Source organism: Pelobates fuscus, chromosome 3, assembly GCF_036172605.1.
Source record: "Pelobates fuscus isolate aPelFus1 chromosome 3, aPelFus1.pri, whole genome shotgun sequence".
Taxonomy (NCBI): domain Eukaryota; kingdom Metazoa; phylum Chordata; class Amphibia; order Anura; family Pelobatidae; genus Pelobates; species Pelobates fuscus.
The window spans coordinates 21010234-21154412 of NC_086319.1; positions in this window are offsets into that span (position 1 = coordinate 21010234).

Sequence of the window (144179 nt, forward strand, 5' to 3'; positions counted from 1 at the left end):
ACACAGGTGGCTGTTTATGGTGCAATGGATGAATGAATAAGCAATGAATGTTTTAGTTTTCTATGATACTGCTTACAAGGTTTAATATACCTCCCTCTGTATCTTCTTTATTAAGTTCAACTGTTACATTTTACATTTAGCCGCCGATTAAATTGGTATTATGTCTGCATTTGCATACATTCCTTAAAGTATCTGATATTTTCTGAAAAGTTTTGCAAATATGTAAAAGATGAAAATACCCCCAATTTAATTTTCACTTTTGGTTTTGCTGGATCCCATTAATTGCCTTACTTTTATAGAATATAGAATATATATATATATATATAATTGTATAACGACTAGTCAATCTGTCGATGTTTCAGTTCCAGTTTGGAACTTTCCTCAGGACAATTAAAACCTTACAATACAAGAACTTACTCATACTGCATATACCTAAAATATTAAAGGACAATAAACTTACCAAAATCATGACTTTCCATCATAAAATAATCAAATCATGAGTGAGATCTTGTATGTTGTATGTATTGGCTCCAGCAGAACCCTTAGAATTTATGCATGTGTAGGTGAGTGTGGCTCTCTTGGATATTGTCCTTCCCAATGATGCATTCACGTTTCGCATTTTTCTTTTCCTTCCTTTGATTTCTCTTTGGATGTGTTTTATTCACAGATCCCTTTTTGGCTTCGGTGAGTACACTAGTGGTGTGGGATGGTTACATTTGTATGGTTTTGTTGTATGGTTTGTTTGTCCTACATGATGATTTAAATGTGCTTGGTATGCTGTTATTGTCTTTATGATGGCATATACTTGGTCATGTTACACCTTGCTGTTAGCTCTCTTTTTTCATTTTCTTTGTACATAATATAATCATTGGGCTCCTGTGTGTTTTCTTGTCTTTGCAGTATGTTTTGGTGGAAACAAAGTTTCTGTTTCCTGGTTTCCTTTGGAATCAGGCGGTTGTTTGCAGTTGATGGAGACCGTTATTATTGGACCTCCATGTTCTTGTTTGACAGGATCGTTTCCGACAGTTTGGCTGTCAGCAATTTCTAGATGTCAACTTTTATTGCCTTTGTTAATATTTTTGCTGTCATAGAAAGAGGAAGTACTGGGCGTGGTACTTGGTTTTATGCATGGTTCTGTGTCAGGATTGGTTGACAGTATGATTTTTTACAATGCTGCTATTGTGATTCAGTAAAGAAAGCAATACTCACATCTGTGTCTTTTACAAAATCATGACTTTCCATCATGAAATACTAAAATCGTGTAATTATACTGTATCCTGTGTCTTACAATTCTTAACCCCTTCGCTGCCATGAGCATGTAAATATGAGAGGCACAACTAACATATAGATATGATAAAAATGAATAAGGGTACAACAGAAAGTTTGGAAATATATAGCTGTTTAGGAACACCCCATCACGGTCTTGTGATAGCCCAACACACAGTATGTAAACCCACATAAAAACCCAAACACGTATTACCGAACCTTAGAATGGTCGGGTTTAACATAGGTAGAAAAGAGTAGTCAAAGAATAGCCAGAAGTAAGGATACGAGAGATCAGGAGAACGATACAATAATAGCCGGGTCAGGTTACCAGAAATCAGGAGGTCAAACTACAAGTCAAGTCGGGAACCAGAAAACAGGGAAGTCTAAAGTCAAGTCGAGTCAGTACACAAAAATAACAATATATATGCAAGGAGAACCAAATATCACTAAGGGGAACACAAGGAACCACAAGCAAAAGATGCCCCCTTTCCCCCCAAAACATTCTGGGCTGGCATTGATGTGTCATGACATCAGCGTGTATGCGCTGTGTCATGAAAAGGGGCGTGATTCCAGCATCTGGCGTGGGACAGAGGAGCCAGCGTCGGATCCTACACCACGTGGGTGTGAAGGAGTAAGGTAAGAGATTGTGATACACTCATACATGCAAATTATCAAAATATGCACAGAATTATTTTCTCATTTACCTATTCATCGTTTTCAGAATAGAATATATTTTAGAGAGTATAAAATATCTTCCTTTTGCAATATTTTAGACAGGGTATGCTCTATTTACATAGAAGTGGCACTGTTACCTTTGTCACATACAGTAGGTATGTGGCTACAGTAGCCTGTAGCCTTGCAGTGAGCTCACAACTTTTTCACCAACCTATACTTTTTGAACAACAAAAGGTGTTTCAGAATATGTCGGAAGAAAGTGTGGCATCATTTACATACTGTGTCCTGGCAAAGAAATATCTCTTGGACCCTGTTTTTTTTGCTCTCCCTAGCAAATGAATATGTATCATATTGCTGGTAGATAAAGGGTTAATAAATATGCTCTCCTTTCTATTGCATTACTGTAGAAAGAGTACTGTTTCCCCATTAAAGCATACATACATGTTATTTGTTATTATCATTTACACAAATGCATGTTAATTATAAGACTGTATATTGCTTTGGATAAAAAAAAAATGTAACTAAAAAATATTGAGACCCTTTTAAGATGTGGGAATATTTAAATCAACCTTTTTCTCTGTTGTCATATTGCTGCAGGTTGAACGGAGGACAGTGGCACCGAGTAATTAATTTATATCACCTGTTATTTCTGCTTCTAGGTGCAGATTGATATGCCTCTCCTGTTACAGGAGTCATGCTGTGCTCTTGAAATAGATTTTATGAAATCACATTATCACATATTCAACAAATGGACAGAAATAGATATATTTGGAAACAAAATCTATTTCAAGTTGAAAGACTAGAACCCAAATCTTGATGAACATTTTGTTCTCCTTTTGTTCTTTTGTTCCAATTTTCCCCAAACAACATAACACACATATCATGGTCATACAACCACACACCCCTTTTGGGTCCAATATACTCTTCTACAAACCATTAACTAATATCATGGCAAAAGCTAACAAAACAAAGAACCATCTAGCAGGCATGTCTAAGATAGCCCAAATTCACACAATATTGGATTGCAGATCTGAATATCTCCAACTGAGAACTGAGAGGTATCACCAAAACAATAGGATACTTGTACAACAAGGAAGGCACGCACTCTTTCCAAGACCTTGTCAATTTCTATAATTGCAACACAGGGATTTCTTTTAATTCCTGCATATAGGACACTTAAGTCTACATTGTAAACGCTTAGCTAATATTAACTTAACCTCCATAGAAAGGATAGTTCCACAACTACCAGAAGCAAAGGGCTGATATCTCTTGTGTACCAGGTCATTCAAGACAAGCAACTAAAAAATATAGGACGAAATTGCAAGTCCAACGGGAGACTGATTTGGGCATTAATGTACCGAACTCTGACTGGGAGAAGATATTCACACATTTCAAAGCCGACACCAGCTGCACCAGTCATACAGATCTTCTACATAAAGTTGTGTACAAATGGCATTTAAATCCCACCCATATACTGTGTATATATATGTGGATCATATATATATTTTAATACACACTCGGAAACTATGGTATGAATATATTAGACGTAAATTAAACATATTATGACCATTCAAACCTCAATGTGCTCTTCTAGGATTCTACCCACAGGATATCATGCCATGGAAATTGCGGCAAATCTTTCTAGCTCTAAAACTATTGATTGGGAAAAAAATGGAAGGCAGCTGAGATTCCTGGGCTTGAACTTCAAAACTTAAAGCTATCACATGAACATTAGAAATAAGAAAGCAATTGGTACCAGCTGGAAAAATAGAAATATAATTCTGAAATCTACCATATTATTAAATCGGGAAGGTGCTTATATTTTACTAGTTTTAAATATTTCCAGGGCTATTCGTGTGTTACTGCCCAGTGGTATTGTACTTGTTTTATCAATCAAATACATTTTAAAACAAAGTTATCTCCTTCTAATTGATTGATCTCACAAATTTAGTTCCAGTGGAAGATTCAGAAGGGTCCTAACAGGGAAGTAGGAGGTATTTTACATTTAATAACGTGGCTTTGGTTGTTTGCTCATTGTGTTAGGACTGGATAACTCCACCCAATGCTTATATGAAACAAGGTGGACACATCTATGAAGTAGGTCCTGGAATAAGGTTAGCATATTAAACTGAAACATCTCAAAAACTATGTTTTATTCTAAACTTGAATCTAATCTTACATCTGTCAATTGTTTTAGTCCTAAGCAGCAGCTGTACATTTTCACAAGCAACATGGGTGTTCAGCAAAGCTTTGCCAATCAATATTTAGCTTTCTCTTGATCCACTTACCAAGAACATAGAATCGGGAGATGGATGGATGGATGGATAGGTAGAGAACACACATTTTCTGAAAACTGATGGTGCTGGCACTTGGGTTCCTCACTTATTAATATTAGCACTTTTATATAACACCAATATATTTTTTATGTGTTTAATAATTATGGAAAGTAGATATTTAGAGGTGAAGAAGGATCTTCTCAAACAAGCTTATAATCTATGAGGATTTGAGGTAGGGGGATATATATCATTAGGTGTCTTGCCCAAAGACCGTTACTGGTAAAGTGGACTGACCTGGATTAAATCCTGGGTTCTAACTTTGCTTGAACAGTAAACTTGAGTAGTAAGTAAAAATAGCCACACTCATATAATATCCGGTAAAATTTCACCCTGCAGTTCCATGAAAATTGCTGTTTAATGATCAGATTTTAAAGAATATCAGTGAAACAGACCACATAAATGCAGACAAATCTATTAAAAGACAGTAAAAACAGGTCTGCAAACTGAAAGAAATATACTGGGGAACAGAAAAAAGAAACAGAATTATAGAAAAGCTAGAAATGTTGAGCATCTATCGCCGATGATTCCTCTGCAGTTTGGGATGGGTATAGAGGCAAACAGATAGATGATAGATGGAACAATGTATAGATAGATAGGCAAACAGACAGACGGATAGACAGACAGACAGATAGGCAATTGACTAAAGGTATTATGGACTAGGTTAATGCTCCTGAAGATCCAGTGTGAAGGCATATTTAAAGCGGTGTCTGTTGACTTGATGAGGAGAACCTCTCAAGGATATCTAGTGCTCCTGTTGAAATATTCCCAGGTTTATAGACGATAATATTCAAGTTGGTTGTTCCCATTGTTTGCTTTTTGATAGATAATCTAGACTGATGTTCTGTAAAATAATTACCTTCTGAGCCCGAGCTTTGGATCCATGAAAGTGAAGGAGTTTCTTGTGTTAACAAAACTGCATTTGGTTATTTTTTGCTAGAACAAGTATAAATGTTTCTTCATAAATATCGTCCACATTTATTAAAGCACATACAGTAATTTTATTTAAATCTTCTCTATATTGATGACTGTAGTTACAATAGCAAACTGAATGTTTATAACTGCTGTATAACATTAAAGTAATTTCATCTGGGAACGTTTCCAGATTAATTATAATCCGTTATGCAATAGAGAACAAAAAGAAGGATACAGTTATATATCCTGGGAAAAGACAACTTGCTAAAGTTCACATTTTGTAATTACTCCGTTTATCACATAAAAGTTATTTGAAAACATAATGGGGTTCTATCCCTATAATTCTGAATTCCGTTGACTTTGCAATAAACTTGTGATGGCTGAAATAGACATGTCGGAAAAAAATATCTTTAAATTGCCATAAACAAATTTTAAAAAAAATAATCATCTATTGCCTTAAATTTTTTCTGTTACAGTCGAATATGGCCAGAAAGCTTACTAGCTCTTTGCTGTGAACAGCTTGCACTCTGCATCCAGAACATATATGTCACTAGCTCGATGAGGGCAGTTTGGGTATTCATGATATATCAACATTGCGCAAATGCTGTAACCTGCACGAGTCTAATTCTCTGTTAATCCAATAATTGCTGGGTAAACAGGAGGGAATTACAAACATTAGAACAAAATAATCAAGCTGGAAATAATCTTGAAATGAAGATTTGTAAAATTATGTTGACCAAAAAAAATCTAAAATTCTCCAGTAAGTTCCATTTGGTGGTTAATCATACATGTCATATTTAGCATGCGAGGTGCTCTATAACTCCGATTGCATCTGTATGTATGAGTGCAACCAGTACAGTAGGTGTCAGAAACCCTATAGTCACATTTTAGAGAGCTGCAATCCATGTTGATGTTTAATAAGGTGATCGAAATGTGAATCTATCTAATAGAAGTATTCTTTATAAGAAAATTACCAGTGACGGAATTATTTAAATGAAGAGGAAACTGAGTGGTTATTGAAGTAGATCAAATAAATATGCAGCTGACCTGAAAACTGCACTTGGAGATGTTACTACTTTGTTCATAACAGTTCAGCAACAGTGAGATTAAATATCCACATGCATTATGCACATGAAATTGCTAAAATGAAGGCGTTTTAGAAGTGCAATGGATGTTGAAATGTTTGATGGATTTCTGCTCTCTGTGTCTATTACCAGCACCGCGGATTGTCAGTTTCTGTTAGTGCTGATTGTGTCAGGTCGAAAATAAGGAGTAGAATCCCTTCAGACACACACCCATCCCAAACTACAACTTTTCCTTAAATTAAAACCTTAAAATCTGGTTTTAGTTTGTTTAGGCCTAATTGACTACAGCAAGTATGGATTTTTTTCTATATGTTTGCTCAATCATAATTTGCCTCACAGTGAACCATAGATATACATTGTACAAATGTCTTGTGTTATTATTATTGCAATTTTTATAGCACCAACAGATTCGGTAGCGCTTTACAATATTATGAGAGGGGGGATTTAACTATAAATAGGACAATTATATAAATAGGACAATTACAAGAAAACTTACAGGAACAATGGGTTGAAGAGGACCCTGCTAAAACGACCTTACAGTCTATAGGAGGTGGGGTATAAAACACAATAGGACAGGAATTAGCAATCAAATAAGGTGGGAGTGAAGCAGAGCTGGAGGAGAGAGTAAAGTGCTGCCCTTTGGGAGAGAACACGAGACAGGTATGTAAGGTAGAGGTGACATATAAAGGGCCACAAATGGACACCCCTAACTAATTTAGGAATAGTCCAGTAGACTGTCTTTCCATCAGTGTTTGTGTTTCCTTAAACAGAATGACTTATGAGAGAATTAGATTTTCTATTTAACCACTGACAGAAGAGATTCTTATCATGTGTTTTGATAGAAAAATAAAATATAAAAAAATATATATATAAATAAGTCAAATGTGGTAATATTTGTATTGAATTAATATTTACTTCCTTCATAGCAAAATATTCTAGTAATTAAAACATGTACACACATTTATTATTTGATTTTATTACAGAGATGTACATTTAAAGAACATTTCAAATATATATAATACATGAGAGAACTAGCTTTTTAATAACAATATATATTTTGAAATGCATTTCATATTCTATATTACTTCTCAGACTATACTAAGCTTTAAGTTGATTAAATATATTATGCCAAAAAAATTAAAGTTGAACAATTCAACATGATGAACGATTTATCTTGGATACAAGTATAGCATTAAAGAAATTTTCATTTATAAAAATATAATATCTGTGAACATATATGGCATTAACATGATTACATGTAAATTTTCACTCTTTGAGAAGCTCCAGTTATTTCAAGGCACGTCCATTTTTTTTTTATTATTATTTCTTTTTACATTAACATTAAAAATCATCAAAAGCAAGCTTAGCGGTTGTTCCAAGCTTCAGCTCCTGCCCAAATCAGCACAAATCGGGGGTAAAACCCCCCAAAAAACTGCTTAAAGCACACCAAAGTGGAGCTGGAGAGACGGGGATACCCGGGGGATTCCTCCGACACCATAACCAAGCACATACCCCACCGGGACCCTGCTCTCCAAACCTGAGGCCCACCGGAGATCGAGCTGTGGAGAGACGGCCGCTCTCCACGCTGACTGACCTGGATATGGACCCCTCGGGGCTCACAACTCTTACCCCCCCCCTCTGGACCGATGGGGGTCATCTCAGTCCTCAGCAAGCAGCGGGAGAGGCAGTCACAGACCGAACCTGCAGCCTGAGAAACATCGACAACGTGGAAGCCAAGCACATGGCGCACACAAAATGGCAGCGGCAAACTCACTCCGAGAGCAACATCACAGAGCCGAGCTGGAGGAATGCAGCGACGTACAGCAACGTATAACAGCAACCTTCGCCCGATTCTGGTCACAGCTCAAGCAAAGAATGCAAACACCTCCGACAACACCGCGAACCCTTCTGTCCACGGGCAAGCGTGGCACTTGCCAATCATCACCATTCACCCCGAACATGCCTCTACCGGCTGCACCTGCTGATGAACTCAAAAGCGTTAGTTAAGCATCCTACACCTATTTCATAGCACAGTCAGGGACTAAGCTTCGCGCTCGCCCTAGCACGCACACTAACTCTCAATACACTATTGCTCTTCAACTCTTAACATAATCATAAAAATGTGCTCAGTTATTCATGCCATGCATATGTCAATCTATGTCTCTCAATCCTCTGGCAACAGCTGTCGTGGCATTGCTAGCATACTGTTATATGTATTATCTATGCACGATAAAATAAAGAATATAAAAAAAAAAAAAATCATCAAAAGCCTTGGTAAGACATCCAATATTAAAAGGGTAATACTTTGGTTTTCCCCACACTTCTTTGTGCTTTTGCAAATATTTAATGTATAAAGAATTTGGAACTTTGTGCTAAAATTCCACTAGCACTGATTTAATTTTTTATTATTATTTATATAGCGCCAACAAATTCCGTAGCGCTTTACAATGGGTGGACTAACAAACATGTAATTGTAACCAGAAAAGTTTGACGCACAGGAACAGAGGGTTTGAGGGCCCTGCTCACTGAGCTTACATGCCAGAGGGAGTGGGGTAAAGTGACACAAAAGGTAAGGATAGTATTAGGGACGTAGATTGGTAGAATGGTACAATGGTATTCACTGAAGACTTAGTGTGTGTTTTTTTGCTTTTTTTTTAAATGCCAGTTGCAGGAGAAGACTTAGTTGGGAGCTAATAACAGTTTCATTGATACGCTTTTGTGAAAAAGTGAGTTTTTAATGATTTGTTGAAGGAGTGGAGACTGGGTGAGCGTGTAACGAACAATATTACCCAGTACATATTACATTATTCTACTGAATTTTTAACACCGCTAAACACTGCATTTGAGGATCACTAGGACAAATAAACTAGTAAATAAAAAGTAACAAAAACGTTCATATATTTAGAACATATTTATTTTTCAAATGCATTCATTTAAATAATACATTTTTTATAGAAAACGATATGTTATGTCTAGTTTTCCTTCCCTTAGAGGCTCACTATAGAGAGATATTATTGCTTTTTAAGTTTTTACAAACTCCACAGCGGTTTCCTAACTAAAGTTATCTAATTATAGCAGGTCATGTGACCCGGTTGAAATCATGTTATAGTTATTTTACACACTACATATAGGTTTTATATTACTCTATATATTGTATTATATATGTTTATATAAATTTTTTGTTATTTACAATAGTGAAAATATATATATTGACTTTTACTCTTACGATATGAGCTCAGTTGAGGTCATTGCTCACCTATGATATCATTTTGGTGCCAATTTACACAATTTAAATTAGATTTTACCCTATATATACCCCTAAGTGCCAGGCTCCCAGCATTTCCACTTGAATATTTAAAGTAGATTTGGAATTCTATTTAAACTGTGTTTGTCCATTTATTACACTTTTTATGCTTTTAGGTATTTTTGGCTCTTTACAAATTTTTTTTTGACATATCAATATTGTTAATACCTACCTGATTCGAATATCCTGGAGAAAACTACTCCATGGATGATCTACCCAACACTACATCCCTTGTGGGGATTATACCACAAAAGAGCTAACATCTGAGGAGGATCTACTTCTCTACTAAATGTGAGCAGACAACTTGTATATCTGCAATTACTATTGCATCTATTACAGTGAGCACTATTGTTTGCTTTTTATATCTTTTATATATCGATCTATACGTTGAGAAACCAACCAGTAGAGCTGCATATCTTTCAGTGGGGATTTTTCCACTGCATGCTGTTGTACTCAGAGCTGGGTTTACACCTCTCTCAAATGTGAATGATATACCATATACATTTCTGTTGTATGTCCTGCACCCAGTTCCAGATACTCTGCACCATTACTGGTTATTTTCTGTTTAATTCCATATACCCCCACTATTTGAAGTCTGGACAGGCACCATAAAGAACATATCAAGCATTTGTGAACTTACTGGACTTTACTTTGGCGCAATCTATCTTGATCAGTGATAGCGAGAACATAATTATTGTTACAAAATATAAATGGAAAAGTTATATATTTTTACTTTAGAATAAGAACGTTGGAGATTAAACCTTCAAGTGAATCCGGTAAACTTGTTTCAAATTTCTTCTGTTTCTTCCAGGTATAAAAGATAAAGTAATCTAAGTGATTCACCTAAATTAATTCTTTCAGCTTTTATGGTGTCAATAGTCTCATCCATCTTCGTCTTTCTTGGTCAGTTACTTCATTTTCCTTTTTTTTGTCAAAACCAAATCATTTATCTTAGACCTCCTAGTTCAGCCATTTTTCAAATCAAACTTTTGCAGTTAGACTTGGATCCGGTAGCTTTTTAAAGGCATTTCCAACAACACCTGTTTCATTAGTGCTGACTGTCTCTGCTCACTGTATCCTGTGAGTTGTCACATTTATCATTCCTAAAACCTCCATTTTTGCAGCTTCAATATTTCTTTTAAAATGTCTTTATTCTAATGGGAGTCTGCAATGTCTACCAAATCCCTTGAAACTGTGTTTTAATTAAATATTGCTAAATGTAAGCTACCATGGACAAACTAAATGAGACAGATTTTTAACTACTTTTAATACAAGTGCGTTATATATGCTACAAGTAATATTAATTAAATGTTAAGGTGTACTGAAACATAGCAGTTAAGTATTTATAAGACAAAGAAATACAAGTGGCTCCAAATCAATTTTGTTTATTTTTATTTTTTATTTTATTTTTCTATATCTTTAATAAGATAGTGTAAAAATAAGCAAATGTTTTTTAATACTGTTCCATAGCAAATTATAAAATGAAAAAGATATACAAATGTTTTTATAAGTCCTTTAAAATCTCCATCATAATATGCAAAAAAAAAAAATAATCTTCAGGCAAAGTTGAATAAAGGCACAATACTCACACATTCACACATTGTGTTTGAAATTAATTGCAAGTGAAGTGTGCTTATTTTTCAAAATAAAATTTTTATAATTTTTAATAAAGGGAAATAACGTGCATAAATACACAGTCAAGATAAGACTTTGACAAAATCTTCAAATTATTTATTTATTATATTATTTATTTATTTTTAAAATATTTTACATTGCATTGATACAATAGGGTACAATAAAATAAAAAAGCAATATGAATACACAATATATACAAACTTAACATAAAACAGGTAAGAAACATATAATCAACTATGACAGGTGCATTCTGTTTTGAGATATGTAGAGATGGATCTCTATGAAGGTGAGCGGGAGGTCATTCCATAATTCATGTGCTCTGTAGGAAAAGGAGGATCGAGCCGCTTTCTTTTTGTATTGAGGTAGCCTAAATAAAGTGCAGGTACTGGATCGGAGGTTATAGGGGGTGGGAACAGCCAGGGAGAGCATTCTGCTCAGGTAGGGTGGGAGCTTCCCAGAAAAGCTCTTAAACACAAGGCTGGAGTGATGAAGGGTGCATCTGGATTCCAGTTTAGTACTTTTAGCATATCACAATGGTGGGTCATGTAATTACATTGTAGCACAAAGCGGCAGCATGAGTTATACAATGTATTAGGCTTACTTAGGTCAGTTTGAGGTGCATATACTACATCCCCATAATCAATGATTGGCATCAGCATTTGCTGTACAATCTTTTCCTTTACTGTAGGGCTTAGGCAGGATTTGTTTCTGTACAGGGCACCTAGTTTTGGATAAAGTTTTGATGCAAGTTTTTCTATGTGGAGGCCACAAGACAGAGTGAGGTCTAACAACAAACCCAAGTATTTGAAAGAGTGAAGTGCGGTCAGTGTGCTATTTGAATTAGTTTTGATGCATATATGGGAATTTTGTAATTTGTATAATTTAGGTACTGTTCCAAAGAGCATTGTGACAGTTTTGTCAGTGTTTAGGAAGAGTTTGTTTTTTTGCGATCCACTTTTCTACCTCCGTGAACTCGTCTTGGAATACAGCCTCAAGCTGTGGTAGATCGGATTTGCTTGCATAGATTAATGTGTCATCTGAGTACATGTGTACATTTGAGGATTTGCAGACATTAGGCAGATCATTTATTAATAATGTGAATAGTAGGGGGCCGAGAATGGAACCTTGGAGAACACCACACGTGACTAGGAGAGGGAGGGAGTCGCTGTCAGAAATGGAAACCAGGTTAGCGGATGATCACCAATACCTGAGTTTTTGAGTTTGTGCAGTAGAATGTCGTGGTCAACTGTGTCAAAGGCCTTAGCAAAATCAAGGAAAATAGCTCCAGCTCTTTTTGTTCCATGCCAGTTTGGATTTCATTGCAATCTTTTAAGAGGGCAGCTGTAGTTGAGTTATTCGGGTGAAAGCCTGATTGATCAGGGGTCAGATAGTTTGATTGTTGGTAATACTCACATAGTTGCGTATGGATGCATTTTTTCTGAGCAGATTGACAGTCTGAGTGAGCAGTACATGTTGTAACATAGATTAGAGAACAACCTCTGTAATCAGTTGGGTATTGCCATACATATGAGAAAATGATTGTCTGAGTTGGAAAATAGGAAAAATAAGAAGGAATTAAAAATAAAAAGAGGTAGGGGACAGGCAATAGAGTCATGCACACTAGACCCGAAATGTCCAGAGCAGTGGCCAAAAAATGCTGGTTTATCAGTTCATCCCATGGACCCAAAATCCATTACACTTTGGCTTGAGAGTCCACCAGCCTATGGGCCATTCCCTCATGATCTCTTGTGGCTTGAAGAAATGTTCTGGCTGGCTTGGTAGGGGGGTGTCTGCCATTTTCCAATCCCTTGTGATTTTTATATTCTCTTGAGACCCAGCCCATTTACTTGTGTCCTCTGTACAGGACATTTTGTTCACATGCATCTCCTTTTATTCTTTTGAGCTACTCTATCAATCCGTGCGCTATTGTAAAGATGACATTCTGGGCTTTCTAGTGATATGCCTTTTCATGAAAAATGGATGGCATATTGGAAGACATTTTTTCCTTGGTTCCCAGGAGGATATGAGCTGCCAGAATAATATGACATATCGGGGTCTCCTTTTCCCATCGGAGGGATTTTTCTGTAGTCGGTAAATGCATTGTAGCAACTTGAAATCAGTTTACCCTGACATAACATAGTTTAAAAAAGAAAGAGTAAAGCATAGGTTGAGGAATAGCTACATTGTAGAATAAGAGCACATTCTCAAAGGGACAATATAGTCACCAGAAACACTACAGCTTAATGTAGTGGTTCTGGTCTCTATAGTATGTCCCTGCAGGCTCAACAATCTAAACGCTGGCTTTTCAGAGAAAACGCAGAGTCCATTGGTGCCTAGGAACTCCTCTAGTGGCTGTCACTCAGACACCGAATGCTCCCCATGGAGATGCATTGAATCAATACATCTCTATAATCAGTTGCTGATTGGCGCAGTGTGGGGTTTTGCCACGCAATAGCCTCCCAATGTTTTCCTATCATCAAGAAAATTATCATAGCCATGGAGGCAGGGCCAGCCACGGCGAGACTGGTGAGGCGAGGTAGACATGGTAACTCACCCTTTAATTCCACATAGGGCAGGTCAGTCACCTAAACAGCTAATTTAACACTATATTGCTAGGAATACATGTTTGAATTCCTGACACTATAATGTTCCTTTCATTCTAAGGTAAATGAACAGGTTTTTATTTGGCAATGCGTAACTCTGGCAGAGCTGAGTGAAAGGAAGAATTTCTGTATATGAAAATATCTGTTTAACCATAGAAATCCCCAAAGCCGTCCATTTCTGGATTGGTAAATAGGGGATACCAATGAAAGTTGGGTTAAACTCGCATTTTGTTACAGTAGGATATTAATGTAATCTTGCAGTATGAGATGTGACGTGTGATTATTTAATGCACTTACCGCAGGTTTGTCCAACATATAGAAATATAATAAATACAACAGTTTTAAATGTACTTATATTTTCAATATACATATAGCACATTCAAATAATTTTAAAATATTATACCTTAAAATACTCATATTTCTTGGCTCGTGTCAATGATGCTGCTCACTTAACAGCAACAAAGAAATTGGCGAACATTTTAAGTCTGTGCTTCCACATACTGATCTATGGGAAAAGTACGGATCATGTAACATTTTCAGTATTTTCCTGTGGAATTTGCTCGCTCTCCAGGCAGTTGCATGTGTGCATTGAATTTTTCAGGTCACTCAAATACAACCAGTCCCTCTGGTACATTGGATGCAGATACCAGGATATTTCCTGCTGAAAACAGAACCTGAAAGAGCTATGTGCTAAAGGATTTCCCTGCAAAATGTGCAGCAAAATTACATACGTTTTTAAAAGAAAAATTGTCGAGCCATGACTTCAAATGTGTCACCTTAAAATTCCACTATACTTGAAATAAGATATTTTAATAGCTTTAATGATTACTATGCCATTTATACATGTTGCCATGGTTTTATTTTTATTTTATATCTTACTGTAAGACTCTTTTTCACTGCTAGTATTTCTGTATTTCCCTCCTCACTCATTTTCGAGATGGACTTTAAATTAAGCAGCCGGGAGGACAGAAGCTGCAGAGCTGATCACTTGCTTCGTATTTTTATTTGGCTGGCTGCAAGATTGTCCAATCTATATATGATAATCAGTCCATGCTGAAGACATTATTATAGTCTCTTGCTTCTATTCATTATTACAGTCTCTTCTTTTTATTATTTTGGGAGAGTGTATGTACATATATATATATATATATGTCGTCGAGAGTTACTGCAAATTCTTGAGTTTACCCAAAATGTATATGCCTGATTCCTTTAATGATGCACGTTTAATAACAAAACAAATACATAGATTGTTGTTTAATGCACAAGTTGGACAATACAACTGAATAGATGGATGGGTGGGAGAGTTGTCAATTTGATGGTTGGGTGGGTAGCAGATGGATGGATAGATAAATACATATACACTTTTGAGAGTTATTTTATTCTTTTAGGACACATTTGGTAAAACTCACTTTGTGAAAAAAATTGACCTAAAGAATATTTTGTTCTGCTACACAGACGGCCCATCTACATGTATTAAAAACACTTATATTGCATTTTTGACTCCACAGACTGGCCCAATCAGGATAAATCCATTCCCTCTTACTGCCCCATTTATAATACTATGTTATCTAAGCAACAGTATTATTAGGAGGGACTAGATGGTGAACTGAAGTCACATTTCTTTTTAATTTGAAGGTCTGTTACTCACATTACATTTAAAGTTTAACAGAATAAAGTTTAACTATTCACAGATATCATTACTCCCCTCCCCCAACCTGTACCTGTGGCTTATCTCTGCTTTTAATGACATCATTACATTCCATGATGTCAATAAGGGCTTTAAATCAGGATGTCATGGAACATCAGAGGACAAGAAGGGGCTATTGTTACTAAACTAAAAGTATCAAGTAGAGAAAATGATCACAACAGATCACAGGAAATACATTTTATAATTTTACCACCAATACACCGGAAATCTAGTGTATACAATGGGATACATTACTAATGGTAATGGGTCTCAAATATGAAGAAATAAAGTGCTATGAATTCAATGCAATGGAAACATTAGTTATAGGATCATGCAAGATAGCAGAGATTTTCTTGTCAGATTGATTCTGTAGTAAAAGTCCATTTCAATATTAAAACTCCAGTTGAATGCTGTCTTCGTGAGATTTACATACTCCTGAAATATATAACTTTACAATTTTGTACTGAGAATTGCATATGCTGGTAAATCAAACGGAAATAATTTCTGAACATAAATATTTCAAGTAAGGTTGGAGGCAGGAAATGCATAAATTTTGTCTCGTGGTAAAAATTTCCATAAATGAATGACTGGTACAGAACAATTTTACACGTTGTCTAGAAGAGTGACTTATTAGACTGAAGAATCCTCGATTTTTTTGTAAAACACCTGCTATGATATTCTGTTTCAATTACATATGAAAAATATGACTCTGAGTTTTGTTTTTGATCATAAACATCTAAAACATACAAAGCAATAACCTACAATTCTACATTTCCATTGAAAAAAGCACGCGTTGTGTAAAAAATATGACTTCTTGAAACACATTTTAATGAACAGACTACACCTTAACAGAGTAGGAATCAACAGCATTCCTAAATTATCAGGGTGCATGTGTCCATTAATGACTTGATGTTTATTGAATAATTGTCCTGGTCAACAATCACTTCTGGGAACAGAAATAATTGCTGATTTGTAAGTGCTACTACTATGGTAGCTTAGTCTTGTGATCCATTACTTACTCAGTATGAATAGAGCCAGGGTTCCCAACCCAGTCCTCCAGTACGCCCTACCAGTCCAGGATTCAGGGATTGCCCTGTTGTGTCTAAAGTTGTTTTGGTCACTATAGCTTTAGGGAAACAGGTTTGCATTCCTAACTCTATAGTGTAATTGAAGTGCTGTGGGAATCCTCTTAAAAATCTATCCTTTAAATCCAGAATGCATAACCATCTCATAAACTGTATAACTATCTTAAAAAACTAACCATTGAAGAAGACTGACATCAAGCTTTATTTCTACTATATGGTTGTCTGCTAGGCTATTTCAGGCAAAACAATTGCAATTCAGTACAGTTTACATCATTTTCAATAAAGCATGTATTTCATTTGCATTATTTTGTCATTTCAGTGTCCAAAATTCATACCTGTAAATTAGTTTGTTTTTGTCTTGATACACACTCTAGCATGTTTGCATAATTTCCCTGAATCAATTCAAAAATAAATCCTACAAGGACAAATATGCGTAACATGGTTATTTAGTTTGTCTATTTCAGAACACTTCTGAGATGCACACCACAACATTTCCAATGTACTATTTTAAATTATAAAAATCATGCTGTGAAAGCTCACCACTGGGTTTTTCTTTTGATACACCATGGTTTTTGTGTAATTTCTATGTTATTAGCACGTTACCAAAAATTTTCCGTCCTCTGTAAGAGAGTTAAGAAGAAGCAAATGTATTGTACAACAATGGAGTTGTCTACAACGTACACGTTTTTCATCTTACTGCTTAGAGAACATATCTAAATAGCCTTGAAAATATCTTGTGACCATAACCATAAATGGCATCATAACAGCATCAATTGAATAAAGTTATTATGGTGGACCCCTGCTTATTATGGAGGTCCCTGGTGCCAGCTTACCTTTAGTTAACCCCAAAATCCTGTACCCAGTGCCCAATTCCTCTGCCCCTGTCCTTCTGCTGCTCAGAATCTTGAAAAAGGAAATCTTGGCCAGAGGCACAGCTGATTTTCTAAGCCAATCGGTAACTCCCCATTCACAAAATGGCTTAAGAAAAATGTGTACATTTCTTAGCAAGGAAAGGTTGATAGACGGAAGGTAGAGAAATGCAACATGTATATAACGGTATAGGCAAGACTATTGCCAATTGTCACTCCAGGACAAGAAATCTTTGGAATCCAAGTGAATGTCATGGGTTTAAAGGCAGACCTAGGCCAGAATCATTATCAAAGTCATGAGTCCATGAGTAGGTCCATATTTAATGAACATATTAGAATGCCTTAATGTATTTTTGTATTGTGGAACAGTGGAACATGATCCACGGGTATCTACTTGCGCAAACCAGAGAGAGTAAGCAAAAACAGAAAATGTCTGTTTCTGTTTTGTACTTTATTTTATTTTTTGCTTTTTTATTGTTTATTATTTAAAAAAAAAAGTATAATCCCTGTTTGGATAGCAGCACAGACTTTTCTTGCATTTACTATGTCTTACATGCCATCCCAACCTGGGGGAAGGGTCATTGAAAATGGAAGGAAACTGTTAAAATAACTAAATTAGAGGGTCTGCACCCAGAGTGTTTGCTCCGTGAATGTGCAGTAAGCTGTAATGATAATGGATAAATTGATATAAATAACAGAAACACAATAACATAATGGGAATCAAACACTCACTAAAGCTTTAGCATGAAAAAAAATATTCAGAGTCAGTACAAAAGCCTTCTTTTCTACAAGCTATTCTTTGGGATTGCTACATTTTCAGAAATGACCCATTCACAATTATAACCGCATGTTGTCCAGATTCATTGCACTCCCTAAAAAACTTTACTACAGGCTTTCAGCCCTGGTGATTTAACAAAGCACTGATAAACAGATCCAATATCTAATTTCTATTATCCAGTGAAAGCCTTAAACATTGAATTCTCAGTAAGTTCTACAAAGGTAATCAGTGACACAATTGTTTCAAGGTCATTTGCTTCATAAAAGGTTTGCTTAAAATAAAACGCAGATTGCAACAGAAAAAAAGCATTTGTACCATGCAAATAAAATGACTTGTGAGCACAGTGAGCACTTCTTCATCCATTACAAAATGGTTTATGTAATTGTTTAATCATAAAAATCTCAATTATTCCATTTATTTTACATCACTAATTTCTAGGTAGAAGTGATAAAGCACATTACATAAATTAACTGAAGCTATCGGGGAAAATTAATTCTACACCTAAAGGTGTAGGTGTATAAGCATCAGAAGCACTTAAATGTAGGGATCTTGGTACATAAATGTTGTATCCTGCAAAATAGAACATTGCAGTTTCTGGGAAATGGTCATGTTTACATTTTGGAATCAAACCACTAGAGGTTGACAACTACTAGAGGTGCTACCTCACTAAAGTCCTTTGATTTACAAAGGTCTTCATTATAATGGAATATTTTGAACCTTAAAATGCCTCTTTAACTCATAACATCAGATTTGCTGGTTTTCTTACATGAAAGAGGCCTAAATATTTTTACATAGTTACATAGCTACATAGCTGAAAAGAGACTTGCGTCCATCAAGATCAGCCTTCCTCACATTTGTTTTTTGCTGTTGATCCAAAAGAAGGCAAAAAACAAACCAGTTTGAAGCACAATTTTGCAACAAGCTAGGAAAAAAAATCCTTCTTGACCCCAGAATGGCAGTCAGATTTATCCTTGAATCAAGCAGTTGTTACCCTACATTGAAAGATTATATCCTTGAATATTCTGTTTTTGCAAGTATGCATCTAGTAGCTGTTTGAACATCTGTATGGACTCTGATAAAACCACTTCTTCAGGCAGATAATTCCACATCCTGATTGTTCTTACAGTAAAAAAAACCTTTCCTTTGCCTTAGATGAAATCTTCTTTCTTCCAGTCTAAACGCATGGCCTCGTGTCCTATGTAAAGTCCGGTTTGTGAATAGATTTCCACACAATGGTTTGTATTGGCCCCGAATTTATTTGTATAATGTTATCATATCCCCTCTCAAGCGACTATATGAAAATGTAAGAGGCATATGTGAAAATTAACAAAAGTAAATGAATAATGGGGCATATGACCTAAACGTTGCTTTGGAAGCAATATTGCCCCAATGAAACAAGATAGTATAAAGGAGTAAATCCTATTTTGCATAAATACAACATAGATGTCATATATAAAGGCATAAAAATTATCTGTACAATAAAACAAAACAATGAAACAAAAGCAGGAAAATTGAGTAAGCATAGCTGCAAAATATTGACTAGGCATAGCTAATATATATATTAACCAAAGGTTAAATAATTTATAGTAATGCATAGCAACTTAATAAGGAAGCAGGAGATTAAAATATTAAAAGTGTGGTATAAAAAAAAGATAAAAGCATAGTATATAAAAATAGGTGGAAAAAACTATTGAAAATGGTAATATTACTCCCCAAAAACCAGAGGACATAAGAAAATTAATTTGCCTGGAAAATCAGACATAAATATGTATATAAACTGAACAAAATTATAAACGCAACACTTTTGTTTTTGCCCCATTTTTTATGAGCTGTACTCAAAAATCTAAGACTTTTTCTATGTACACAAAGGGCCTATTTCTCTCAAATATTGGCCATTCTAAAATATACTCTGAAAAAATTTGTTCAGTGTATATAAGTATATGAGCTCCCTCGTAGGACTTGTAATTCAAATTGATAATTGATGCTCATCTTTTATATCTGTGTCTGGAGTTTTGGACTGAGGTACTGACAAGACCAGGGAGCTGGAGTGCGAGTATGAGTTCTTTTATATAAATATATATGTAAGAAAAATATGAAGGGGAGGGGAGACAAAAAAAACTTATAAAAATCTTGTACAAAAATAATCCTTATTTAATCCTATTATGGCAGAAGGTTAGTAATTTAAAAAGCCACCTCATTTCCTGTCAGACTAATATTTTGATTAAATTTTTCCTCTCCAATTTTTTAAAATTCTTTCACAACCTAAAAACTTTAACCCTTTGGGATCTTTATTATGCATCTCCAAAAAATGTGTGGGGAGTGGATGTCTTTCAAACTCTCCCTAAGTAACATAAAGATCCTATAAATCCTCTAAGCAGACCCGTTATTGTGGATATTATTCTATTTCAGCCCCATTATTGGGGTATATGGAGTATTTCATAAAACCTTTGGAGAAACAAAATCCTTCTTATTTAGAGGTTCAACACCCTTACTAAAAGTTATTAATTTATGCAAAGTGGAACAAAGATGATATTCTAGTCAACAGTGCCGCCTCTTCCCTTTACTCTATCATTGATCATAAAAGAGGATTAAAAACAATTACTTTTTTCTTGAAATCTGCTAAATTTCCTCAGCGTCAAATTGATTTTATTAGGAGTGTATATCTCTTATTTTATATAATATTTTTTTTAATTGTGATCGTTCTTTCTTTTTACAGATCCTCAGTACAGCAATGGGAACCATGTTTGCGCTAACTATACCAAGTCCTTTTTATATACAGCATTCATGGCTGGGCATATTGCCTGGTTACCTGTTGCTGTTACACTGATCATTTGTTTTGGACCTGAAGAGGCTCAAAAGAAGAATTTGGAGGCATTTTAGTTTTTTTTAAAATAATTCTTAACAATAATGAATGACAAATGTAAAATTATCTACTGTTTTTAGTGAGGAACAAGTCACTTTTTTGATTTTTAACATTTATGTTAAAGATGATCACGAAGAGACCAGTACACACTTTAAAAAGGTTAGTGTCAATTGGTATTTTTTGTACAATAGCTGTCATCATAACATGGTTAAAAAATATCCCAAAAGGACAAGTTATGAGACTTTGAAGAAATTGTTAAAAAAAACAAGTATATCAAGCACAAAACCATTTAAATTACTTTTTAGAGAAAAAATATGGTTTACATATGATTGCCAATAAAGCATTCAGAGAAGTTGAAGAAATTAGTTGAGAAGAGGTCTTAATTAAACAAAATAAACAAAAAAAGAATATTAATAAAAAGCAAGAGGAATGGAGGCGTGGCCTGAAGCCACATGAGGTGAGACGTTCTCCGGAGGCTGCATGCTGGCATAGTGGATTAAAGCATGATTTCCAACATTTTATCCCTAAATTTCACACAAACCCGAGTGATATCCACTTGGCAACAGAATGGCACCTAAGCCAACTAAAACACAAACTCGCAGTGACGCATGAACAATTCCAGGCCTTATCCCTCACAATGGCAATTGAGCAGCCTATCCAGGCCTCAAGCTTGGAGGGAATTGATGTGGCCTCTGTATTAGCACTGCCCTCAGCTCAGACTCCGGAGCAATAAATACAAAATATACTCAATGAGCTGAAGACTTCTTTGAGAGAAGACTTCACAAAGCTGGCTAACAACATTAAACGGGATCTCCAGGTGGTGGTGGGAAGATCCTTGCATTTGAATGGAAAAAGGGAGGAGCTCATTGCAGTGCACAACTCTATGGTGGATGCCTATGAGGAGATGTATCCTAAGCTCAGGAGGTTGGAAGATAAATTGCCAGACCATGAAGATAAAGACTGCTGCAATAATATAGGAATCCAAGGGATTCCAGAGGAAGTAGGTCCCTCACTGAGTTTGTAATTCATTCCAATCATTGGTGCCAGAGCTTACCCAGTTGAAGTTTATGCTTGACCATACACACAGACTTTCCAGGGCACCACACATAGGTACCACAATACCAAGAGACATCATCACAAAAGTTTTTTTTCCACATGCCAAAGGAGAAAATTATGCAAACTGCAAGAAAATCAGTGAAGCTGCAGGGGCAGTTTGCAAATATACAACTACTGTTTTCCAATACTATGAGCTTTTGCCCGAATTACAAAGGCACTACTTGAAGCCAACATTACTTACAAGTGGGGATATCCAGTCAAGCTCATGGTATGCCAAATTGGAGTGGACAAAATCACTACTAATCCGAAAGATGTTGGAATATATGGAATATATCAGTGACTGCAAATGATCACAAACATGGACACAAGAGAAGAACCACTGCAAAAATAACACAAGATTGGTGTCACCATCAAAGTGAACCTATTAGTGCCTAATTTGTTATTTCTCTGATGAAAAGGACGTTTCTCTCACTACAGGGGAAGAGTTAATGATCTATCTTTGACACTAATTGTTTCTTCGATATTATTTGGGGGACTTGGTTGGACTTCTCCTGAGGATAGAAAACTCTTACGAATAGTTTACGTAGAGCCTAAACATAGTTTGAGACAAAATCAGCAGTGGTAATTCAGAATAGAAAAGAGGTGATGGAGCCGCTGCCAGGAGGGGGGCCAGATGAAGAATGGGTCACGAAGCCTTAGTTTTATCCTTTTCCTTGCCACGTTTATCTCCACCTGCAGATGGTACTTATGACCACATCATTACTGTTCTCACGGACACATACCAATGGTTGTCTGTAAATAATTCTTTCAGCTTTTCTGTTTGACATTCTTATGAATATTTTTTGTTATGCTACTACTGGGTATGTGTCAAAATGTTTTGTATATGCTAATCACAGACAGTCCTGCGCATGATGTCCACAATGTCATCGCTCTCACAACACAATCAGTGGATGCGATCTTATACTACTTGTTGTTTCAATTGTGGCCCTCTCTATATTTTTTATGAATGTTAAAGGGCTAAAGCCGCCCACAAAAAGGAGATTATCTTTGGAGCAAGCAAGGAAAAAATGAGCGAGTCGCATTCTATCAAGAAACCGATTTGAAATGGGGCAACAGACAAAAATGTAACTCCAAACACTTCTGAATATATTTTTATTCTTATTACAAATCCAAGAAAAGAGGAAACTCCATCCTGATCAGCAAACAGATACCCTTCTCACTGGCACACAAGGTGGGTTCTTATTACGACACTGCTATCTCAACAACAGACCATATACTCTGCTTAATAGCGATGGCCCATATGAACACCAAGCACAGTTTGTAGTTTGGGTATTGGCCATTGTTTTCTGTTGTTCATTGGCCATTGGGTCTAGCTACAAATTTGGAGAATTAATAGTGGGAGGTGATACAAATGTTTTACTGGATCCAACAACAGACTCCTCCTCCTCCACAAGCAGTGCCTTAGCCTCACTGGCAACAAGGATTCAATTAAAAGTATATTATAGGCACTCAGACCACTTCAGCTCATTGAAGTGGTCTTGGTACAGTGTCCCTATTGCCTTTAGTGCTGCAATGTAAACAGCTGGACATCCTCATGCTCTGCATGATGACATCAAGTGTCAGATTTTTTTCCCATAGGAAAGCAATAATTCAATGCGCGTGCAGTATTTGGCGCGCATGCGCATTAGCGCCCACTCATCGCGGAATGGAGGAGGATGTGGAGCCGTGACCCAGTGCCATGGGACATTAGCACTGGGGTAAGGTAAGAAGATAAAGTGTTTTTAACACTATTTTCACTGACTAGGAGGGGCATGAGGGATGAGGGAGGTAGAGGAAGCTATACTGCTAGGAATGCAGCTTTGTATTCCTGGCACTTATAGTACCCCTTTAAAATAAATTCAACACATTAGGTTACACAATGATATAGTTGATCCATGACGAATGCTTCATCTGACTGAGAAAGATTTCACATACCACACATACAACTCAACAGTATACAACACATATTCTAGAATAGATAGATTTCTAGTACACAGTGCCACACTCCAGATGGTCAAGCTTTACTCAAGATTTAATGATATTCAGTCATAAAAGAAAACTAATTCATTTCAATGTAGAGAACTATATATATATAGATACATTTAAGTAAAAAAAAAAAGAGGAGACAGATAACAATTGATATATTTTCTCATAAATCTCAATGTATCTGAAATATTTAATGTTTTATTGTATACACGTCTGATACATAATCACCATAGAGATACACCTGCAATAATTCAGGAGTAATTCGTTTGCCATCTCTCCCCTTTGAGTTCTGTTGTGTAGTGCTTAATGGTTCTGGAGATTGGTACACCCAATTGGGTCAATAAGGCGTGACTAGGCTGTGAATAGTTTTTTAGAAGTTGACATATGCCTGCTGTCAGCTTATGTAGCACTTTCAATTATTCTGTGATAAATGGTTTAGCAACTGGGCCTCTAGTAGATACATATTCTGATCTACATGGTGTTTCTGTATCCCATAAACGTTGTTTATGATGAAAAAACATCCTGAAGACCAGAATGAGATCATCCTGATTGGTGACATCTCTTCCTGGTCTAGAAGGTGAGTGGGAGGCTCTTGCAGATAGAAACCTAAAATGTATTGGCATGAGTGGTAGAAATGTTGGAAGAGATTATCTCTTGTATTACAATGTACTTTAATGAATATGTCTGCATATACCTATCACTGCATTATCTATACACTGTGTTACAGAAAGGAAGGTATGCATTTTAGTGTATATAGTATGGGACTGTGTGGTTAATAAATCAACCCCAGTCTATAGGTGGAGCGCTCAAAAGTGAGGTAACTCACCCCCCTCCTTTGGGCCGTGTAGATAACCTGATACAGAGCCTGAACTCTGGCTCTGAGTATATGGACGTGTGTGTCTATGTGGGGACACAAACCCTATAGGTTGACGTAGAAATGGTCACGTTGTTCCTTTAAAAAATGAAAAACCACATTTGGTGCAGCATGTACAGATAATGCAGTGTAGGTGACAGGGTACAGTGAACTGCTCACCTGATTCAGAGCCTGGACCCTGGCTCTGAGTATATAAGCATATGTGTCTATAAGGGGACACAGAACCCTGTGGATGAATAGCTGGAGCACAAGTAGTTTCTTCACCAGGAGGAGGTTAGTAAAAAAGGTAATTTATTAAATAAAAAACTAGTATTAGTAAAATAATAAAAAACAATGAATATACTGAGTCCTCAGTCCTGTGGGTTGTCCGAGACGCGTTTCGCCGGTCGGCTTTTTCAATCGGTGTAATCCTGTGTGCTCGTGTGCTTCTTTTATATCGTTGCTAGAGATCTGTTTCCAGGTGTCCTCCATTTCGAAATCGGCCGCGGCTCTGTTCCGCCTATGTCACTTCCGCTTTCATCATCACTTGTTGCGGTCGCATTTCGTCCGCCCATATATGGGTGAATCTGCGGCCGCCATATTGTTTATGGGCAAAAACGTATCTTTGTACATAAAGAAAGTCTCTCATACAGTGTGGCAAAAATGGGAAAGTAAAAAACGGATAATGAAGAGGGGTATGATTAATATTCAATCGAATTATATTTTAACATAAGTTAGCCAAATATAGCATAAGTTAGCACACAGGATTACACCGATTGAAAAAGCCGACCGGCGAAACGCGTCTCGGACAACCCACAGGACTGAGGACTCAGTATATTCATTGTTTTTTATTATTTTACTAATACTAGTTTTTTATTTAATAAATTACCTTTTTTACTAACCTCCTCCTGGTGAAGAAACTACTTGTGCTCCAGCTATTCATCCACAGGGTTCTGTGTCCCCTTATAGACACATATGCTTATATACTCAGAGCCAGGGTCCAGGCTCTGAATCAGGTGAGCAGTTCACTGTACCCTGTCACCTACACTGCATTATCTGTACATGCTGCACCAAATGTGGTTTTTCATTTTTTAAAGGAACAACGTGACCATTTCTACGTCAACCTATAGGGTTTGTGTCCCCACATAGACACACACGTCCATATACTCAGAGCCAGAGTTCAGGCTCTGTATCAGGTTATCTACACGGCCCAAAGGAGGGGGGTGAGTTACCTCACTTTTGAGCGCTCCACCTATAGACTGGGGTTGATTTATTAACCACACAGTCCCATACTATATATGTTATACTTGTGTCAAGTCGTGGGAGGATTGCACATTGGTGGTAGCAGCACTATTTTTTCCATTTAATCCAATTCAAGCGCCCGAACACACAATAACTCTGTTTTTCCAAAATGCATTTTAGTGTGTTGTATCCCTTTAAGTATTTACTTCTATATGTATGAAGATGAAAAACTTGCATTAAGAGAGTAACATTTTTACTTTATATATGTCGTATTATATGTATATTGTTATGTATACACCTGGATTGCTGAAGGTTGCCTACCCCTGCATTAAGTCAAAATAAAATATAAAATTAGTACAAATCTGTTAGCTAACGAAAATTTATAACTTAATTGATTTGTCATAATTGGAGCTTACGACGAAAAACTCAAGTATTAAAATGCTTCCTGTGCATTTCTGATTATGCTAAAATATTTCTTATGAATAATGGCATCTACTACTTAAAAATGTATAATTTATTATTGTGTCACTATTAATACTTAGTTCTAAACTATGGAAGATATAGTATGTAGCAGGTAGGAAGACACTGGCCATTAAGTGTTTCTGCTCACTAATGTACATTTTGTCCATAAACCATCTAACAATGGAACTGTTCTTAGCTCAGTCATCAGAGGTCATATTAATAAGGATGCACATAAGCACAGAGAATGACATAATTTGACATTTAAAAATGTAGCTGACACCTAATAATTGGCTCTAACCACAATTGTCTCACTTAGGACTAAATGAATACCGATTTATTGGAAGTAGGGTGTAATAATAGACTATGAGGTAAGCTTGGATGGTTCTTCAGGAGAGACGTTTCAGGTCTCAACTTTAACTCACATTAAAAAAGCTGTTTGTAAAAATAAATAAAAAATGAGAATCATTCTCACCACTTTTTACTTTAATATTTTGGCAAAAGATAAAGGTTCCACACGCTATGTGTATCTGGGTCAGAAAATTCAGGTGACTTGTAAGAACCTTTTTAAAAATACATGAAGAGTGTCCAGTATTGGATATTATTAGTAACATACATTGTATTTCCATCTGTTTGCCATAATAATCTATATATTTAACAAATGCTTTTTATGGGGGGAAAACTAAATAATTTTTTATAATTCTAGATGCAATTTTAACCCCTTAACGACTGCGGATGTACTGGGTACGTCCGTGAAAAATGGGTGTTAAGGACCGCAGATGTACCTGGTCTCACCTGGACCGGCGATACGCGGCAACCCCAGCAGTCCCTCTGCAGCAACTCCAGCCACCCTGGCCCTCCAAGGCTATGTGATCACATGGCCGCAATAGAAGTCTATAGAGCTGCTTGCAGGGGGACTGTCTGAGCTTTCAGGAATTCCCCCTGACACAAATAATCAAAACAATATATTGTACATATATTATATTGTATAATATATTATAAAATAATTAAAGCATTTTATAATATATTATACATATATAATGCATAAATTTGATTTAATTCTAAGTGTACTTTGAGATATATACACATATATCTCAAAATACACTTATAATGAAATTATATATAAGTATTATGTATGTATAATATATTATAAAATGCTTTAATTATTTTATAATATATTATACATATATAGGAAATAAAAGTGTGTGGATACACAAACACACACACACACACACACACACATACATATACACACGTATTATATGTATATATGTGTGTGTGTGTATATATACATATATATATACACACATATCATATGTGTCTATATATATATATATATATATATATATAAAATGTACATTTAAAAAAAATAAAACTTATCACGATAATGATATCACCAGTAAAGTTATTTATTATTTTGTTTTAATGCACAAAAACAAATAAAAACGCTTACTTTGGCCAGCATTCATGACTAAGTGGCTACTACAAAAGACTGGACATACCCCATTTTGAATACCCTGGGTTGTCCACATTTGAAAATAGTACGCCATGCTGGGGTTAATTCACATTCCTGGCCTGCCATATGGTCTCATAAGCCAACATAGACCCAGCAAATCAATCTGGCAAACTGAAATGGGCAAGCCCTATATTGACCCTGTAACCCAAAACACCATAAAACCTGTACATGTGGGGTATTGTTATACTGGGGAGACTTTGCTGAACACAAATATGAGTTTTTCAAAACAGTAAATCATATCACAGCGATGATATTGTAAGTGAACATTTTTTGCATTTTTCACACACAAATGGCACTTCCACTGATGATATCATTGTTGTGATACATTTTACTGTTTTGAAACACTAATATTTGTGTTCAGCAAAGTCTTCGAGTATAACAGTACCCCCCATGTACAGGTTTTATAGTGTTTTTGAAAGTTACAGGTTAAAAAATATGGCTTGATATTCCATTTTTTCACATTGAATTTTGCCAGATTGGTTATGTTGCCTTTGAGAGCATATGGTAGCCCAGGAATGAGAATTACCCCCATGATGGCATACCATTTGCAAAAGAAGACAACCCAAGGTATTGCAAATGGGGTATGTCTAGTCTTTTTTAGTAGCCACTTAATCAAAAACATGTTAACATTGGGTATCTCGAAACGCAGGACAACATTTTGAAACTATTTAGCACAGGGTTTTTTTGGCGGTTGTAGATGCGCAACAGATTTTGGGGGTCAAAGTTTTTTTTAAATAGTTTTTTAAATATTTTTTTCATCATATTTTATAATTTTTTTATAGTGAATTATATGATATGATGAAAATAATGGTATCTTTAGAAAGACCATTTAATGGCAAGAAAAACTCAATATATTTAGTATATAAGTGTATTATACATGCATGGGTTCCTAGCACAATGGTGTGAAGAAGGCAAGCTGAAGCAAAGGCTGCCATGTGTGAGCCTATTTGGAAAAAGTTGAGTTAGCTACTTAGATTTAATAATCGATCAGGATCTACAGAAGATGAGGATCTAGCTTCCCGACGGAGTCTGCCTCCACTATTGGAGACAACTTTATGGCTAATGTTCTTTGTTCATCAACCTACGTTTTGGCATCTTTTCTTTTAGTTTAAAGACATCACTTCAGGATCACCACCTCCACTAACCTTCCCATTTATATATTACTATGTTTAGGAACGTGATAGAACTTCCACATCACATTTGTAAGATTTTTAATTAAGTACAAAAAAAGAAAAAAAAAATGTCAAATAGTTTAATATATTTTGGGGCATTACAGAATACTAGCGGGGGGGGGATCATCGTCTCCTTGAAGCACGTATTCTATCATTACATTTCCTGAAACATTCCACTGTTGGTTACAGCAAGAAATCAAAGTTTTATACCAAAACTTCCAAAAGATATATGTAAAAATTCTTGTAAAAAAACTAAACTTTTTTTATTCAATATGGAAGGTGTCATTATCATGTAAATTATTTAATGTCAAATACTATTGAAACATTGTAAATAATAATTTAGAATAGAATGATTTGCAATGAAATTCCATATTACCATTCTTTTCAAGTTAAATCTTTCACTAGCTATTATTAATCCTTTAGTTGTACAATAGTGCCATCTGCAGATGCAACGTGAAAGTAGGCTAATTTATTGAACAAAAATAGTCTTTATTCCTATAATATCCGTATACTCGCAGAAAAAGTAATACTGGGTCAAAACAAAAGCACAATTGGTTAAGCATCCAAATGAATTACGTTTCAGATGTGTAATGAAGTATTTCTTGTGTCATAAGTAAGGCTCCAGAGGGACCCCAGAAAGCCCAGGTGCTATATATAAATTACAATAATTGTGTCATATAAGAATCACTGCAAAAAGGAAAAACTTGACAAGAAGGTACATTTAAGTACCTCATGTATCTTAGCTATCCAAAACGTTCATAGTGTCAGTCAGTGATTAACTGTATGCACAAGCGAACACGTAGCCTATTTTTATTGCTGGCTCCTTATAATATTGGGTATAGTTAAAGGCAAGTGAGTGAAAAATATGGCCCTCTTTCTTTTGTTTTAAATCAGTAGGCCAACTTTGTACTATGAGCGAAGACATCAAACAAGAAAACACTTTGCATGAAGGACGATAAAGGAGATAGACATATAATTTTATGAGATGACTTTGCACATGTTGTTTTCAAATAACTAATGACTACACAATAAATCCGTGAAGTACAGAAGCTCATTAGTTTTATAGTCAAACTCTATACAGATATGTTAAAATTCTTAAGCGTCCAACTGCTACCTACTGGCCAAGAAGAATAACGATGAATCAAAAATTCAAGTCTGTGGCATATCATAAAATTCGCAAAGATTTTACAGAGGATAAATGTAAACAATATCGTGAAAAGGGAAAAATTTGAGAGCAATTAATTAATAACCAATTAGCAAAATAAAATAAATTAAGTTTCAATGCAGTTTGTGTTTGTAAGGATTAATGGATTTACAGACAGATAGACAGGGGAATGGATTGACAGACTGACGGATTGATGGATGGATGGATGGGTGGATAGATGGATGGATGGATTAATGGAGAGTTTGTCAGCTTACATTAGGTTGAATCTGAATTGTGAAGATAAGACTAAAATGTGTTTATTTCACTTAAATTCCAAAGTAGTGAAAAGATACCATACTTTATCTTATGTATTTTCCATATGTCTGACACAATTTGACAAAAGAAGCGTAGAAAGAGTGTGCACACAAGGAATGGGGCTCGGGCTCGGCTACGGCCAAAACACTTCCGCAGGAAGAAACACAAATTCACACAATATAACTAAAGAGTAAGGGAAACATCTGAGAGGTGCACCGGCTGCAGTAAAATGTAAAAGCCATGTTTTTATTTGGTCTAAGATAAGGAGGTATAACCAAGAGATATTACACCAACATTTTAACAATAACCTTCGATGATAATAACAATCAATAATTGTTTTTCTTTATAAGAAGAAAGAAGAAAAATCATGAAATATAATGTAGAGCTTACTTTAGTACATTAGTTCTTGTTATTTATGATCAAAAAAACATATGGTCAAAAAAATTTCCAGTAATTGAAAGCCGATATATAATTAATGATCATTGTAAATTAAGTGTTCCCTTGAACTGTACAGGAACCTCTTGCACAACTACAAAAGAAGCCAGTATGGCACTGCAGCCAGAAAAACAGCCTCTGAAAGACAACCTAGAAAGAAAATAAGTACAGAATAATTTCAAAGAAATTTACGCAAATTAAATTCACAATTTAGGCCTTTTGACCACATAATATTATTATTATTATTATTTTATTATTTATTTAGCACCAGCAAATTCCGTAACACTGTACAATGGGTGGACTAACAGACATGTAATTGTAACCAGACAAATGGACGCACAGGAAGAGAGGGGTTGATGGCCCTGCTCAATGAGCTTACATGTTAGAGGGAGTGGGGTATAGTGATACAAAGGGTATAAGTAGGGGTTATGAAATAGGTTGCTAGAAAAGTAATCACTGAGAACTTAGTAGGTTATTTTTTGACAGTTGCAGGAGAGGAGTCATGGGGGGGGATAAAAACCCGCTAACAGTTTAAATGATATCCTTCCTGAAGAAGTGTATTTTCAAAGATTTTTTGAAGGAGTGGAGACTGGGTGAAAGTCTAACGGAGAAGGGAAGGGAGTTTCACAGAAAAGTTGCAGCCCTGGAGAAGTCTTGGAGGCAAGCATCAGATGCGGGAGTACGGACAGATGATAGGCGTAGGTCTTCAGCAGAGCGCAGGGGCCTCGACGGGACATACGTGTGTATTAGGGAGGATAGGAAGGTTGGAGTCGCATTATGTAGGGACTTGTAAGCAAGCACCAAAATCTTAAATTGTGCCTTATATCTTACAGAAAGCCAATGCAGGGACTGACAGAGGGGGAGGCGTGGGAGCAGTGGGCAGACAGGAAAACAGGTGGTGGTGCGGGAGGACAGGAGCAGAGCAGAAATCTCTTCCATTGTAGTAGGTGCGAATGCGCATAGAATGATCAATAAACAGACAATGTACATTCACCTGTGTGTAGATAGCAGACACACTTAGTGGGTATTAGGTGAAACAAAAACACACAAATTACCCTTAGTTAACTGTATCGTAGATAAAGGATTCCTCTTATATCCTCAAGACAATAACAACAAAACACCAAAAAGATGGCAATCTACAATACAGAAATAATAGAGACGGACATAGCGCAATACTGTTGCAAAATAATTATAATCGTAGTTATAAATAATTGCACTCACAAAACCAATTTGATTGAAGGCATATCAAAATATGATGATGTGGATAATGCTTGCATATGGATGATTGTATGCTCAATGCCCCTGAGGAAGTTCATTTCTGAACGAAACGCGTAGGGCTTTGTTTTTAGTGCTAGAGTATTAGCATTTTTATTTTCATTATCGGTTTTATTTATTTATTTAATTTTTATGCATCTGGTTCCTCTGCTCCACTGGATTTTTCCATTGGGACGTGTGACTCCACCTGAACCTTGATGTGCCTATTTGACACTGCAATTTTGTAAGTGTACCTGTGAATAAAGTGTGTCATTTTTTACTTGGATACTCTGCACTATTATTTGTCTTTTTCCTCCTATACATGATTCTGATGCTCCACAAGTCCTGAATTATCCACATCATCATATTTTGATATGCCTTCAATCAAATTGGTTTTGTGAGTGCAATTATTTATAACTACGATTATAATTATTTTGCAACAGTATTGCGCTATGTCCGTCTCTATTATTTCTGTATTGTAGATTGCCATCTTTTTGGTGTTTTGTTGCGAATGTGCATAGAACAGCGGAGGGAGTGGAGTTGGATGATGTACTGAAAAGGGAGGGAGGTTAGAGATATCTTCTCCGATTGTAGAAATCTTCTCAGTGAAGTGAGTTGCAAAGTTTAAGGTGGATAGGGTGGTAGGAGGAGGAGGAGCAACAGGTCAGAGGAGAGCATTAAAAGTGTGAAATAGGCATTTGGGTTGGAGGGACAGTGTGCTTATAAGGGTGTTGAAGTAATTTACTTTGCAGAGGAAAGAGCCAGAGTGTAGGAGTGCAGCATAAATTTATAGTGGATGAAGTCAGGTGCAGAGTAAGCAGTTTCTTGAACATTTTTGGAGATATATTGCGACAGCTTGGTGTGCCAGGGTTGTAACTGGGAGTGCTTGTTGCATTTAAATGTGCGAGGTGCCATGATGTCTAGTTGAGAGGATAGAGTGGAGTTGTAGAGTGAGGTTGCAAAGTTAGGGCAAGTGAGATTTGAGAATTGTAAAAAGAAGAGTTTGGAGTTTGGTGGAGAAATGCTGGAGATCAAGGCAGTGGAGGTTTTTGCGAGATTGGAGAGTTGAGGATGGTGAAATTTCAGTACGGGGTATGCCAAAGGTCAGCAGATGGTGGTCAGATAAAGGAAATGGAACAATGGAGAGATTAGAGGTGGTACAGAGATTGGTGAAAATGAGGTCAAGAGTATTTCCTGCTGCATGAGTTGCTAAAGTAGACCACTGTGTGAGGCCAAAGGCGGAGGTTACAAAGAGTAGACGGAAGGCATCAGAACAGTTGAGGTTGTTGATTTGGATGTTAAAGTCCCAAAGTATAAGGGAGGGAGTGCTAGAGGAGAGAAAGTAGGGTAGCCAGGAAGAAGAGTGTTTTATGAATAGCCTAGGATGACCAGGGGGTGTGAGGGCGATAGATAATGGCAATTCTTAAAGGAGTGGGCTTAAATATGCGGACAGTGTGAACTTCAAAGGAAGTAAAGGATAGTGCAGGGACAGGGAGGATAGTATCCAATTTAAAAATCCAGAACTTTTCACTTATTCATAGGAGGTTCCTTTGAGTCTCCTCCTTTCCTTAGGGGGCTACCCAATCAATGATTTGAAAACGTACGTGTGAAATGGAATGACGACAATAAATAAAATGGTCAGGGAAAGGGAGGTCGGTTTTATCTGTATGGATTGTAGACTTGTGCTTTCTAAACCATGTTTGCATACAATATGTGCCACAAAACGACTTGTGGACCAAATGTGGAAATAAATGGTACTATATCCCTTTTGTTTCATTCCTGTTTCTTATGGGATAGTAAACCCTTTCTGTCTAAACCCAATATTCTAGTTGTTTCTCCCTCCAGTATTTCAGTGTGATAACCTCTCTCCTTAAATTTAGTAACCATTTCATTTAACTGTGTATCTAAAATAGTTGCATCTGAGCCATTATGTTTTACACAGATTAATCGACTATTGGACGTGCAATTTCTTTCAACTAGTAAGATCTGTTCATGACCACAATGTTTCTCTCTTTATCAGAGGGTTTATTGACAATTTAAAAAAAATAAAACTATAGTGTGAGCGCACCTAAAAATAAGGAGATGTCTATCAAGTAATAAAATAGTGATGACTAATTAATTGATAAAATCCATAAGGTGACAAAAGATAATAATAAACCGATATGTAATCAGCAATCTCCTAACAACGCAGTTCCAGGTAAATAACAATATATATATATATAGAGATGTTACAAGTAGCAGTGTTCAGGATACTGCTGCCATAGAAGCAGCAGGACTCTGAACGCAACAAACTAATATGTAACAAACTGTAACACTCAAATATAAATGTGGTGCCACAGAAAATAATAAAATACAGAGGAATTCACTCAAAGATGTATTAGCATACTCCAAATTCTAATGCCGTAGAAAAAAACAACTAAACCCGGAGTGAAATAATATATATATATATATATATATAAATATATATATATATATATATATAATATAAATTAAGCATAGAAAGTGGGTAAAAAAAAACAAAAAACACCCCAAGAGGAGGACAGTAGTAAAATGAAGAGTAAAAGAATAGTGGAAGCATGAAATGTAATAAAAATCAAGCTACTTGCAAAACAGCATTCAATTATTAAAAGTTAATTAAAAGTTTCCAAAGTCTAATTTTTAATCTTTATAAAGGTTGGAGCTTTGGTAGCCAATAGGAGAATTAAACAATTTAGACATTCCTTATTTGATCAATTTATCAAAGTGACTCCTTTATTTGTCCTCCTCCATGTTTTACACATGTGTTAGCCAATTGCTATATGGTGTCTCATTATCACTCTGGATTTCACAAGACAATATGTACTCGCTTTCCTTCGAACAATGGGATGCATTCATTACAGTAGGAATTTTGAGATTTTGAATTCCCAGCATTTGACACTTTAGCTGAACTGAGGTTACCCACGGCCTGCTGCAGGGTGCCAGATTGGGGTCCTTGGGGTCCTTCCTAGAGCACTGGGTAGTTTATTTGAACTTTGTGCTATATTTTAGAAGAATATTTCTCTGGTTTTGGTTTATCTTAGAATGTACTTTTTAAATAAAACTAGGAAAACATAAAATGTGTTTTCATAATATATATAGATTCAGCCATAAAATATTCTCTGCAAGAAATATAAAGCCAACCCATTATTTTATTGTCATTTTTTTTCTTTCATTTATATGACTGAATTGGGAACGTGAAAAAGTTGAAGAGCAAGTTGAAGAAAAATATAAAATAAACACTAGCAGAAATGAATAAATACGGAAACAGCTGCTCATGTCATAAAACTACAATTTCAAATGCATGGTTTCAGAAATTATGATATGAATAAGGCTGTAAAGTGTAAAAAAAATAATTGTTACTGGAAATAACAAATTAATATCACAGTATCAGAAAAATAAACAAAAAAATTATAAATAATGTTTGGGATGTATTATCATACATAGAGATAGCTTAATGTAAAAAAAGAAGATCATAGTTTGAAGAGATAAAGAATTCGTCTTTTCCAAATTACTAGATATTCCCTAAAGAGTTTTTAGTGGAAGAGACACACAGTCACATGCTAGCACAAATTAGATTAAACTAATACGGTAGTTATGCAATTTAGTCTTTTTTTTTTTCTTCTTAAATGTTTTCATTTATTTAATTCATTTTTCCACGCTGCATGATTTTAAATGTTAATACAAATATCAGTCTCTCGGCGTACAAGAAATGAATAATGTTGAAATGTTAAACAGACTGTTAGAAGTCAAAATATATCAGAGAACGCAACTAAATACCTTGCATTACAGTCGTCGTTAGAGCTACATGTACGTGCACTCACAATATGTATATTATTCCAAAACCTATTATATAAAGAATAATTTTCAAACTCATGTGGATTGCATAGATGCCAATATATAAAAACATGTAGCTATTGCTTTAAGTAATGGCAGCCAGTATCTACCTGCTTCTACTGGTGAAATTTTGAATATAGATTCTGGTAAATAGCCGCTATTCACTAACAATAGTGAGTAGACACAGGGGGGTTAAAGAAGGTGAACAAGAGACACACAGAGGGGCTGTGAGGAAAGAGACACACAGAGGAGCTACAGGGAAAGAGACACACAGAAGGGATGGGGAAGAAGAAAAAGACACACAGAAGGGCTGGGGAAGTGGAATAAGAGACAAAGAGGCTGTGGCTGGGGCTAAGAGACAAAGGGGCTTTGGGAAGAAAGACACACAATGTACTGGGGGTAGAGACATACAAAGGTGCGGAAGAAGGGGAAAAGAAGACACAGAGGGGCTGGGATAAAGTAAAAGATAAACAAAAGGGGGTTGTAAGAGACACACAAGAGGGGTGTAAGACACACAAAGGGGAAATGGGAGATAAGATACACTACAGTGGGCAAAACAATCAAAAGAGGGGATAAGAAAGGAGGCAAAAAATGCAAATTGGAAATTAACCCCTTAAGGACAGAGCTTCAGAAGCTTGTCTTTCACTTAATGACAACGGCATTTTTTGCATTTTTTGCTATTTGCGTTCAACTGCAATTTGCATTTTACTAATTTATTGCACCGACACATATTATATACCGTTTTTTAAAGGACAGAAAGGGCTTTAATTTGATGTAACACATATATATATAAATGCTTATTTATTATAAAAAAAAATACAGAAATATGCAAAAAAATTAATTTTTGTGTTTTTTTTTTACAGTTTTTGCAATAATAATGTGTACATAATTAGTGCAGGTTAAGGAAAGTAATTAAAAATAAATTCATTTAGTTGTTCTGAATTACAGAATATATAATGTGTCTGGGATTTTAAGTTTTTTTTGGTAGTTACAGGTCACAAAGCACAAGGAGTAAAATAAACTTTTTATGTGGAGCGATTTTAGAATTTGGTATGTTTGTCTTGTAAGCCTAATAGCCATAAAAGAAAACAAAATTGCCACACAAAAGTATATATTTATATAAAGTAGACACCACAGGCTATTTACCTAAGGTTGTTTTGACACTTTCTACGTAGCCATTTCACCGCCAACCTCTGCTAAATATTGGAGTAAAATTGTGTTTTTTGGGGGTTTTCGCACACAAACTTATAACAAAGAACTTCTCATGTGTATTTTGTAAAGTTGGTGTGTGCTATTCCTGTACAAAATTTTATTATGTGTTCAGTTACTTCTGCTGAGTACAACGGTACCCCCATTGTATGTCTTTGGCACTATTTCGTGAAGCTACAGTGCCATATAGGAGACCTGTCCTTTTCAGTATTCACAGTAGAATTTTGAGAGACGGATTTAATGAGCCTATGCTTCCATTTGGGGTATTATAGTAGTTTGACTGTTCAAAAAAAACCCACAAAGGCCTACCATTTGTAAAAGTAGACACTCCAGGGTATCTCATAAGGTGCATATTGTGCCTTAACATGCCCCCATTTTTTTACCATTACATGCCAAAGTATGTGGTAAAAAATAATTTTGTGCATTTTTTACATACGGATTGCATTTTTGCTGGGCATTTTGTATATTTCATGTGTGCCACTAAGTTCAAACCCCCCAAATTATGCTCAGCTAAGTCTTCTGAGTAAAAGGACACCCCCATTGTATGTCTATGGCACTATTTTGTGAAGCTACAGTGCCATATAGGAGACCAAGCCATATCAGTTTTGACCGAACTTTGAATTTTGACGCCGGGCCTATGTGCAATTTCCAAGCATCTTTGCAGGTTTTAAATTCAAACTACCCCACAAAGGCCTACCATTTATTAAAGTAGACACCCCCAGGGTATTTCAAAAGGCATAGTTTGAACCTTAGCGTGGGATCATTTTTCCGCTAGCGTGTACCAGGTGTAGTGGTTATAAGCGTTTTTTTTCTGCCTTTTTGACACACAAAGTGAGTTTGCACAGTATATTTTGCAAACCATATGTGTACTACCACTGTATAATACTTCATATTTTGCTCAGCTATGTCTGCTGAGTACAAAAATACCCCCGTATGTACCTTTGCCAGGTATATGTGGACATCGGAGGGGCACATTTGGGACACAGCCATTCCATTTTTTTTCAAATTTTGAATTTTTACGCTGTGCCCATGTCCCATTTTAGAGTATTTTACCAGGCTATATAATCCAAATACCCCATAAAGCCATACCATTTCTTAAAGAAGACATCCCAGGGTATTTCAAAAGGCATATTTTGAACCTTAGCGTGGGATCATTTTTCCGCTAGCTTGTACCAGGTGTAGTGGTAATAAGCGTTTTTTCTGCCTTTTTGACACACAAAGTGAGTTTGCACAGTATATTTTGCAAACCTTATGTGTACTACCACTGTATAATACTTCATATGTTGCTCAGCTATGTCTGCTGAGTACAAAAATACCCCCGTATGTACCTTTGCTAGGTATATGTGGACATCGGAGGGGCACATTTGGGACACAGCCATGCCATTTTTTTTCAAACTTTAAATTTTTACGCTGTGCCCATGTCCCATTTTAGAGTATTTTACCAGGCTATATAAACCAAATACCCCATAAAGCCATACCATTTCTTAAAGAAGACATCCCAGGGTATTTCAAAAGGCATATTTTGAACCTTAGCGTGGGATCATTTTTCCGCTAGCTTGTACCAGGTGTAGTGGTAATGAGCGTTATTAAATGTATTTTTTTACTTTTTAAAACTTTTTTTACTTTTTAAAACTATTTTTTAAACTTTTGTTTTGATTATTCATTTTTTTAAAGTTTCCTAAACTTTCGTAAAACTTTTTTTTACAGATTTAACATTTTTCTAAGCTTTTTTTTTTACGTTAACCCCTAACTAGCAGTAAGCAGCACTAACAGTAAATTCCCCATTTTCCCATAACTCCCACCCACCCCAGCTAGCAAAATATTTAATTATACAATATTTAAATTAGTTAATTAAATAAATTTAACCCCTGAGGGTTAAAAAATAAATAAAAGTTAATCGTCAGGGGTTAAAAAAAAAATTAGAACAGTATAATACTGTGATCTGTATTTTGATCACTGTAGGCAGTGATCGACTGGCAGGGAAGGGGTTAATTTTTATTTGGACTGGGTAAAGGGTTTATTTTTTTAATTTTTTACTTAAATGTTATTAAAACTTTTTTTTAACTTACTTTTTTAACTTTTTAAAGCTTATTTTTAAACTTTTTTTAACGTTAACCCCCTAGTTAGCGTAATACTAAATCCCCCAATTCCCCACTAACTTCCACCCTCCCCAGCTAGCTAAATTTATAATTGTAAAATATTTAAATTAATTAATAAAATAAATTGAACCCCTGAGGGTTAAAAAAAAAAGAATTAACCCTCAGGGGTTAAAAAAACTCAGATCTTAGTAAAATGTAATCCCTGCCAATTGATCACTGTAGTCAGTGATCAATTGGCAGGGAAGGGGTTAATTTTTTATTAAAATGGGTAAAGGGGGGTTAAAGGGGGGTGGGATTTTAATTTTACTATTTTTTTTTTCCACCAGGGGGCAGGATCACTGAAGATCCGTCTCCCTGCACTTCACACAGAACCAGGAAGTGCAGGGAGGCGGAGGTGAGTATAGAGAGCACATGTGCCCGCTCAGACATGCTGTCAGAGCGGGCACATGTACTCTGACAGCCCGATCTGGTGCTCCCGGTCTGCCTCTAATGCAGAGGCAGACCGGAGCACCATTAACCCCACGATCGCCGCGATTGCGGCGATCTGGGGTTAATTTTAACGGGTGACGGACGAGGTCCGTCACTCGTCATTAACGCATTCCCCTGAGTGACGGACCTCGTCCGTCACTCGTCGTTAAGGGGTTAAGAGAAACAGGTGAAGATGTGTTTTTTTGTTTTTGTTTTTTGAATGGGTGGGGGAATATGCATCTGTGACTGTGTCTCCCGCTCTCCCTGTACCTCAGTTCTTCAGCACAGGAGTCTATATTGAAGAGTTGACTGACAGGTGAGAAAAAATATGTTTTATTAAAGGGACACTATGGCCACCAGAACCACTTTAGTTTAATGTAGGAGTTCTGGTGTCTATAGCCTCCCTGCAGGCTGGGCACTGTAAATGCTGATTTTTCATAGAAAATGCATTGTTTACATTGCTGGCTAGTTACACCTCTAGTAGCAGTCACTCAGACGGCCATTAGAGGTGCTTCCTACTCCATTGCTGTGTGCTCCAACTACATTGAGTGTCTACATGCTCTGTATGGAGTCGCTGAACACTACACACTGAGAGGCACTGATTCAGTTCATTTCTATGAGGAGATGCTGACTGGTACAACGTTTTGCCACACATGCGTAATAGCCTCCCAATGTTTGATGATTTCAGCCAAAGTGAAGAGCAAACTCATACTACTTCAAAATAAACAAAGTGATGTTATTATTTAACCCCTTACTTTGGCCAGTGTTTGTGACCAAGTGGCTACTAAAAAAGACCGGACATACCCCATTTGCAATACCTTGGATTGTCTACTATTGCAAATGGTATGCCATCATGGCAATTCTCATTCCTGGGTTACCATACGGTCTCAAAGGCAACGTAACCAATCTGGCGAATTTCAATGTGAAAAAAAAGAAAAATTTAACATGCTATATTTGACCCTGTAACTTCCCAAAACACCATAAAACCTGTAGATAGAGGGTACTGTTTTACACGTGAGACATCGCTGAATACAAATATGTGTATTTTATTGCAGTAAAAGCAAACAGTATTTTTGCTTTTCAATGATAAGTTTATAGACTAAATTAAACATTCTACCTGATTTTAAAGTGCACATATCAATACTGATTAAAACAGAAGACTTTTCAATAAAACTCATTCAATAAATACTATATGACAAAAGTGGATGCATTATTTTATTAGCCCCTTCACCTGGCATGTGCCTCAATATAGACCGCCCTATACTACTATAGTATAACGAGTGCTGTATTACCAATGTCACAGGGTAATTGTGTCATAATGAAAAGATTGTTGTAATTACAGCTAACTAAACGAAGTGACAGAATTAAGTTTGTAATAGATATACAAATTGCCAGTGATGTTTTCTATAATACGAATACCTCGTATTGTCACTAAAGGTTAATTAGCATTTATCCATTCTGCCTTGACAATTACATACTAATAGAATGGTGAAATGTGGAACTTGACAGTGTATTGTCTATATGGCAGGGGACAAAAAAAATACTCAAATTTATAACATTTTCATATTTTTCACATTTAGAATGAGTTAAACCTTCCAGTTGAGATTCTTGGGGACTTCATTCGTGGTGAAATAACTTTATTTTAATACCAACTAAATATACAATGTGAATTTCCAAAAGGTTATTTTTCCTACACAATGTATAAATATAATACATTGGAATACATGATGTTCTATATAATACTTGTTAATAGATTTGGAAATTATTTTCGCTACGGACTGCAATAAGGTGGCCGTACGAATTCCCAAATTATAAACCATCACATTGACTTATCATGAAACAAATAAGTCGTAAAATGGAAGATTTGTGATTGGCACCAAAAAATTAGATGATGAAAAAAGACGATTGGTGGTCAGGGAACTGCCACTAAATGTTGATTTTATTCTCAACTAAAGTGAGAAATAACCAATAGAAAAGAACCCAATAGGGAAACAAGGCATGAGCAGTAAAAATAGAATAAAGAAATATATAAAAATAGATTTTTATTTACCGCTTCTCCTCTTTTTCCCTATATTGTTTACTTTTACTCACTTTATCTATGAACCGAATAGCTGGCAAATTCTCTTTTTTCAGACGAAGTGGTTTGGCCGAAATACATTTTTATTTCACCGTGCACAAGTGTGCTTTTTATAGGCGTGTTGTACAATACACGGAACTGTTAAGCATTCTGTAATGGTATTTGTTCTATAAATGTTACTTAGCTCTATAGGGCAACCAGAGTGCAGTGCTAGATACATTCTAAAGAGGAGAGGATTGTAACAGATTGTGAGGATAAAATTATATATCATGAGCCCTGTAGGGTTAACATAAATGTGTCTCCCATAAGCGTTTGTATATATATGCAAAGATGCATATCAGGCAGTGAGGAAAACCTATTAGTAAATGAAAATAACAGCCCATTTGCTTAAACTGCACTTAAGGTGGAAAAAAAGATAAATCCAAAAATTTAAGTAAACCAGATTTTTACAGTATAAAAGAGTTACCACACAATACTCAAATAAATATATAAATGACATTATCTTCTCCCCTGCCCGAATGATTTATCACAAAAGCAGCGTAAGTGGCATGTTAAATGTTGTATTAAGTGGTGTGTAAGGTTATATTCATATTAGCCCACCGAATCGTGCAAGTGCATTTCTTGCGGGAACTCCAGTAACTATGTGTTTTGCGTGATAAGGTTGGTTAGCTTTAGAAGTAATGACACCTGATATTGGTATCTTGAGTCATGGGGAAAGGGAGAGTAAAGTTAGATTTAACAGTAGCCTTCCTAGTATTCTAGACTTTTGGGTATTGTGGAGAGTGAATAAGTGATAGTTCTTGCAATAGGAGCTTAAGATGTGGAGCCTAGTCCTCAGAGGAAAAGAGCATGTACTCCAACCATGGGGCCCAGCTATTTTGGTATCGGGAATAGGTTTGGAATAGGGATGAGGTCAGTTTATCCATCAGTCTAATGGATTCAACTTTTTGAATCCAATCCCTGATTGTTGGTGTACAATCTTTTTTCCAGAAGATTGGGACTAAAATATTTTCTTTTGTGATACGGTGCTACAATAGAGATTGCAGTGGCTTGGGGATATCACGAGGTATGAGCAGGAACAAAAGTATTTTGGGGGAGGTGGAAAGTCCAATACCCGTTATGGAGTGTGTTAGTGTGGAATTCTCTGCCAGTATTGTTGGATCTTTTCACAGGACCAACAAATGTGGCCTTGAGTGCCCTTGTATATTCCACATCTCCAGCACGTGTCGAGGAAGTAGGAAATAGTCTGTGGAGTCGTGCAGGCGTATAGTGCCATCTGGAGATCGATTTGTAATTGCTTTTGTGGGTAGAGTTGCTAATGGATGTATGGAATATATTGGAAAGCAGCTTGTTTCGATCTGTATCAGTGAAGGATATATGTATTTCTTGACACCGTGCATCTACAAATTTATGTTGGGGGGTAATGTGTCTCGTATTATGAGTAAACCAACCATATGTTAAAGGGATTAAAAGATAGGATTAAGAAGCTGTTTTTTGATGACTGCTGAAAACTGGAGCTGACACATTATCTAGCAATGCATTATTAAAGTTTTTAATTTTTAACACAGCAAAAATTGCCGATACATTTATACAACTAAGCTCTCTGAGAGTTCTCCAGCTTTTTCAAAAAAATCATACCTGGCAGATGTAACTTTAGATGTCAAGTAAAAGTATCCTTGTAGATGTTTGTTAGTAGAATCTATAGCATAACAAATAGAATGTAGCAACTGCGATAGCACAGATTAATCTAATTCTTAGGCTGGAAACCTATCGCTAGCTCTTTAACTATCATTATCAGGGTTATTTACTAAAGTGTGAATTCAATGTGAATTTTGAAATTAAAAATTTGAAATTAAAATTTTGAAATTTAAAGTCAAAATAGCCAAACTGGAAAAATTCTCAGAACTCTGGCTATGTTTACAGTTCAGTACTCTGGCCTTAAATTTGAAATTCACTTTGAATTCACGTAGAGTTTTTAATTTAGTAGTATATTTTCATAACACATTCTGCTCTATAATACATGTACTCTGAAGGTTGCTATGCCTCAAGTTTTATCCTGAAAATTAAAAGAAATCTAGAAAAGCAGTTTAGTAGATAATGATGTTAAAGCTTCATTATCCCAAAACTACAGATTCAATTTGTTTTAAAGGGACACGCAAGACCCCTAAAGCACTTTAGCTTGCTCAAAAGCTGTATGTGTGAGTCTGTATGTATGAGTCTGTCCTTTTTTTTTTCATTTTGAATATAGTGCAAATTACAAAAGAAATTGACCCTTTTATAAATTAACCTGGTTACACCCCCTGGCTTTTCAAGTAGAAAACCGGTGCTGTTACTTCCTGGTTTGGTTAGCTTAGAGGCAGCACTCAAGAGGCAGCAATTACCCAGAGCACCTATCTTGCAAAGAGGTTTTGAGCTGCATTGGGAAATCTGGATTGGACAGCCACAGAAAGTCTGGGCAGGGCTAGGAGAGGAGGGCTTGCAAAGGCTGTTTTAAGATATAACTGCTGTTTTAAGATATAACTGCAATGGAAAAATGCATAATTAAATGCACGAAAGTTTTCATTTAGGTTATATCTACTGAACTGTGATTTTTAGTTATTTTGTATTTGGGGACAGTGGAGTGTCCCTTTAAGGTCACCCCAAGCTTACATCCTGCCACGTTTAGTAAAATCAGTATCATTAAGTTGGGCAATTATATCTAAAACCCTTGATGTGCGTTAAAACTCGCAAAAGGTAAATATATTTGAACACATTAATTACTTAGCTAATATTATTTAGGGGTCTTATAATGATTATTTATTAAAACTAACAAACAAGAAAAAAAGAACGAAGAAAACATTGTCTATTGGAGACTGGAACTATGACTAGGTGATAAAGCAAAGTAAAAAAATCTGTGAATGGTTCCTGATGACTGAAAGGGTTAATTAAATTTAATTAGAAAGTCCCTTAAAATGGTAACTATCCTCACGGACAGGTACAACTTTTAATGTCTATAAATTTATTTTCACCATAAACTGGGATGAAGAGTGGAGGTATGTATAAGACACTCTTTTACCTGTACACATACTGGAACATGCACTATATTTTTTCCAAAGTGCAGTAGGCAGTTGCACTCATTATTTGCATGCTTTGTGAGAGCTACGTGTTTAACCCCTTAAGGACCAAACTTCTGGAATAAAATTGAATCATGACATGTCACACATGTCGTGTGTCCTTAAGGGGTTAAAGAGATGGAAGACGATCTCCATAAGGGAGACAAGGATCCCGCCAGGGATTCATATTGGTTATAGGATAAACTCAGGGGCATAACCCCATATGCAAATTGGAGAAGAAGAAGAAGTAGTTTGGAATCTGCCTCAAAATAGAAAGCTAGATTACTCAAGAAGTATTTAGATGTTCAACAAAACTTATACAATTATTAAAGAAGCAATTATATAATTTTATTAAGTATATAGCCAAGAAAACACTCGTTGTGAAAAAAATATATATAACAAAAAATGTGTGTGTAAAACCGTGAACGTGCAAAAAAGGATAAAATTGGGTAGCTGTTAGAGATATTAATCTAAGAGTTACCAAAGTAGGCTTGTATAGGTATCTATCTATATAGTAAACAATGTTACACACCTTATAATTCAAATTGCCTTTTAGAAGTAGCAAACTAAATGTCAAAGAATACTGTTGCAATTTGCATAGTAGCAATCCGGGACAGTTAGATAGAGATATATATAAACACACAGCTTAGCTAAGAAACGTAGCCCAAATTAGTGGAAATAGATAAAGGAGATGAACGGCAATATTGAGAGTCACTTAACCCCTTAAGGACCAAACTTCTGGAATAAAAGGGAATCATGACATGTCACACATGTCATGTGTCCTTAAGGGGTTAAATATATAGCCTTATCATAAGGAAGCAAACACCTAGTTTACAAACAGGCACTTAAATTACTATTGGCTAACGGGCGTTGTTTGATTCCTATATATAGGCAAAATGTGCTGCAGCATATCTCAAGTCTATTTAAAATAATAAAGTAATAAGGCGGCCAATCAGAAGGAAAACAGCGAAATTTAAAGACAGCCTTTCCAGGAAGCAACATCACCCACTTGAAAAAGCTGACCGGCGAAACGCGTCTAGGATGTCAAAGGAAGACCACCCCATCGATTTTAATATTTGGTATTTCTACTCATTGTAGTTTTTTATTATTTTGTAATGCCCAATAAATTGTTACATTTATCCTGTGGATCTTCAAGTTGCTTCCTGCATTTACATATAAAGAAGGGTTTTGCCTCCCTTAAAGGCATAGGTGCCTATATACATAGAGCCTTGTATAACTGGCTCTATTCCAGGTGAGCAATCCTGTGTATTATTACCTTGATTGCTGTTTTCATCTAACAGATCTGCACTAGGATTTCTTTATTTTTTGTTTCCATATATCTTAACTTTTGTGAGCTGTGGATCTGGAGGAAGGTTCGGTATAACCTTATATACCTGGGTGATTGAGATTTGAGATCTATAGGCTCTCTACCATGTGAAATAATATAGTTAACACCGTGGGATCAGTGTGATGAATCCAGGAGCTGGTTCATTAAAAAGGTTTAGGTTAAATTTTGGGCATATATTTCAAGAAATCTAGGATAAATGACAATACTTGTATATGTGGTGTGTATACCTTTAAATATGCTATAGACAGAATCAATCTGATACACGCCAAATGTTATACTTTATAAAGAAAAGATATTAACCATTTCATGTGTAGGAGAACAGTATGAGGAACTGTTTCCTATATAATACTGAGATTAATGTAAAAATTAGTGTATAATAACACAATAGTGTGTGGTATATACGCCTTTAAATCTGTAGAGACAGAGTAAGTGGAATATATACCAAATAATTTACTTTGTAATCCAAAGATATAGATCTTATAGAGTAGAGATACAGTACAAATAACTGTATTCCATAATGTAGTGCTATCAGTAGAATCCAATAGAATCCAATAAATTAAAAATGATGAATGAGAATTATAAATGATACAAAGTTTATTAGGCAAAAGTGACTGTGCCAAAGCATTCAAAGTACTAAAATATATAAAGAGTAAAAATATATAAAAATAACAGTCAGGGATGGTTTGCAAGATTGTTACCAGCACATCTGTATTGGTGATTCCGATTTAACCACAGGGACCGATCTGGATGGATATGGATAGTATGTTACAGAGAAAATCACTATCTGCCGGCTGTTCGTGAGGTTGGCGTACGTCCCAGACCTCACTCTGGGTGATGCACGTTACTTGCCGGTCGGTCCCCAGATCTCGGAGTACTCTGTGCTCGGTGGAAAAAAACCAGCTGCTGGTTCTACAATCTGCGTCCGTTCCCCCGCTGATTATGATGCGGTCTTCATTACAAGTCCAGTTTTGAGCATCTTTATTACAAGTCAAATCTCTGCCTATATCCAGTTTTGAGCATCTTCATTACAAGTCAGACTCCCTCATCCCTGTGTGTTGCATTAGGCATACCAGACCAACCTATCTCTACAATGTGAGTTGGATATACATACCACCTCTGTATTATACCCAGATCCCACTGGCATACTGCACCATTATGTGTTTTATTCTTTCATTTTAGACAATATTTTCTTTTATATTTCTACAACTGGGATAAGTGTCATCTGACCTCCCCAATATCAAATAGGGGTAAGGCATTTCCCTTTAAAGCTCCACTGTGTGATTCCTGTGGTGGTGGTGTAAACCACCTGGTTCACCTTTTCTTGTATATATCTATTTAAAATAAGGCTGAGAGATTAGCAGCATTCTGTTTTTTTGACCCAGTTATGGTGTATCCATATAATGGATTTAGGTAGCTATAGCCAGGAGGTGAATAATGGAATAGCGATTGATTGCACTCACAAAGAGAGAAAGGTGCTGTGTGAGCACCGAAAAGCGCGTCGAGCACATGCTCTAGCCTTTTATTTTACTTTGTGTAGCATTAGAATGTGGGGTACTTACCTATAATCTTTTTCTATTTATCCAGTAGACGTTAGATAGGAAAACATTTTACATGCTGACATTAAGATAGGAACATTTTTTACATGCTTATCCAATACTGCTTTTGAGGAGGAAATCAGAATAGGAGCTTCCTGGAAGCAGCATTGAGGGCAAGTATAGATTAACTCCTAAGTGGTCTGAGAGGTGGATTTACTGGTAATTGAGTATATAGGTCAAATGCCTCCTGTTTTTTACTACTAACTTTATATATCTCTATACCGTATCACTATCATTCATATACCGTAATTGGGGCATATACCTGTCAGTACTATACGTTTCTCAGTCCTACGTCAATAGGCTTGAGATACACTACAGCACACCATCTCCAGGTATATGACCCTGGAAAAACGTGTTTTTTACAGGGATTTATATGATTATGGATACTTTAACCCCTTCCCAACCAATGACGTACCAGGTACGTACACCAAAAAAGGGTCGGTAATGACGGCGGACGTACCTGGTACGTCATTTAGTAAATCGCCACTTACCTGATCGCTGGCGATCACAATCCTGAGGTCTGCTTGGGAGCTCAGGCAGACCCCCACTGCCTGATCCGGCCCTCCCGGGCCATGTGATCACAGGATCAGGCTGTCCCCCTAAAGCCTGCAAAATAGTTTTAAAAGTTATTAAAAGTTATTAAAAAGTTTATAAAGTACATAAAAAGTACTTAGATCATATATCTATATATATGTGTGTGATATAAGTACTTTTACATGCACACATGAAAAGTGTATTTTAATATTAATTATATATATATATATATATATATATATATATATATATATATATATATAAACTCCTCGTGTCCCGCACTCACTGCTCCCGGTCTTGTAATGCCTTGGTTCTAATCCTGGCCATAATATAGAATACATTGTAGGAAAGCACTCACAGGACTTGATATGGTTCAAAAATAGTGCATCTTTATTGCAGCAAAAATTTCAAGTAGAAAGTGTCAACGTTTCAGTCCCATCTGGACTTTTATCAAGACTTGATAAAAGTCCAGATGGGACTGAAACGTTGACACTTTCTACTTGAAATTTTTGCTGCAATAAAGAAATTTTTGCTGCAATAAAGAAGCACTATTTTTGAACCATATCAAGTCCTGTGAGTGCTTTCCTACAAGGTATATATATATATATATATATATATATATATATATATATATATTATTAAAATACACTTAGAATGAAATTATATATATATATATAGTCTAAGGCACTGCCAGCAGGGGGACTGTCTGAGCTGTCAGGCAGTCCCCCGGGCTGCTAAAAAGTGCTACTTGTACTTATTGCCCTATAACTTTCCAAAAAAAGCAAAGAACATGTTAACATTGGATATTTCTAAACTCGGGACAACATTTAGAAACTATTTAGCATGGGTGTTTTGGGGCGGTTGTAGATCCGTAACAGATTCTATGGGTCAAAGTTAGAAAAAGTGTTTTTTTTTGTTTTTTTTTCATCATATTTTATAAAAAAAATGATAGTAAATTATATGATATGATGACAATAATTGTATATTTAGAAAGACTATTTAATGGTGATAAAAACAGTATATAATATGTGTGGGTACAGTAAATGAGTAAGAGGAAAATTACATCTAAACACAAACACGGCAGAAAGGTAAAAACAGCCCTGGTCCTTAACTGTAAGAAAATTAAAAAAACAGTCTGGTGACTAAGGGTGTGGTGGAATCTCGGTAAAAATAAATTTAGTAGGCCGAGATTACCACGTGGCATGTGTACGTGCATATGCTGATGTATCGATCAGTTGGTTGCACGAGGCAAGATACGATCAGTAGTGTACGGAGCATGTGCAAGAATACAGGATATAGTATTCCCCTCCTCCATTGTGCTGGACAGGCCATGCGGTCAAACAGGAAGTTAATTCTTATTTGTATTGATTGGTCAAGAGAATGTGCGGGTGGAGCTTAATATGGGAGGAGTTATGTGCCTATATAAGGAGCCTGCACTATTGTCCGGGGCTCAGAACTTGCTGTATTTTGGTGACATTAGTCCCTCTGAGTCCCGATCGGTGATCCAATAAAGAATCTCTTCCTTCCTGAAGAAACCTGTGTCCATCTCTCTGTGCTTGGCTTCCGTCAGTTTCTCCGGTATCATTTGGTGCATTGGCCAGGAAGCTCATCGTTCAACGGTAGCTGAGAGGCAGAGGTGTGAGACAGTCTATCTTTGCCCACGTTCTCTACGGCTGCACCCCTGAACTTCTGCGTGGACCTCCCTTCGTCTCGGCGCCACTGGTCTGTTGTCCAGGAGATCATCGGCCTCTACGTAAGAAGTGCTGGGGTGTCCCCGTCGATGAGTGTGAACTCAGGTTCAGGAACGAGGAGGTAAGACAACTGCTGTTTTAGACGGCAGACCCACTAGGGGTATACCGATTGTGCGGTAGGCCCATAATGGGTTTGAATTGTGTATGGAATCTGCCCCCTCTGTCAGAGGGAAGGAGCGAAGGCGCACCGCTCAATCGAACGCTCTTTAGTAAGACCGTTTTATTTGGTTTGGAGTCAGGCGGGGTTCTGTGTAAATAGCCCTAGCCGGACACCGGTGTCTTGTCTAGACTAGCGTTCTAGGGTGTATATTTCGTTCGCTAGGTCGGAGGGACCGGGAGACTAAGCGGCGTCTGTGTAAATTCGGTCCGCTAGCTCTCAACCTATCTTGGCTAAGTGGGAAGGCGTGTAAATTTGGAACCCACTAGATTTTTGATAGAGTAATAGACTAAGAGGCATCTGTGTAAATTCGGTCCTCTAGTTCGCTATATGTGGTGCTTGGGCAGTGTGGCTAACCAAAACGGATGTAGATAGTTTTAGGTAGTCTATTCAAGGTACTGGCCAATAGTTTAGTTGGGATTGTAAATGTGTTAAAGATTGTTAGTAAAGTGTATATCTTGTTAGATAGCGCGAGCTCAGCCGTCTAGCGAGAGTGTTAATAGTGTGTTGCTGTATCATAGTGCACGGTACCATAACCCTGTATATTTACTGACACTGTATATAAGTACTAATCTTTGTCGTCCATTGCATGTTTAACACCATAACCACTAATAATTGTATTGTGACCTTAAATTGTGCTTTGACCTATGCTAACCGTACTGTAACCGCTATTTGTAAAAGACGATGTTACTGGGGTGTGTTATAGACGGGTAATTCGTATATAGAGCATTATAGCGTGGGTGACTGTATAGTTTCGCCAAAGGGCATAATATTGATTATTTAGTGACTGGTGTAACAGCTGTGTGTGTACGGGAATTCCCTGAGTGTTTATTGTGTTATTGTGTACGTTTCACTTGGTAACCGTACCACGTGGTGCTGTTGCCGAAGGAAACGGGTGTGACTGTTGAATAGAACGCGTGCATAGTATTCGTTGTCAACGACGTTCCATTGATAAGTATGGGCGCGTCGGAGTCAACGATTTTGGATCCCTTAGGTTGTATGGTAAAGCATTTTAAAAAGGGATTCAAAACATGTGATTTTGGGGTTAAAATGTCTCCTGTACGTTTGGTCACTTTGTGCACTAGGGAGTGGCCTACTTTGGTTGCGGCATGGCCGCCACATGGTAGTTTGGATCCAACCCTGATACAGCGTGTACACGTGGCTGTGTCAGGTAGGCCTGAACTTTACGGACAGTTTCCATATATTGATTGTTGGAGACAGGCCGTAAACGACTCGCCAAAATGGATTCAGATATGCCACGAGGAGCAATGTCGCCTCATGGTGGCCAGGACTTGTTTGTCCACTAGGACTGTGGTTAGGCCCATTTTGGACACGCCCCCTGAGTCCGAGATCCCTTTGCCGCCCCCTTACTTCCCTACAGGAAGAGGTGACGCGAGTGCAGGAAGTTCTATACCCCTCCCCTCATTGCCCTCATCTACTTCCGCTTCCTCCTCCAGTACAGAATCCACCCCCCCTCGTATTAAACCTCCCCTTCCGGAACCAGAACCAACCCCCGTTAGATCTGAATATCCTGATTTGGCGCCACTTCAAACTTCCGGTCAAGCTTCTTCTAGCTCGGCTGGGAGTATTCTATTTACCAACTTTTCCCAAAATCAAGCTCCCACATCCTCATGCCCTATTTCCCCCCGACTGGAACCCATAACTGACGCCCCTCCACGTAGCCCTATACTAACCCAACAACTGACCGGTACCCAACAACTTAGACATTATCAGATGCCTCTTCGTCTGAATCCCGGGTCAGCCTATCTCGATGCCGCAGGTCAAATGGCACATGCTGACCCAGTCTTCGTATATGTCCCGTTCACGACTACCGATCTCTTGAATTGGAAGACCCACAATTCCTCGTACACTGAGAAACCACAAGCTATGACCGATCTGTTCACCTCGATAGTTCAGACACATAATCCGACATGGGCTGATTGCCAGCAGTTATTAATGACATTGTTTAATAATGAGGAAAGGACAAGGATTAACCAAGCGGCCATTAAAGCGCTAGAGGAAAGAGCCGTGCTTTGAATCAAGCCAATCCGGCAGCATGGGCCGCAACACATTATCCTAACACCGATCCCGACTGGAATGTTAATGGCGCAGATATGGTCCAACTCAAAGCCTATAGAGACGCTATAATTGCTGGCATGAAAGCCGGAGGGAAGAAAGCCATTAATATGTCGAAGACAGTTGAGGTGATTCAGAAAAGTGATGAAGCGCCCAGTGTCTTTTATGACCGATTATTGGAGGCATACCGCTTGTATACACCCTTTAATCCGGAAGACGCAGATAATTCCCGAATGGTAAACTCCGCCTTTGTCAGCCAAGCTTACGGAGATATTAAGCGCAAGCTACAAAAGTTAGAAGGGTTTGCAGGAATGTCTATCACCCAACTAATGGAGGTAGCAAATAAAGTATATATGAACAGGGAAACAGAGACTAAGAAAGAGGAAGAGCGCAAGATGCGTAGAAAGGCTGATATGCTAGCGGTAGCGATCGCAGGCGTAGATAGACGGGGCCCAGATAGAGGCGATAGTAAGTGGAATGAGGAACCTCTGAGTAGAAATCAGTGCGCATACTGTAGGGAAGAAGGGCATTGGAGAAGTGAGTGTCCGCGAAGAGAACAGTATGAGAGAGACAGACCCAGGACAGGTTACGGAAACTTTAGAGGCAGAGCGAGAGGTAGAGGAGGCCCCGGAGGGAGCAATGGTAATAGAGGGAGTAATGGGAACAGAGGAAGTGTAAGGGAAGATAGGTACTATCCAGCAGCGCAAAGGTCCCGCGATAGAGAAGGTAGGGATTTTGTAGGATTGGCTGACACGGTCATGGAGGACTATTGATACCGACCGGGCTCCATCCCCCTTGGTCGAGCGGAGCCTATGGTCGATGTATCAATAGGGGGAAAAAGGAGTGCGTTCATGATCGACACTGGTGCTGAACATTCGGTGGTGACTGACCTAGTTGCTCCTCCATCTGGAAGAACTATTACTGTAATAGGAGCAACTGGAAGAAGTGCTGCAAAACCGGTTCTTAAAAGTCGACTCTGTACATTGGGAGGCCACGTAGTAAAACATCAATTCCTTTATATGCCTGAATGTCCAGTCCAATTGCTGGGACGTGATATGCTATCTAAGTTACAAGCGCAGATTACGTTCCTACCAAATGGAACAACATCCTTAAAGTTTAATGGACCTTCAGGTATTATGACATTATCCGTACCAAAGGAAGAAGAGTGGCGACTTTATACAGCGTTGACTAGCCAAAACCCTAGGAGTGATGAATCCTTATTCAACATACCAGGAGTTTGGGCAGAGAACAACCCACCAGGACTGGCCCGCAATATTCCACCTATTAAAATCGAACTAAAACTTGGGGTTTATCCAGTAAGCCTAAGACAATATCACATCCCGCAGAAGGCTAAGAAGAACATCCAATCTTATCTGGATAAGTTCATACGGTATGGTATCCTAAAATTCTGTACTTCCCCCTGGAACACCCCATTGCTGCCTGTTCAAAAGCCCGGTACAGATGAGTATCGACCTGTGCAGGACTTGAGAGCAGTCAATGATGCGGTTGTTAGTATACATCCAGTTGTGCCCAATCCATATAACCTGCTTGCTTTAATTCCGGGCGGGGCTACTTACTTTACAGTCCTAGACCTCAAAGATGCCTTCTTTTGCCTCCGAATTGCCGCAGAAAGTCAATGTATCTTCGCTTTCCAATGGGAAAACGCTGTAACGGGCTCAAAACGCCAAATGACCTGGACAAGACTGCCCCAAGGGTTTAAAAATTCACCTACCCTATTTGGTTCAGCTCTAAGTCAAGATTTATTGGATTTCGAGTCCATCCCAGGAGAGTGTGTATTGTTACAATATGTAGATGACTTGTTGATAGCAGCAGTTACAAAGGAAATATGTCAGCAAGCAATGCACGATCTACTACACATTCTCTTGAAGGCAGGATACAAGGTGTCTAGAAAGAAGGCTCAGTTGTGTTTGCCAACTGTCAAATATCTGGGATTCCATATCTCTGAAGGTCAAAGAATTATGGGGCCAGAGAGAAAAGAAGCCGTGTGCCAAATACCGATACCCAAGAATAGAAGACAAGTGCGAGAATTCTTGGGGGCAGCAGGCTTCTGTAGGATATGGATTCCCAGCTACACGATACTGGCAAAACCTCTGTATGCAGCTATCAAAGGTACAGAGCACGACCCCTTCTTATGGACTCAAGAACAGCAAACGGCATTTGAAGATGTGAAGAAGGCTTTGATGAGTGCCCCAGCATTAGGTCTACCTGATCACACACGACCATTCTACCTGTATGTACATGAGCAAAGAAGAATGGCTGTGGGAGTATTGACACAGTACTTGGGATCATGGCAAAGACCTGTCGCCTACATGTCTAAGCAACTGGATGCAGTGGCCAGCGGACTTCCACCTTGTCTAAGAGCCGTAGCTGCAGCCGTCCTGCTAGTAGCTGAAGCCGATAAACTTACTCTGGGTCAAGAACTTTATGTACGAGTTCCACATGCAGTACAGACGTTGTTGGATTACAAAGGAAATCATTGGTTTAGTAACAGCCGTATGACCAAGTATCAAGCAATGTTGTGTGAAAACCCAAGAGTGCATTTAGAGACTGTAAATACCTTAAATCCAGCTACCCTTTTGCCACAACCTACTGAAAGTCAACATGATTGTTTGGAAGTAATGGATGAAGTATTTTCAAGTAGACCAGATCTTCGTGATTTTCCCATCCAGAACCCCGATGTTCAATATTACACCGACGGCAGTAGTTATGTGAAAGAAGGGATTCGCTATGCAGGATATGCAGTAACAACGATAGACAAGGTGATAGAAGCTCGGCCACTGGCAAAAGGAACATCAGCACAAAAGGCAGAATTGATAGCACTGACACGAGCGTTACAATTGGCTGAAGGTTTAAGAGTGAACATCTACACGGACTCCAAGTATGCGTTTTTAACCACTCATGCCCACGGAGCTTTGTATAAAGAAAGAGGACTATTGAATTCAGAAGGCAAAGAAATCAAGTACGCAGCTGAAATCCTACAACTATTGGAAGCAGTGTGGGAGCCGAAAGAAGTCGGTATTATACATTGTCGAGCGCATCTGAGAGGAGATGGTGATGTAACCAAAGGAAATCGGATGGCAGACAGTACAGCTAAGCGTGCCGCTGAATCGGGAAGACAGGAGTATGTGGGGCATATAGCTGCTCTTATACCAACTCCACTGTCTCAATGGACTCCAGTTTATACAGCTCAAGAAGAGGAGTGGTTAAAGACTGAACCTGGAAAGTATTTGGAGAACAAATGGTATCAGTTAGAAGATGGAAGAATAGTCATTCCAGCATCACTAGCGGTAGAAATTGTCCAAAACTATCACAACGGGACACATTCTGGGAGAGATAGTACAGAAGAATCCCTCAGAAAACATTTCTACATACCAAGATTGTCCAACTTGACTCAGGCCATTGTACGAAGATGTGTAACGTGTGCTAAAAATAATGCAAGGCAAGGACCAGTAAATCCACCAGGAGTCCAGTTTATGGGGGGACTCCCCATGTCCGATTTACAAATTGACTATACAGTGATGCCTAAATCTGGTGGACATCGCTACCTGCTGGTAGTTGTGTGTACCTATTCAGGCTGGGTAGAAGCATGTCCTACTCGTACGGAGAAAGCAGGAGAAGTTGTGAGATTCCTGTTACGAGAAATAATACCCCGATATGGACTACCCTGCTCTATAGGATCGGACAATGGTCCAGCTTTTGTTCATCAGTGCCTACAACAACTGACTCATATGCTTGGTATAAAGTGGAGGCTTCATACGGCATATAGACCCCAGAGTTCTGGTAAGGTAGAGAGAATGAATAGAACTATTAAGAATCAGTTTGTAGCGGATTGGTACCGGGCTGTCCCACGACATGTATGAGAATAAGTGTATTTGGTCATATGGCTGGTTTAATGTGTATGTACATGTATAGAAAGCATGGTATCCGGGTATAATGACAGTTAAATGTATGTAAAGAATTGTATTCCTCTAGTTGTTCGGTAGAATCATTCAAATAAAACAAGGGAATGAAACTACCGAACAACCAGACCACCCAGGAATGAGTGTGCCTCCAATTACCGTTTGCAACAATGTTGCAAACAGGTAATTGGCAATCAGTGCAGTGTGGTCTTTGTCCTCTGGGTGGCCGCCATTCGGGAAACAAACACGTGGTGGCGGCCATCTTAAACTACCGAACAGCGGTGTTTTGCCGTCGAGTGTCTGGAACTAAAATCGGACACTTGACTAGGCAAACACCGCTGAGACCTCCATACTTCCAGAAATTCGTATGGAAACTACCGAATGACCCGCCGTTCGGTAGAAAGAGCCCCATAAACAAGGGAATTCATTCAAACCCTCTCCAGGCTCTATAACACAGGCAATTCGCCTGTTTTCATTCCCTTGTTTGTGACCGACCGCAGGGCCAAAATGCATGGAACTGTTTTCGGATACTTTACCCATGCGGTCGGTCAAATCTTTGGAACCCCATATCTCACGAACCATTCATCCGAATGGGCTAATTTTTAAGTATGTTGGTCCCCCAGAATAGAGCTATCTGGGGATGTTGGATTTGTGGATGTACCCCAAGTATTTAGGGTACATCCAAAACTCGGGGAAAACTGTGTACACAATAAGGGGATTATGATGCTAGAGGAGGGGAGGAGATCTGTGGGAGGTTACTACTTAGAGATTGGATAATGTCTTAAGTGATAGAACCTCCTCCCTTGCATGGGAGAGGGCTTTATAAGGAACTGTGGAATAAAGCTTGTCAGACTACTCCTGAAACTGTGTGTCGTCCAGTTATTGGGATTGCGATGGGGATACTGCTGTATTACTTTACCTGCTGGAAACCTTGCCTGTGGACTTAACATCATCTTGTTCCTGAGCCTCACTGGAATCTCTAGTGGAGAATAGCTGTGCAAGATCGGCTCTCCGCTACATTGGTTGGCAGCGCTGGGATCCAAACTCACAGAGGAACAAGCGTAAATGGAGTACGGATGGAAATTGATTTTTCTGCGCTAAAACGCTCCACGCTAAAGGACCTCCTAGAGGCAAGGGGTATACAAGCCAGCAATAAGAAGAAAGCAGTACTTGTTACAGAACTCATGGCAGAGTACAGAATGGAGGGCGATTCAGTTCCGGCACAGAGGGAGCCGGGAGGAACACCACAAGGATCGGAATTCCAGAGGCAGGTTCAGTTCAGGCTATCCTTTTATGGGGAAAACCCCCCAACAGAAATTGTTACCAGGACAATGGCCGAGGTACAAGAATTCATCCTAAGGACACAGGCACCAGAACAAAGCTCTGCAATTAATGTGCCACAGGAAGGTAAGCCTAAAATACCATACCAGGCTTTTAAAACATATGTGGAGGCAGAGGAAGATATAGACGCTTTCCTGCAAGACTTTGAAAGACTGTGTGCACTGCATAAAATTAACGCAGAGGACTGGGTACCTATTTTGGCCGGAAGGTTAACCGGGAGGGCAGCAGAGGCATATCGGACTGTACCTAATGACGAAATAAGGAATTACAGTAAAGTGAAAGAAATTATACTCGCCAGGTATGCTATAACACCCGAGGCATACCGGCGGAGGTTCCGGGATCTAAAGAAAACAGAGAAGGACTCGCACGCAGAGTGGGCATGCCGATTACAGGGGGCAGCGCTCGGGTGGGTGCAAGCTAGCAAGGCACGTTCTATGGAGGATGTAATACAAATGTTGCTGATGGAGCAGTTCTATGAGGGAGTAACCAATGAGGTCCAGGAATGGGTAAGGGACAGAAACCCTACTTCCCTTACCGAGGCGGCTAGGAAAGCGGATGACTACCTGGATGCACGCAGGTCACAAAAACCTGCAGCTCCAAAAGCAACCTTTAAAACATTCGGGGGAAACAACTACACCCCAGCTCCACCGAGACCGCTACCACCACCTCCACCACCCGCTGCACAGCCCCGGTTCCGACAACCCACCGCTGGCCCCTGTCATCACTGCCAGAAGTGGGGACATTATAAAAGGGAATGCCCACAGCTACGGGACCGTTCCACCTGGATTCGTCCAGGCCCACCTCCACCCAGGGCGGCCGCAGCCCACCACTACCAGGACCTAATCACCACCCCATATGGTTCCGCAGTCCCCATTACTACTGTGGAACAATGGGAGGTACTGCACGAGGCAGATCCGGTCCAGGCCAATGTGGATAATCTACGGCACCATCGACAGACGGTATATCTGAATGGTACAGCAGTCCGGGGATTACGAGATTCGGGAGCCACCATCACTTTGGTACAGAGCCACCTGATTTCAGATCAGGCAAAACTGAACAAAACTGTTGCCGTCCGGGTAGCTGGGGGAGCAGTGTACCGGCTACCTACAGCAAGGGTACATTTACATTGGGGAGCGGGGGCAGGGGAAGTGGAGGTGGGGTTGATGCCACATTTACCGGCGGAGGTTTTATTGGGGAACGATCTGGGGAGGCTCACTTCTGCTTTTGAGCCCCAGTCACCCACCACAGGAGAGGTCAACCCTGTAGTCACCCGACAACAGGCCCGCACCCAGGACCACAACACACTGCCGGAGGTCCAGGTAAGCAACCCTACCCCCCCTCTAGAATGTGTCCCCTGGGCTCCACCTAATGAATTTGTAGCTGAAGTCGCAACAGACCCCACGCTTCAGGTGTATAGGGACAAGGTTGGCACGGGTTCCCCCGGGGCGGAGGGAGAGAAGTTTATCTGGGATAAACAACTTTTATACAGGGAAACAACCAAACAGATTACGGGGTTAGACCCGATAGCGAGGAGACAATTAGTGGTACCACAGCGGTACCGGGCTGAATTACTCCGGATAGCGCATGATATTCCGCTATCCGGACATCTAGGGGTTAGTCGCACCAGGTACAGACTAACCCAGAGTTTCTTCTGGCCAGGGATTAGCCAGGAAGTACGCAGATATTGCACGACTTGCGATACCTGCCAGAGAGTGGGAAAAAGGGGGGATCGCAGGAAGGCTAAACTTCACCCCTTACCCATAATAGAGGAACCTTTTAGCCGGATAGCGGTGGATCTGATAGGCCCCCTCAATAAAGTTAGCCCGTCAGGAAAACGGTATATTTTAACGGTCGTAGATTATGCCACCAGGTATCCAGAGGCAGTGGCTCTGACCAACATCCACGCTGAGACGGTCGCGGATGCCCTCATGCGGATATTCTCCCGGATGGGATTACCCAGGGAGATTATCTCGGATCAGGGTACCCAGTTTACCGCAGAATTCACCCAACACCTCTGGAGGATCTGTGGCATTAAGCCTATTATCAGCGCCCCTTACCACCCCCAGACGAACGGGCTCTGCGAACGATTCAATGGTACCTTGAAGCAGATGCTCCGAACCTTCGCAGAGACCCACAAGGACTGGGAACGATTCCTGCCGCACCTCCTATTCGCATACCGGGAGGTGCCGCAGGAATCCACAGGGTTCTCCCCGTTTGAATTATTGTTTGGAAGGAGGGTCCGAGGCCCATTGGATCTTATTAGAGAGCATTGGGAGGGAGACCGGAGCACAGATGGCACTCCCATCCTACCATATGTGTTGGCCTTTCGGGACCGCCTAGAAGCGTTGACCAAGACGGTACGGGAAAACCTTCAGGAGGCCCAGACCCGCCAGCGTACATGGTATGATCGGGGAGCCAGGGACCGTAGCTTTCAGGTCGGGCAGAAGGTACTAATTTTAAAACCTGTCCGACATGATAAGTTACAGGCCGCCTGGCAGGGCCCATATAAGGTGGTGGAGCAAAGATGCGATACCACCTATATTATCGGCCCCTGCACAGGGACTGGGGGGCGACGCATGCTCCATGTGAACATGCTGAAGCCCTACCACGAGCGTACTGAGGAGGTAACCGCCATCTGTGCCCCTAACACGGAAGAGTTTGACAGCTTACCCCTCCCCGATTTGCTGGGGGATGGGCAGCTGTCCGGAGATTTAGGGGAGGTTACGCTGGGAGATCGGCTGAGCCCACAGGAGCGGATCGAGGTACAGCAACTATTGGAAGAGAAACGCGACACGTTCTCTAATGTACCTGGATACACGCCTCTGGCAACTCACCGGGTCGAGACCCCAGGGCAACTACCCATGCGCCAGACGCCATACCGCATTCCAGAAGCGGTACGGGCAAACATGCGTAAGGAGATCGACGAAATGCTCCAACTGGGGGTGATTGAACCCTCAGACAGTCCTTGGGCATCTCCTGTAGTCCTCGTACCAAAGCGAGACGGTACGACCCGCTTCTGCGTGGACTATAGGAGATTGAACGAGAAGACTGTATCTGACGCCTATCCGATGCCCCGGATAGACGAGTTACTGGACAGAATGGCCAGGGGCCAATACCTCACCACTATTGACTTGTGTAAAGGGTATTGGCAAATCCCCCTGGCCCCAGACGCCATCCCGAAGTCGGCCTTTGTCACCCCATTTGGCTTGTACCAGTTTAAGGTCATGCCATTTGGGATGAAAAACGCCCCAGCCACCTTCCAAAGGATGGTGGATCGACTCCTAGATGGATTCCAGGACTATACATGTGCGTACCTGGACGATATTGCTATTTTTAGCAATACGTGGCAGGAACACTTAGCTCACATCGGAGCTGTACTAGATAGGATAAGGGAAGCAGGTCTGACCTTGAAGCCGGCCAAGTGTAGTATCGGCATGGCTGAGGTACAATACCTGGGACATAGAGTAGGGTGCGGTAAACAAAAACCCGAACCCGCCAAAGTAGAGGCTGTAGCCCAGTGGCCCACCCCTAGGACTAAGACCCAGGTTTTAGCGTTTCTAGGGACAGCAGGGTATTACCGGAAGTTTGTTCCCAATTATAGCGCCCTGGCCAAACCCCTCACTGACCTGACCCGTAAGAACCTTCCCCGCCAAGTAAACTGGACCCCGGAGTGTGAGCAGGCATTCCAACAATTGAAAAATGCACTGATAAATGCCCCTGTCTTGGCAGCTCCCAATCCAACTAAACGTTTTCTTGTTCACACAGACGCTTCTATGTTTGGATTGGGGGCAGTACTGAGTCAAGTCGGGGCCGATGGCGGGGAACATCCAGTGGCTTACATCAGTCGCAAACTGTTACCTCGAGAAGTAAGCTACGCCGCCATCGAAAAGGAATGCCTGGCTGTGGTGTGGGCCCTAAAGAAGCTACAACCCTATTTATATGGACAGCCCTTTTCCTTGCTCACGGATCACAACCCGTTAGTCTGGCTGAACCGGGTGGCTGGAGACAACGCCAGGCTGCTGCGCTGGAGTTTGGCGCTACAGCCTTTTGACTTTAATATCCAGTACCGGCCGGGTAAGCAGAATGGAAATGCTGACGGGTTGTCAAGACAAACTGACTTAGAGAAATGATCCGTGAGCCCCCGGACATCCCCAAGCCGATCCGTGTTGGATCAGACTGTGTATGCCGGCTTGTGGGCAAGGGGGAGCAGTGTAGCGGATTGGTACCGGGCTGTCCCACGACATGTATGAGAATAAGTGTATTTGGTCATATGGCTGGTTTAATGTGTATGTACATGTATAGAAAGCATGGTATCCGGGTATAATGACAGTTAAATGTATGTAAAGAATTGTATTCCTCTAGTTGTTCGGTAGAATCATTCAAATAAAACAAGGGAATGAAACTACCGAACAACCAGACCACCCAGGAATGAGTGTGCCTCCAATTACCGTTTGCAACAATGTTGCAAACAGGTAATTGGCAATCAGTGCAGTGTGGTCTTTGTCCTCTGGGTGGCCGCCATTCGGGAAACAAACACGTGGTGGCGGCCATCTTAAACTACCGAACAGCGGTGTTTTGCCGTCGAGTGTCTGGAACTAAAATCGGACACTTGACTAGGCAAACACCGCTGAGACCTCCATACTTCCAGAAATTCGTATGGAAACTACCGAATGACCCGCCGTTCGGTAGAAAGAGCCCCATAAACAAGGGAATTCATTCAAACCCTCTCCAGGCTCTATAACACAGGCAATTCGCCTGTTTTCATTCCCTTGTTTGTGACCGACCGCAGGGCCAAAATGCATGGAACTGTTTTCGGATACTTTACCCATGCGGTCGGTCAAATCTTTGGAACCCCATATCTCACGAACCATTCATCCGAATGGGCTAATTTTTAAGTATGTTGGTCCCCCAGAATAGAGCTATCTGGGGATGTTGGATTTGTGGATGTACCCCAAGTATTTAGGGTACATCCAAAACTCGGGGAAAACTGTGTACACAATAAGGGGATTATGATGCTAGAGGAGGGGAGGAGATCTGTGGGAGGTTACTACTTAGAGATTGGATAATGTCTTAAGTGATAGAACCTCCTCCCTTGCATGGGAGAGGGCTTTATAAGGAACTGTGGAATAAAGCTTGTCAGACTACTCCTGAAACTGTGTGTCGTCCAGTTATTGGGATTGCGATGGGGATACTGCTGTATTACTTTACCTGCTGGAAACCTTGCCTGTGGACTTAACATCATCTTGTTCCTGAGCCTCACTGGAATCTCTAGTGGAGAATAGCTGTGCAAGATCGGCTCTCCGCTACACAGTTGGCTAAAATGTGTCAGGAAACCCAACTTAAGTGGAACGTTCTCTTGCCCATAGCTCTATTGCGAATCCGCAGTACACCTACCAGAAGGATGGGCCTCTCTCCTTTTGAAATCATGTATGGGCGACCACCTCCCGTACTTGGTAACTTAAGGGGGGATTTGAGTCAGTTGGGAGAAGGAATTACCCGGCAGCAGGTTGTAGAGTTGGGTAAGACTATGGAGGAGGTACAGAAATGGGTACAAGATAGATTACCTGTGAATATTTATCCCCCAGTTCATAGTTACCACCCAGGAGACCAAGTGTGGATTAAAGAGTGGAATAATGTACCGTTAGGGCCCAAGTGGAGAGGTCCTTATGTTGTTCTTTTGTCTACCCCTACAGCGATAAAAGTAGCCGAAGTGACTCCGTGGATACATCACTCCAGGGTTAAACCAGCAGCAGTCGATTCTTGGCAAGTTACAGCAGATCCAGAGAATCCCTGCAAGATCCGGTTAAAACGCACGACTCAGTCGGAGTGACGAGGAACTTTGTGGATTACAAATTTTATTGTTTCAGAGATTTGGTAAGTGAGTGAGAAGGCCATAATAAAGCCTGTCCGCTCACCGACGTATAGTTTATAAGCCAGGAAAAGTCCCGAAGGGACCCCTGTGAAGACGAGCAGAACTCCATTCCCTGCAGCCCTTACATCCTGGAAGCTGTGGTGCCTTTGCACGGACGAAGACTGAGGATGACGACGAAAGATGTGTTTCTAATAATGTTTTTATATGTGTATTTTTATATTCAGGAAGGTAGAGGTACCGACACTCCTAGCTGTGAGGTATGCATTAAGACTACAAGAACAGGTAACCATATTTCCCAAACCCTAATTTGGCATTCACAATACGAGTGTAAAGGAGATGTATCAAGATGTAGATACCTAAATATAGAATATAGTGTGTGCCATTTAGGAGTAGGAGAACCTAAGTGCTTCAGTCCGGAGTATCAGCCTCGTACAATTTGGTTGACTCTCAGGAATGGAGATCCTCAGGGGACCCTAATTAATAAGACGGTATTAGAATCCGTACATTCTTCGGGTGTTCTGCTATTTGATGCGTGTAAGGCGATATCAAGTGGTAGAAAGCCGTGGAATGTATGTGGGGATCTTAGATGGGAGAGGACGTATGGGTCTAACGATAAATATATTTGTCCCAGTAGTAAAAATAAGTATGTGAGCCCTAGATGCCCAAATAGAGATTATAACTTTTGCCCATATTGGTCTTGTGTGGGGTGGGCAACTTGGGGACAGACAGTAGACAAGGACATGATTGTGACTAAGTTGCTTACCAGCCCATATTGTAAGTCTATGGAATGCAATCCAGTCCATATACTTATAAATAACCCCAACAAGTTCTTAGACAAATATGGTAATTTATTTGGGTTTCAAATATATGGGACGGGTTTAGATCCTGGGACAGTATTGTTTATAGGAATAGAGACTGATACGGTATCCTCCCAGACTCATCAAGTATACCATTCCTTTTATGAAGAGATGAGCATAGATAATAAGATCCCCGATAATGCTAAAAACCTGTTCATTGATTTAGCTGAAAGTATTGCCGGTAGTCTTAATGTTACCAACTGCTATGTGTGTGGAGGTACTAACATGGGAGACCAATGGCCTTGGGAAGCAAAGGAGGTAATGTCTGGTTCTGAGGCAGTTGACCAATTAATATCTACACAAGCCGATTATCATATGAGTGTTAGAGGTAAATCTGAGTGGAGATTAAAGACCTCCATCATAGGTTATGTTTGCATATCAAGGAAAGGAATGATGTATAATACTTCTGTAGTAGAATTAACTTGTCTAGGGCAAAAAGCTTATGATGATGATACAAAGAATACAACTTGGTGGTCGGCTTCAAATGTCTCAGAACCATCTAACCCGTTTGCTAGATACGCCAATTTAAAGGATGTGTGGTTTGATCTATCTATCACATCTAACTGGAGAGCCCCAGCAAATTTGTACTGGATCTGTGGTAAGAAAGCCTATTCGGAGTTGCCACAGGACTGGGAAGGGGCATGTGTGTTGGGTATGCTCAAACCATCCTTCTTCTTGTTACCTATTGAAACAGGTGAGACTTTAGGTGTTAAAGTGTATGATGTGAATCATAGGAAGAAAAGGGGACCCATAGAGATAGGCGCCTGGGAAGAAAATGAATGGCCTCCTCAGCGTATTATAGATTATTATGGGCCAGCCACGTGGGCAGAGGACGGTACCTTTGGCTATAGAACCCCAATTTATATGCTCAACCGTATTATAAGATTACAGGCAGTGGTTGAGATCATTACTAACGAGACATCACAAGCGCTCAATCTTCTAGCGAAGCATAATACCAGGATGAGGACAGCAGTATACCAAAATAGATTAGCCTTGGATTACCTATTGGCAGTAGAGGGAGGTGTATGTGGGAAGTTTAACCTGAGCAATTGCTGTCTCCAAATAGATGACGACGGGCAAGCAATAGCTGAGCTTACTAGCCATATGGTTAAACTAGCGCATGTGCCTACTCAGGTATGGAAAGGGTATAATCCAAGCAGTTGGTTTGGTAGCTGCTATGAGTGGTTTGGAGGGCTTAAGGCAGTGGTAGGTGGAGTCCTACTGATTTTAATGTTGTGTCTACTCCTGCCGTGTCTTATACCCTTAGTAGTTAGGTCTGTGCAAAGCCTGATAGAAAATATAGCAGAGAGGAAGGCTGCTGCACAGATAATGGCAATTTATAAATATAAGGCTCTAGATCAGGGAGAACCAATGCAGGAAGATGAGTGTTGAAGATTCACATCATAAGATAAGTCTGGTCTGGTTCAAGGTAACTTGCGGTGTATGCAAACTAAGGTTAAGTGATGCCTCAAGTAATTGTGACAAGGTAACTTGCGGTGTATGCAAACTAAGGTTAAGTGATGCCTCAAGTAATTGTGAAATATTAAGAGGCATCAAAGGGGGGAATGTGGTGGAATCTCTGTAAAAATAAATTTAGTAGGCCGAGATTACCACGTGGCATGTGTACGTGCATATGCTGACCAGTTGGTTGCACGAGGCAAGATACGATCAGTAGTGTACGGAGCATGTGCAAGAATACAGGATATAGTATTCCCCTCCTCCATTGTGCTGGACAGGCCATGCGGTCAAACAGGAAGTTAATTCTTATTTGTATTGATTGGTCAAGAGAATGTGCGGGTGGAGCTTAATATGGGAGGAGTTATGTGCCTATATAAGGAGCCTGCACTATTGTCCGGGGCTCAGAACTTGCTGTATTTTGGTGACATTAGTCCCTCTGAGTCCCGATCGGTGATCCAATAAAGAATCTCTTCCTTCCTGAAGAAACCTGTGTCCATCTCTCTGTGCTTGGCTTCCGTCAGTTTCTCCGGTATCAAGGGGTTAATAGACTGTTGCTTTTTTTCTAACAGTCAAGTTATATATATATATATAATATGAGTTCACTCAATCTCTATTCCTCTATTCACCTCCTGGCTATTGCTACCTAAATCCATTATACGGATACACCATAACTGGCTCGAAAAACCAGAATGATGCTAGTCTCTCAGCCTTATTTTAAATAGACTTGAGATATACTGCGGCAAATTTTGCCTATATATAGGTATCCAACAACGCCCGTTAGGCAATAGTAATTTAATAGTAATTTAAGTGCCTATTTATAAACTAGGTGTTTGCTTCATTATGATAAGGCTATATATCTAAGTGACTCTCAATATTGCCGTTCATCCCCTTTATCCATTTCCACTAACTTGGGCTACATTTTTTAGCTAAGCTGTATGTTTATATATATCTCTATCTAAATGTGCATCCAAACCCGGCCCAAAATGCCATGCAAAATATGCAAATAAGAATAGACAGCATTCAGTTTTTTCATATATCGGACCTACATTTCTTTAGGCATGAATATCAATAAACTTGATGTTGAATAACACAGCTTTTGATGACATCGTATAGGTTAGATCCTTGTAACGTAATGCCCACCGATGGATTGCATGTTTTGCTCTTCGGGGCTTGTCAGCTTGGTGTTTGCTTTGTTTCGAAGTTGTAAATCTCTCTGACAGCATCAAACTCTTATTATAATGGTGGAGAGATCAAAAAGTAAAAAAAAAAACAAAAAAACATATAAAGAAAATTCTCTAATATAATACTGCGCTGTATATATGTGCCACAGACACAGTTACCTTAAACAGTACAAAAGAATACGTTTACACCACGGGGATGACTTTGCTTCTGTCTTTAGTATGATTTCCAAGTTACATTATTACTGTTCTGTAATGATGAGTAATGCATTGAGGTGGCGAAAGCTTATATCAGCTGTGTGACAGCTCATCTGCTAGATCCCAGTTGTGTAGACAGCGAGGTTCATTTCTATATATCAATGAGAGATTCTATCAGAATATAGCATACGATTCTCTTTTTTAGAGGTAAACCTGCTTCTGATGGACAGATTTGCTAAAGCAATATATTTTCTATTTCACACGCTGTTTTCCATGCATATAGCCTCATATTAATATATTTTCTGATGTATTATCCTTTACTGTATCTCCCCTATGGATTCTTCATGTACACATGTGTAGTCCCATTTATTTACATTAAACACATTAGCACATTACATAAAAAGGATGTAAATATACAAACAGTGGCTTACACACAACCCATGGGGCCCCGGTGCGAAACTGATTCATGGGGCCCCCCTCCCCTCCTCCCTAACTTCTCCCCCCCCTTTAACTCCCACCCCCAACAGACACACACACATACATACAGAGACACACAGACACAGACAGACAGATACATACAGACACATACACACACAACACATACATACAAAGACACATACATACAAACAGACAGGCAAACATACATACAGACACACACACACATAAATACAGACAGACTAACATACAAAGACACATATATACAAACAGACAGACAGGCACACATGCATACAGACAGACAGACACACATACAGACACACACATACATACAGACAGACAGACACACAAAAACAGACACACATACATACAAAGACACATACACATTTTTTTTTTGTAAGCTGAGTTGATCCTGATGAAAGCCACTGATGTGGCTGAAACGTCGATAAGATGACAGCAACTATGTTTTAAGCAATTTTGAATAAAGAAGAAGAGTTTTAATTCTAACAACAGACCGTGAGTGCAAGCCTTTATTTTTTGATATTTTTACATACATACATACATACATACAAACAGACAGGCACACATACCTACAGACAGACACACACATACAGACAGACACACAGACATACAAAGACACATACATACATACAAACAGACAGGCACACACACATACATAAAGACAGACAGACAAATACACACAGACACACACAAGACATACCTACAAAGACACATACATACAAATAGACAGGCACACATACATACAAACACACATACACATAATATGTAAGTCACTCTCCTTTTAAGTGCTAGACTTTCCCTGGGGTCCAGTGGTGGCTCAGGCTGGTGGAAGTCAGAGTTCCCACTCTGACTCCCTCCGCATCCTCCCGCGCTGGCTCTTAGTAATAGCTGGGAGATGTGACAGGGCAGTCACTTCCTACCAGCTGTTAGAGCGCCGCAGTGCCTTCCGGGCCCCCTGAAAATCCATATCCATAGGGTCGTCCTCACAGCATGGGCCACCCGATGGGCACCTTAACAAGGCGGTTTGCCTTGCAGGCCGTGGTTGCAAATGATGATGGCGGGCACCCGGTCGCAGGGGTCTGCACGGCAGCTGGGCACCCTGGAGCAACGGGCTCGGTCACAGCTGCGACCCCTGTGACCTCTATATGTACGTCAGTGTATACATATAAATAACATTACTGCATTGTGATTATTATTTTTTGCCACATTTTATTGAGAATCAGGTCTTTTTTTTATTCTTAATAGGCACGTTGGTTATTAAGGGTTTTTATTTGGCTTTTATGGGGGCTGAAAAAAGATTTAGGGAAAAATAAGTAATTTGATTTTAGCAATATGGGTATTAGATGTATTGGACCCCTTCCCTATTATTAGGGTGAGGGGGATGGTAGATTTGTTTTATTGCGGGGGAAGTGGGTGGTTAACTGGGAGTTGTCAGTTACTCATAACTAAGGGGGGTGGACCATAGCATGTCCACCCCCTTATCACATTTAATTGTTAATATTATTATTATTATGTTATTATTTATATAGCCCAACAAATCCAGCAGCGTTTTACAGTGGGTGGACAAACAAACATGTTTTTTGTAACCAGAAAAGTTGGACACACAGGAACAGAGGGGTTGAGGGCCCTGCTCAGTGAGCCTACATGCTAGAGGGAGTGGGGTAAAGTGGCAGAAAAGGTAAGGATAGTATTAGACTAATGAAAGTTGCAAGAGAGGGAGCTATTCACAGTTTAATTGATACGCTTTTATGAAGAAATGGGTTTTTAATGATTTTATGAAGGAGTGGAGACTGGGTGAGCATCTAACGGAGGAGGGAAGCGAGTTCCACAGGAACGGTGCAGCCCACAAGAAGTCTTGAAGGCGAGTATCAGAGGTGGGAGTACAGACAGAAGATAGGCGTAAGTCTTCAGCAGAGCGTAAGGGCCTAGACGGGGCATACTTGTATATTAGGGAGGATAGATAGGTGGGAGCAGCATTATGTAGAGATTTAAAAGCAAGAACCAGAATTTTAAATTGAGCCCTATATCTTACAGAAAGCCAATGTAGGGGCTGACAGAAGGGTCAGACGTGGGAGGTGCAGGTGGACAGGAAGATGAGCCTCGCTGCCGCATTCATTATGGACTGTAACGGCACAAGTTGGGAACACGTAAGACCACTGAGAAGCATATTACAGTAGTCAAGGCAAGAAAGGACAGTGGAATCGACCAGCACCTTAGTCGCATCTGGCATTAAGTAGGGTCGGATGCGCGCAATGTAGTGATGTACCGAACTGTTCGCTGGCGAATAGTTCCTGGCGAACATAGCGTGTTTGCGTTTGCCACAGTGGGCAAACACATGCGCGGTTCGATCCGACCCCTATTCATCATCATTGAGTAAACTTTGACCCTGTGCCTCACAGTCAGCAGACACATTCCAGCCAATCAGCAGCAGACCCTCCCTTCCAGACCCTCCCACCTCCTGTACAGCATCCATTTTAGATTCATTCTAAAGCTGAATTCTTAGATAGAGGAGGGAAAGTGTAGCTGATGCTCATTTGATATGGAAATGTATAACTAGGCTAGTGTATTCAGTGTCCACTACAGTCCTGAAGGACTCATCTGATCTCTGCTGTAAGGACAACACCCCAAAAAGCCCTTTTTAGGGCTAGAACATCAGTCTGCTTTTTTTTCCTGTGTAATATAATTGCAGTTGCCTGCCTGCCAGCTTCTGTGTCAGGCTCACAGTGGATACTGTGCCCACTTTCCCAGTGCCACCACTCATATCTGGTGTCACAATAGCTTGCATTTAAAAACAACATTTTTTTTTCACTGTAATAGATTGAATGGCTGTTAGTTGTCTGCAAGCATCTGTGTGTCAGGCCTACAGCGTGTACTCTGCCAACCTCTGCCAGTGCACAGTGCCACTCATATCTGGTGTCACAATAGCGTGCATTTAAAAACAAAAAAATTCACTGTTGTAGACTGAATAGCAGTTAGTTGTCTGCAAGCGTCTGTGTGTCAGGACAACAGCGTGTACTCTGCAAACCGCTGCCAGTGCACAGTGCCACTCATATCTGGTGTCACAATAGCGTGCATTTAAAAACCCCAAAACTTTTTTTTCACTGTAATAGATTGAGTAGCAGTTAGTTGTCTGCAAGCGTCAGAAACTCACCCCCTTGCCCGGCGTCTGACACCTGGCTTGTCTGAACTATTAGCCCGCCAGCTTTTACCATACAAGCTGGTGGAGTCTGAGGCATTCAAAAAATTTGTAGCTATTGGAACACCGCAGTGGAAGGTACCCGGACAAAATTTATTTGCACAAAAGGCAATCCCTCAGCAAGTGTACTTTGCCACTCATATCTGGTGTCTGTATAGCGTGCTTTTACAAAGAAAAAAAGTTTTTCAGTGTAAGCTAATAGCAGTCAGTGTCCTTAAAGCGGGTGTCAGGCCTTCAGTGTGTGCTCTGCCAACCTCAGCAAGTGTAATTTGCCACTCATATCTGGTGTCTGCATAGCCTTCTTTTACAAAGAAAAAACGTTTTTCAGTGTAAGCTAATAGCAGTCAGTGTCCTTAAAGCGGGTGTCAGGCCTACAGCGTGTGCTCTGCCAACCTCAGCAAGTGTACTTTGACACTCATATCTGGTGACTCTATAGCGTGTCTTTACAAAGAAAAAACTTTTTTCACGGTTATAGATTGAATAGCAGTTAGTTGTCTTCAAGCGGGTGTGTCAGGCCTACAGCGTGTACTTTACCAACCTCTGCCAGTGCACATTGCCACTCAAATCTGGTGTCACAATAGTGTGCATTTAAAACAAAAAAAACATTTTTCACTGTTATAGATTGAATAGCAGTTAGTTGTCTTCAATCGTGTGTCAGGCCTACAGCGTGTACTCTGCCAACCTCTGCCAGTGCACATTGCCACTCATATCATGTGTCACAATAGCATGCATTTAAAAACCAAAAAACTTTTTTCACTGTTATAGATTGAATAGCAGTTAGTTGTCTGCAAGCGGGTGTCAGGCATACAGCGTGTACTCTGCCAACCTCTGCCAGTGCACATTGCCACTCATATCTGGTGTCACAATAGCGTGCATTTAAAAACCAAAAAACTTTTTTCACTGTTATAGATTGAATAGCAGTTAGTTGTCTGCAAGTGGGTGTCGGGCCTACAGCGTGTACTCTGCCAACCTCTGCCAGTGCACATTGCCACTCATATCTGGTGTCACAATAGCGTGCATTTAAAAACCAAAAAACTTTTTTCACTGTTATAGATTGAATAGCAGTTAGTTGTCTGCAAGCGGGTGTCAGGCCTACAGCGTGTACTCTGCCAACCTCTGCCAGTGCACATTGCCACTCATATCTGGTGTCACAATAGCGTGCATTTAAAACCCAAAAACGTTTTTCACTGTTATAGATTGAATAGCAGTTAGTTGTCTTCAAGCGGGTGTTAGGCCTACAGCGTGTACTCTGCCAACCACTGCCAGTGCACATTGCCACTCATATCTGGTGTCACAATAGCGTGCATTTAAAACCAAAAACTTTTTTCACTGTTATAGATTGAATAGCAGTTAGTTATCTTCAAGCGGGTGTGCCAGGCCTACAGCGTGTATTCTGCCAACCTCTGCCAGTGCACATTGCCACTCAAATCTGGTGTCACAATAGCGTGCATTTAAAACCAAAAAAACATTTTTCACTGTTATAGATTGAATAGCAGTTAGTTGTCTTCAAGCGTGTGTCAGGCCTACAGTGTGTACTCTGCCAACCTCTGCCAGTGCACTTTGCAACTCATATCTGGTGTCACAAAAGTGTGCATTTAAAACCAAAACACTTTTTTCACTGTTATAGATTGAATAGCAGTTACTTGTCTTCAAGCGGGTGTGTCAGGCCTACAGCGTGTACTCTGCCAACCTCTGCCACTGCACATTGCCACTCTTATCTGGTGTCGCAATAGATTGCATTTAAAAACCCCAAAACTTTTTTCACTGTTAAAGATTGAATAGCAGTTAGTTGTCTGCAAGCGGGTTTCAGGCCTACAGCGTGTACTCTGCCAACCTCTGCCAGTGCACATTGCCACTCATATCTGGTGTCACAATAGCGTGCATTTAAAACCCAAAAACTTTTTTCACTGTTATATATTGAATAGCAGTTAGTTGTCTTCAAGTGGGTGTCAGGCCTACAGCGTGTACTCTGCCAACCTCTGCAGTGCACATTGCCACTCATATCTGGTGTCACAATTGCGTGCATTTAAAACCAAAAAACTTTTTTCACTTTTATAGATTGAATAGCAGTTAGTTGTCTTCAAGCGGGTGTCAGGCCAACAGCGTGTACTCTGCCAATCTCTACCAGTGCACATTGCCACTCATATCTGGTGTCACAATAGCGTGCTTGTAAAACCCAAAAACTTTTTTCACTGTTATAGATTGAATAGCAGTTACTTGTCTTCAAGCGGGTGTGTCAGGCCTACAGCGTGTACTCTGCCAACCTCTGCCAGTGCACTTTGCCACACTTATCTGGTGTCGCAATAGATTGCATTTAAAAACCAAAAAACTGTTTTCACTGTTATAGATTGAATAACAGTTAGTTGTCTTCAAGCGGGTGTGTCAGGCCTACAGCGTGTACTCTGCCAACCTCTGCCAGTGCACATTGCAACTCATATCTGGTGTCACAATAGTGTGCATTTAAAACAAAAAAACTTTTTTCACTGTTATAGATTGAATAGCAGTTAGTTGTCTTCAAGCGGGTGTCAGGCCTACAGCGTGTACTCTGCCAACCTCTGCCAGTGCACATTGCCACTCATATCTGGTGTCACAATAGCGTGAATTTAAAACCAAAAAACTTTTTTCACTGTTATAGATTGAATAGCAGTTACTTGTCTTCAAGCGGGCGTCAAGCCAACAGCGTGTACTCTGCCAACCTCTGCCAGTACACATTGCCACTCATATCTGGTGTCACAATAGCGTGCATTTAAAACCCACAAATTTTTTTCACTGTTATAGATTGAATAGCAGTTACTTGTCTTCAAGCGGGTGTGTCACGCCTATAGCGTGTACTCTGCCAACCTCTGCCAGTGCACATTGCCACTCTTATCTGGTGTCGCAATAGATTGCATTTAAAAACCAAAAACCTTTTTTCATTGTTATAGATTGAATAGCAGTTAGTTGTCTGCAAGCGGGTGTCAGGCCTACAGTGTGTACTCTGCCAACCTCTGCCAGTGCACATTGCAACTCATATCTTGTGTCACAAAAGCGTGCATTTAAAACCAAAACACTTTTTTCACTGTTATAGATTGAATAGCAGTTACTTGTCTTCAAGCGGGTGTGTCAGGCCTACAGCGTGTACTCTGCCAACCTCTGCCACTGCACATTGCCACTCTTATCTGGTGTCGCAATAGATTGCATTTAAAAACCAAAAAACTTTTTTCACTGTTATAGATTGAATAGCAGTTAGTTGTCTGCAAGCGGGTTTCAGGCCTACAGCGTGTACTCTGCCAACCTCTGCCAGTGCACATTGCCACTCATATCTGGTGTCCCAATAGCGTGCATTTAAAACCCAAAAATTTTTTTCACTGTTATAGATTGAATAGCAGTTAGTTGTCCTCAAGCGGGTGTCAGGCCTACTGCGTGTACTCTGCCAACCTCTGCCAGTGCACATTGCCACTCATATCTGGTGTCACAATAGCGTGCATTTAAAAACCAAAAAACTTTTTTCACTGTTATAGATTGAATAGCAGTTAGTTGTCTGCAAGCGGGTGTCAGGCCTACAGCGTGTACTCTGCCAACCTCTACCAGTGCACATTGCCACTCATATCTGGTGTCACAATAGCGTGCATTTAAAAACCAAAAACCTTTTTTCACTGTTATAGATTGAATAGCAGTTAGTTGTCCTCAAGCGGGTGTCAGGCCTACAGCGTGTACTCTGCCAACCTCTGCCTGTGCACTTTGCCACTCTTATCTGGTGTCGCAATAGATTGCATTTAAAAACCAAAAAACTTTTTTCACTGTTATAGATTGAATAACAGTTAGTTGTCTTCAAGCGGGTGTGTCAGGCCTACAGCGTGTACTCTGCCAACCTCTGCCAGTGCACATTGCAACTCATATCTGGTGTCACAATAGTGTGCATTTAAAACCCAAAAACTTTTTTCACTGTTATAGATTGAATAGCAGTTAGTTGTCTTCAAGCGGGTGTCAGGCCTACAGCGTGTACTCTGCCAACCTCTGCCAGTGCACATTGCCACTCATATCTGGTGTCACAATAGCGTGAATTTAAAACCAAAAAACTTTTTTCACTGTTATAGATTGAATAGCAGTTACTTGTCTTCAAGCGGGCGTCAAGCCAACAGCGTGTACTCTGCCAACCTCTGCCAGTACACATTGCCACTCATATCTGGTGTCACAATAGCGTGCATTTAAAACCCAAAAACATTTTTCACTGTTATAGATTGAATAGCAGTTACTTGTCTTCAAGCGGGTGTGTCACGCCTATAGCGTGTACTCTGCCAACTTCTGCCAGTGCACATTGCCACTCTTATCTGGTGTCGCAATAGATTGCATTTAAAAACCAAAAACCTTTTTTCACTGTTATAGATTGAATAGCAGTTAGTTGTCTGCCAGCGGGTGTCAGGCCTACAGTGTGTACTCTCATAACCTCTGCCAGTGCACATTGCAACTCATATCTGGTGTCACAAAAGCGTGCATTTAAAACCAAAACACTTTTTTCACTGTTATAGATTGAATAGCAGTTACTTGTCTTCAAGCGGGTGTGTCAGGCCTACAGCGTGTACTCTGCCAACCTCTGCCACTGCACATTGCCACTCTTATCTGGTGTCGCAATAGATTGCATTTAAAAACCCAAAAACTTTTTTCACTGTTATAGATTGAATAGCAGTTAGTTGTCTGCAAGCGGGTTTCAGGCCTACAGCGTGTACTCTGCCAACCTCTGCCAGTACACAATGCCACTCATATCTGGTGTCACAATAGCGTGCATTTAAAACCCAAAAACATTTTTCACTGTTATAGATTGAATAGCAGTTACTTGTCTTCAAGCGGGTGTGTCACGCCTATAGCGTGTACTCTGCCAACCTCTGCCAGTGCACATTGCCACTCTTATCTGGTGTCGCAATAGATTGCATTTAAAAACCAAAAACCTTTTTTCACTGTTATAGATTGAATAGCAGTTAGTTGTCTGCAAGCGGGTGTCAGGCCTACAGTGTGTACTCTGCCAACCTCTGCCAGTGCACATTGCAACTCATATCTTGTGTCACAAAAGCGTGCATTTAAAACCAAAACACTTTTTTCACTGTTATAGATTGAATAGCAGTTACTTGTCTTCAAGCGGGTGTGTCAGGCCTACAGCGTGTACTCTGCCAACCTCTGCCACTGCACATTGCCACTCTTATCTGGTGTCGCAATAGATTGCATTTAAAAACCAAAAAACTTGGGGGCGTGTCCTGACCACGCATGTGAGCAGACGTGCAGAGGCAGAGCTCTCCCGGTTAGCGGCACCAAACCGACCTTCACAGCGAAAATAACCCTCGAAACGAGCGGCAAAACCGACATCCCGGCAGGTGAACGCCACAGCTACTGATGGCATCTAAAAAATTCAAGCAAAAGACCCTAAATCCGCACTTAGAACGGCCGCAAACCGCGGAGCCGAAAATCCAAGATGGCGCCGACGGACAGCACTCGCCTGCACATGGCACTAACACAGGAGACTGTATGTCGGAGCTCAGCAGCCCAGCGACAAACGCCTCTATCAGGCTCATAATGCAAGAACTCAAAACCTCATTTAAAGCGGATATCCAACAAATGACAGCGGATATCAGGGCAGATATACACAGCATGGGGGAGCGCACTACCCGCCTAGAGGACAAGACTGAAGAGCTGGTGGAAGCACATAATTCCATAGCAGAGGCCTACTCAGACCTGGAGCGCAAATTAAAATCTCTAGAAGACAAAGTGGCTGACCAGGAAGACAGGAGCAGGCGGAATAATATCCGTATAAGAGGCATACCAGAGAACATTTCACAGCAAGATCTGCCTAGGTATGTTAAGGATTTATTTAAAGCCCTGATCCCTTCATTGTCCGAATTTGATCTCATCCTGGATAGGACTCACAGGCTACCCAAGCCCAAACACCTTCCGCCCGACACGGCGAGAGACACAATCACTAGAGTGCATCATTTTACTGTCAAGGACAGAATCATGCAGACGTCAAGAAACAGGGACAACTGGCCGGAACGACACAAAGACATCAGGCTCTTCACGGATCTCTCCTCGGCGACCATGCTCAAGCGCCGCACCTTTGCACCAATTACAGAGGCGCTGAGAAACGCAAATATCTTTTACAAGTGGGGCTTCCCCACAAAACTGCTAATTAAACGAAACGGTGTGGACAGATCCATCACGACCCCAGAAGAGGGCCAAAAGGCGCTTCAAGAATGGGATGTACCCCTACTGACTACCAGCCCGCGGAAAAAGCAAGCAACGGCCCAAACACCGAAAACGATTTCCAAAGACTGGTCGCGAATCCACAGGGCCTCCCAAGCACACGCGGACCGGGACCAATCACCGACCTGAAGGCCCAGACCCGCCGCCGCTTCGCTTCCTCCTATGGACTTAACATACAGGTTCCACATGTTTATGCTTATGTTAACATTGCAGTTTACCCCCGATACCTACTAAGGGTTTAACAGTAGGCCACGGCCTAGCCGCACCGGGCGAGCGATGTACTACGCTCGACCCACGCTATTACTGATCTCCTCTACACAGAGATCCAAGTAACACACTTCGTGTGATACACCCCCACGGCTTTTGTAGCCCACTTTCTCCGTTGCTCTAGGCAACATATGCCACCAAATGGTGACTTACGGAATATTGTATATAGTTTGCCCCCCCGTTTCCCCCCTCCCCTCCTCAATACCCTCCCTCAGAGAGTACTATGCCAGTTCAGTGTAATGGTTATGCCAAAATTCATGATTCTCAGGCCACCTAGGCCCACAATATCGATGAGCAAACCCTTGATACAGCATCCCCCAAGACGGCCAGATGGGGATTAAGCTCATGTCCCTAAATGTTAAGGGGCTTAACTCCCCTAATAAGCGGAGACTAGCCCTCCAGGAAGCGAAGAAATGCGGGGCCCAGATTGCATTTTTTCAAGAGACCCACTTTCAGTGGAAGGTTCGGCCCAAATTTACCTCTAGATGGTATCCTCATGATTTCCACACATGTTATTCGGCTAAGAAAAGAGGGGTATCCACATTAATTAGCAAAGACGTTGCATTCTCCTTGATCAGGAAAATTAGCGATAAAAAAGGTCGATATTTGATTTTACAATGTATGTTAAATAATGCACCGTATACTTTAATCAATATGTACAGCCCTAATGACAATCAAAATGAGTTTTTACAGATGATTTTAGCCTTAACTGATATGTACAAGCATGGGGAGGTGATCATTGGAGGCGACATGAATTGTCTACTAGATAGTAGACTGGACTCTTCTTCTACCGCCCAACTCAAGAGTAGCACACTCAGACACAAAAACACTCTAACCACAAAAATATGCTCTACGCTACAATCAGCTCACATGGTAGACCCATGGCGCATCTTACACCCAACTGACATAGACCATACATGCTACACAGCGGCCCACAACAGTTATTCCAGGATAGATCGATTCCTTATCCCTGCCACATCAATGACCCAGATAGAAGGAGCAACGATTGGGGTAATGACGTGGTCGGACCACGCTCCCATCACGCTCAGCGTTAAAGAAGCGTTTCCTAATAAGGGATCCGGCTCCTGGAGACTTAACGAGTCCCTCCTAACGGACCCGTCCATAATATCCCAGATAACGGAAGATCTCCAAAACTATATTAAGGAAAACATGACCGCTGATTCCACTATTGAACAGATTTGGTTAGCACACAAAGCGGTCATAAGGGGCAGTTTCATAAAACATGCGAGCTATGCTAAAAAACGAAGATTAGCTGAATATACCAACCTATTAGACGAAATACGCACCCTGACTCACGCCAACAAACGAGACCCGCACCCAAACACGAAATCAAAACTTCTAGTCCTCCAAAGCAAACTACACAACATCGAGCTAGCCAAAACCACATACCAACTTAGGAAACTCAAACACAACTTTTTCATGAATGGTAATAAAGCAGGTGCAATTCTAGCATCACAACTAAAAAAACGAAATGTCGCCTCCAGGATCGCCTTCCTTAATGTTTCTAAAGGTACAAAAGTGACGAACCCCCAAGACATTGTGGACCAATTCGCCCATTACTACGGCGAACTATACAATCTCAAACAAGATCCCAAGGTGACTGAACCTACCCCTGACAAAATAGACGAATTTCTAAAAGACTTAGACCTACCCCAACTGTCAGAAGAAGACCTGGCGCCCCTGACAAAACCCTTCTCTCTAGATGAACTAACAAACGCAATCTCCCAACTCCCAACGCACAAGTCTCCAGGTCCTGATGGTTTATCCAACGAATATTACAAAACTTTCTCGCCTACCATAGCACCACTGTTCCTCCAATTAGTCAATAAATGCGCTGAAACAGGCGCACTCCCGAAGGAAATGCTGCTGGCTCATATCTCTACCCTTCCCAAACCTGGTAAACCCCCCACGTATTGTAAAAACTTTCGGCCTATATCCCTCCTAAATGGAGACGCCAAGCTCTATGCGAAGCTGCTCAGTAATCGGATAGCACCCCTCCTTCATAAGATAGTTCACAACGACCAATCTGGGTTCGTCAGGGGGCGCCAGGGCTCAGACAACACCAGAAAAATCTTAAATATGATCTCCACACTGGAGTCCAAAAGATCAACTGGCCTCCTTCTCGCCCTAGACGCGGAGAAGGCCTTTGATCGCTTACACTGGGCTTACATGACTAAAGTCTTGGAACGATTCAATTTCCCAAAACCCATTATAAATAGCATAATGGCTCTGTACAACCACCCGGCAGCAAAAGTGTCACATGGAGGGTTCCTCTCAACTACTTTCTCTATCACCAATGGCACCCGTCAGGGATGCCCCCTTTCGCCCCTCTTATACATACTCGCCTTAGAACCCCTGGCCCAAAAGATCAGAACACACCCCGAGATACCAGGTGTCAATATCCACAACAAAATATACAGCCTAGCACTGTTTGCGGATGATATCTTTATAGCCCTATCAGACCCCAAACGATCTCTCGCACCCTTGCTCAATCTGCTAAAGGAATTTGGCGATGTCTCTTATTACCGTCTAAACCAAGACAAAACTCAAGCCCTACCAATAAACATGCCAAAGCCCCTGTTAGACACATTACAGACCTCCTACCAGTTTGACTGGAAACAACATTCTATAACGTATCTGGGAATAAAAATAGCACCCACGATCTCTGCCATCTCCCAACTAAATTACAAGCCCCTGCTAACGCTCTGCAAAGTAGAAATGAATAAATGGAAGCACACCAAACTCTCATGGTTGGGCAGGATAAACTCTTACAAAATGATGATCCTCCCACGAATACTCTATATCTTCAGGATGTTACCCTTAGGGATCACTCCCCAATTCTGTAAAACCTTACAAAAATTATGTGGCACCTACATCTGGCAGGGGAAGAGACCCCGAGTATCCCTGGCACTCCTCCAGGCCGCCCCACGACTCGGAGGAGTGGGCCTCCCTAATCTGCAGCAATATCACAGGGCAGCGATTCTATCCACAAGTATACTCCTACATGCTCCCCCGGGCACTCTTCAATGGGTAGACATGGAGAGAACACAATTCCCAACCACATCTCTCACCGACCACTTATGGACACCAAGGAAGTTTAGGACCAAACGCACTGACCTTTTCCCGACCACACAGCTTACCATTTCCATATGGGACACTTTTATGGACACTTTAGGACACAAAGATACATTACACGTCAAATCTCCACTCTCTGTGTTAAAGATGATAATACCCGACATCCCCCTCAGAGACTGGACTATGGCGGGAGTGACGGAAATCTCACAACTCCTAGATACCAAGGGAGTGATCCCGTTCCCAATCCTACAGGAGCAATGGTCCCTTCCCAGTAGGGCTACTTTTTCTTACCTACAAATAAAAAGTGCGTTGCAGGTACATACACCTACACCACCTCCAACACCTGACGCAGACAGACTTACCTCTCACCTACTCCTAAAAAGATGCTGGACAGCGCCCACAAAACCCAAATCACTTGCTCTTTGCTACAAAGCATGGCAGGAACTCTCAACCACTACGGCGCATCCCCACAAACACCATTGGGAGACAGACTGCGGGACGGTGCTGACAGAAAGCGACTGGCTAAGCGCACTCAATAACCTCTCCAAGTGGACAAAGTGTTATACGCACATTGAGGCCCATAAAAAACTCCTCTACCGCTGGTACATGACCCCGCAGAAACTGCACCGCATATACCCCAACACACCCGACACCTGTTGGAGATGTGGGGCGTCTGTAGGCACGCTAGAGCATCTGTGGTGGTCGTGCGTCGGCATCCGACCACTCTGGACCGCCGTATCCCAGACATTAGACCAACTACACATCCCTACATTCCAACTATCGAGGTCTTCATGTCTCCTTCTTCTGCTCCCACCGCACCTCACTCTAGCACAGAAACAAATTACAGCACTCACTATCTTGGCAGCAAGAAACCTACTAGCGCTGCACTGGAAATCGCAGATATGCCCATCCCTGACCCAGCTCCAAATTAAACTCACCCAATACAAAGTCTACGAAAGGATGGCAATAACCTCTCCACAAAAGAAATTAACGTTTGACCTAAATTGGGGGGAATGGGAAGGAGTGAGAGATGACACGGGAGAAACACAAGGATAAACCCCAAAACAGACGGTACGGCCACGAACTAGACGATCCCCACTTCTAATTGACGTGACCCATATAATATTACTACTCTATGCTCTGACAGTACTTTCACACCCCACCACCCCTCCCTTGCCCACCCTGGATTACCTACCACCCTCCTCATCCCCTCGCCAAGTTCCTACCCCCTCAGGTAGTTCCCACCTATGCACCAGCTTACCCATTAGCCCAGGAATGTTCTAGCGATCGAAGAGTAACCAGCACTAAACCAACCTAAGGTCACGAACCGACTCAATATATGCTATATATGATGTATGCTGTAATACTTCACCCTGTATGACCGCAGCTGTTGTAAATATTAAATGGATGTGAAGATCGAATACAGTGTTGCATAATGTGTCCCCCAATAACATTCCCCTTTTACTTCTGTACCCCCTCACGTTTTCACGTTTTCAAAAACAATAAAATACAAATTTGAAAAAAAAAAAAAACCAAAAAACTTTTTTCACTGTTATAGATTGAATAGCAGTTAGTTGTCTGCAAGCGGGTTTCAGGCCTACAGCGTGTACTCTGCCAACCTCTGCCAGTGCACATTGCCACTCATATCTGGTGTCCCAATAGCGTGCATTTAAAACCCAAATTTTTTTTTCACTGTTATAGATTGAATAGCAGTTAGTTGTCCTCAAGCGGGTGTCAGGCCTACTGCGTGTACTCTGCCAACCTCTGCCAGTGCACATTGCCACTCATATCTGGTGTCACAATAGCGTGCATTTAAAAACCAGAAAACTTTTTTCACTGTTATAGATTGAATAGCAGTTAGTTGTCTGCAAGCGGGTGTCAGGCCTACAGCGTGTACTCTGCCAACCTCTACCAGTGCACATTGCCACTCATATCTGGTGTCACAATAGCGTGCATTTAAAAACCAAAAACCTTTTTTCACTGTTATAGATTGAATAGCAGTTAGTTGTCTTCAAGCGGGTGTCAGGCCTACAGTGTGTACTCTGCCAATAACTGCCAATGCACATTGCCACTCATATCTGGTGTCACAATAGCGTGCATTTAAAACCAAAAAGCTTTTTTCACTGTTATAGATTGAATAGCAGTTAGTTGTCTTCAAGCGGGTGTCAGGCCAACAGCGTGTACTCTGCCAACCTCTGCCAGTGCACATTGCCACTCATATCTGGTGTCACAATAGCGTGCATTTAAAACCAAAAAAACTTTTTTCACTGTTATAGATTGAATAGCAGTTAGTTGTCTTCAAGCGTGTGTCAGGCCTACAGTGTGTACTCTGCCAACCTCTGCCAGTGCACATTGCAACTCATATCTGGTGTCACAAAAGCGTGCATTGAAAACCAAAACACTTTTTTCACTGTTATAGATTGAATAGCAGTTACTTGTCTTCAAGCGGGTGTGTCAGGCCTACAGCGTGTACTCTGCCAACCTCTGCCACTGCACATTGCCACTCTTATCTGGTGTCGCAATAGATTGCATTTAAAAACCCAAAAACTTTTTCACTGTTAAAGATTGAATAGCAGTTAGTTGTCTGCAAGCGGGTTTCAGGCCTACAGCGTGTACTCTGCCAACCTCTGCCAGTGCACATTGCCACTCATTTCTGGTGTCACAATAGCGTGCATTTAAAACCAAAAACTTTTTTCACTGTTATAGATTGAATAGCAGTTAGTTATCTTCAAGCGGGTGTGTCAGGCCTACAGCGTGTACTCTGCCAACCTCTACCAGTGCACATTGCCACTCATCTCTGGTGTCACAATAGCGTGCTTGTAAAACCCAAAAACTTTTTTCACTGTTATAGATTGAATAGCAGTTACTTGTCTTCAAGCGGGTGTGTCAGGCCTACAGCGTGTACTCAGCCAAACTCTCCGTCCTGTGCACTTTGCCACTCTTATCTGGTGTCGCAATAGATTGCATTTAAAAACCAAAAAACTTTTTTCACTGTTATAGATTGAATAACAGTTAGTTGTCTTCAAGCGGGTGTGTCAGGCCTACAGCGTGTACTCTGCCAACCTCTGCCAGTGCACATTGCAACTCATATCTGGTGTCACAATAGTGTGCATTTAAAACCCAAAAACTTTTTTCACTGTTATAGATTGAATAGCAGTTAGTTGTCTTCAAGCGGGTGTCAGGCCTACAGCGTGTACTCTGCCAACCTCTGCCAGTGCACATTGCCACTCATATCTGGTGTCACAATAGCGTGAATTTAAAACCAAAAAACTTTTTTCACTGTTATAGATTGAATAGCAGTTACTTGTCTTCAAGCGGGCGTCAAGCCAACAGCGTGTACTCTGCCAACCTCTGCCAGTACACATTGCCACTCATATCTGGTGTCACAATAGCGTGCATTTAAAACCCAAAAACATTTTTCACTGTTATAGATTGAATAGCAGTTACTTGTCTTCAAGCGGGTGTGTCACGCCTATAGCGTGTACTCTGCCAACCTCTGCCAGTGCACATTGCCACTCTTATCTGGTGTCGCAATAGATTGCATTTAAAAACCAAAAACCTTTTTTCACTGTTATAGATTGAATAGCAGTTAGTTGTCTGCCAGCGGGTGTCAGGCCTACAGTGTGTACTCTCATAACCTCTGCCAGTGCACATTGCAACTCATATCTGGTGTCACAAAAGCGTGCATTTAAAACCAAAACACTTTTTTCACTGTTATAGATTGAATAGCAGTTACTTGTCTTCAAGCGGGTGTGTCAGGCCTACAGCGTGTACTCTGCCAACCTCTGCCACTGCACATTGCCACTCTTATCTGGTGTCGCAATAGATTGCATTTAAAAACCCAAAAACTTTTTTCACTGTTATAGATTGAATAGCAGTTAGTTGTCTGCAAGCGGGTTTCAGGCCTACAGCGTGTACTCTGCCAACCTCTTCCAGTGCACATTGCCACTCATCTCTGGTGTCACAATAGCGTGCTTGTAAAACCCAAAAACTTTTTTCACTGTTATAGATTGAATAGCAGTTACTTGTCTTCAAGCGGGTGTGTCAGGCCTACAGCGTGTACTCTGCCAACCTCTGCCAGTGCACTTTGCCACTCTTATCTGGTGTCGCAATAGATTGCATTTAAAAACCAAAAAACTTTTTTCACTGTTATAGATTGAATAACAGTTAGTTGTCTTCAAGCGGGTGTGTCAGGCTTACAGCGTGTACTCTGCCAACCTCTACCATTGCACATTGCCACTCATCTCTGGTGTCACAATAGCGTGCTTGTAAAACCCAAAAACTTTTTTCACTGTTATAGGTTGAATAGCAGTTACTTGTCTTCAAGCGGGTGTGTCAGGCCTACAGCGTGTACTCTGCCAACCTCTGCCAGTGCACTTTGCCACTCTTATCTGGTGTCGCAATAGATTGAATTTAAAAACCAAAAAACTTTTTTCACTGTTATAGATTGAATAACAGTTAGTTGTCTTCAAGCGGGTTTGTCAGGCCTACAGCGTGTACTCTGCCAACCTCTGCCAGTGCACATTGCAACTCATATCTGGTGTCACAATAGTGTGCATTTAAGACCAAAAAACTTTTTTCACTGTTATAGATTGAATAGCAGTTAGTTGTCTTCAAGCGGGTGTCAGGCCTACAGCGTGTACTCTGCCAACCTCTGCCAGTGCACATTGCCACTCATATCTGGTGTCACAATAGCGTGAATTTAAAACCAAAAAACTTTTTTCACTGTTATAGATTGAATAGCAGTTACTTGTCTTCAAGCGGGCGTCAAGCCAACAGCGTGTACTCTGCCAACCTCTGCCAGTACACATTGCCACTCATATCTGGTGTCACAATAGCGTGCATTTAAAACCCAAAAACATTTTTCACTGTTATAGATTGAATAGCAGTTACTTGTCTTCAAGCGGGTGTGTCACGCCTATAGCGTGTACTCTGCCAACCTCTGCCAGTGCACATTGCCACTCTTATCTGGTGTCGCAATAGATTGCATTTAAAAACCAAAAACCTTTTTTCACTGTTATAGATTGAATAGCAGTTAGTTGTCTGCAAGCGGGTGTCAGGCCTACAGTGTGTACTCTGCCAACCTCTGCCAGTGCACATTGCAACTCATATCTGGTGTCACAAAAGCGTGCATTTAAAACCAAAACACTTTTTTCACTGTTATAGATTGAATAGCAGTTACTTGTCTTCAAGCGGGTGTGTCAGGCCTACAGCGTGTACTCTGCCAACCTCTGCCACTGCACATTGCCACTCTTATCTGGTGTCGCAATAGATTGCATTTAAAACCCAAAAACTTTTTTCACTGTTATAGATTGAATAGCAGTTAGTTCTCTTCAAGCGCGTGTCAGGCCTACAGCATGTACTCTGCCAAACTCGGCCAGAGCACATTGCCACTCTTATCTGGTGTTGCAATATATTGCATTTAAAAACCCAAAAACTTTTTTCACTGTTATAGATTGAATAACAGTTAGTTGTTGTGGCGGAACCCACCTCGCCACTGGACATTGGAGGGGCCTGGCTGCCTGCCTCTTACCTGCTGACTATGGCCCCTGGAAAATTGGTACACTTAAAGATTTATATTTGGGCATATTGTACTGTATATTGCTGCTACTGGCCCTTTTAACAGCATCTATGGACACATTGGGACTTTTGGGACTACTGTCCCTTTAAGACTGTGAAGCATGTTCTAGTGTGCTGCCTGTAATATTGTATATGTATTCATGTGTTAAGTTTAGCCTGGGTGATATGTATGCAGCATTCACCTGATTGTTCGGTAGAATCACTCCATTCATTATATTGAGTGAAACTACCGAACAACCAGACCACCCAGGAATAAGTGTGCCTCCAATTACAGTTTGCAACAATGTTGCAAACAGGTAATTGGCAATCAGTGTAATGTAGTCTTTGTCCTCTGGGTGGCCGCCATTCGGGAAACAAACACGTGGCGGCGGCCATCTTAAACTACCGAACAGCGGTGTTTTGCCGTCGAGTGTCTGGAACTAAAATCGGACACTTGACTAGGCAAACACCGCTGAGACCTCCATACTTCCAGAAATTCGTATGGAAACTACCGAATGACCCGCCGTTCGGTAGAAAGAACCCCATAAACAAGGGAATTCATTCAAACCCTCTCCAGGCTCTATAACACAGGCAATTCGCCTGTTTTCATTCCCTTGTTTGTGACCGACCGCAGGGCCAAAATGCATGGAACTGTTTTCGGATACTTTACCCATGCGGTCGGTCAAATCTTTGGAACCCCATATCTCACGAACCATTCATCCGAATTACTTGAATTTTGGATATGTTGTCCCCCTGAATAAGGGCTATCCAGCGATGCTGGATTTAAAGGTGTACCCCCGGGTTTTGGGGTACATCCAGAACTTGGCTGAAAAAGTGTACCGGATAATTGAGTTTAATGTTATCTGAGGGGAGGGGATGTGTGGGCTGAACCATGTATGTGATTGGTTATTTTATGCCTCCCCCTGGGTGTGGCCTGTAGGTGGATTAGTGTAATAACAGCCAGGCTGGATGAGCCAGTCCAGAGTTCCTGTTTTAACCTCAAAGTGATGTGTCGTCTCATTATTGGGGGAAGGATTTATTGTATGCTGTTCCAGTTGACTGCTAGGGGTACAAGCCTATTCGTATGGTTCCTATTCAATGGTCTACAGCATTCATACGCTTGGGAGAATTTAAAGGTTTCTTGGATTCGGTGATTATGGTGTCTGCCAGAGTGCTTGGAGTCCTCAGGAAGCACTAGGAGCATCCATTAACGGAGGTACCCAGTCGGGGTGCCAGGTGATCCGTTACATTGGTGGCAGCGGTGGGATGGCGTCCTAGTGTGAGGTAAAGCAGCTCAGAGACACTGTTTGGATTTACAAATTGAGGGCAACGCTAGCAGTCGTGCAGCGCCCCTGGGAGCAGACAAGTATGGAAGGTTCTGGCTCTGGAGATGATTGGCTGGCCGAGGTGAGGCAGCGAGTGGCCGAGTATGGGGATGATATACCCATGGAGACACGCCGGGTGATCTGGAACCAGGTCATGGCTGAGCGAAACACAAGGCTGGACCGAGAATTCCGGTTGGCGAAAGAGAGGAAGTATGCTCAGCAGCAGGAGCGTTACAGCAGCCGAGTAGAGGCTGCATCCGAGGAGGTTAGCCGTCTTTCCCTGAGGCGGCGGGAGGAACCCGAAGTGGGGGTCCTCATAGACTGGTCCTGTGAGAAACCACAACAGGCAGGTAGAGATGGGACCAAGGTCTCTCCACCGGGATGCTGGGCAACCGGCCCAGATCCCCAGCAGCAGCCAGAGTTGCCAGGTGGGGAAGCAGGTGGCCCTTACTCACAAATGTTGAGGGGCCTCACGGGTTGGTCCTGGGAAGACCCACAGATGGCAGGTGGAGATGGGACTGCAGTCTCTCTACCGGCCCTACAGGGATGCTGGGCAGTCGGCCCAGATCCCCAGCGGCAGTGTGAAGTGCAGGGAGAGGAGAGCAGCGTCCTCCCTCCCCAGCGGCAGGCTGAGTTACAGGGGGCAGAGGTAGTTGGTCCTAACCCCCAGCAGCAGCGTGATTTTTTGGGAATAGAGAGCCCAGTCTCCGTTCCCCAGCAGCAGGACACTGAATTGGGAGGAGAGACAGTCGGTCTCCCTCCACAAAGACTGAAAGTAGGCATGGGAGAGGAGATTGTTACCTCCTCTCCCCAGCGGCAGATCATCAATGGGCAGAGTGTTCTAATGGGAGAGGAGATTGTCACCACCTCTCCCCAGCGGCGGATCATCAATGGGCAGAGTGTTCTAATGGGAGAGGAGCTGGTTACCACCTCTCCCCAGCGGCAGCTTAATGTACCAGGGGGAGACTGTAAGCCCCACACCAGCACAGATGGGACCGTGGTCTCTGTGCCCAAGTTACAGGGAGCTGAAGGGGCCGTCCTCCCTCCCCAGTGGCAGTGTGATTTGTTGGGAATTGGGAGCCCAGTCTCCATTCCCCGGCAGCAGAGTGTCCAGCAGGGAAGAGAGAGCCCAGTCTCCTTTCCCCAGCAGCAGGACACTGTATTGGGAGTAGAGACAGTCGGTCTCCCTCCACAGAGTATAGAAGTATGTAGGGGAGAGGAGCTTGCTACCACCTCTCCCCAGCGGCGGATCAGTAAAGTGCAGGGAGAGGAGAGCAGCGTCCTCCTTCCCCAGCGGCAGCCTAACACACCAAGGGGAGACAGTAAGCCCCACACCAGCACAGATGGGACCGTGGTCTCTGTGCCCAAGTTACAGGGAGCTGAAGGAGCCGTCCTTGCTCCCCAGCAGCAGTCTACGGTTCAGGGAGAGGAGTTTGTCATCCCCTCTCCCCAGCGGCAGCTTAGCACACCAAGGGGAGACAGTAAACCCCACAACCGTGCAGATGGGACCGTAGTCTCTGCACCTACACCACTGGGGATAGGGACAGTCGGTCCTAGTCCACAACAGCCAGACAAAATATCGGAAGGGGAGACAGTCGTTTTTCCCCAACAACAGCTGTGTTCAACCAGGGGAGAGGACACCCTGGTTACTTTTTCCCCAAGCCTTGGACTTACAACTGGACACGAGTGGCAGGGGGCCATCTGGACAACTACCCCCTGTAAGGACAGCCAGCCGACTATCAGAGCCCCAGACCGACTGGAGGTCTGGAGTCTGGATAGTCTAAATGGGAAAGGGGAGAAATGTGGCGGAACCCACCTCGCCACTGGACATTGGAGGGGCCTGGCTGCCTGCCTCTTACCTGCTGACTATGGCCCCTGGAAAATTGGTACACTTAAAGATTTATATTTGGGCATATTGTACTGTATATTGCTGCTACTGGCCCTTTTAACAGCATCTATGGACACATTGGGACTTTTGGGACTACTGTCCCTTTAAGACTGTGAAGCATGTTCTAGTGTGCTGCCTGTAATATTGTATATGTATTCATGTGTTAAGTTTAGCCTGGGTGATATGTATGCAGCATTCACCTGATTGTTCGGTAGAATCACTCCATTCATTATATTGAGTGAAACTACCGAACAACCAGACCACCCAGGAATAAGTGTGCCTCCAATTACAGTTTGCAACAATGTTGCAAACAGGTAATTGGCAATCAGTGTAATGTAGTCTTTGTCCTCTGGGTGGCCGCCATTCGGGAAACAAACACGTGGCGGCGGCCATCTTAAACTACCGAACAGCGGTGTTTTGCCGTCGAGTGTCTGGAACTAAAATCGGACACTTGACTAGGCAAACACCGCTGAGACCTCCATACTTCCAGAAATTCGTATGGAAACTACCGAATGACCCGCCGTTCGGTAGAAAGAACCCCATAAACAAGGGAATTCATTCAAACCCTCTCCAGGCTCTATAACACAGGCAATTCGCCTGTTTTCATTCCCTTGTTTGTGACCGACCGCAGGGCCAAAATGCATGGAACTGTTTTCGGATACTTTACCCATGCGGTCGGTCAAATCTTTGGAACCCCATATCTCACGAACCATTCATCCGAATTACTTGAATTTTGGATATGTTGTCCCCCTGAATAAGGGCTATCCAGCGATGCTGGATTTAAAGGTGTACCCCCGGGTTTTGGGGTACATCCAGAACTTGGCTGAAAAAGTGTACCGGATAATTGAGTTTAATGTTATCTGAGGGGAGGGGATGTGTGGGCTGAACCATGTATGTGATTGGTTATTTTATGCCTCCCCCTGGGTGTGGCCTGTAGGTGGATTAGTGTAATAACAGCCAGGCTGGATGAGCCAGTCCAGAGTTCCTGTTTTAACCTCAAAGTGATGTGTCGTCTCATTATTGGGGGAAGGATTTATTGTATGCTGTTCCAGTTGACTGCTAGGGGTACAAGCCTATTCGTATGGTTCCTATTCAATGGTCTACAGCATTCATACGCTTGGGAGAATTTAAAGGTTTCTTGGATTCGGTGATTATGGTGTCTGCCAGAGTGCTTGGAGTCCTCAGGAAGCACTAGGAGCATCCATTAACGGAGGTACCCAGTCGGGGTGCCAGGTGATCCGTTACAGTTGTCTTCAAGCGGGTGTCAGGCCTACAGCATGTACTCTGCCAACCTCTGCCAGTGCACATTGCCACTCAAATCTGGTGTCACAATAGCGTGCATTTAAAACCAAAAAACTTTTTTCACTCTTATATAGTGATGTCGCGAACACGAAATTTTCAGTTCGCAAACGGCGAACGGGAACTTCCGCAAACGTTCGCGAACCGGCAAACCGGGCGAACCGCCATTGACTTCAATGGGCAGGCGAATTTTAAAACCCACAGGGACTCTTTCTGGCCACAAAAGTGATGGAAAAGTTGTTTCAAGGGGACTAACACCTGGACTGTGGCATGCCGGAGGGGGATCCATGGCAAACCTCCCATGGAAAATTATACAGTTGATGCAGAGTCTGGTTTTAATCCATAAAGGGCAGAAATCACCTAACATTCCTAATTCACAATGGATATGGAGTGATACCTGACATATGACATATTGACACCTTGACATATGGATTGACACCTGTCCTCAGAGACCCTGATACACACTGACACAGAGCAGAATAGGGACTGTTCCCCCTACATAGGGTCACTTGACAGATATGGATTGACGCCTATCCTAAGGATCCCTGATACACACTGACACAGAGCAGAATAGGGACTGTTCCCCCTACATAGGGTCACTTGGCAGATATGGATTGACACCTGTCCTCAGAGACCATGATACACACTGACACAGAGCAGAATAGAGACTGTTCCCCTTACATAGGGTCACTTGGCAGATATGGATTGACACCTGTCCTCAGAGACCATGATACACACTGACAAAGAGCAGAATAGAGACTGTTCCCCTTACATAGGGTCACTTGGCAGATATTGATTGACACCTGTCCTCAGAGACCATGATACACACTGACACAGAGCAGAATATAGACTGTTCCCCCTACATAGGGTCACTTGGCAGATATGGATTGACACCTGTCCTCAGAGACCATGATACACACTGACACAGAGCAGAATAGAGACTTTCCCCCCTACATAGGGTCACTTGGCAGATATTGATTGACACCTGTCCTCAGAGACCATGATACACACTGACACAGAGCAGAATAGAAACTGTTCCCCCTACATAGGGTCACTTGGCAGTTATGGATTGACACCTGTCCTCAGAGACCATGATACACACTGACACAGAGCAGAATAGAGACTGTTCCCCCTACATAGGGTCACTTGGCAGATATTGATTGACACCTGTCCTCAGAGACCATGATACACACTGACACAGAGCAGAATAGAGACTTTTCCCCCTACATAGGGTCACTTGGCATATATGGATTGACACCTGTCCTCAGAGACCATAATACACACTGACACAGAGCAGAATAGAGACTGTTCCCCCTACATAGGGTCACTTGGCAGATATGGATTGACACCTGTCCTCAGAGACCATGATACACACTGACACAGAGCAGAATAGAGACTGTTCCCCCTACATAAGGTCACTTGGCAGCTATGCATTGACACCTCTCCTAATGATCCTTTATACACACTGACACAGAGCAGAATAGGGACTGTTCCCCCTACATAGGGTCACTTGACAGATATGGATTGACACCTGTCCTCAGAGACCTAGTTGTGTAATAATGGTAATACTATTACCTATTATATAATATTGGCAGGGGCAAGGAAATTCCCTCTAAATAGATGGGTATAGGCAGAGACTATGGAGACCGGAGTGATAAAGTGTTAATAAGGTGATATAGAGTTAAATGTATCACAGACACACAGCCACCCTTTCTCTTAGCTAGTTTCCAGAAATGCTGGATAGCTAGAAGGGCTATAAAGACCCAGAGAGGTCTAAGAAGAATCCTCTAAACTAGCCCTAATCTCCTTAAACACCTTCAAGGGTGTTCTATGCTAAAGCTCAATCTAAACGTTTAGATGACTGCCTGATTTCCCATCACAGATGCTGGCTAGGAATAACAGTGTGCAAGACAAAGAGTGGGTCTAAGTGCCCATAGTGCAGTAAAGTGTCCCTAGTGAAGTGAAAAAGAGAATAACGAGCTTGCTCCCAAGAGAATAACGAGCTGGCGCCCTATCAGGGGACGTGTATATGGCATCGTTTTTAGGAACCGGGAGATGGAAAAAGATGCTTGGTCGGTCCTCCTACTTCAAATTTGGGGCACTGCGCGTGCAATCTAATGTGCCACCAGATAGGAGTGGTGTGTTAAGTAGTACTATTCCTATCAGTTTAATCCCTGTTATGTGCCTTTTTTTGGTTTGGTTTTTGAAGCCACAGTGCAGCACCAGAGGGCCAAAAAAAATTAGGTATTGTTGCAGCCGCTGCTGAAGCAGCGGCCATAAAAATTGATGTTTGCTTCCCAGGCAGAAAGTGCCCTAAAACATTGCGGCTTGAACCCTAGTTGGTGGCGGATACGTCACGCAAGTCAACCGGCATTCAGAGCTAAAATACAGCAGCGTGTGGACCATTTTTAGCCCATGGCAGCTCATCTCATCAGGCCTTTTTTAGTCGAATGTATCGCCCAGTGTCAGTCCCTTCGGGATCCATCCCTCATTCATCTTAATAAAGGTGAGGTAATCTAGACTTTTTTGACCTAGGCGACTTCTCTTCTCAGTGAAAATACCTCCTGCTGCACTGAAGGTCCTTTCTGACAGGAAACTTGAAGCGGGGTAGGCCAGAAGTTCTATCGCAAATTGGGATAGCTCAGGCCATAGGTCAAGCCTGCACACCCAGTAGTCAAGGGGTTCATCACTCCTCAGAGTGTCGATATCTGCAGTTAAGGCGAGGTAGTCTGCTACCTGTCGGTCAAGTCGTTCTCTGAGGGTGGATCCCGAAGGGCTGTAGCGATGCGTAGGACTTAAAAAGCTCTGCATGTCCTCCATCAACAACACGTCTTTAAAGCGTCCTGTCCTTGCCGGCGTGGTCGTGGGAGGAGGAGGATGACTTTCACCTCTTCCCCTGTTAGATTCCCGTTGTGCTGTGACATCACCCTTATACGCTGTGTAAAGCATATTTTTTAATTTATTTTGCAAATGCTGCATCCTTTCCGACTTGTTGTAATTCGGTAACATTTCTGCCACTTTCTGCTTATACAGGGGGTCTAGTAGCGTTGACACCCAGTACAGGTCGTTCTCCTTCAGCCTTTTTTTCGAGGGTCCCTCAACAGGCACGATAGCATTAAAGACCCCATTAGCACAAGGTGGGATGTCGAGCTACTCATTTCCCGTTCCTCCTCCTCAGTGATCTCAATGAAGGTATGTTCTTCCCCCCAGCCACGTACAACACCACGGGTACCAGATAGTTGACAACGAGCACCCTGGGATGCCTGTTGTGTTTGGTCTTCCTCCTCCTCCTCAAAGCCACATTCCTCCTCTGACTCCTCTTCCTCACAATCCTCTTCCAGCGTTGCCGCAGGTCCAGCAAGCGATGCTGATAAGGCTGTTTCTGGTGGTGATGGTGACCACAGCTCTTCCTCTTCCTCTTCACGCTCATCTATGGCCTGATCCAGCACTCTTCGCAGGGCACGCTCCAGGAAGAAAACAAATGGTATGATGTCGCTGATGGTGCCTTCGGTGCGACTGACTAGGTTTGTCCCCTCCTCAAAATGACGCATGAGCCTACAGACATTGCGCATGAGCGTCCAGTAACGTGGCAAAAAAATTCCCAGCTCCCCAGAGGCTGTCCTAGCACCCCGGTCATACAAATATTCATTAACGGCTTTTTCTTGTTGGAGCAGGCGGTCGAACATTAGGAGTGTTGAATTCCAACGTGTCGAGCTGTCGCAAATCAAGCGCCTCACTGGCATGTTGTTTCGCCGCTGGATATCTGCAAAGTGCGCCATGGCCGTGTAGGAACACCTGAAATGGCCACACACCTTCCTGGCCAGCTTCAGGACGTCCTGTAAGCCTGTGTACTTATGCACAAAGCGTTGTACGATCAGATTACACACATGTGCCATGCACGGCACATGTGTCAACTTGCCCAACTTCAATGCCGCCAAAAGAAAAATTCCGTTGTCACAAACCACTTTGCCGATATCCAGTTGCTGCGGAGTCAGCCACTTTTCCACCTGTGCGTTCAGGGCAGACAGGAGTGCTTGTCCGGTGTGACTCTCTGCTTTCATGCAAGTCAAACCCAAGACGGAGTGACACTGCCGTATCCGGGATGTGGAATAGTACCTGGGGAGCTGGGGGGATGCCATTGATGTGGAGCAAGATGCAGCAACAGAAGAGGACTCAGCTGAGGAGGTTATGGAAGAGGATGGAGTAGGAGGAGTAGAGGAGGTGGCAGCAGGCCTGCCTGCAAGTCGTGGCGGTGTCACCAACTCCTCTGCAGAGCCACGCATTCCATGCTTGGCAGCCGTCAGCAGGTTTACCCAATGCGCAGTGTAGATGATATACCTGCCCTGACCATGCTTTGCAGACCAGGTATCAGTGGTCAGATGGACCCTTGCCCCAACACTGTTTGACAGACATGCCATTACTTCCTTTTGCACAACCGAGTACAGGTTGGGGATTGCCTTTTGTGAAAATAAATTTTGTCTGGGTACCTTCCACTGCGGTGTCCCAATAGCTACAAATTTTTTGAACGCCTCAGACTCCACCAGCTTGTATGGTAAAAGCTGGCGGGCTAATCGTTCGGACAAGCCAGCTGTCAGACGCTGGGCAAGGGGGTGACTTTCTGACATTGGCTTCTTACGCTCAAACATGTCCTTGACAGACACCTGACTGTGGGCATATGAGAGGACTCAGCTGAGGAGGTTATGGAAGAGGATGGAGTAGGAGGAGTAGAGGAGGTGGCAGCAGGCCTGCCTGCAAGTCGTGGCGGTGTCACCAACTCCTCTGCAGAGCCACGCATTCCATGCTTGGCAGCCGTCAGCAGGTTTACCCAATGCGCAGTGTAGATGATATACCTGCCCTGACCATGCTTTGCAGACCAGGTATCAGTGGTCAGATGGACCCTTGCCCCAACACTGTTTGACAGACATGCCATTACTTCCTTTTGCACAACCGAGTACAGGTTGGGGATTGCCTTTTGTGAAAATAAATTTTGTCTGGGTACCTTCCACTGCGGTGTCCCAATAGCTACAAATTTTTTGAACGCCTCAGACTCCACCAGCTTGTATGGTAAAAGCTGGCGGGCTAATCGTTCGGACAAGCCAGCTGTCAGACGCTGGGCAAGGGGGTGACTTTCTGACATTGGCTTCTTACGCTCAAACATGTCCTTGACAGACACCTGACTGTGGGCATATGAGCGGGAACTGCACAAGGCGAGAGACGGAGTGGCGGATGGTTGAGAGGGGGCAAGGAGGACAGCAGTGGTTAACTTGGCTGAAGATGCTGGACCAGGAGGAGGATGGCGGCTTTGAGTTTGTGTGCTGATTGTACTCATGTGTTGATCCCATAGGCGTTTGTGATGTGCGTTCATGTGCCTTCGCAAAGCAGTTGTACCTAGGTGGGTGTTGGACTTCCCACGACTCAGTTTATTTTGGCACAGGTTGCAAATGGCATCGCTGTTGTCAGAGGCAGACACACAAAAAAAAAATGCCACACTGCTGAGCTCTGCAATGACGGCATTCTGGTGGTGGCAACAGCATGCGTTGATTGGCGTGCTGTCTGGCTGACCCCGGGTGCCGATGCATGCTGTCTGACTGTGCCACTAGCTCCTTGCGACGACCTCCCCCTGCTTCCAACTCGTCTCCTCCTCCTCCTCTCTGTCTCCTCATCTGAACTTTCCCCCTGTTCTTCTTCTCTTCTAGCGGGCACCCACGTGACATCCACAGACGTATCGTCATCATCAACCGCTTCACTTGTATCTGACAACTCAGCAAAGGAAGCAGCAGCGGGTACAACATCATCATCATCCGTACGTGTGTAATGCTGAGACATATCCCTGTTATCTACATCCTCTGGCAATAATGGTTGCGCATCACTCATTTCTTCCAACTGATGTGTAAATAACTCCTCTGACAGATCAAGTGAAGCGGCTGTGGTGCTAGTGTTGGTGGTGGCGGCAGGCGAGCGAGTGGTAACTTGCCCGAAGGTGCCCGAAGCTAAGCTGGAGGAGGATGGTGCGTCAAGGTTCCGAGCGGAAGCTGTAGAAGATTTGGTGTCATGTGTTAGCCAGTCAACTATGTCCTCAGAACTTTTCAAGTTCAGGGTACGTGGCCTCTGAACACTGGGCATTATTCTAGGGCCAAAGGGAATCACAGAACCACGACCACGACAACCCCGCAGGTTAGTGGTACTATGCATGCAAGCTACTGTGACAACAGATATGAGTTGCACTGGTGTGACACTGTGCCCTGGCAGGCCCTGAAACGCACACTCGTGAAGGAAACTGACTGCTATTATATTACAGTCAAAAAAGTTTTTTTTTGTTTTTAAATGCAAGCTATGTGACACCAGTGAGTGAGTGGTGGCACTGGGCAGGCCCTGAAACGCATACTAGTGAAGGAAACTGACTGCTATTATATTACAGTCAAAAAAGTTTTTTTTGTTTTTTTTAAAGGAAAGCTATTGGGACACCAGTGAGTGAGTGGTGGCACTGGGCAGGCCCTGAAACGCACACACATGAAGGAAACTGACTGCTATTATATTACAGTCAAAAAAGTTTTTTTTTGTTTTTAAATGCAAGCTATGTGACACCAGTGAGTGAGTGGTGGCACTGGGCAGGCCCTGAAACGCATACTAGTGAAGGAAACTGACTGCTATTATATTACAGTCAAAAAAGTTTTTTTTATTTTTTTTTTAAAGGAAAGCTATTGGGACACCAGTGAGTGAGTGGTGGCACTGGGCAGGCCCTGAAACGCACACTCGTGAAGGAAACTGACTGCTATTATATTACAGTCAAAAAAGTTTAGTTTTTTTTAAATGCAAGCTATTGGGACACCAGATATGAGTGAGTGGTGGCACTGGGCAGGCCCTGAAACGCACACTCGTGAAGGAAACTGACTGCTATTATATTACAGTCAAAAACTTTTTGGTTTTTTTAAAAATGCAAGGTATTGGGACACCAGATAAGAGTGAGTGGTGGCACTGGGCAGGCCCTGAAACGCACACTCGTGAAGGAAACTGACTGCTATTATATTACAGTCAAAAAAGTTTAGTTTTTTTTTTAAAGGCAAGCTATTGTGACACCAGTGAGTGAGTGGTGGCACTGGGCAGGCCCTGAAACGCATACTAGTGAAGGAAACTGACTGCTATTATATTACAGTCAAAAAAGTTATTTTATTTTTTTAAAGGAAAGCTATTGTGACACCAGTGAGTGAGTGGTGGCACAGGGCAGGCCCTGAAACGCACACACATGAAGGAAACTGACTGCTATTATATTACAGTCAAATCTTTTTGTTTTTTTAAAAAATGCAAGGTATTGGGACACCAGATATGAGTGAGTGGTGGCACTGGGCAGGCCCTGAAACGCACACTCGTGAAGGAAACTGACTGCTATTATATTACAGTCCAAAAAGTTTAGTTTTTTTTAAATGCAAGCTATTGTGACACCAGATATGAGTGGTGGCACTGGCCAAGGGGGCACAGTATACGCTGTGAGCCTGACATACACGCTGGCAGACAACTAACTGCTATTCAATCTATTACAGTCAAAATTGTATTTTTTTTAAAAAAAATTGTACACTACTGTTACACCAGATATGAGTTGCACTGGTGTGACACTGTGCCCTGGCAGGCCCTGAAACGCACACGCGTGAAGGAAACTGACTGCTATTATATTACAGTCAAAAAAGTTTCGGTTTTTTTTAAATGCAAGCTATTGGGACACCAGTGAGTGAGTGGTGGCACTGGGCAGGCCCTGAAATGCACACTAGTGAAGGAAACTGACTGCTATTATATTACAGTCAAAAAAGTTTTTTGTTTTGTTTTTTAAATGCAAGCTATTGTGACAGCAGTGAGTGAGTGGTGGCACTGGGCAGGCCCTGAAACGCACACTAGTGAAGGAAACTGACTGCTATTATATTACAGTCAATAAAGTTTAGTTGTTTTTAAATGCAAGCTTTTGTGACAAAAGTGAGTGAGTGGTGGCACTGCGCAAGTGGGCACAGTATATGCTGTGAGCCTGACACACAGGCTGGCAGGCAGGCAACTGCAATTACATTACACAGAAAAAAAAAGCAGACTGATGTTCTAGCCCTAAAAAGGGCTTTTTGGGGTGCTGTCCTTACAGCAGAGATCAGATGAGTACTTCAGGACTGTAGTGGGCACTGCACTGAATACACTAGCCTAGCTATCAATTTCCCTATCAAATCAGCAGCAGCTACACTGTCTCTCCTCTCACTAAGAATGCAGCTTCACAATGAATGTAAAATGGATGCTGTCTAGGAGGTGGGAGGGTCTGGGAGGGAGGGTCTGCTGCTGATTGACTGGAATGTGTCTGCTGACGGTGAGGTACAGGGTCAAAGTTTACTCAATGATGATGAATAGGGGGCAGACCGAACAGCGCATGTGTTCACGCGAAACTATTCGCCAGCGAACAGTTCGGGACATCACTATTCACTTTACATTGATTTATGGCAGTTATAGGTAATGAGTAGCAAATATCCCTGAGTATATTATCTTTTTCTTAAATATAGAAGCATTATTCTACTGATATTCTTATGACACACAGTGATCTTTAATATTCTATCTGCAGATCTTATCTCATACTATACTGCTATCACCTCGAACTACATCCTACATCTTCTTATTAGCACAAGTCAAGTGTTTTCAGCTCTCTCATGCGCCAACCTCGGACAATTGCTTTATGTTAATTCCCCCAGCCCCTAGACCCCTGCCTGAGTTAATAACTAGGAACCATATCATATAGGCATAGATGCATTTCACAGGTCATTTATCTCATCGACATCATCACCAAGGGTCATTAGTAGCCTTTAGATTACACATAAAAGGTTAGGTTTAGTATAAATTGGTGATGAAAGAGATGACCGTCTACAAGCTTGTCTGTATAAGGGATTATTGAATCATGAAAAGAGAATTAATAAACTACTAATAAAATACGTTAAAGCTATTCTTCTTCAAAAGAAGAAATGGTCCCCAGATCAGAGTAGGTCACCAGAGAAGATCCAACACCAACATCCTTGATCTGGCTCATAAACAGGTTCTCCTGTGCTTCTCTATTTGTTTGAAGATTGTTTGGAAGACCTCAACATACGCTAAAGTAGTTCTATATACCATAGAACAAGATGAATTAAGAACTTCCTTATAGTATAAGGATTCATGGCCCCGGCCTTTTCTTTTGACCTTTTTCCTTCGCTTCTTGGTGTCACTGCAGAAAAATATTCATCTTTCCTTTCTTCACATAACAACTGAATATATAGTACTGAGCAATGTTCAGTGTGTCAATGAAGACTGTGTTTTATTCTAACATATAACTTCTCTCTGATGACAGCAGCAGAGCAGATAACATAATATCGATTTTCTTCAGTGTCTTTGATCAGAAAGTAGTGAGTTAGTGTAAGCCGTCTAGCACACCACCAAATAAATCTCCTGTCCTCTGCACTCAGCTGGAGGTATTGTATTATTTATAGACTTTACTAATCTGGCATTCTCTGTACCTGCTTCACCTTACTGTTGTCTCAGTTAATGTGCAAGTGGGAATAGCCTTTTTCAAAAGAGCAAAAACTCACATAGACAAAGTCTCATAAGCAAGTCATGGTCTGTACAAATTAACAACACTAAATAGACGTGAATCAGATCCGGTAGGTTATATCAATGATCTGTGCTTAATTGTTAATTATATACGCATAAAAAAATTCATTATATGGAATAAAGTGAATTAATTTCCACAAAATACAAACGTACACAAATATGAAAAAATATATATAAATATGTTTGCAATATGCTGAATTTTTTTATGCACATATAATTATTTTTCTCGCTTTCCAATCTCTATTTCATTTAGTCCTTAAAGCGTCTTTTTTTATTAGTAAGCTTATGTTTACCCTTTCTTCTTAATTTCTTCACAGGCCTTCTTTTAATTTTTAATTTATTTAATTTGCATTTACTTTATTTATTATTTATTTATTTATATTTATTGTTTTGTGTAATTTCTTCTTTACATTTTTGATTAGTTTCTATGGTTTTTTTTACCAACTATTTCAGCTTTGATTTAATTGATTAGTTATATTATGAATTAATTAAAGTCATTTATTTTCTTGAAAGTAACTCATTTGATCTGAATATAGTATAGGTGACATATTTAATCTTTGGACTGTATATAGATATTTTAATCTGCCTGTTTCATTTTAGTTTACAATTCTTTTCTGTTTTGTGAAATGTCTTATTTTATTGTACTTTCTAAAAATAAAAAAAATGAAAATTTACCAAAACAGACACAAATACACACATACACTGCAGACTTTTTTAAGTTCTTTCCAGTTTCCAAAAACATAGTTACAAAGTCCATTGATATAGATGATGTTTTAATTTTTATAATTGTAATTTTCTAAAACTGAAAAACAGGTAATCAGTTTTACAGCATGTAATTGGTTTGTTTTTACATTTTTCAAGTGTTATAGAGAATAAGAACAGAGCTAAAATTAAGTTGAGGTATGCAAATCTTTTTAAGCTAGAACACAAGCAACAAGCATGCAAAGGAAACTGTATACATATAACAGTTGTTTGTATTTTACAAAAAATCTTTATTCTGTGGAAAAAATAATGCTTTCTAAAAAATTGTCAGTTATGTGACAGCATTGTCTGGGAAATCACGTTACAAGAAAGGAAAAGCACTATAAGTCAAATGAGTAGAAAAAAAAAATATCATTATTAAAATTGAATGATTATATTTATCAAGGGCCAACAATGACACATATGAAAATCTAATGTGGTATATCCATAGGCTAATTCTAACAGTGTAATTACAATAACAGTATGGCTTATAATAATTGTAAGTAGAGTGATACAGTAACAGATAAACTAGAGTGTTATAAGATGCTAAAAGATGCATTCATAGTGTTTCGATACATAATGTGTTATAATGTAACATATATTGCATCGCCTGTCAGTATGGTCAACTTCCCATCAAAATTATATTTTCTATCTACCGTGGTTCCTAGGGAACCACTGTTGTGAATATTGGGGCTCTTTTATTATGAGCTGCTAGTAGTGTGAAGAATTTGTGCGGCAGTAACTGTGTGTGGTAATAATGCTTTGTCAAGATGATCATTCTCATCTATGTGTACGCAATTAAGATATGACTAGCCAGTGTCATCCTTCCTTCCACGTCGAGAGGTACAACCACTCCAGGACAACATTGTATCTCTCAGGAATGCACTCTATCTTGACGTCTGTCCTACTTGACCAGAATGCTCTCCATCTTGTCTCAATGGCTGTGTGCTGATAAGTCTACACTGAAAATAATTAGCCTTATTTAGATATTAAATAGGAATGTAATGAAGCTTTGTGGGGGTTGGTTATTATCTAGATTATTTTAGACTCAGTAATAATATATATAATGTACATGTATGCAATGTATAATGTTATATCGTTGATTTGGAATTCTGTTTGTTATTTTCAAATAAATGTTTAGTTGAATGAATGAACATCAATTGTTCCATATGTGTAGATATTCTGGTTGGGTGAGGGCTGGTTGGGTGAGCAGTAACCATTTACAGTATTAATGAAGTTATAAATTATTAGCACATCTTGTAGCTCTGCGCATGCCTTGTGTCAGCCTAAATCTCCCATGACAATACAGAAAATAGAAGTATCAATTTCCCGGACAGAAGGCTACTAGGGCAGGAATGGATCCCATATTTCTGAAGTAGAATCTAGATGGAAACACTGTACCTTTAAGATGGATTCAGTAACTAATTGTTCTTGATTCATCGGCATTCACAGCAGCTTGGTAGATGCCAGATCCCTCCAGAAGTGTTGTGCTAGATAAGATATAAATAGCATACATGGGGGGAGGTGTTCTAGAGTTTTTCCACCAAGAATGCAGGATTTGTAGGTTATTTTAGACCAGTGGTGTGCAACTTTATTGATGTGGAGGATATAGTATGGTGAACCAACAGGCTGGTGAGCATTTAAAGTGTAATTTCCTTACTCCCTATTCCTCTCCTTGTCCAGTCTCATCTTTTTCATTAAATCTATCTTCCTTTACTCAGCCTATCACCCCTTTTCATTTATACACCAATCCCCTAGTTAATTCATTATCCACCTTTGCTCTATATTCATTCCTCCAAAATCCAATTCTCTTTTTAATATCCCACTTTCTTCAACTCCTATTTTTATCTCCCATACAGTCATCGTTACATTTCCAATATTACCTTTCAGCTCTCCCTCACCATTATTTCATTTTAAATGCATTTCTCCTGCACAATGTAGTGGTTATGGTGTTCAGAGTGATGCTTTCCAAATCCCAAAGTTGGTATAGCTCTTACAAGAGCTGGTGATTATAGCAGGTATAGTGGTTCCCTACAAACATGAGATGAAACTATGTTGAGGGTAAGCAGGAACTGATTTATAGGTAGCCACACTGGCCTTTTATGACAATCCCCATGCAAAGGGGCACTCCCCTCTGGACCTGAGAGTAGACTACAGTAAAAACAAATACACAATCACATTGGCTCTCGGGTCCAGGACACTGCCATATGAAGTAGGTCAATCCCTCCTCTGTAGCTGGGAGATAATTGAGTCAAGCACTGTACTAAACTCAATCATCTCCAGGCACAGAAAACATATTTTTTACAACATATTAAAAATACCTCAAAAATACATGGAAACCCCAATATAGTCATATCCCCTCATAGCCCCAATCTGGGGGACCAACATGTCCAAAAATCACCCAGATCGCTTCAGGGGTTCAGGATTTCCATGGAAGTCTCAGTTTGACCGACCGCACACGAGGCTCCTGCCCCAAAAGAGTTCCATGAAATCAGGCTGTGCGGTCGGTCTCTTTCGGGAGTGACAAATATAATAAAAGTACCGCACATAACAGTTCGTGAGTATAATCAGTCTTTATTCCTTGTTCAGGAGCTTGCTCCCACCGAACGCCATTCAGTTCTCACATATTTTACCAAACTTGGATATGGAAGTGGGAGTTTCTAGTGGTGTTTGCACTGTCGACCAAACACCACTGTAGATGTTCGCGGCTCACGTTTTTGGTCTTACGAATGGCGGCCACCCAGCCGACCGCTCAGAATGTTGGTATAATTATTGAGGTGCGAACAAAGGTGAAAAGGGTCAATGAGCAGCACATGCCTGCCCTGGGTGGTCTGGCTGTTAGGTAGTTGGTTCTATATACAAAATAGATAGGTCTCAGGTGTTCGGTGAGTTCATATACCGAACTATACAGTGTATCAAATCAACAAAGAATAACAAATTGTAACTTAGGGATAGGGAATCCATCAGAGTGTTTGTAGTGCTTCATTAAAAACAAATGGCTGGAGGCCACAGAGCCCATACCCGTCCATAGCAAAGGGAAGTGTAATGGGGCACATGCAGCCCACTGACAATCCGTTGGACATACACTAAACTGAGAATTAAGAACAAGAGAATTGAAAGAATTGCAACATATATACGCTTAAACATTAGTTGGGAAAAATATTTTGCATTTTAGCTTTTTACAATTTGGCTTACAGATTGCAAACTCTTTGTCAGTTCTATAACATTTCTGGTTTAGCCAATAAAACTCTGCATTTGGCTACACAAATCATATTTCACCATTTCCTGATGTATGGTGTTATTCTATGCTTTATGGCAAATAAAGTATTTGGATGTTTTATAAAATAATTTTTGTTTAATTAAATTAAAATTCTCTAAATTAAAAAACAATCTCTTTAATTAAAATACAATTCTCTAAATTAAAGTGACACTATTATCATCAGAACCACTACAGCTTAATGTAGTGGCTCTGGTGTTATAGCATGTCTCTGCAGGCTGAGCACTGTAAACGCTGCTTTTTCAGAGAAAAGGCAATGTTTATATTGCTGCCTAGTAACACCTCTAGGTACAGTCAATCAGATGGCCCATAGAGGTGATTCCTGTATTAGTGCTGTACAGTGAGCAGCACCTACATTCAGCATCTCCATGCTCAGCATGTAGGTTCTGAATGTTCCTAATAGAGATGCATTGATTCAATGCATCTCTATGAAAGATGCTGATTGGTGTAGTGTAGTGTTTTGCCACACATGCGCAATAACCTCTCAATGCTTTCCTCTGGCAAAGGATTGGGTGAGCTCATCAAGATTAATGATCTTATCCATGGAGGCAGGAACAGGCAGGGCCAGCTCAGACGAGACCTGCGCGGCCTTGGTAAAAAAGGGGAGTAAAATCCCCATTATCCACCACGGAGAGGGGGACGGTCGCCTAAACAGCAATTCCTGCACTACAGTGTTCCTTTAATGTCAAACCTTCAAGGGGTATAAGATTTAAAAAGATAACTATTTTATAATAAACTTATTTTGTTAATATATAAAGTTTTGTACATATGGGTATATTTTATCTAAGCCTTATTTCCATCTTATATTTATTTTGTTGATATTAATAAATGTGGCTTTTCCATTTAAATGTTATTCAAATAACAATTTTGTTGATGTTAATGCATAAAAATTAATCTTGTCCATTTGCGCGAGGAATGGGGTCTGAATCTGCACGAAGACTGAATTTAGATTTAAAGAAATTGTTTCAAGATTTAGTTTTACCTTTACATTTTTGGCTGCTATTCAAAAATCCCTCGGACATTTTCTTCTCAACAATTCATACACATTACTGACTAAATACTTTTTTTTGTACTGATAATAGAAAATTATTGTTATGCTTACTATGAAATTAGTTTACATTTAGTAGTATTATCACCTGGGTAGAATAATCAGGACCTGCAAGCCGGTAGCTCTTGGCCCTATGAAAATAATTTAGTTCTTAAAGATCTTCGCAAAATGATCTTTCAATCCATAACAGGAAAGATTTATAGACAAACAACACCCCTGAATACATAAAAAAGACATATATTTGAGTCTACTGCAGCTACGGTTTATGATAGATGAATTTGATGACAATCAGTTCTTAGAAATAATCAAGCATTCTGGCTCGATTTTCTGCTGCCTCAATTCTTTGCCTCAGTCAAAGAGTCACTTTAAAAATAACTTCTGTTTCTTTCTTAGAAGTGAAAACTATATTTAAAATGAAAAGAAGAAAAAAATGAAGTCTACTTGAAAGAAAATTATAACACTGCTTACCCTGTGATTATGTCTCGTTTGCAAGTTCCAAAGTTTCATGAGATATTGACTCGTCAGCAAACTTGTTTTTCCATTTGTATTAATTGTACAGACTCAAAACATGTATGTTAAGCATCGTATGTTAATTTGTCTAATCATAGATCCAAATTCGTGGGTCGGGTTTTACATGGTAACTCTCAGATTCATCCAGGAGATTATTTTACTGGATCTAATTATGTCACATATTCATAAGAGCCTCTTGGATATCCATCTATATCTCAGTCTTGTTCAAAATGACAGATATTCAGATGAGGTGTCAAACTGAAGTTTTCATAGCACGGTTCTAAGAATATTTAATTGAATCCCACTGAGAGAATGAATGCTTTGAGTCATCAAAGTATTCAAAGGTGATCTAGGCTAAGGTCCCTAGGGCATCAACATCAGATAAGGATTAAAAGAGTTACATCCATAGACATAAAACATAAGTAGGAGATTCGTAGAAACATTCTGTGCCAGAGGATATGACAGAATTACAAAATTCACTATTAGCCTATAGAGGGACGTTTGTTATGTAATCTAGACGCACAATATTCTTATTAACTTTTGTCCTCTGCTGAAATCATATTCTGTGTATTGATTGCTCTGAATACTATTTTTGTTAAAAAAAAAAGGGGTAAAAAAAAAAAAGAAGATAAAACTCTGCATTTTTGATGAATTGTAACATGCCATATTTATTTAAAGAGCGCAGGAGTTTAAGTTATAGTAATGCTGGAATCCTGTAAATATTTAGCTTTATCATGGCAGCATCACTTATGGGTAGCTCCACCCTCAGCCGGGTCAGGGCAGGAAACAATTAAACAATTAACTAAACTGTAGGCATAAAAGGTTCCTCCTCCATCCATACGTCAATCCAATTGAAAAGCTCAGATAAAACCCAGGGCGGGTACCTGATAGTGTCTTGATAAATACCCAGGAAAAGAAGTTTACTAGTAAGTATGAAATAAAATTTTGGTATTCCTGGCTAATCATGGCAGCATCACTTATGGATAATACCCAAGCTTACAAGAACAAGGGGTGGTGGAGGGTTTATAAAATACACAAAAGTACTGCAAAAACACACTAATTTATTACACGGAGTTAACAGAATCCAAAACACTTCTGCCAAACTTTGTGGAAGAAGAGGCCACATTTAGTTTGTAATGCTTAATGAAAGGTCATTAAGACCACATTGCTGCCCTGCAGATGTCATCAGGAGAAACCTCTGTTAGATCTATAGAAGTCATCCAATCATCTTTCTTTATGTTTGTTATTATAGTAGAAATGGATTCCATCTTAAATGATTTTGTCTTCAAACTGGTGTTTAGGACTTTCAGATCCAGAACAAGTCTCAAATTTCCTACAGGTTTTGTAGCCAGAAATATTGTAGAATTATTACCCTTAAACCTTTCAGCTTTTGGTACGATTATTTCTTGTTGTAGCAGTTTCTCAATACAAATCTTCATTGCTGTTTATTTTATTCCTCTTGAGACTCAGGAACATTTGAACACTGGTTTTGGTAAATGCAAAAACTCTCTCTCGTATCCTTCTGTTATTATGGATAAGACCCTGGAGTCTGAGATGTTGATGATCCAGACAGGATAGAACTTTTGAAGACAACCTTCAATTACCCCTGGCTGGACCTGCACATCTTCAGATTTTTTTGTTAAAAGGTCTGGTTCCTCTAGACCCTGGAAAACTTGGAAGAAGTGAAAGGCTGATTCGATCTCTAGTTAGCATATCTGCAGTACTGTCTTCCTGGACGATATGTCCTACTGTCTCGAAATGAATTCTCTCTAAACTTCTTATTTCTCTTGCTAAATGAAACTGATGCACTTGCATTCTTCCAGATTTTCTTCAACAGGTGGAGAATGATAGGTAGGAAAGGAAACACGTACCCCAGATCAAATTCCAGTTTCCATTTATTGTAGAACAGTATGTAAAGTGAACACAAAAACTCAGTTGGTCCTGCCCGTGCTGTCTGATTACTGAGTTCTTCAGATGAGAGGCTGAACTTCATCTGGCTAAAAAATAAAAAGTAATCAGAAATAAAATTCATGTTGTCTGACTGAGGGCAGAAAAAAAAAGACATGGAGGGAGGAGGAACCTTTTATGCCTACAATCTAGTTAATTGTTTGTTTCCTGCTCTGATCAGGCTGAGAGTGGAGCTACCCATAAGTGATGCTGCCATGACTAGCAAGGAAACAGTGCTTAGTGGATGCATTTCCTTGTGTTGGCAAAATTAAAGGGACACTGTAGGCACTTTATCAACATCTTTTTTAAGTTGTTGTCAGGAGCGGACTGAGAACCCTCAGGGCCCCCGGGCAAAATAAATCAAGGGCCCCCTGACAGGCCCCACCCATACTCCGCAGCAAGCACCACCCATGTCCCGCCTCCAGCCACACCCTACACAATCTTTAGACACAAGGAACAAAAGTGCAATAATCCCTTCAAGGCCCCAGTAGAGACTACAATTGAGGGCTAATGGGCCATGGAGGGGGGTCTTTCTAGCAGAGGCTATCTCAGTGTCCTTTATAGAGTGTGTTAGAAAGAATCCCCTCCAGGCCCTATTAGAGACTACAATGGAGTCTAATAGGCTTGGAAGGAGGTCTTTCTAACAGAGGCCATCTCAGTGTCCCTGCTGGAAACAGTCGCCTCCAGGCCCCAGTAGAGACTACAATTGAGGGATAATGGGCCATGGAGGGGGGGAGTATTCTAGCAGAGGCTATCTCAGTGTCCTTTAGAGAGTGTGTTAGAAAGAATTTCCTCCAGGTCCCATTAGAGACTACAATGGAGTCTAATGGGGCCTGGAGGGGGGTCTCTCCAACACTCTGATTCCTATTCACAATATAGCAACACAACATAGCTCGCTGATACCTAGGCCAAGTTGGCTCCTCTTACCTTAATTACTGTTGTTGGCTGGCAGTCTGTGGGCTTGCTGGAAGGCTGTGGGCTTACTGGCTGCGGCTGGCAGGCTGTGGGCTTGCTGGCAGGCTGTGGGCTTGCTGGCTACTGCCGGCAGGCTGTGGGCTTGCTGGCTGCGGCTAGCAGGCTGTTGGCTTGCTGGCTGTGGCTTGCTGGCTGGCAGGCTGTGGCTTGCTGGCTGCGTTTGGCAGGCTGTGGGCTTACTGGCTGTAAGCCTAACTGGTGGCCTGTGGGCTGGCTGGCTGGCTACTGGCCAGCGGCCAGCCTGTGGGCTGGCCGGCCTGTGGGCTGGCTGGCTGGCCTGTGGGCTGGCTGGCTGGCCTGTGGGCTGGCTGGCTTGCTGGCTACTGGGGCACTTGGAGATTATTTAAAGAAATAATCCATGCACAATAACCACTACTGCTCTGTGTAGTCGTTATGGTGCAAGGAGGGCCGGGCCCCCCTCCCAGAGTAAGTAGTCAAACCGTTTAAGAACAGTTTGACAACTTACCTGGGGTCTGCTGGGATATGAGGCTGTTGTAGGGTATAGGAGCAGTGGTGCAATGTGTAAGGGGTGCAGTGTGTGTGAAATGTTCAGTGTGTGTGAGGGGGTGTAGTGTGTGTGAGGGTGTGTAGTGTGTATGAGGGGGCTGTGTATGTGTGTGGCAATGTTAGTATGGGGGGCTGTGTGTGTATGGGTGGGCAGTGTATGTGTGTGTGTGTGAGGCAATGTGTGTAAATGTGTATGGTGTGTATGGGGGGCAGTGTGTGAATGTGTATGGTGTGTGGGGGTAGTGTGTTTATGGGGCTAGAGTTCACTCTCACCACTGCAACCACCAGTAATCCCTGGTGGTCACAGTGTTGAGAGTGAACTCTAGCCCGTAGCTCCAGGGCTAGAGTTTACTTTCGCCAGAGCCGTAACGTTGCCGTGGTAACCGCGGCAACGATCTGTGCTCGCGCAAGAAGGACCCAGAGGAGCTGCAGGCTTTGCTCCCGGGTCCTCTCTTCCTCCCTCCCCTGCCGGCTGCCCACACGGTGCCTGCGGACAGGGGAGGGGGCAATTGCCCTCCTCTTACTACCCCTACCCCTCTTCTTAACCCCCCTCCCCCTCTTCTTACTCCCACCTCTTCTTACTCCTCCCTCTTCTTACTCCCCCCTCTTCTTACTCCCCCCTCCCCCTCTTCTTACCCCCTTCTTACTCCCGCCCCCCTCTTCTTACCCCCCTCCCCCCTCTTCTTACCCCCGTCCCCTCTTCTTACTCTTCCCTCCCCCTTCTTACTCTTCCCTCCCCCCTTCTTACTCTTCCCTCCCCCCTTCTTACTCTTCCCTCCCCCCTCTTCTTACTCCCCCTCTTCTTACCCCCTTCTTACTCCCCCCTCCTCTCTTCTTACCCCCTCTCTCTCTTCTTACCCCCCTCCCTCTCCTTACCCCCCTCTTCTCACCCCTTTCCTCTCTCTTCTTACCCCCCTTTCTCTTCTTACCCCCTCCCTCTTCTTACCCCCTCCCTCTTCTTACCCCCTCCCTCTTCTTACCCCCTCCCTCTTCTTACCCCCTCCCTCTTCTTACCCCCTCTCTCTTTTTACCCCCCCTTTATTTTTACCCCCTCCCCTCCCTTTCTCTTTTTGCCCCCCCCTCCCTTTTTCTTTTTGCCCCCCCTCCCCTTCTCTTTTCCCCCCTCCCCTTCTCTTTTCCCCCCTCCCCTTCTCTTTTTGCCCCCCTCCCCTTCTCTTTTCTCTTTTTGCCCCCCCTCCCCTCCCTTTTCTCTTTTTGCCCCCTCCCCTCCCTTTCTCTTTTTGCCCCCCTCCCCTCCCTTTCTCTTTTTGCCCCCCCCCCACACCTGTAGCGTGACCGAGCTGCACTCCGGTCCGCGGTGCCCGGCCGGAGTGATAGGAAGGTGCACACTGAGTGTGCACCTTCCTGTCAGTCCGGCCAGGTACAGGAAACAGAAACTCCTGTTCCGCGCGGAACAGGAGTTTCTGTTTCCTGTACCCGGCCGGACTGACAGGAAGGTGCACAGTGTTTGTGCACCTTCCTATCACTCCGGCCGGGCACCGCGGACCGCACAGCAGCTCGGTCACGCTACAGGGGAGGTGAGAAGCTGCATCCGCCTGAGGCTCTTAAGAGAGCGCTCAGGCGGCTGCAGCATTTAAAGGGGCGGCCGGGCCCCCTGATGGCGGGCCCCCCTCCCGGCCGGGCCCTCGGACCATGTCCGAAGTGCCCGACCGGTCAGTCCGCCCCTGGTTGTTGTAGTACCTGCAGTCCTGCCTCCCCTCTCCTGCCCCTAAGATCCTTAAGTTCACCAATTACAGGTTTTGAGGGTGTGGTTTCATGCCGCACATTTAAACCCTATGGGTATGAGAGCCTGCAATCTTACTTCCCAGATCTCCCACCATAACATATTGAAATGCCACGCACGCATACACAATGATATCACGGTCGGTCATAGAGCATTATTGTATTCAGTCATTCTCTATGGCAGAATCTTAGACACACTGCGGTGAGTTCTGCACATGTGACTATGGTCCCCTATGTTCCTCTATAAGGGCGAATGGATTGGCTCGTCATCCTGGAGGCATGCCTTCAGGATTACACAGTCCAAGGAGGAGATCGCTGGCTGTAACATTAGAATAGAGTTGTAGCATTGGGAATACCCATCATAGGGTTGTGGCATTAGGAATACCCATAATAGGGTTGTGGCATTAGGAATACAGAATAGGATTGTAGCATTACATTTCTCTTTCACGATTACATTTTTCTTTTCTGCATCCTTACAGTTTTATGGCAAACTCCCTGTCTGTATTCTATCTGCCAGGTGGGGGTTTGTGAAAGAAAGGCTTTGAGTTACTTGAGTACACTACAGGGTTTCTGTGCACACTGTAATAGGAGACTGCTCTGCTCTGTATATTACATACTTGGTATAAATATAACTGCTGTATGAGGGTATATATATATTTTGTGCGTGTGCTGTTCCCTAAAGCTTGACACTACGCAGAACTACAGCAGTCAAGCTTGTCATTTCCCCCCAACCATCACCAGTGACGGCTGCTAGGAAATGAAGCTCTTTTTATCGCAGTCCTGCTGGATCCTCCGTAGACCTCAATACTGTACTCTCACACATGACAATATCTGAGAATAACTTCCTGTTTAATTAGGTTTTCAGTTTTGATAGGGGCCGGCATCGGCTGTTAGATATAATAGTCAGATGTGTTTAGATTTACACTGTCGATGAGTAAGTCCTGTGTGTGCGGGACGGAACATCTAAGATGCTTTTATCTACTCAATAAAAAGGCTTGGTGGAGCTGCTTCATACCGCGCTGCTGTGTGCTTGGACTTTATTTTGTTTTTTATTTCAAAAGTACTATAAGACATCAATCTAAACCCTATCACTACTTCCAAAATTCAGAAATATGGCTGCCACAAAGCCTAAAGAAAGGATCTGTTGCTAATAATGTAAAACTGTCAACACATCACACCCGCTATATGAATTATTTCTGTTGCCGATATCTCCTTATTATAACATGAGATCATCAATGTGACAGCAAAACTATTCTATCTCAGACCTATGTGTATGAGTTTATTCTTTATTAATATTTTTATTTCAATTTCCAATGCCATCTGCCTTTATACTGAGACATATTTCCAGTGTGTGTAAATAACCTCTGCCATTATATTATTTATATATTATTATATTATATTGTATCCTTCTCCTGCCATTATATTATTTATATATTATTATATTATATTATATTGTATCCTTCTCCTGCCATTATATTATTTATATATTATTATATTATATTATATTATATTATATCCTTCCTCTGACATTATATTATTTATATATTATTATATTATATCCTTCCTCTGCCATTATATTATTTAAATATTATTATATTATATCCTTCCTCTGACATTATATTATTTATATATTATTATAGTATTATATTATATTGTATCCTTCCTCTGACATTATTTATATATTATTATATTATATTGTATCCTTCCTCTGCCATTATATTATTTATATATTATTATATTATTATATTATATTGTATCCTTCCTCTGACATTATTTATATATTATTATATTATATTGTATTCTTCTTCTGCCATTATATTATATGCTTCCTCTGACATTATTTATATATTATTATATTATATTATATCCTTCTTCTGCCATTATATTATTTATATATTATTATATTATATTATATTGTATCCTTCCTCTGACATTATTTATATATTATTATATTATATTGTATTCTTCTTCTGCCATTATATTATATGCTTCCTCTGCCATTATATTATTTATATATTATTATATTATATTATATCCTTCTTCTGCCATTATATTATTTATATATTATTATATTATATTGTATCCTTCTTCTGTCATTATATTATTTATATATTATTATATTATTATATTATATTGTATTCTTCCTCTGACATTATTTATTTATTATTATATTATATTGTATTCTTCTTCTGCCATTATATTATATGCTTCCTCTGCCATTATATTATTTATATATTATTATATTATATTATATCCTTCTTCTGCCATTATATTATTTATATATTATTATATTATATTGTATCCTTCTTCTGTCATTATATTATTTATATATTATTATATTATTATATTATATTGTATTCTTCCTCTGACATTATTTATATATTATTATATTATATTGTATTCTTCTTCTGCCATTATATTATATGCTTCCTCTGCCATTATATTATTTATATATTATTATATTATATTGTATCCTTCTTCTGTCATTATATTATTTATATATTATTATATTATATCCTTCCTCTGCCATTATATTATTTATATATTATTATATTATATTGTATCCTTCTTCTGTCATTATATTATTTATATATTATTATATTATATCCTTCCTCTGCCATTATATTATTTAAATATTATTATATTATATCCTTCCTCTGTCATTATATTATTTATATATTATTATATTATTATATTATATTGTATCCTTCCTCTGACATTATTTATATATTATTATATTATATTGTATCCTTCCTCTGACATTATATTATTTATATATTATTATATTATTATATTATATTGTATCCTTCCTCTGACATTATTTATATATTATTATATTATATTGTATTCTTCTTCTGCCATTATATTATATGCTTCCTCTGACATTATTTATATATTATTATATTATATTATATCCTTCTTCTGCCATTATATTATTTATATATTATTATATTATATTATATTGTATCCTTCCTCTGACATTATTTATATATTATTATATTATATTGTATTCTTCTTCTGCCATTATATTATATGCTTCCTCTGCCATTATATTATTTATATATTATTATATTATATTATATCCTTCTTCTGCCATTATATTATTTATATATTATTATATTATATTGTATCCTTCTTCTGTCATTATATTATTTATATATTATTATATTATTATATTATATTGTATTCTTCCTCTGACATTATTTATTTATTATTATATTATATTGTATTCTTCTTCTGCCATTATATTATATGCTTCCTCTGCCATTATATTATTTATATATTATTATATTATATTATATCCTTCTTCTGCCATTATATTATTTATATATTATTATATTATATTGTATCCTTCTTCTGTCATTATATTATTTATATATTATTATATTATTATATTATATTGTATTCTTCCTCTGACATTATTTATATATTATTATATTATATTGTATTCTTCTTCTGCCATTATATTATATGCTTCCTCTGCCATTATATTATTTATATATTATTATATTATATTGTATCCTTCTTCTGTCATTATATTATTTATATATTATTATATTATATCCTTCCTCTGCCATTATATTATTTATATATTATTATATTATTATATTATATTGTATCATTCCTCTGACATTATTTATATATTATTATATTATATTGTATTCTTCTTCTGCCATTATATTATATGCTTCCTCTGCCATTATATTATTTATATATTATTATATTATTATATTATATTGTATTCTTATTCTGCCATTATATTATATGCTTCCTCTGCCATTATATTATTTATATATTATTATATTATATTGTATCCTTCCTCTGCCATTATATTATTTATATATTATTATATTATTATATTATATTGTATCATTCCTCTGACATTATTTATATATCATTATATTATATTGTATTCTTATTCTGCCATTATATTATATGCTTCCTCTGCCATTATATTATTTATATATTATTATATTATTATATTATATTGTATTCTTCCTCTGACATTATTTATATATTATTATATTATATTGTATTCTTATTCTGCCATTATATTATATTGTATCCTTCTTCTGTCATTATATTATTTATATATTATTATATTATATCCTTCCTCTGCCATTATATTATTTATATATTATTATATTATTATATTATATTGTATCCTTCCTCTGACATTATTTATATATTATTATATTATATTGTATCCTTCTTCTGCCATTATATTATTTATATATTATTATATTATATTATATCCTTCCTTTGCCATTATATTATTTATATATTATTATATTATATTATATGCTTCCTCTGCCGTTATATTATTTATATATTATTATATTATATTGTATCCTTCCTCTGCCATTATATTATTTATATATTATTATATTATATTATATGCTTCCTCTCTCATTATATTATTTATATATTATTATATTATATCCTCTCTCTGCCATTATATTATTTATATATTATTATATTATTATATTATATTGTATCCTTCCTCTGACATTATTTATATATTATTATATTATATATTATGCTTCCTCTGCCATTATATTATTTATATATTATTATATTATATTATATCCTTCCTCTGCCGTTATATTATTTATATATTATTATATTATATTGTATCCTTCCTCTGCCATTATATTATTTATATATTATTATATCATATCCTTCACCGCCATTATGTTATATCCTTCCTCTGTCATTAAGTTATATGATATTATATCCTTTGTCATTAAATTATTATTATATGACATCCACCATTATAATATTTATATATGATTATAGTATATGCTTCTTCTGCCATTATATTAAATTATATGATATTTTATTATATTTTATCCTTCCTCTGTCATTATATTATATTATATCCTTCAACCGCCATTATTATATTATATCCTTCCTCTGTCATTAAATTAGATAATATCCTTCCTCTATCATTATATTATTATATTAAATTCTTCTTCTGTCATTTTATGAACCATAATCAGTGCTCAAAATTTCAACTTGCCATTAGCCATGGGCTAGTAAACAAATAGCCCTGGCGAGTAGCCATGGACTCTACAGCTTGTCATCAGGAGTAAATGTTAACTTTATATTATATTATAAAAGAACACCAATTCATTAATTCATAGAGGTTTATTCGCTGAACTAGGAACTGTGAAGAATTGAGAAGAGAATTATACATTTTAAAGCAGAACTGTCATCGTCTGGGGGACTTTGCAGTATTTGCAGAGAACGCTGACAGTGGCATTGCCGCTGGTGGTCCAGTGGATGTGGGGACAGGGAAAGTTAAGTTAACTTACGTGAACCTGTCACTTGCAGGGGCTGCCATCATTTTCCTGACAGAAGGTTTAAGGAGAATGCAGCGAGACTGTCTGGTCCTCCATATACAGAGCCAATTCTCTGCAGCCGTGGGATCGATGCTTCTTGATGGCAGTAGCTCTGTCCAGTGTCAAGCGTAGGAAATATTCTGAGACAAAGGCGTCCGTACCTTGTCGCAGTATATCTTTTGACTGGGTTGGAATTTTAGTGAAATTTGTGGGGGGAGAGGGTGACAGTGCAGCTTTAGACCCTAATAGCCAAGTGAAAAAAAATAATTATCCACAATTCTGTACACCATAGCTTACAACAATTAATAGAAAAACAGCTCTGCTTCTGTCTAATAAAAAATGCAATATGCAATGTAGTAGTGATTTATATTTTATTTAATTATTAAAGAATACAAAGCAAACGTTTTAAACTTTTGGTAGCTTCCTTTATTCATTGCGTGTAAAAAAAAAAAAAGATTAAAAAAAAGCTGAATATTTGTAAATGGAAATGAAAGTTTTTACTTGTTCTATATAACAAGGAAAGGTCAGGACAAAGCACAATTTTCATTTTTTTTTTTCATCAAGGTCTTTGTGATTATGATTGAAAAGGAAAATCTTATTACAGATGTGGCTTCACAGCCATCAGATATCTTTCTAACATTGTCTACATTCGACTTGTTATTGCCTAATTATTTATGCAAGCACCCCGATGCTTTGCCAGCTGCTAAAACTGCATTGATAGTTTTGATTTGTTGTTTTAATACTTTGTTATGATCCATAATTAACAATCAGCTTCTTTTTTGCATATTCAGAACGCTGGCGTTTACTGAACTACTTTGTACTATGGTAAGCTAAAGCCATACTGTTTTTACCATCTCTAATATTTTTATTATATTTTCTGAGTAACAAAAATATTTTATATAGAAAAGTTTAACCTTATTTTCAAGTAAATAAATATTTATTTTCCTAATTTTATCATAGATTTTTTTTTTTACAAATCCCAAAAGCAGAACCCTGACTGTGGACTTAGATTGGTTAGGTTCCTGCTGAGATACATCACTACCCTTGTGCTCAAAACATTTAGATCCTGATTTCTACACACCTATGTATTGCTTACCTGGGATAGTCATCAGTAGTTTAATGTTCGTCTATGCATATTCCCCTTAATTATGTTTATTAATATGCATACCTAAGATTACCCTGTAAATTGCCTGCTTAAAGGGACACTCGGTGACAGAAATTGCAAATTATCTCTAATAATTTGTGCAAAACCTTTCAATATCTGTCTATTAGACTTGTGCAGAGCAACTTATTTCAGTTCTTTCAAAGTACTTTGACAGAAAAATATATATTTTTTCTTTGAGAGGTAGAATCTAGTTTAGGACGAGAACCATTTCGGACAAAGTTCAGTGTCAAAAATATTCAGGAAGGCCATTCAGGCAGCAAGAATAGTAGGAAAAAAGGGTACTATGAATGTACTAACCTTAAATCCTGTCATTTCCATCTCAAAAACATTGCGCGCATCCGCCCCTACTTAACGCCAGATGCGACTAACTGTCCACTGTCCTTTCTTGCCTTGACTACTGTAATACGCTTCTCAGTGGTCTTACGTGCTCCCAACTTGCGCCGTTACAGTCCATAATGAATGCGAGGGCGAGGTTCATCTTCCTGTCCGCCCGCACCTCCCATGCCTCACCCTTCTGTCAGTCCCTACATTGGCTTCCTGTAAGATATAGGGCTCAATTTAAAATTCTGGTTCTTGCTTTCAAATCTCTACATAATGCTGCTCCCACCTATCTATCCTCTCTTATATACAAGTATGTCCCGTCTAGGCCCTTACATCTATCTTCTGTCCGTACTCCCACCTCTGATGCTCGCCTTCAAGATTTCTCGATGGCTGCACCATTCCTGTGGAAATCGCTTCCCTCCTCCGTTAGATGCTCACCCAGTCTCCACTCCTTTAAAAAATGGTTAAAAACCCACTTCTTCATAAAAGTGTATCAATTAAACTTTTAATAGCTCCTGACTGATTCCTCTTCTGCAACTGTCACTAGTATAATACTATCCTTACCTTTTTGTGTCCTTTTACCCCACTCCCTCTAGCATGTAAGCTCATTGAGCAGGCCCTCAACCCCTCTGTTCCTGTGTGTCCAACTTGTCTGGTTACAACTACATGTCTGTTCGTCCACCCATTGTAAAGCGCTGCGGAATTTGATGGCGCTATATAAATAGCATAATAATAATAATAATAATAATAATAATAATAATATTTTTAAAAAATCTACAACATATTGCCTGGATTAATGGCTTCACAATATCAGACAATTGTGAAATGCCTATTTGGAATTGCCATAACTACATTATTTTATAGCTGGATTTAAAAGAAAGGAGGTGAAAGAACTTTTAGATTTTAGAAACTTTAGAAGTTTTAGATTGAATGCAATATTTTTCCCTTTGCTATCTCATCAATGAAAAATGGGGAGCAGGACTCATTTAACGTTCATAATAGGAGATTTACCAAAAAAGGAAAGGAAAAAGTCAGTGGGCAATTGACCACTCTTCTTGATAAAGTGTTTCTACAAACAAAATGTGTAGATTGCATGCTGTGGCTCTAAAGATTTAGGAGTTGTCTATTCACACTATTTGAAGAAGATTTTGAATAAAGAGATTTTATTTTTTTATTTTTTTTACAGTATGAGCCATGGTGAGAATATTTCAGGAACACATGTTCTTCTGTTTCTTTTTTTTGAAAATTATATTTTATTGGTCTGACTACCGGTGAGTTACCAAACCTGGGGCTACAGTAGATGGACATATGAAGGTATGGCAAATGCACATTTTAAGATCTTTATTTGCCTTTAGGTACCCTTTTTAATTTTTTCCAGCTCACAGTTAATTGACCACCCTGATTTTTTTTCATCACTGAAGGACGGTCACTCATACTAGAGACTGGATGTGTGGGAAGCTTTCTTCTTCTGTAAGGGGTGGAATAGGTGGTCAGTTGCCCAGTCCTTAGAAAAAGAAGTGAGCAAGCTTCAGAGTGGGAAAAAACAGTACCCTATCATCTTCTCCCAACTGCATCGAGGGATGTAACAGGTACAGCAAACCTCAGGCCCTTATTTAATGTTTTTGAATAAGATTTTCAAATGATTTAATATATTGGTGGTGGGGTAGTGATGATATTGACAGTGGGTGAGCTACTTGTGCCAGTGGTAGAAGGTGTAGCTGATATCTTAACTGTCTACTTTGGATGAGACTATTTTACAGCAGATACAGATGGACTCGGAGATGGTGGACAAGATGCAGGAGGTGAAGATACTGGGCTGCTGTATATTCCCTATATATTCTCCCTTTCTAATTCCTCTGGATCATCATATTAAGAGTTCAGTAGCTCTTGGTAAAGGTAAAAGTTGTATGTCTGCAATGGTGGAGAGGACAGAAGTCACATCACCAGATTCATCACTGCCACCAACACCAGATATTGAGGAAACTATTTTGATACAATGCTTTAAGTCCTCAATAAAGAGTGGCTCTGATGACCCCCACAAAGTAGACAAGACAGGATTTACATCCCATAGACAAACTAATCTCAGGTGTCCAAAAGTGCCCCTCTCTTTAATACTTACAGCTATTGTCCTGTTGGCATTCTTACTGCCAGTGTCATGTTACAGCTTAAATACTTTTAATCATACTTACTGCCAGTGTCATGCTTACCTACCTTTACTTAGCGCCAGTATCCTGTTAGCATACTGTTATCTATACTTCGTGCCAGTGTCCTGCTTACTTACCATTACTTATGTATAATGCCAGTATCCTGCTAGCATACATTTACTTATACTTAGTGTTAGTGCCATACTACCTTAACTTTACTTATACTACAGGTGATACTCGAAAAATTTGAATATTGTGCAAAAGTTCATTTATTTCAGTAATGCAACGAAAAAGCCAAAACTAATATATGAGATAGATGCATTACATGCAAAGCAAAATAGTTCAAGCCATGATTTGTCATAAGTGCGATGATTATGGCTTACAGCTCATGAACACCCCAAATCCACAATCTCAGTAAATTAGAATGTTACATGCAATCAATAAAACAAAGAGTGTACATAGAATAATATCGGACCTCTGAAAAGTATAAGCATGCATATGGACTCAGTACTTGGTGTGGGCCCCCTTTCATCGCACTTATGACAAATCACGGATTGATCTATCTTGCTTTGCATGTAATGCTTCTATCTCATATATTAGTTTCCCCTTTTATGTTGCATTACTGAAATAAATTAACTTTTGCACAATATTCTAATTTTTCGAGTATCACCTGTAGGTGCCAGTATCCTGCAAGCATACCATTATTTATACTTGGTGCCAGTGTCCTGTTAGCATACCGTTATTTATACTTGGTGCCAGTGTCCTGCTAGCATACCGTTATTTATACTTGGTGCCAGTGTCCTGTTAGCATACCGTTATTTATACTTGGTGCCAGTGTCCTGTAAGAATACCGTTATTTATTCTTCGTGCCAGTGTCCTTCTTTTTTGTTTTTAATATAATTTTTATTATTATTATAGTTGGGTTTTTTTCCATACAAAAAAGGACATTAATTGTGCTTGATTACATAAAACATAGGTTTTCAAGGTTTAGTCGAAAAAAGTACAATAAATACATACACATACATTACATCAACTTACATGCCGAATGGAGAGCAGAGGGAGATCTACTAATTAATCACAGAATCTCAAAGTCACACCAGGATCCTATACCGGTTTTCCACCCTTTATTCAGCGAGTGTGACCTAGATATTCTGTCACTCAGGGGCAAACCTAATCGCCGCTATCATTTTATAGCCTTTCTCTCCAAAAGGTGCTATCATCTTTGGCTTTCAAGTCTTTGCCATAGAACGTATCTAGTTGGGATTCCATCCCCAGTTGGTACTTAACTTGAGATAGGAGTTTATCTACAGAAAAGGGTAGTGAGTTTTTCCAATTCCTAGCTATTATTATTTTTACAGCTATCATAAAATGGATATACACAGTGGAATCTTTCTGAGATAAAGAGTCAATATTTAAATGTAGAATAGCATTTTCTGGGCATTTGGGAATAGGCTTAGAGATCAATTTTTCAATAATAACAAAAGTTTCCTGCCAGAAGTTTCTTACATTCTCACATTCCCACCAAATGTGTATGTAAGAGCCCACTTGTTGCTTACATCTCCAGCATAAGAGTGAAGTCGAGCTATACATATTAGCTCATCTGGTGGGGACAAAATACCATCTGTTTATTACTTTATATAATGTTTCCAGTAAATTCAAACAGTGAATATTTTTGGCTGTTTTAGATATAACCGTACACCAATCTTCCCTATTAATTCTTATTTTTAATTCTTTCTCCCATTTTTGCACGGAGGTAATAACAGGAGGTGCATCGAGTTTTAGAATAGCTTTCATTGCTAAAGCAGAGACTCGGTTTACTCTTTTATTGTCTAATAATAGACATATCAACTTAGCCCCAGCTTGTAAATTATGGTCAATCTTTTGATTTAAGAAGTTTTTTAATCTCAGGTATGCAAATAGTTCTTTATTAGGTAACTTAAATTCCTGCTTCAATTGTGGAAAAGGTTTAATTTTATCATTTACAAACAACTGATCTGTCTGGACAATACCACTCGTAACCCAGCACTTTAAATTCAGGTCTGTTACATAATGTGGAATTAATTCAATTTTAAGAGTTATGGGAATTTCCAAATTGCACTTCCTTTTTATAATATGCCAAATTTCTAGTATTGAGTCTATACATGTATTTAATGTTCTTATAAATCGTACTTTGGGATCAACAGAGCTATACCAGAGCAAGGAACTTAGATCACGGACCTGGCAGATCTCTCTTTCTAGTATATACCACCCCTCGTTCTTAACACTTTCCAACTGGGTTCGATAAACATGGAAAAACCCGTTTGCCAGATATATATCGTTAATGGTCGGGAAGCCCAGGCCTCCTTCTTTAATTTTTTGTGCCAGGAGTAACTTGTTTATTCTGGGTCTCTTATTTTTCCATATGAAATTGGTGACCGAATTTTGAACCAGTTCAAGCCATGGTCTAGGTATCTTTATGGGAAGCATTCGGAACATATATGCCCATTTAGGGAAAAGATATGCCTTTATTAAGTTCATTCTACCCCACCAAGAGATTTCTATTTTTTTCCATCTATTTAGGGCTTTAGACATGTCTCTAAAATTACTCTAGAAATTAGTCTGCATTAGATCTGTAAGATCTCTTGTCAAAATTATCCCTAAATATGGGATATTATTTTTAGCCCATTTGAAGTTGTAAGAGTCTTGTAGATGGGTCCTGGTGGCTATATTTAAATTAATATCTAATATAATAGTTTTGTCTTCATTTAATTTATAATTTGAAATTTCGCTATATTCCTTTACTGTCTCCATAAAGGCCCCGATAGAAATAATAGGATCGGTCAGGGTAAAAATTTGGTAAAAATTAGGTCTATCAGCATAGAGTTTCAGTTTCCACTCCCTTTGTTTAATAGTTATCCCACTTATATGTTTATTAGATCTTATTTTATTGGCCAAAATTTCCATGGTAATTATATAAAGAATAGGGGATAGTGGACAGCCTTGTCTCGTTCCATTATACAAATTGAACCAGTCAGCGCAGATATTAGAGCCCACTGTCCTCGCAGAAGGACCACTATAAAGAGACATTATAGCTCGGTGTATCCAACCTTGGATTCCAATTTTTTTCAAGGCTTTGCTCATAAAAAGCTCTATCAAACGCTTTCTCAGCGTCCACCGTTATTATAGCAAGATTTTTTTCTGTTCTATTAGCCAGGTCTATAATATCAATGATACATCTAGTACAAAGCCTATTTATCTGGGTCTATTATATCAGGTAGTATGGTTTTCATCCTATTTGCTAATATTGTGGCAAAGATCTTAACGTCAGTATTTATGAGGGAAATAGGTCTATAACTGTCCACCAGAGTTGGATCTTTATTCTGCTTCAGTATTGGTGTTATGTTAGCTCTTAGCATTTCTTTGGGGAATTGCCCTGTTTCTACTATATTGTTAAATAAAAGTGCTAATGGTTGTTTGAGAAGATCGCCAAAGGTCTTATAAAATATATTTGAGAATCCATCAGGACCTGGGGTTTTATTATTCATCAATTTTCTAATGACCTCCTCAACCTCTTGGATCGTAATCTGAGCATTAAGAGATGTTCTTTGAGGATCTGTTATTATTGGAAGATCCATGTCCTCTAGGTATTTATCTATGTATTTTTCTTTTGTTGAGAGGGAGTATAACTTACTATAATATGCATTAAAGCATTGCCCTATAGATGTGGGGGTAATATGGATCTTATTATTCATATTTATCTTTGTTATTTTACTTGATACCCTTTTGTCTCTAAGTTTCTTTGTTAATAGTTTGTCTGCTCTGTTCCCTGTACTGTATTCTTTAAGCTTTAGCTTTGCCAGGATTTTTGCATTCTTTTCTATATTAATTTGATTGATTTGATCTTTAATCACCTTGATCCCTTCTGAATTAACTCTAGAGGGATTCGTCTTGTTTTTGTTCACTTGTTCAGCCAAATTATTATAGAGAGGGATTAGGTCCAAACTTTTGTTTCTATTTAAGTGTGCTTCTAAACTTATTAAATTACCTCTCATTGTAGCTTTAACCCCTTAACACCACAGCCAAATGTACAAGTTGTGAACGAAACAAAATGTAAACAAAACCTGGCATTTGCGCTATATGTCTGTCAAACCGTAATTCACCTCTTTCATATTAAATGCACCCCCCCTTATTATATATCATTTTATTCAGGGGAAACAGGGCTTTCATTTAATATCAAATATTTAGCTATGAAACATAATTTAATATGAAAAAAATGGGAGAAAATAAGATTTTTTTTTATTTTTTTCGTTCTACATGACATTTTAACTGTCAATGTCATAATACTGTTTGATTTTACTGCAATAAAATACACATATTTGTATTCAGCAAAGTCTCACGTGTAAAACAGTACCCCCTATGTACAGGTTTTATGGTGTTTTGGGAAGTTACAGGGTCAAATATAGCATGTTACATTTGAAATTGAAATTCGCCAGATTGGTTACGTTGCCTTTGAGACTGTATAGTAGCCCAGGAAATAAATTTACACCCATAATGGCATGCCATTTGCAATAGTAGACGACCCAAGGTATTGCAAATAAGCGATGTCCAGTCTTTTTTAGTAGCCATTTGGTCACAAACACTGGCCAAAGTTAGCGTTCGTATTTGTTTGTGTGTGAAAAATGCAAAAAACGCCAATTTTGGCCAGTGTTTGTGACTAAGTGGCTACTAAAAAAGACTGGACATACCCCATTTGCAATACCTTTGGTTGTCTACTATTGCAAATGGTATGCCATCATAGGGGTAATTTTCATTCTTGGGCTACCATAGGGTCATAAAGGCAACGTAAGCAATCTGGCGAATTTTAATGTGAAAAAAATTAAACACAAGCCTTATATTTGACGCTGTAATTTTTGAAAACACCATAAAACCTGTACATGAGGGGTACTGTTGTACTCAGGAGACTTCGCTGAACACAAATATTTGTCTTTCAAAACAGTAAAAAGTATTGCAGCAATAATATCGTCCCTGTAAGTGCTGTTTGTGCGTGAAAAATGCAAAAAACTTCACTTTTACTGGCGATATCATGGTTGTAATACATTTTACTGTTTTGAAACACTAATATTTGTGTTCAGCGAAGTCTCCCGAGTAAAACAGTACCCCCCATGTACAGGTTTTATGGTGTCTTGTAAAGTTATAGGGTTAAATATAGTGCTAGCAAATTAAATTCCCTATACTTTCGGCATGGGTGGTCAGGCAGGTCCCGCTAATTGTAATTAATTAGGATACCTAATTATGTAAAATTATTACATAAATATATGTGTAGAATTAATATATGTATATATACATATGTGTATATATACGTATATATATATATATATATTTTTTTTTATATTTTTATTTATATATAGGTATATATATAGTGATATATACGTATATATTTATGTATATAGATATATATATTATTTCGTTCTACGTGTATTTTGATATAAATATATATATATTAATATCACAATACAGTTAGAACGAAATAAAACACATCTATATATTTTTTAATATTTTATTTTTAATTATTTTTTTTTTTACGTATTTACATATTTATTTATTTTATATTATTTATAAATATATATATAACAATAATTATATATATATTTAATCAGTATCAGTCTACGTGTAATTTGATATTAATATATATATATAATTATATATATATTAATATTAAAATACACCTAGACGGTGTATGTGTGTGTATGTATATGTGTATATATATACTTAGATCATATATATATAATATATATATATATGATCTAAGTATAAATTATTTTTTTTACACTTATTTAACATTATTTTATTTTATTTTCAGCCAGCAGGGGGACCAACTGTCATTACAGTTGGTCACCCTGCTGGCAATACAGAAGCCAGCTATACCGGCCATGTGATTGTGAGGTCCTCGCAAGGACCTCACTCTCACATGACCGGGAGGGACCGGAGGAGGCAGATCTGCCTCGGGTGGGCTCCCTGGGAGTCCCCCCAACCGCGATCGCCGGCGTGGGACCACCGGCGACCGGGTAAGTTAAAAAAAAACGGCGGGCGTATATTTACGTCCTGCGGCGTTTAGAGCCGCTTTTAAAAGGACGTAAATATACGTCCGCCGGACTTAAGGGGTTAAAAGAGCACCAGTTGTTAGCATATGAGGTTTCATTGGGCCTATTGGTTTCAAAGTAGCATTCCATCTGTGATCTAAGCAAGTCTAGATTTAATTTGTTATAAAGTAGATAATCTTTTAGTCTCCATGTAGCTTTATTGATTTTATTCCACTGATCTCTCATTGTCCAGATATTAATGCTATGGTCTGACCAGGTATTATCCCTGATTTCGAACTTCTCTAGATTTTCTAAGGCTATTGCGTTACCCCATACCATATCGATCCGCGAATATGAATAGTGTACTCTAGAAAAAAAAGTATAATCTTGTCTCTCTGGAAAAGTAGATCTCCATAGATCAAAATAATCAAATTCATTCATTAATTTATTTAGAGATTTGGCCGTTTTTATTACGGAACCATTCACTTTTAAATCATTAGCAAGCTTCTTATCCAAGCTGGGGTCCAAAACGCAGTTAAAATCTGCAATAATACACACTCCAGTTTTTATAGATTCAACTTGTTCTAATATATCTCTTAATATGGTAACTGGAAAGGCATTAGGCAGATATATATTGACTAACGTGTATTTAATTTCGTTTAGCTTACAAACAAGAATCAAAAATCTAGCTTCGATATCAACAAATTGGTAGATTAATTCGAATTTCACGGAGCTTGCCACAATAATGGCCACCCCTCTTTTCTTCCTGTAATTAAGGGAAGCTTGGAATACATTTGGAAATTTAGCCCCTCCCCATTTTACATTGTCTATCAGCCTCCAATGTGTCTCTTGTAAGAACCCAACCTCTACATTTTGATTCTTAAAAAAATCATATACCAAAGTTTTTTTCGCTCATAAGTTTAAGCCCTGAGTGTTTACTGAGATCATTTTAACCATATTCTTTACAAGAATCTCCCGGTGCTCCCATCGGCATGAATACACACTTCACATCGTTAACAATTACAATAACAATAACTATACAATCGTACTCTTCTGTTCTGGTAATATACCAGAAAATACAGATTGGCCTCTCAGCCCACCAGAAAACCTTGGTGGGTGGAGCCATTCTCTCGAAAGTGGGTTAAAAACAAAAAACCCTCCTAACGGTATTAGTGTCTCAACACGGACACATGGCCGGGGTGGAGAACCCTGACCCGAGGGGTAGATCTACTTCATCATTTCTCCTTCTCCCTTATATTTTCTGAAAAACCATATATTTTGACGTTAGAGGGAAGAGAGAGGGAGAGGAGAGGGAGAAAAAAAAAGAGTATATCTTTAATTGTCCCTATTTTTTACTTACTTAATTAGTGATTTGTTCTTATAGCTTCTTTTGCTTAGATTACTATAAAAAATCTTCATTATCATAAACTTCCTATCGTGAATTGTGATTCAAAGTGCCCCCATCTTTCCTATGTTTTTATTATCTTAAGTTTACTTAGAATTTGACTATTTCTCCCTTTCTTTGCTCCTTTTCCCCTTTTTTTTCTCTGTGAACATGTTTTCCCCTATTCAATCCCATCATTCATCTGTCCTCCACTTAACCTTTCTATTACCAATAAAATAGTGCTATAGTGTTAAAGTGGAACTATATATTTCCATAGTTATATGTTTCTACTTTTTCTAATATTTATGTTGTTGGGTAGAATTTTTTCGTGAATCAATGTGCAAAAAAAAAAAAAATATTAATCCCTCTACTATTACACATAGTGTTTTAAGAATCCTTCCTTCTCTTATGTTTCTTAATACGATCATAAATTTATGAACATGTTACCCAATCACCCCCCCCTCCCCTCCTCTTAGCCTTTCTATTACCAGTCAAATAGTGCTATAGACATTAGGTGGTACAAACAGGTGTCTATAGAAAAAAAAAATTATAAAAAAAAAAAAAAAAGGGAAAAGTCCTTGCTTTATTGTGGGCTCCTTTCCGAACCTCTTCATGGATTGGTTATAGATGTTCCAAGTGTATTTGGTTTTTCCATCCAAGTCTTCAGAGCTTCTTTTGAGGCAAAATTGACCATTTTCCCATTCCAAGACACTCTTAATAGAGAGGGAAATCCCCATCTGTAGCCTATGTTCTTCTGTCTCAAAATAGGCAGCAGATCTTGGAAGCTTTTCCTCCACATTCTTGTTGAGTATGATAAGTCTTGGAATATAGATACATTCTTAAATTTGTCTTCTAATATAGGTTTGTTCCTCATCGCCATCATAACTTTTTCTTTTGTTTGGTATGAGTAAAATTTAACCATTACATCTCTTATAAATGTCTCCGGAACATTATGTGGTCTAGGTAGTCGATGTCGACGATCCATTAAATAATCATGTGGGATTCTGTCCGGAATTAAATTTTGAAAAAAATCCAACAGGAAACTATCCAGATTCTCATTGGAGATTTCTTCTGGGATGTGTCGGATTCTAATATTTGCTCTTCAAGATCTGTCTTCAATATCGCTAACTTTAGCTTCCAGTGTTCCTATTTTGTTTTTCATTATAGTTATCTCTTCTTGACAGAGTTTATATTTGTTATCTAACTTAGTAAAATTAGCCTCCATAGTTGCTAATTTAACTTGTATCGTTTTAAATTCTTGTTTTAACTCTTTTGTGTTTGCGGCCATATCTTCAGCTAATGTTCTGGAGAATTTTTCCAAGTTTTTAGTGAGAATATCTTCCGTCATAGGGATGGACGTTTGTGTCTCTTTAATTAAGCTAAAGTTCATTTCTGCATTTTCATCTGTATTTTCTTGTGTAATTTGTGTCTTATGTTGGGATGGAAAAAAGTATCCTGATAATCTTTTATCAGGTGGTAAGTCTCTTTTATCTTTTTTCCTCTGTTCTTCCTGGGCTTTTTTAGATGCCATGCTGAAAAAAAAAAACTTTGCTTTCTTCTTAATTTTCTCCTTCTGTTTCCTTGATTTTTGTTTTTGTGACTATAGATCTTCCTCAGGAACAGGATCAGTCCTTATTGTGTAAAATGTAAAATATTCAGTTTTAAATATATCCTTATTTGTCTCTTTAGAATAACCATTTATATGTTGCTCTCTGGGATTCCTCAGGGCTTTCTCTAGGTTTTGGTCTTATCTGTCTCTTAGGACATCTGTTCCTATATTGCTTTATTGGATCTCTCTGGGGTTTCTCTGGGCTGTATCCTTGTCTGCCCCTTTAAAATTCTCTGAATTATGTCGCTTTCTGCCCCTTTAATGTATCCATCCACACAACCCTGTCTGGGCTTTCTCCGGGCGTTGTCTGACTTGTACCTTGTCTGCCCCTTTAGCGTTTTCAACCAATTATTGTTTTATGTTGAGTCTAGGGAGTCTCTGAGTGCCCACACATCCCTCCATTAACCTCTTCTGCACTCTCACAATCTCTCAACTCCTAGTTTCTCCCTTTCTTCTCCTTTCTTCTCCTTCTCCCTTCTTTCCTCTTTCCTCCACCTCCCCTCTCTCTCCTCTCCCCTTCCGGTCTCCCTCCTTTTTCTTCTGTTCTCCAGCCCCACCTTCAATTTTTCTTTATTATATACTATTTTTCCTTATTATTGTTCCTACCTTTGCCACCGGAGTCAAGCTCCGAGCCCAAACCGCGTCCACCCCTGCGTCTCTCCACCGCCTCGCCTTCGCGCCAAAATCTCCCGCTTATCAATATCCGGCCGACAGGCCTTCCAGGTGGTCCGAGGCACCCGGAGGGGGAGAAAGGTAAGGAATCCGCTTGTGCTGCAATTTACTTCCTTGCAGTTTAGGATGAGCGTGGATTAGATGGTGGGTATGCTGGATGACATCAGTAGGGAGTAGGGAGAAGGCTGCTTCCACCGCGGCTGCTACTGCTTCGAGCGATCCCCTCGATCAGGCATTCCGACCCCGCCTACCGACGTCAACGTGTTACGTCATACGTCCCTGGAGCCCCGGTTTTGAAGATGGGCCCACCTTGATTTCGCCAGTGTCCTTCTAGCATACCGTTATTTATACTTGGTGCCAGTGTCCTGCTAGCATACCGTTATTTATACTTGGTGCCAGTGTCCTGTTAGCATACCGTTATTTATACTTGGTGCCAGTGTCCTGTTAGCATACCATTATTTATACTTAGTGCCAGTGTCCTGTTAGCATACCGTTATTTATACTTGGTGCCAGTGTCCTGTTAGCATACCATTATTTATACTTAGTGCCAGTGTCCTGTTAGCATACCATTATTTATACTTGGTGCCAGTGTCCTGTTAGCATACCATTATTTATACTTGGTGCTAGTGTCCTGTAAGCATACCATTATTTATACTTGGTGCCAGTGTCCTTTTAGCATACCATTATTTATACTTAGTGCCAGTGTCCTGTTAGCATACCATTATTTATACTTGGTGCTAGTGTCCTGTTAGCATACCGTTATTTATACTTGGTGCCAGTGTCCTGTTAGCATACCATTATTTATACTTGGTGCTAGTGTCCTGTTAGCATACCGTTATTTATACTTGGTGCCAGTGTCCTGCTAGCATACCGTTATTTATACTTGGTGCCAGTGTCCTGTAAGCATACCATTATTTATACTTCGTGCCAGTGTCCTGTTCGCATACAGTTATTTATACTTGGTGCTAGTGTCCTGTTCGCATACCGTTATTTATACTTGGTGCTAGTGTCCTGTTAGCATACAGTTATTTATACTTGGTGCCAGTGTCCTGTAAGCATACCATTAATTATACTTCGTGCCAGTGTCCTGTTCGCATACCGTTATTTATACTTGGTGCCAGTGTCCTGTTAGAATACCGTTATTTATTCTTAGGGCCAGTGTTCTGCTATCATACCGTTATTTATACTTGGTGCCAGTGTCCTGTTCGCATACAGTTATTTATACTTGGTGCTAGTGTCCTGTTCGCATACCATTATTTATACTTGGTGCCAGTGTCCTGTTAGCATACCATTATTTATACTTGGTGCCAGTGTCCTGTTAGCATACCATTATTTATACTTGGTGCCAGTGTCCTGTTAGCATACAGTTATTTATACTTGGTGCCAGTGTCCTGTTAGAATACCATTATTTATTCTTAGGGCCAGTGTTCTGCTATCATACCGTTATTTATACTTGGTGCCAGTGTCCTGTTTACTTACCATTACTTATACTTACTGCCAGTGTACTGATTGCTTATCAATACCTATACTAAGTGCCAATGCTGGTAACACTCCTTTATTTACACTTAGTATCTGCCTCATGCTTACTTACCTTTTCTTATACTTAGTGCTATTTCCAAGCTGTTTTATATTTAGGGCCAGTATCGGTGCAAGCATTTACTGGCAATGTTCTGATGCTTAATTTTCATGTCAATGATCTGTTTGCCTGTATTTACTTAGATTGCAAAAGACCAATGCTGTACAGAACTATAATATGGCAGCATGAAACGGCCACTAGTTATAGGTAAAATAGTGTCTAAATAACACTGTCACCGGAAACAGTATGGCGGTATTACTTAATGCACTTTTAAATACAACACTTGAATGGTGGAGGTAGAAATAGAGTGTATATAGGTAATGGGATGAAGGCGGGAGGTCGTTATCAATAATGTATGGAGTTCCAGAGCTACCCACGTACCTCAGAAGAGACAATGAAGTCCTTCCATCAATTTGATTTCTTCAATATTAGGGACTACTCTTGTGTCAAGTCCACCTTTGCAGAAAACTCAGGTTGCTAGCTTACCATATGGGATGGCACTCAAGAGTTCTTCCAGCTTTTCTACCCAATGCTCTATCACCTTCCACCATTCCCTTGCTGTATCCTTTCCTCTCTCCCTCTCCTCCTTACCCTACCTCCCTCTGTATTGTCTTTCCTTCTCTTCCACTTTTTTCTTCCATCCTTCTCCTACAGAGGATGAATTTTCACAGCCTTGAACTGTATATCTTATTATGTTCTTGCTCTGACAATCCTTGTTGGGACTCTTCCAATTTCCTTCTCATTTACTTAAATTATATTTATATTTGATAATACATTTTGCAAGAAACAAACAAGGAATTGTCATCAGTTCTTTACCAGAAACATGGGCTTGTATTTAAAATGCGTTGGTAACATATAGAATAAGACACAAAAGCTATAAAGCAAACTGATTATGCACTAATCTAAAGGCAATGTTATTGACTAAGCCTTGGTTTAAACAGGAAGCAGACAGTTAAGTCTTAAGTAAATATATTTGTTTGGGAAAACATTAAAAATGCATTATGTAACATAATATAGATTTATTCTAAAAAAAAAAACATGAAATTTAAATAAATATAAAAATGGAAACTACTTGTGTGTATCAAAGTGAAACTATTTACAGCATAGAATTATAGAGTAAGTGTATTGCTGAACCTGTACAAGAGTGACATCTAGAGGAATGTTGAGTGAACAACAGCACACTTACAATATTTCATTCTATACCATAAAACAAATGAAAGTACAATATTGCTACACTGTATTTCTTTTCACAGCTCAGCAAAGGATAAATTAAGTTAGTTGCATACCACTACATAAAAACTATTACTTATGGATAAAAGCATATTTTTAGACAATGCAGAATGAGGAGATAAGAAATGTAGGTCAACAAGCAGATTCTAATCCTAGCAATTAAAAATGGCGTATCGCATTTAGAGATCAAGACGGCAACAGTGTGCTCAGAAATAATTTGTGTACGTTTGCGCCATTATTTAGATGTGTGTTTTTACTACAGTTTTTTTTCTAATTTATTTGTTTGTGTGTCTCTTCATCTATGTCTCACAATTATCTCCTCAAGAACGGCGTGCGTGCTATGCAGTCCTTTTCTAAATGGCTCTAAACACCGGAGGGCAGCATAGAACGTTTCTGCCGGCATAGAACATTCCCGCCGTCCTATGTACTCACCGGGTCCCTGCCGTTCCTCCAACGGCAGCCCCTATCCTGGGGCCTGCCTGGGAGCTCAGGCAGATAGCCTCTGCCTGATCCGACCCTCCCGGGCCATTTGATCGCATTGTCCTCGTGATCACATGGCCGGTACAGCCGGCTTCTGCAGTGCCTGCAGGGGGACTGCCTGAGTACTCTGGCTGTTCCACTAAAGCCTGCAAAAGTTTTAAAAGCTGGTAAAAGTGATTAAAAAGACACACACACCACATGTAATACGAAAGTTCAATTATGGTTGAACAAACATACAATGCAAATTCCAGATTTTGTTTACGTTTTGTTTTGATCACAACTTGTACAATTGGCTCAGTCCTTAATGGGTTAATATTTACAAAGGCTTGTCACTGAATTTGGATAAAGACTTTAATGCCTTTGTTATACTGTCTCTAGACCATAATGACCTACGATTGAGAATATAGAATAGGAATATATATATTTTTTAGTTAATTTGTCTTGCAATATTGGTATAGGGTTTGGAGCAAATTTATTATTTGCTTAATTAAGCTTATCTACATATGAATGTATTAGGGTTAAGTCTTTTATTTACTTCAAGCCCTATTAAATTGTACAGATCGATTATATCTTTGTAATATAGACTGCATTCTTTTCTTGTCCTCTAGTCAGAGTTGCAAATAAAAAGCCATATCCATCAGTCTGGCCAATAAAAAGAAAAGATTAAGATGGGCAAAGGCAGTGGACAAAGCAAGATTGGAAAAAAGTGTTATGGACAGATCATTTTGCAGCTCTGTGCCGTACTCTGTGGACAGCACTTGATTAAAGCCACTTTTCTCCTACTATCGGACAATGACCCAAAGCACACTATGCCAGATCTATTAAGGGAAGAAGTCAGCTGGTATTCTGTCTATAAATGTGTGGGCAGCACAGTCACCAGGTGCCAACACTATTGAGTTGTTGTTGGAGCAGCTTGTCCGTATGCTACATAAGAAGTGCCCATTAAGGCAATTCAACTTGTGAGACGATCGTCAAGAAGTACGGGGTGTAATCTCTCCAGAATGCCTCCACAAGTTCACAACTAGAATAACAAAGGTCTGCAAGGCTGTAATTGCAATACATGGAGGAGTATTTGACGAAAGCAAAGTTTGAAGGACACAATTATTGTTTCACTTAAAACTCATTATTTCTAACTCTGAAATTACTATAATTTCTATTCAAACTCATTTCATATATGTTATTATGGGAAATAAGGACATGTCAGAGTGACCCCAGACTTTTCATGCCACTGTAAATATAGATTTATACGGTTATTCCTTTTTTCCCCTCTATCGTTACTTCTCATGATCTGTGAATAAAATTGACATTTAGTGACTGTCCCCCAACCATTATTAATCTTTTTCCCATCAATCATATGTTTTTGGTGCCATGAATAGAAAACTGAATTACAATCAAATGAACATGTCTGAGTGAGTCGTTCGGTTATATGTCCATATGGCACTTCAGAGTTCTGGAATTCAGATGACCCACAAAACGGTATAAATTCAAACAAATTATAATTATTCTGAAAATCAATGCACAAGTCTAAATTATAGTAAGTTTGTTTCTCTCATTTTCTGCTCAGGGAACAAATAAAAGTAGCTTTTTTAAAAAGAATAGAAAAAAATGCTCACAGTAAAGTTGGAACTCCAACACACACGAGATACAGCCACCTTGATGGTCTGAGAACATCTTTACTGTGTACATCTGTGTTCTGACCTACAGATCTGCGTTTTTTAAGTAATTAGTTGTAAAGGGGAAAAAATATCTACAAAGCTGTAGATATGGAAGGAATGGAATGTAGCCTGATACAACAGGCAGAATAGATGAATCATCTGGAATTCATGAGCTATGATACAAGTTGTCAACAGACTTATTTTGGAAAGCAATGCGGATTCTATTTTAGGCTTATATCTTATAAACTATGCTGGATATATTTATCTTCCTTATATATATTTCCAGTATTTAAATGGCTATTGATTATATTGATGTCTGGGTTCATAATCTGTGCACCTGGGGCGAGGCCCCTACTATATGTGCGTTGCACTGTACTGCCGAGGCAAGACGTACTGTGGCAGCTTCGATTAACCGCTGGACAGGATTCTCAGCACTTCCTGCTTAAAGGAATACTACCCTTGACAGTGAATGATTGTTGGAGAACCGATTTTTGCTCTATATCAGGGCTTTGGCCAGCACTTGCGGGTTCATACCCTGTGCACCCAGGGGAAGCCCCTACTATATGTGTGCTCCACTGGAATACTGAATGGAGGCATGCTGTTGCAGCCTCGGCTAACTGCTGGACGAGATTTTAACACTGCCTGCTTAAATCTCCCTTGACAGTGAATTAATTGTTGGAGAACTGATTGACACTCTCTACCAGGGCTGTGGCCAGCACTTAAGGGTTCATACCCTGAGCACCTAGGGTGAGGCTCCTACTATATGTGTGCTGCACTGTGCTGCTGAGTGGAGGCATGCTGTTGCAACCTCTATTTACTGGGTGAGCCCCAGTCTATTTTACTTGGTCACTGTTCAGAGTACAACCCTGCAGGGGTTTCTGTGAGCAATGCCTACTATGATGTTAGGCTGATCTGTTTGTACTGCATCTTTAGATTGTCTACTGGATTGTGCATTCTACATGGGTATCCCATATCATGATAAACCTACCTGCCTATTTCTCGCTGGGGGATCCCCAGGTATTGGAAGGTGACAGTGCCTCGTATGCTACTGACCAAGCAGACAAAGAAACGACCCTGGACCCTACTGGTCAATGGCCATGTAATCTACTACATCCGTCACTCACGTTCGAGAGGCTGGCCCCTCTCAAACAACTGGCTACTTTAGGCAGCGGTAGTTTAGTAGCCTCTAGATAAAGATGTCCGTAATCACTTGCGGTCAGACGACCCATGCCCTTCCCTCCCGGACAGAGTGTTATAGACGCGGATAAGGTCCTTCATGGTTCTGGATGACAGAGACCCCACAGGGTAGTCAGGGGAGACACCTGAGATAAACTGCTGGACTCTATTGACCCTCTCAGGGGTAAAATACCGGACAACGCCTACACCGTCCAGGAACCCATTCCAGAGATGTTTCTGTTTTGTCAGAAACCCCAATGTTGGCTTCTCATATGGGAAGAGCATAGCAGCACTCCTCCGTACTGACGGATGGTTGGCAGATCTGGGCGCCAAATCATTGGAACCCCAGGCACAAGGCACACTTTTTTTCCTGAGGGAACTTATTACAAACGTTTAGGTTCCTGCTGTCCTCATCAAGACCCAAACCTCCATGAGGAAGGTGTTACGTGGTAACCTCCCTGAGGAGTGTTCTATGGGACCGGTCAACAACTGAGCTATGCCGCCAACCGCTTCAGGACATCTGACACAGTTACCCCACTATCGCTAACTCTACTACCCGTAAGAAACGGGAGACAACCTCTGGTGCTTCAGATGATCGGACAGAGAACACAGAACGCGCAGATGCGCTAGACACCATTTTCCTCAGGTAAGCGCCCATAGGGTACCATCGACTGTGCTTTCTACTACACCCACAGGCGATACCATCACATCTGGGTGGAAGGCATTCAAACCTAATAGGAAACCTTTTGCGTAGACGACTGGCTTGCGAAACTATATATGAAAACACATCATGGCAATCCTTTCCATCCCTCTTGGCGACGTTATCTAGGTTTCCTGTGACACGATCAACATCGACTCTTCACCTGACTCCTCAGCTCGGATCCTTGGGGGCTTTATGAAACTACCAAAACTAGTGATGAATTACATATGGGGAATGCATGGCATTTTTCCTGGACGATCTCCTTCAGTTCACGATTCTCAGTGGTTCGGCTGAAATCGTAGTGTTTCATAGTGGATGATCCACTCCTTAGGATTCGTAAGAGACTACACGCCTTGCACGCGGGAAGCTTTACTCTTCAAAGGTCTCCTCTATATTCAAGGAATATTCGCACGGACTCCCACTGCAACACCGTGACCCAACACACTCGCACGGATCGGCAGGCTATCTTCCCAGACCCGCTAAATTACCAGGACATACAACGATTCCTGGTAAGGTTTACTCATGCCCTTACTCCAGCACCTAGGGATCTGACTCGCCCTTGGCAGGTCTCTCATCCCTGGAGTACCCTGTTGCCAGCACCTTTTACCTAGTACTGCAGTTAGGTAGTGGTACTATATTTTCTTAGGTGCTTTGCACCTTATGTCTTTGTCTCCCCTCCCCCTTCCCCCTTGTATATAGTTCAGTTTTTGCTGTGTTTTTCACTGAATAAAGTTATCAATTTTTAACTGTTCATTCATGACATATGGTGTATATACCTATACACCACAGGACAGACTTTGCTCTCTTCTTCTCTGGAAGTTTGCTTCTTCGGATTTTGATTCGTCCCTGAAAACATTTTGGTTGTTTGCTCCTTCGGATGTTGGATTTAGGGGTTTATTGTTATTGCTTGTTATATGTTTGTTTTTGCTTGATGTCACTTTCTGAAAGAGGAAATGGTGAGGTCACTATGCCTCATGTACATCCTACTCTCTTGTGATTGTTTCTTTTTTTTCTATGTGTTTCTTTGCTGCCGTTGAGCTAATAAAGAGAGATTATGCAAAATACTCGCCTCCTGTCATTACTAAAATTAAGATTATTGGTACACTAAAGCTAGCAAAATCTTCAATTTTCTCATAATAGTCAACCTGGATGAAGAAAATCAGTCTAAAATAAACCTAACCAGGGGTTACCAGATGATCAGATTGTGACAGGAACCTTCTTAATGCTGTCTGGAAAGGTGAGAAAGTAATGGCCGTCAGTATGTATCATTTATATCCCATAAGTATGTAGCATTTAAATGCTCCCAATTTCAAATAAATGTACCTTTTGCGGTAGTTAGATGGAGTCCCCAGCCATAATTAACCAATTTCACAATGTAAGTGCATGAAATCTACATGCTTATGGGCAGCCCTTCCTAGCTCAACCAAACAAAATAATACATGTATGAGTGTTCTAGCAATCTGAAAACCTTTAACACCAAAAATAAATGACATTTTTTTATTGATATGTCTTAGACATGGCAATCGCGTTAAAAAATATCAACTTCTAAATAGCAATGCCTTAATTGGCCTTGTACAGTAATTTGTTCAGTAAGTGGAAGCTATTGGACTATGCCTCTGATAAAAGCAATTTGTTTGCATTAATGTTCTTAGCCTTGTGAATAAAAAACAAAAATGACAGCTAATGAAACTGTGTGCCATTAGCCCCAGACACACCAAGCACATTGAAATTCTATATGCAATCCTGGCTGAAATCACATTCCCCTGCAGGGAAATATTAAACATATTTTAATATGCCTTTAGAATATTTTTAAATGAGTTAAAATTAAAATAAACCACAGCTGACCCTAGGCATTACAAATGCCATTAAAGAACTCTTGCATTGGTAGTGCCATCTGTTGCATTTTAGGCTATCTATTCATTAACCTTATTAGCACCTGCCCCAGCATCCTTGAATTGACATTTCCCTAGTTAATAAGACCTGCTTCCTAACACACAACAAAAAAAATGGATTAAAGCATTTATACAAATTGTCAAATAACTTCACTGGTAACAGCTGCCGGTAAAAGCACTTCAGATTCTATTTACCGAATGTTGACTTTCCCCATTTTCAAATCTACTTCAGAAAGAATCCAAATTCTCAGATGCATTAAAACGTATTTTGCTACAATTTTTGAAGAAGGTATTGCAGATTATACTGAGATTGCAAGCAATATATAATTAAATTAACCCCTTCCCTGTTGGGTTCTTAAAAAAAAAAAATATTAAAAAAATAAAAAGGTAAATCAATTACGTATTTATCAAAAAAGACCAAAAATTGGGTATAACGTGTTATTTTTAACATATTTATGTATAAATTGCTACACAGAAACCATCCAAAAATTAAAATTACAATGGTTGATGGTGATTGGCTGTGTCAGACCTTCCGGCATCCGTACTCCGGGGACTTCCGGGTAGACGGAGCGCGGCCACTCCCCCTCCTCTGACGCGGTCACTCCCAGGATACAAAGGGAGACCGCGGCAACACCTCAGTGCTGGATCAATTTGAAAGCCTCCCGCGAAAACTTCAAAGCTAAGTGTATCTGTGTTTACCTCTCCTGTGTATCGGACCCGGACTGTTTATCGTTTACCTGCCTTCTCCTCTCCTCGACCACGGACTTGCCTTTGGATACTCTTTTGTCTGCAGCCAACTTAATCCTCTCTGAGAAACATCTCTCATCAAACCGGATTACCACCCCTACAAAGCTAAGTAGAACTCATCTGCCTAAACAGGAGTATTGTTATCCTGCATCTCTGCTTACCTTCTTTTGCTTCACCCTAACTAATTGTTCTGCTGCCATTTAACAATTCTACATTGGAATCTCATCTCTGTTCAGACTAAAATATTGCCTCACCCTAATCTTCTCTGCAAATCCTGCTGCTGCTTAATTTTCTGACAAGGAATTAAAGAGACAGTTCAACTTGAATTTTACTTTATTTCAATTATAACAATTTAATAAACAATTTCAGTTATCTACAGTTGTGATCCATATTGTCAATAAGTGACCATTACAGATTGATCCAGCCCTCTTAATGGATCCAGTAGATCTCACTTCTGAAATCACAAGATTGAACCAAAGAGTGGATACGCTTACTCAAGGCATGCAAGACCTACAGGTCACCAATGAACGAATCCTTACTTATGTAAGGGACTTACAAACACACACTCCTCATACCGTTACACACTCGGCTAGTGATCCTGCTGTTTCCAACCCCGAAAAGTTTTCTGGAGACAGGTCCCAATACCGAGAATTTATCAATTCTTGCAAATTGTTGATTGCCTTGAAACCTAGATCATATCCCACCGAAAGATCTAAGGTTTGTTCTGTTATTTCATTTTTAAGAGGCGAACCCATGGCCTGGGCTCATTCCTTCCTGGAGAATGATGACCCCATATTGGATTCCCTGGATGAATTCTTCGAAGCCATGTCTCTCCTTTACGAGGACCCTAATAAACAAGCAACTGCAGACTTAACCATTAGAACACTGCAGCAAAGAAACAGGCCTGTCGAAGATTATATTGCTGAATTCAAACGATGGGCACCAGAAACCCAGTGGAATGACATAACTCTACGTAACCAGTTCCGTATTGGGTTATCTGAAGCTGTCAAGGATGAGCTCTCCAGGACAGAACTACCTACTACACTGAATACTCTTATCCAATTGTCAATCAGCATTGACAGACGACTTAGGGAAAGAAAAGCTGAGAAGTCACTCACTAGCTCCCTATGGAAAAAACCCTTCACTTCTTCACGAGCACCAGAGAAACCTGTAACTCCCACAGAACCTATGGAAATAGGGGTTTTGAGAAGTCCTCTTACTCCAGAAGAGAGAACCAGAAGAAGACAAATGAACCTCTGCATGTACTGTGCTTCACAAGAACATGTGGTCCCAGAATGTCCTCTATTGAAACGTCCTAGAGGCGGTAAGCATGGTTCTACTACGAATGTAATGAGTGTACTTCCTCCTAAAACTACCTCTCATCTCTCCTCTGTTTCTCTCATATTACAGTGGGACAAAGAAAGGATTACCACTGATGCCATTATCGATTCCGGTGCTAATGGGGTTTTCCTGGACTCATCCTTTGTTACAAAAAATAAAATTCCTTGTGTTCAAAAACGTAATTCCGTCTCTGTCAGAGTTATTGATGGCTCCTTAATATCCTCGGGGCCCATTCGTTCTGAAACTATCCCTTTAAGAACTACTACCAATCATATCCATTCTGAATTTCTTGTTTTTGATGTTATAAATTCTCCTCTTTATCCAATTATATTAGGAATCGACTGGTTGCGGACTCACAACCCATATATTACATGGGCTCCTTTCTCTCTCACCTTTAACTCTGCATATTGTAAGGGAACATGTCTACAACACATCCCCATTCTACAAGTTACTGAAGAAACCCCCATACCTTCCATCTATTCTGAGTTCGCCGATGTATTCAGTAAAAAGGAAGCGGAGACACTTCCTCCTCATCGACCTTATGATTGTCCGATTGACCTTGTTCCTGGTGCTCCTATCCCTTTTGGACACATTTACCCTCTCTCTGAATCAGAGTTAAAAACCCTCAAAGAATACCTGGATGAGAACCTCCGTAAAGGGTTCATTAGACCTTCCTGTTCACCAGCCGCTTCCAGCATGTTTTTCGTAAGGAACAAGGATCAGACTATACGCCCAATCATCGACTACAGGTCATTAAATAAAATAACTATCAAGAATCGTTACCCTCTTCCCCTGATCAATGAGTTGATCGAAAGATTAAGAACAGCTACCATCTACACTAAACTTGACCTTCGTGGGGCATATAACCTTGTTAGAATCAAGGCCAATGATGAATGGAAAACGGCGTTCAGGACCCGATATGGCCTTTACGAATATCTTGTCATGCCCTTCGGGCTCTGTAACGCCCCTGCAACCTTTCAGCATTTCATAAACGATATCTTCAGAGATCTCCTAGATGTTTGTGTCATCATCTACTTAGATGATATTCTCATCTACTCCAACAACCTTGAGGAACACAGAAAACATGTGAGATGGGTATTATCCAGATTAAGAACACACAAATTATATGCTAAACCTGAAAAATGTATTTTTGAAGTCAATGAAATCACTTTTTTGGGATACGTTATCTCCCCTCATTCCATAAGTATGGATACCTCAAAAATAGATTGTATTGTCAATTGGTCTACTCCTGCTAATATTAAGGACTTACAACGTTTTTTGGGATTTGCCAACTTCTACAGGAAGTTCATTAAAAATTACTCCAATGTAGCTCATCCGCTTAACCTGCTCAATAGCAGTAAACGTTCCTTTGCTTGGAACGAAGAGGCTCAAGCAGCCTTTGATGAATTAAAACGGAGATTTACAAGTGCTCCCATTCTCCAACTCCCTAATCCTGATTTTCTCTACGTCATGGAAACAGATGCTTCTGACGCAGCTATCGGGGCTGTCCTTTCTCAGCAACGATCGCCTCAAGATCCTCTCCATCCAGTGGCTTTTTTCTCACGATCTATGTCTCCTGCTGAACGAAATTATCCTATAGGAGAAAAAGAATTGTTAAGTATTAAAGCAGCATTCGAAAACTGGCGACACATACTTGAAGACTCACGCACTCCTGTAATTGTTTACACTGACCACAGGAACCTTGAATATCTTCATTCGAACAAAACTCTCTCTGCCAGACAAGTAAGATGGAATCTTTTCTTTGCCCGATTCAATTTTCAAATTATTTACAGACCTGGATCCAGAAACAAAAAAGCAGATGCTCTGTCCAGAATTCAACAAGATCTTCCTGTGATTGGAACTCCCCCACCTAAAATCATAGGTATCATTTCGTCATTAATAGATGATATTAAACATCTTAAAGAAGAAGATCTTGAGCTTCCCAAACAAAAGAAACTATCAAAAAAGGACGGTCTCTACTACTTCAAAAACAGGTTATACATTCCTCCCTTGTTTAGGAATAAAATTCTCACCTTAATACATGATTCCCCTCTGGCTGGTCATCCGGGTACAAGGAAAACACTGGAGCTGTCTAAAAGATATTACTGGTGGCCTCGCCAGGACAGAACCATAGAATCTTATGTCAAAACCTGTCCAACCTGTCTGAGATCAAAATCTGACCATCATCCACCATTCGGTCAACTATTAAGCCTACCGATCCCAGAAAGACCTTGGCAGTCCATTTCAATGGATTTCTTGGTGGAACTCCCTCCTTCGCAACATCATAACACCATTCTAGTAGTGGTAGACCGTTTCACCAAAATGTCTCATTTTATTCCTTTAAGGAAATTACCCTCTTCATCTGAGCTTGCAAAAATATTCATCGACAACATAGTGAAACTCCATGGACTTCCTGAAGAAATCATTTCAGACAGGGGAACACAGTTCACCTCCAAGTTCTGGAATGAGATGTGTTCCTCTCTCAGTATTCAACGTAAATTGTCTTCAGCCTATCATCCCCAAACCAACGGACAACAGAGAGAGTTAACCAGTGTGTTGAACAATACTTGAGGTGTTATTGCTCTCACTTACAAGACGATTGGATCACATGGTTACCTATGGCAGAATTCTCATATAACAACTCTGTACACGCTAGCAGTAAAATGACTCCATTCTTTTCAAATTACGGATTCCATCCCTCTTCGATTCCTGATCAGGGACTCCCTTCTTCTAATCCATACGTCTCCAACCACAACGCTTTCATGTCTGCCCTCTTCCTCAAGTTGCGTGATAACCTCAAAAATGCATCATCTGCTCAGAAAAAGTTTTTCGATACTGGCAGACGACCTTCCCCTGCTTACAACGTTGGTGATCTCGTATGGCTCTCTTCAAAGAACATTGTCACAAACCGTCCCTCAAAGAAACTGAGTTCTCTCTTCCTTGGCCCTTTTCGTATATTGTCTCTTATCAACGAAAACGTGGTCAGATTGAAACTTCCACCTACCATGAAACTTCATCCTGTCTTTCATGTGTCTCTGCTTAAACCACACCGCTCCGACCCTTTTCTAAGGGATGCTCTTACCACTCCTGATCCCCTTCTGGTACAAGGTGAGGAAGAATACGAGGTCCAGAGGATCCTGGATTCGCGAATCCATCGTGGTTCCTTACAGTATCTTATCCGGTGGAAAGGCTACGGAGTTGACGAGGATTCCTGGGTGTCGTCCTCCGCGGTGCATGCTCGTCGACTCATCAACGCGTTCCATGCTCGCTACCCTTCCAGACCTCGTTGACAGCATCCGGTGGCTGCTTCTTATGGGGGGGGTTCTGTCAGACCTTCCGGCATCCGTACTCCGGGGACTTCCGGGTAGAC